This window comes from Crocodylus siamensis, chromosome 1 (assembly GCF_052110815.1).
Source record: "Crocodylus siamensis isolate JL-2025a chromosome 1, ASM5211081v1, whole genome shotgun sequence".
In the NCBI taxonomy this organism is placed as follows: domain Eukaryota; kingdom Metazoa; phylum Chordata; order Crocodylia; family Crocodylidae; genus Crocodylus; species Crocodylus siamensis.
Window position 1 is genome coordinate 314,473,204 of NC_143395.1, and position 144,179 is coordinate 314,617,382.

Here is a 144,179-nt window from a genome sequence, read left to right on the forward strand (position 1 = left end):
AATGCAGTCCTAGAGTGGTGGTCATTGGGTGTAACTCCGGGGCTGAGAAAACTGTATGGTTTATGCAACAACAGCAACCAACAGAGAAGCTGTGGTAATTTGGACAGAGGCTTCACCAATAATGTTTTTCCAGTTAACAGGAGTATTCATGCCTCACTAATCATATAGATGATATAATATCTTTTATCTTCAGGGTCAGCTCTCATTTTCATATCCACACTCCCCGGAGTGTCCACAGTTGTACCAGGTCCTGCCACAGAGCATGCAGCGATTATAACAGGATTATTGCCCCATCACTGGTCATATTATACTCTCCCTTTTTTAGGGAAGTTTGTTTAAGCTTCTGAGCTTCACCTACCTACCACCACTTATAGGCTTTTAGAAGCAGGGAGTGAATCTGGATCTCTGAGTAGAATGATTCCCTGAACAGTTGCTCCTGTTATACCCTCATTGGGAGAATTAACGTGGTACTTCTTTGTGAGAATCATGGAAGAGCTGGTCCTCAATGCCCATGTCTACATGAGACGCTGACTGTGCAGGAGGCCATAATTACTGTGCATGTGTCAAATGGCAGAAAGTGTGATGCAACACTACTATGCAGTAGTCATAAGGTACTGCATAGTCATAAAACCATAGGAACCTAGAATTAGGGTTGGAAAGGATTTCAGGAGGTTATCTACTACAGCCCTCTGCTCAAAGCAGAACCATCCCCAACTAGATCACTACAGCCAGGGCTTTGCCAAGAAAAGCCTTAAAAACTGCCAAGGATGGAAATTCCACCATGCTTCTAGGTAACTTATTCCAGCACTTCACCACCCTCCTAGTGAGAAAGTTTTTCCTAATATCCAACTTAAATTGCCCTTGCTGTAACTTGAAACCATTGCTCCTTGTTCTGCCATCTGTCACCACTGAGAACAGTCTAGCTCCATCCTCTTTGGAACCACCCTATAGATAGTTAAAGGCTGCTATCAAATCCCCTCTGTCTTCTCTTCTCCAAACCAAATAAACCCAGTCCCCTCAGCCTCACTTCAGAAGTCATGTATCCCAGCCCCTGAACCATTTTCATTGCTCTCCGCTGGACTATCTCCAACTTGTCCACATCCTTTTTTTACAGTAGGGGGCTCAAAACTGAAAATTGTACTCCAGATGTGGCCTCATCAGTGCAGGATATAACAGAATAATCACTTCCCTTGATCTGCTGGCAACGCTCCTACTAATGCAGCCCAGTATGCTGTTAGCCTTCTTGGCAACAAGTGCACACTGCTAACTAAGGATCCTGGTTTTCTCTGATGGAAAAAAAAAATTTGGATTTAAAAAAGTAACCCCAAATCCACATTTTTCCACAATTAAAATGAAACACCACTAATATATATAGATATAGATTAGATATAGATATATAGATATAGTGTTGTTTTAAAAAAAGTTGTTGGTCTTAGTTTAGTTCTTAGGATGGAAGTTGTCTTCATGATATAATCATTGACATTGGCCACATCTATACAAGACGCTGAATGCTACTGCACAGTCATTTAGCACTTGCATAAACTGGAGTTACTGCACAGTCTCACCTAGGAATGGCTTTTTTGTAATGCTCCTGCCAGGATGCAGTCAAGGGGAATGGCCCTGGCAGGAGCAGACACATCCTGCAGATTAATGCAGGCTGCATAGGTGGTGTTCCCAGCAGGGATTCAGCTTCTTCAACCATGGAATGTTATTCCAGAAAGGATTGGTAGGAAGAGACGAGTTCCACATTTTTCCACATTATTCAAAAAAAGTAACCAAAATCCACATTTTCCATGATTAAAATGGAACGTCATTAATATATAGATATATGGATTTTGGGTTACTTTTTTAAATCCGAAAATTTAGGGGGAGAGACGGGGGCGTTATCAGAGAAATCCAGGATCCTGCTGCTGATTCATATCCAACTTATTTTCCATTGTAACCCCCAGGTCCTTTTCTGAACAGCTGCTGCTTAGTCAGTCAGTCCCCAGGCTATAGTGGTATTGGGATTCTTCCATTTTAAAGTGCTGCACTTTACACTTGTCCTTGCTGAACTTCATGACATTTCTTTTGGCCCAATCCTCTAATTTGTCTAGGTCACTATGAATACCTTCCAGTGTATCTACTACACTCCCCATCTTGGTATCACCCACAAACTTGCTGAGGTTGCAATCCATCCCATTTTCCAGACGGTTACTGAAGATATTAAACAAAACCAGCCCCAAGACTAACCCCTGAGGTACTCCACTTGATCCTGGCTGCCACCTAGACATTGAGCCATTGATTATTACTCTCTGAGCCCAACCATCCAGACAGATTTCATCCACCTTAGAGTCCATTCATCAGACTCATAATTCCTCAGTTTGCTTGAGAGAATGCTGTGGGAGTCAGCATGAAAAGCCTCGCTATAGCCAAGGTACATTATATCCACAGCTTTCTCCACATCCACAGAGTCAGTTATCTCATCATAGAAAGCAATCAGGTTGGTCATGCATGACTTGCCCTTGGTGAATCCATGCTGATTGTTCCTAATCACCATTTTCTCCTCCAAGTACTTAGAAATGAATTTCTTGAGGATCTGCAACATGCTTTTTCAGGGCCTGAGGTGAAGCTGACTGGTCTGTAGTTCCCTGGCTCCTCCTTTTTCCGTTTCTTAAATACAGGTACTATATTTGCCCTTGCCAAATCATCCAGGACCTCTCCTGATTGCCATGAGTTTTCAAAGATGATGGCCAGCACCTACACTTTTGAATTAAAGCACCTCTGATGTGTTTTAGTTCAAAAGTGCACCGCCGCCATTTTCTCAGCACTGACACGCATTTAACCACTTCTACAACTGCAAGCATCACAGAGCTGGGTGCTTTGGCACTGAGGCACTTGCATGTGTAAAAATGGCTATAGTTACTAAGCTCTGTATTATGGATAAAAAGAAATCCTAAATTTGCCAAAGATGAAAAATAGGGAAGACTGTGGCATCACCAATATCTTATCAGTGCAGTGGCAAGGATTTTGTTAGTGTGCATTCAGATTGATCGCAGGAAGAAGACTATGCCCACACTGTGGAGGAAGGCAAAAAAACCTCTATGGTTATAGCCAATTTGATCCCAACTTTTTTTATCTGTTTTTAGGAGAATTCTGAGTACTGGTAGGAACACCAGTGTACCCCAGCCAAACTTCACTTCTAGCTATAGCCAATTTCCAATGCTTCAGCAGAAGGTAGGAAAAACTTACTGAGTTTCATCAGGAAACAATCCAGGCTACTTGTCTCCACTATATTTGTACAACCATTCAAAAATGCAATTCTTCTGATAGTTCAAATCTCCATCTAATTTCCAATCTAAATTTATTCTTAATCAGTTTGTAACCCTTTGATCAGATATTGTTCTTTAATTTAAAGATTCCTTCTTCCTCTTTATTCACTCCATGACTGCATTTATTAAGAAATACTGTACTTCCTCAAACATAAAGACAAGGGTTTGTCCCCCTATCAGCATGGGGAAAAAACTTTCTTACATTCACATTCAAGGAAACCTCATTAAGTATGTTGTCTATCATTAAACTGCTACCAAAAGCAGCATGTGCTCAGTAATGGAAACCAAGTATGAAGTTGATTCAATGAAACCAACACTAAGCATGACCATAAAACACATGGCCCATACGGGGCAAGCATACTGATTTTTTTTTGTGAAAAAAAAAGTGTGTGTGTGTGTGTGTGTGTGTGTGTGTAACTATATCTATAACAACCTGTCTTGTGACAAATATGGTTCACTTGACACTCCAAAACACACTTTTACAGCTATACCACTCTTTGTCCCATTACAAAGATTGCCCATGCAACCTGCATTCCCACATGCCTGTGCACCCCTCACTGTCACTGTACAACCAATGCAATTACAAAGAAAATTAACTCAGCCTCCTGAGGCAAACATACTGATAAAAACCTACCACAAGGGTAGATTAGAATAATCCACCTGGTAGTGCTCATTTTGCTCACTCAACTCAGTGCTGACTCTTTTACAAGTCATAGTGAGCCATTACACAATATTCTGACTGCCTTCTCACTCCCACAGCTGAGCTGAACTTTTCTTTTCCATTTCCAATGAGTCTTGTTTTTTAACCACCCTTAAATGTCTTACTAAATGGGTCCCCAAATAGCTTACCAGAATCCTTCTGTCGCCCCACTCTTGCAGTCTGTCACATAAGATTAGTGTGGCCCTGTCCTTCATGAGATGGAGCCAGACCAGGCTTCCCTGCACCTCGTGTGCATATACTTGTTTGGAGGATCTGAGTGCTCATGACAAACATACTGAGCACTGCGGAGCTTTGGGGTCACCGTGGCTTGAAATGCTATTGTCTCTGCTCAGTCCCCGCCCAATGAACCATACAGTAAATCATAAGCCTTTTGGGTTTAGAAGAATGTCATGCATAGTTTGGACTATATACTAAATAAGTACAGAGCTGCTGCTTTAAAATGTGTTTATAGAATACCTGTGCTAAAACCTTGATGCAGTTTACCTGTTTTGAAACAGCTACAAGTTTTAGCATAGGCACAGAGATAACTTAGTAGGGTGGTTAGGAGACTAGAGAGCCCCTAGCTGTACCTGTTCCAGTTTAAATTAATCTTTTGGGGGCATGTTTACCACAACTGTACAGAATATCCTAAATTGGGCCTAAATCCCAGTCTCTATTAAGGCTACCCTGCCAATACATTTTAGGATTGCAGTAGCTTTTTCATACACACATGAAATTAGCAGTTTACGGTCATCTTACAATCACCCAATATACCCAGGTCCCTCTCCTCCAGTGTCTGCAGTTTTAGCCGCCAACTTACAAAATTCTTGGCATAAGTATTTAAATACATGACTTTGTATTTCATTAACTATTAAACTTCTGTTTCTATTACTAGATTCCAAAAGGTTATCTAATTCTTCCTGTATAAATCTAATCCTCTTCCATCTTGGCAAAACCTCCAACTTTGTCATCCACAATTTTCTTACATTTGCCTCTAGTTCTTATTCCAGGCTCACTAATCAAAACATTAAACAGGATGGATCCCAAGACTGATCTCAGAGGAATATCACAAGTAACTATTCTGCTATCCAACTCTCTTTTTAGTATAATCCACTGTAGCCAACCCTTTTACTTTATTCACCTTATTAATTCCCATCTTCTCCAGTTTAGCTAATAATGTCCTTTGAGGAAATATCAACTGTTTTGAATAAATCTAGATAGATTAGTTGTACCACATTATTATTTTCTGAGAACTCAGTTATCCTCTCATACAAGGATATCGGACTGGTCTGACAATCTTCCTTAGATAAAACCATGTTGTATTTTGTCCCATTTTATGCTTACATACAGATCCTTGTTTGCTTTACTTAAATATCTCTTTGAAGATCTCACATATTATAAAAAGTAAATTACTAATAAACCTGTACTATTTACTGAGAGTCTGGGGGGAGAAAACAAAGATGGAAGGTCAAGCAACATTAAAAATACTTTGTGTAAAGATAAATTATGTTTTAGTTAGAACAGCAATAGATGGCAATTTAAGTTTGTAAATATATATATTTAATTATAATATAATTAATTAATTATATAGTATGTTATATTATATATATATATAATTTTTGCCTTTAATTTCTGCACTCTTCTAAAAATTTTATTTTGTAGGTACATAGCAGTTGCATCTTTCTTTTTTCAGATTTCATTGGTTGATGGACAGTTATAAGTACAGCCATAACAGCCAGTGATTTGACACACAGTCAACTGTGCAGTTTTATAAGAAAGTAGAATCATATATTTTCAAATGTAAGTGCAAGTGTAAGGTGCACAAATTGTTACAGATTTTGAATCTAACATTTTCTTTTCTTGGTGCACAAAAATGTGCTTTTTTCCTCGCAAACAAGAGCTTACATTTTTAAACTGCAAATCCTTCAGTAGGTTATTTAGAATTAACAGCCATATGTCCCCTGGTTCTGGAATTTGGTTTGTAGTTATGTCATCTGCAGATGGGACTGAGTCATGCAAAGAAAGAATGCCATATGCTTGAAGATTATATAGTCTAGTAATTTTGATCCATTTTTTAAAAGAAATCTTGTCTATTTTAGACAAATGCTAGTGTGTAAAAAGTCAGTACAAGTAAACATTCTTCTTAAATCAAGACATATTAATATGCAACAATATCAACTTCACCTTTGCCATACAGAATCACACACAGGTACATTGGCTGTCCAATTCCAAACATTTCTGTCACTAAAGATGTTGTAAGATCTTTATGTGAGTCAGAAAATGAGGCAGAAGTCATATAAAAATGGAGTTGCAAATTAAGATAATTTGTTTGTTTGTTTTTATTTGTATAGCACTAAATACATTCAAAGCCCTAGGTGGGCATGAGACACCATGAGGTGAAGAGCTAAAAGGAAAGTAAGTGTACAAGGGTACAGCACTCAGTGAAAGAGCTAAACTTCTGCAGTTTAGCTTTATCTCCTGCAGGGTGAGTGCATGCCCATGTCCCTCCCTTAACCTCACGGTAAGTAATTTGTATGTACATGACCTAAATATACAGCTTGATGCCTGTGGGGTTTTCAAAAGGCATGAGTCACCTTACTCCAGCTGAAGTTGATGGAAGTTAGATGCCAAACTGCTTAGGTGCTTCTGGAAAAACTCTTGCAGCACTGATCCACAAACTTTGCAAATCTGACTGAAAGAGACAGACAGTTATCAGTAGGGCTAGGATAAGAATTTGGGATTTCCTTGAGATGAATGTGCAGTTACTCTGTGATAAGTTATACATCAGGTATGATGACACAGTTATTAAGATGTTTACTGTATGACACAACTGGGTTAATCAACAGACTTGTTGGGAAACACATTATGAAACAATAGCTCAAGATAAGACACTCCCTGGCAAACACTGGAGGGCCGTATGATTCAGGTGAAGCTGGTTGACTATCAAAGTGAAAAGGCCTGGGAACTGAAAGAACAAGCACCTGTAACTAGATAAAAACTGACTCTTGCGTATCAAGACAAGTTGATGGAAAAATGATCTGATGGACCGTCATACGATTGGTGACTGGTGAAGAAACAAGGCCTTTTAGAGTCATCACCACAGAATACATAAGGCTTCAGATAAAAAAGATGTGAGTGTAGTTTGTTTATTTTTCTGAAATCTCTCTCATGCTATGTTTCATTTCTACTATTAAGATTAAACAATACTTTGATAACTATGTGATCATTCCATATACCACTCAGGTCAAAGCGGAGATTCATAGGCGACAAAACCAATTGGAGATGTTCAGGACCTGGTCTACAGGAGTCCACTGAGAACAATGCCTGAGACCACCTCAGGCTGAAAATAGCCACAGAGGAACAGAGGTACAGCTACCTTTGCAACTATGACATTCTTGTTTACTAAAAGAAGTGCGTATTCTTCCAGACCTCACTGTCTTCATCTCCTTTCCAGTGTAATTGTAGTGCTATATATAGTCACAATGAACCTACACTGCACACAAGCCACACCTACACGAAATGCTACATCACTGTAGTGACGAGCTACAGTGACGTAGCACTAGCGATCACGAACTGTGATGTCACTGCTACTGTGTAGTAGCAACGAGCTACTGCACAGTAGTATCAGAAATAACCCATGTGGTGCCAGGACTGTACAGTAGGTGCACAGGTAGATGCGCCCAGTGTGTCACATTTGCTTCATTGTTATTACACAATTTCCTCCAAAGCACGTTTCTGACTTCTGTCCTGCAGTTGGCAATTTGTTTCTATTATTTAATACCAACAACGATATGCTTGAATAACGCTGTAGAGTAGCTTAATTAAAGTATTAGATAAACAAAGAAATACCTCCCTCTTGGAATCCAAACAAAACAGTCTTGAAGTAAAAAAAAACCAATTAACAGTCACTAAACTACTGATAAACCATTCGAGCAAAACAAGTTTCTACCAAATCATAATGAAGGCTCATTATAGCAAATCTAAATGCTGTGCAGCAACACACAGGGCTTTCAGTAATTGCCTTTATCTTACTTACTTGTGACTCAACAACAAGAGAACAATAGCAAGGTGAAACCGTACAATAAATTGGGTATAGCGCATGCCATTCTCCCATCATTTATAAGATGCACAGAAAAAATTTCGTCAGCTGAAATGCATAGATATAATTAAATAGGCTTTGTTCAAGGTTGAAGGGGGCTTGGCGCTGTTCCAAAGAGACATGAATCTTGGGTGGTCGTCAAGTCTCTGCATTTCTGTGGTGCAAATCTTAGCTCAAATCCAGCACACATTGTATGCAGAGGCCTCAGGGGTGAGGCTTGCAAGAAGAGAGGCACAGGACAACTTGAGAACAGCAGCAGACACTCAGCAGCAGCTGGACCCGGGAACATCAATATCAAAGTGACCTCTGAGAACTCAGTGGAGAATTGTATGAGCAACTGGCAAGCAGCAGATACTTATAGAGGTGCAAAAATCTTCAAAGTACTTTAAAACTCCTAATGAAACTAAACCATTATCCCCATCACTTTCTTTACCAAGGGTTAACACCTTCTGAAAAAGACATGGAGGGGAAGAGATTATGTTGAGTTTATTTAGGAAGGTATAAGGGAACATTTATATAAAAAAACAGTTTTTGAAATAACTTATTAGTTCATCTGAGTGCACTTTATAGCACTACTGCAATCCCTGTGCATAAGCCCTATCCCTCAAAAGGAGATGATAACCCCTTGTTATCATTTACTAAGGATCCAAGACCTGTAAGACCCCCAAATCAAAGAATTCAGCATCCTTCTAAATTGCCTCAATATCTCCAATCAAAACGAAAATGAAAATTAATAATATTTAAACATAGAGACATTGGTATAATTTACAAGAAAAGGTGGCAGTTGTCCACAACTGTCAGATTCATTCTTAGGGAGTAGAAAGGCTGAGGGATATGTCTGTGGTGGACTTAAATACTGCACAAATTTACATTTGACCAGGCTTTTAAAATATTAACTGGTAAATATTACTGCTAGATGTGCTGCAACAATTGAAAACTGTGTGATGTGGTGGTTAGTCAGTTTGCTAAGCATATGAACAGCTTCCTATTTCAGCTGATAATCCATTTTTCATTTTACCTCTTTAGATGGGAAAAGCAACTGGACTGAGAAAGTGTCTGTGGTCCCATCAAAGCACAGCTTAATAATAATAGGATGAAGTTTTAAACCATGCTGACTCCAAAGGTCTCAAATCACATTATAAACAAAGGTTTCCATATAGCTGGTCATGTGGTAGTCCAGAATACCAACAATTTTGGTGATTCCCAGTTTTTGCAGAATTTAAGCTTCTGTGAGTACATCTAAATGTAAAATTAAAGCAGCACCATAAACTCCAGAGCAGTTTGCACCAGAGTACACTGCTCATGGGTACAGCATCTACCCATGCACTTGGGAGAGCAGCACTTTGAGCCTGGGTGAAGCAGCCGCAGGTTGGGAGCAAGCTTGGGGGAACAGCCCTGGGCTCCAGCTGGTGACATCGGGTTGTGGAAGGGCTGACTAAGGCACGAGTGTACCAAAACTGTGGAGCCGTGTGGCTAGAAGGCAGACAGGACTCTGGCCTCTGCTGCCTGGGCTGACCAGGCACAATTTACTCCTGCGGTCACTGGCTATGCATGCATTTAGTTGCATTTAATTACTCCACTGTAAAATGGTACTGTTCCTGACAATACTGTCCTACAGCAGAGTTAATTCATTTACTGAGCTCTAATGCCAGCACACGTGTAGACTGTGATGCTTTACTATGGAACTAATAATCTACTCTGCAGAAAAACACCCATGTAGATGCACCCAGGTGCCAGTTATAATAACAAGGGCCAGATTAAGTCTGCTATGAATTATTCTCCAGAATAAACAAAACTTTAACTTCATCCTCTCTCAGCCAGTCATGCGCCTCTGTTTGGCTTTGGGAAATTAAAATCTAACTATTCTGTTCGCTTTTCTCAATGGTGCTTCCCCACTTGCAGACAGTCTGAAAAACATAAATGCATTTTTTGCGTACAACAGAACAAAACTCAGTCTATCAGGTACATAGTCAAGTATTAATTAGGTGCTTTATTTAAGTCCAGAACACAGTCTCACAATATTCATCACCCACCAAAAACTCCCCTGACAAGATCCAGTTAAACTCAATAGTTACGGAGGGAATAACGGTGTACAGCTTGCCTCCACACATCTGTTCCAAACCTAGAGAAGTCTGCACCACAAGATGCCCCTCTAACATGCAGCTCTCTCACCCAGCCTTACCACTGAAGGTCTGGTTATTTCTCACTCAACATTCAGCTTTGCTCAACTACTACCTGTCAGAATACTGTTGAATTAGCTGAATGAGCTACCACTGCTGAATTGATCAGGGTTCACTGCACTCAGTTCCGTATTTTCACTACTGCTGCTGTGAGTACCACCACTACCATCAGGTTAAGTCAGGTAAAAAATCCAGAATAAAAACAGGGCCTTTGGAGAGACTCCTTGTGTCCTGGGGATACTGAGAGGAAGGGCCAGGAAGCCCCGCTCACGGGACTCAACGCAGGGAAAAACGGTGAAATAAAGAAAAATATATAAAACCTGCAGGAGGAGCGGCGCTGAAGGATCCAAAGGAAAAGCCCATGCGGTTTACAAGCCATGCGTTTATGCAATTAAGGCTGGTGGGTGACGTCACAAGGACGCACCGGCCGACAGGAATAAAAATGGCTGCCAGCAATAGGGAGGAGAGAGCCAGAGAGGAGGCAGAGGCTCTCTGTGCCAGTAGTAGGCAGGACCAGTGCAAATTTGAAATGCCGGAGCAACGGGCAGCTGGAGAAGCACCAAGAGCCCCTCATATTGGGGGACACTAAGATCAAGCCCCAGGAGAAGTGGAGTGCTGGGAGGGATTTCCCCCTAGTGCTGCCAAAGATGTGCATCAAGGGACGTGCCAAGCAGCAGTGCAATCAGGACAATGAGCTCAAGGGAGAGGTGGAAGCCAAAACTTGGGAAAGCAAAGGTGTCCCCACTTGACCACTCCCGGGGCATCCTCAGACCCAAGAGGAGAACTGACTGGCTCAAAGGGACCGCAGCCCTAGAGCCCGGGCCAGCTAATTATCCTTCCCGAGGATAGAAGAGGATATGATTGGGCACAAGGAACATCTGTACTGGAGAGGCTGCTCTGACAAGATCTGGTGTCCCACCAGAGGTTGGCGTAAGACTGGGGTGTAGGGGAGGTGGAGCTCCATGAACATCCCGCAAGCAGCGTGGTCATCCCTGAGGAGAACTTCGAGGCCAAACCCCACACTGATATAACATTCAAAGATGTGGCAGGTGAGTTCAGTGAAGGCCAGAGGAATAACTGAAGCCCACCTCAGGGAACCCATGACGCTAGACAGCGTACACCCTCTACTGCCCAGACCAAGAGGCATTCAAAGCCAGACGGGTGCAAAGTGGTGCATTGGCTGGGAAGAACAGTGAAGACTGGACCCCTAGAGGACCTCCCGCCATGCAGCTGGCAGCTATGGCCCTTCCTCGATACCCAGCAGAAAATGATGGAATGGCAGCAGGACTGGCGGGTAATCCAGAGGCTTACGTTGAGGCCTTCAAGAGGCATGCCACTATGACAGGCTTAGATAAAGGGTATTGGGCCAGCCAGCTCAGAGCCCTGGTGGTGGGCAAAGCCCAAGCCGCCTATCGAGCCCTTCCCCGCAACGAGGCCTGTGATTATGACTGGGTTAAATCCGCCATACTATACCAATTGGAAATTAATCTGGAATATTACAGGTGGCTCTTTCAGGCCAAAAAGGGACCAGAGAAGAAGCAACCCAGCCTTTTATTACAGTTGCTGTGGGACTTCTTAAATAAGTAGCTGAGCCCCACATCCTGTGACCGAGACACTCTAGCAGATCGGATACTGTTAGAGCAGTTTATTAATGATTTAAAAGAATGCACACAGTGTTGGGCATACCGGCATTCATCCCATAATTGTGACGAGGCACTCAGAGTAGAGAAGGCATTCACAGCCTCTGAGACCAGTTACGGTCGGGAGAAATGGATTTTCCCCCCCTCGTGGTACTTAACCCAAGAGATTCAGAAAGGAAGCAGACCACATTCCAGGGACCAACCAGGGATATGATCTGTTTGCTCCTTGGAGAAGGTGAGTCACTTCTTCAAGGAGTGTCAGAGTGAACCAGTGGAGCGATGGCGTCCCAATAATGCAGCCAGAAGGCCGGGGGGAAGCATGAAAGGAATCAGACCAGATGGAGCCCATGGATTGCAGTTATGTCTCCAGGGGAGAAGGTGCAGTTTGGAGGCATCCAGTAGTCACAGCATGGATCAAAGAGTGCCCTTTCCAAGCCATCCTAGATTCCGGGTGTGCCCAACCATTGGTAAGGGCCAATTTGATCACCCCAAGGCAAGATCAGGAGGTGAGCCTGGAGACTTCACGGGGAAACTAAGCATGTCAGCCACCAATGGATATGCCTCTGGGTCACGGAATACCAAGGAGAGCTGTTGATGGGGATAGTACCAAACCTGGCTTGCAACATGCTGCTAGGATGTGATTGGACCCCTACATAAGATGCGCTTGAGAGGGTCCGAGATGCCGAGGCCATGGGGAGAAGACTACGTGATAGAGAGGGGTGGCTTGGGGAACTTGAAGATGGTGAGGAGTCAACGGATGTTACGGACACCTTCAACCTCCATGATGTGACCAGCAGCCAACAGCTCCAGGGAGCACAAGAAGAGGACACTGGCCTTTGACAGATGAGGACATGGGCTCTGAACCTCTCCACCACCTCGACAATGGGACCAACAATGTCCCTCGGTTTGAGGTAAGACACCAGCTCCTATATTGTGTTCACCCCAGAAGGGGAGGGGAGCCCAAAAAAATACAGCTCGTGGTACCTGCCCACTTTTGCCATACTATCTGGTGTCTCGCTCCTTCCAACCCTACCCAGGGCCATATGCGTTGAGATAAAACAATGGCCTGCCTAGTGCAATGGTTCTTTTGGCCAGGATTGGGGGAAGACATTGCACGTCACTGTGCCTCTTGCCCTGAATGTCAGAAAGCTAGGGAGGATCACCTTGCAAGAGTGCCTCTTCAACCCCTACCTATTATCGATGAACAATTCTCAAGGATAGCCCTAGATGTAATGGGGCCTCTTCCCCGCTCTAGTGCAGGCCACCAATATATATTGGCCTTAATAGATTACGACCCTGGTACCCTGAAGCTATACCGTTATAAATGGTGACGGCACCACAGATCGCAGAAGAGCTTTTCAAGTGGATGGCCAGGATGGGGATTCCCCAAGAAATCCTTACAGATCAAGGATGCAACTTTGTGTCAGGAGTGTTGAGGACGGTTTGCCGTATCCTGAAGATAAAGCATCTCCGTACTTCAGTGTACGACCCCCAAACAAATGGGTTAGTGGAATGCCTAAATGGGACAATCAAGAGAATGCTACATCATTGCATACAGGAGGACCCCCGAAAGTGGGACCTACTCCTCCCTTTAGTTCTGTTCATCCTGAGAGACACCCCACAGGACTCATTGAGATGTTCTCCCTTTGAGCTAGTTCTAGGTCACTGCACTCACAGCTTATTACAAGCACTGAGTGAGGATTGGGAACTCAGCAGTGGAGGAGCAAAAGACCCAATGTCATACTACCAGGAGTTCCAAAAGTGAATTCAATTAGCTTGTGATCTTGCTAGGAGTAACCAGCAGGAAGCACAGCTCCATCAAAAGGAGCAGTATGACACCCACACCAAGGAGAGGGAATTCAGGCCTGGTGTTATTACCTACATCTTCCAGCAAATTGTTAACTTAATGGCAGGGACCTTTTGAAGTGATCTGTCAAGTCAGTCCAGTAGATTATGAAGTACATCGTACCAGCCATCTCCAAGAAAAACAAATGTCACGTTAATCTCCTTTGAGAATGGCGCAGACTTGAGGGGTGGGCAGCCTTTTCGGAAGCCAAGTTAGAAGACCTGGGACCACAAGGCATGACGCGGGGAAAGGCAGTGGAGGAACCAGAAGGACAGATCCAAATAGGAGGAGAACTATCCGAAATGCAGAAATCCAAGGTGAAAGTTTTAGTAGAAGAATTCCATGATGTATTCAAGAAAGAATCAGGATGGGCCTGAGGAGTCTATCACTTCATACAAACACCCCCGAAGGCCATAGTTTGGCAAAGGTGGTGACCAGTGCCTCATCATCTTCCCAGCAAGATACAAGATGAAATCAGCAAAATGATTGATCAGAGCATCATATGCCCATCCCACAGCCCGTGGAGTAGCCCCCTGGTCCCAGTGCCAAAATCCGACAGCTCCTTACGACTGTGCGTTGATTACCAGTGGCTAAACACCATGGCAGTTTCCAATGTGTTCCCCATGCCTCATGTCATGGAGCTGGTGGAACATATTGGGCAGGCATTTGAAGCCAGACGGGCACATCTTGCTACCAGCAACATAGCACCTGATTTCTAGAAGAATACCCAATACTCTTTCCATGTTGAATATGAACATCCTTCCCAAGCCTAAGTCCACTGCACTGTCATGTCTGTCAGCACCCATATATAAGAAGCCAGTGTATTACAAAGTCCAATACTGCCAGCAAAACAAAATTTTTCCTCAAGCATCTGAGACTCTCACCAATTCAGTCCAGTGGGTAGACATAATGAAACCATACAGATTCAGCTAGTAATTGAGGGTGAATAAAGCGACATGTCAAACTTGAACCATAAAAAAATCAGTGGAAAGTTAAGTAATGTTAAAGTTTGATGTGCTATTAGATGTTTAGAACTTTAATCATCACTTTTCCTAGGCATGTTCTGTTCCAAAATTCTAGTCAATTACCAGTTTTTATTTAAAATCAATAGGAAGTTTCAAACACATTATAATGTAACCCAAAGGGACAGTCTGAATTTTGATAAGATATGGAGGGAGACAAACATTTCATAAACGCACAAATCCATACTTTGTTCAATATTGTAAATTGGTAGCTTTATTTAATGCCTCTTTTAAAGATAATTACAGAAACCAGGAGATATTTTACTGTAAAAAGTGTATTGAAAAATAAAATCAAATTACATTTCATGTGAATTTTTGCTTCTTAATTGATTAAAAGAATTATGATAGTTTTCCACTATAGTAATGATTGGAGATCTAATTGACATGTTGCTCTGCCTGCTTTGCAAATAGCAAGGAAGTCACTGAAACAAGTAAACCTGAAGGCTAAATCCTGCCATGCACACCCAAGGAGCCACACTGAAATAAACTGAGTTGTGCAAGCATGTTTAAAAGCAGAACATCATCCACTGACTTTAGAGAAAACTGTTTAATACATCTAAAAGGCAAAATGGGTCCTATTAACTTATCTGTAGTAGACTGAGGGCCATGATTATTTTCTCATTTAGACTGGTAGGGATAGTTTGGAGTCATGATGCTGAGCTAATACTTACTAACACTTTCTGTCTCTCTAGCAATCTATCAGTCAGATGCTCCATATAGAGTGCATAACGTGTATTGCTTAAGAGAGCAAAAATGTTCATTTTAAGTACATAAAGTCCTGTATCTATCTTTATTAACACCAAACCAGTTGAAATCAACCAACTCTCTCTCCAATCTTCTACTTTCTTATTAAAGATAATGTCATTATTTTGGAATGAGAGATCCAATACGTGCCCTCATTTGGGTAAAATTACCAATGCAGATTGAGTTTTCCAGAAGAATTACTGAACTTCTGTACTTGAGATTCTAACTTAATTCATGCACTTAGCATGATAATGCACTTTATTATTTGTTACACCATGCTGATGAATTCTCCCAGGCAATGTGTAATTATTTCAGAGTACCTATTACAAGAACAATGAAAATTGCTATTATAGGCTGACTCCATACAGGTTACACCATTCTCTCTCTATTTTATGTACTGGCTTAGAACTGTCATTGTGATCTGTGAGAGTTAATTCAAGATGGAAAATTATTAAATTTTCAAATTATCTAATTACAGTACTGATTTCATATTACGATATTAAAAGTCAGATATAGGAAATAAAAAATGGAAGGAGTTTGCCTTATTTTATCAGATCAAAATTCCTTAGGGAAGGCAGGAGGTCATTCCAAAATCTAACCCACTAAAAAACTTTCAACCAACAATGACTTGGGAAATCTTGAAAGATATTTTGTTAAAACATTTCCCCAGGAGAAGATATTATTATTTAAATGCAATGATTGAGCTTATGTAATTCTCAGTTCATAACAAATTCAAATAGGACAAAATCTTTACTTAAACTTTCATTTAAAAATATTTGTAAAGGGGAGGGGGTTTTTGGCACCTGCCAGTGAACTTTCTTAATGGAGAATATTAATCTAGGTAATGCCATAGCAATGAAGTTAGGAACCTGGGGCAAAGCCCACAGTGGCAGCCCGCCCTCGCCCCACACACAGATCCAGTGGGCACATGCCCCCCCAAGCTTGCCCAGGAGCACACACAGCAATAGGAGCTGCCTTTCCCCTGTCCCCATGCCCCCCGAAACAAGCCAATCATGGCTCCATCCTGTGCTCCACCCTGGCTGGGCAGCACCTGTTGGCGCCCTTTCGCTTTGGCCCCCGGGGCAGTCACCTCCACCTTGCTACGGCACTGAATGTAGGGCCTGTGTCTTGCAGCCTTGGGGCAAAAAACGCAAAAGACTTCAGCAGATACAACAGCAAAAGTAAGCCTGGACTATAGTCTCTGTGCTCTGAGATACCTCTCCACAAAAGAGATTCCTGCCCAGAAGAACATTCCATCTTTCCACTCTTCTGTGAAAAATGAAACATCATAACCGGAAGGAAATACGATTCTACAACCTGCTTACCACCAGACAACTTTGAGATAAAAAGACTATTCCAATTTTTCTCTCAGCCTAATCTGCACAAAATGAACTGTTCCAAACAGAAGACTTTACCACACCTGCAGCTCTCCTGTGAAATATGAATTTTCCTACCTAGGAAAACTCTTACAATCTTTGCAATCTCCTATGCCTGAGTAAGGGTGCCTGTGCCTGAAAGCTTGCAAATAAAGACATTTTTTGCAAATATCTAGTTGATCTAATAAAAGATATCATCTCTGCCATGAGTTTTGATTCCTTTTGCTTCTAGACCAATACAGCCACAACGTGAATACCTGGTTGCAGGATAAGCCATTCATAGTTTGTAGGTGATGCTGAGGAAGAAGATTGGTCTATGACTTTTTGGTGATGAAGGGTCTTTCCTCCAAGTCATTAATAAAGATTTTAAATGGTGTCAGGCCCAAGGCAGACCCCTTATAAATAATAAATAAAACTTATAACTCTGGGGAAAAGATGGAAAATTATGAGACCTAAAAGGGTCAAAAACCCAAAAAGGAAACAGAAAGAACTCAAGATTTATTGTGGTTTTTCAGGGTAATACTTCATTCTTATTCTTAACACTGTTATTAGTATTATTAATGATAATGTTATTATTCCCACTGCTGTTGTTGTTGTTGTTGTTGTTGTTACTGTTATTTTTAAATATTCAGATATTTCAGTATGTAAAAAGTCTGCCTTGACATACGGTGTACCTCAGAGACATAGAAAACCAACATTTGAGAAACACACCAATAGATATTTTGTGAGTGTATTCCTGGACTACTGTTCCTTGTTCTAGACTGTCATTCAATCAACACAGTGTAAGGAGGAGCAGATGGTGCTAGGAGTGAAGACATGGAAATACCTGGTAAACTGAAAGAAAATAAAATTTTAAAAAAACCCCACAACTTAATTACCTGCATCAACGAGTGTCCAGGTGGCACTGGACAAATGTGGCAGCGCATGCAAATCAGAAGCTGAAGCTGCAGTACTGTGGCATGCCCAGGGATAAGGAAGCATGTCAGTTCTCTAGGACCATAATATACTAGGCTAAGCAAAATTCAGAACACTATTTGTCTTCCTCCCAAATTAGGGCAAAAAGTTAAACATCAATATATTTTAGCAGTTACAGAAGTGTTGAAACAGTATTTTGACATTTTAAAATCAAAACAAAACACTGACAGGCTCCAGACTTGACATACTTATTTCTGCAAATAAGTTCAATGTGAAACTGAATTATTCCCCTAGTAACATAACCTCATGGGATTTGGGTTCTGGGGAACTTTGGGCACGTATATATGTTGCCCTATGGCAGCACTATTACACCGTGCTTTTGTGCACGGTTATTTTTAGCAGCTACTTCACCATAGTGGCATGCTACAGCAGGGGAGTGCACCACTGCAGCAAAGTCCCATATAGACATGCACTTTATGTCCCAGTGAGTGCATCTAAATGTGATGATATGTTGCCGTAGCAATGCACTACAGTGGCATACCATCTGCAGGCATCTACACATGACCAGCAGCTACTTTGCCATAGCAATGCACTCCCCTGATATAGCACACCACTATGGCAAAATAGCTGCAAAAAATAACCACACACATGTACGGTGCAGTACAGGCTGTTACTCCAAAAAGACATACTAAATCATGGCACAGTAACAACATCACCATAGCAAGACATGTAGATTCACCCAGTTTGTCTTCTGCATCTGGCCCCCATCATCTACCTAGAGTCAGCTCACCTAAGTTAACTAAAAATTATGGCATGAGGTGATCTCCTTGGGAGGCCAAACAATAGAAAGAATCTAAACTGCAGCTCCCATAAAAGCAAAAGGCTGATAGGGAAGCTGACAGAAGTACCCAATCACCTGTAAGAAAACACTTTTCACTCCATTTCTGACCTCACAGCACCTGTACTCAAAGGAAAGCTAGAAAGCACTTTCAGAAGTTGGGGGCTAGATGTTACTGGACACTCAACACCATGAGCCAAACATGGAAAATGATTCCAAGGCTTACTATAATTTCATTTATGTCACTATTATCCTCTTTATGCAAGTACTAAATACCTTTTCCTTTTGAATGGTCCTGCTCTTCTCCACAATTAGGTTATTTAATCAATTGCACTTCTCTTGGTCTGAAACTACTTCTGATCATAGTTCTTGGCTTCTAACTTAAAGAAGTCCTCCATTCCTTTAAGTCAGGGATCAACAACCTTTTAGAGCTACTTGTGACCTGGCCACTGCCACAGGCTTTTTATCCCCATTGCTGCTGAGGCTCTCCGTAGCAGCTAAACCACCTGCTGTCACCTCTGCCATACATACCTCCCACTCCCATCCTTAATACCAACAGGGACAGTTTCACTCAGTTCCTTTCCTGGGGTGCAAGCAGTGGAGAGAGTGCAGGGAGGGCTGCAGGAGGGATCACTGGCACAGCACAGGATTGAGAAGGCAGATGCACAAGAGCAAGCTCAGTGCTGTTGATCTCCTGTGCGTACATGGGCTGGATCCAACCCACTTCATGGGCCAAATCTACCCCACAGCCTGTAAGCTACCAAGCCTTGTTCACATTACTTTTGTTATTTCTATATGAAGTTAAACACAAAGTAATATTATATCTGATATTTGACTTAGGATGTACCTGCTTCTCTGACATGTAAAGAAGGGGACCCTGTGCCCAAAAGTTTGTCTAACATCTATTCTAACTAAATTAAACAAGTGGTCCAATATAAGATATCACCCCAAAATCTGAAGCTTCTCGCATATTTCCTGGACCATCACAGCTGCAAAAACACTCTAGCCTTACTACTAATGCAATGGAAAACAGTCCCAAAGCCACCACCATGGCATACTCCATTGCTGTGCTGGCTGCTGTTCAAAACTGTTATTTGTAAGAATTTGGCCCCTTGTCTGGTTGTAAGCAGGGGGTTGCAATATTTATACTATGCTCATTTCTCTAATATCGCTGGGTACAGTTGGGCTTATAGGCTAGGGACAGAAGTTAGAAATAAGCCAGTTTAAGTGATTGGAAACTGGTTTAAACCTATAAACAAAATAGAAGTTCAGTACATATAAACCACTTCCAAAATTGCCAAACCCGGCTTAAGATAAACCAGGTTGGAAGTAGTATCAGACTTAACTGATTTAGGTTAAACTGGTTTATGGAACTTCTGTCCCAAATACCCTCCCAGCTCAAGTTAATTCTTAGTCCACCCAGCATCCCAGAAAGCCCTTGGCTGTGCTATCTACTCCAGCAGAGTTGGGCTGTTCCTGCCCCTAACCATCACAAAGCTGAGGAACTAAAGCCTCTGCTTCCTAACCCACTTCCTGCCTGTGCCTGTCAGCCTGGTGGGACCGGAGGGCAGGGGAATGAGTCCCCAGCCCCACCCCCACCAACCCTCCTCTGTAGAGCACAAGTGGAGGGAAAGTCCTGATGGTGGGGGATTTTTGCCCTTCCCTCCTGCAGCATAGGGAGCCAGTCAGGGATCAGCTGAAGCACCCTGCCTGGCACTGGCTCCCCCTTCTGGCATCTGCCTGGCAGGGGGGAAACCCTCACCAAAGGGCTTTTCTCCCACTACAGTCCTGAGCCAGACTAGGATCGCCCCAGCCCCAACCCCTCCTATGCCATCTGATTGGGGAAGGGCTGGAACTGAAGCTGCCCCAGCCCAGATCTGGGCTGCAGAGGGGGGAAAACCCCCCACCCCCGAGTGGGGCCTTTCTCCCCAACACCTGACAGACCCCAGCTGTAGGGTCTAGTACCAAGCCAGGGAGTATGATCCCCGCCCCGCCCCCAGAGGTGGGGCCTGGGGAAAGATAGCCAGCTGGCTCTCCTCTTCCTGGCTAGGGACAGACATTACACATCAACCAGTTTAAGTGATCATAAACTGGTTTAAACCTGTAACAGAACAGATGTTCAGTGCACATAAACCAGTCTGAGAATGGCTGAAAGCTGTTTGAGATAAACCTGGTTGAATGTAGTATCAGACTTAACTGATTTGGCTCAAACTGCTTTAAATAATGTCTGTCCCAGACCCCTTGCTGTTTTAAGATAAACTGGACACCCCCAGCACCCCAGCATGTTCTCTGGGCTCAGCAGGGCTCTCTCCTCCACAGCAGATCTTCCCCCCCTCCCCGCTCCCTGGTTGCAATTCCCTGCTCTCTCCCTCACCACTCACTGCTAACCATGAATTCCCCCCTCCCCTCTGCCTTCCTGAGGAGGTGTCTATGTATTAGCTAGCAGACCACATGTTGGCTATGGCCTGAGCTTAACCAACAGGTAGAATCAATAAGCAGAATCAACAAATATCTGGTAATGTCCCTCTGTTGCTTTCTTAACTGGGTGATAAACACTGTTATCAGTTCCCTGCTGGACTTCTCAGAGCTCCTGCCAGGGCCTGGCTACACCCACCTCAGCTCCATACTGCGGAAGGAAGGAGGGCTGCTTTAGCACCCCCTGGCTTCTAGTCTGAGCCACTGCAGGCATATGTCTGCATTTCTGGGATGACTGGTTACAAAACTGATTTAGCCTAGCCAAGTTAGACTAACCTGCAAAGATTGAATCAATTCAGGCTCCAACTTTTTTAATGTTGCTATCCCCTGAGACTAACAGCAGATGGGGGCATGTGTCCAGCAACCAATCTGGCCTGGATTGCTGATGCACTGGGTTCAGCAGCCCTGGGTAGTGTGCCCACGAGAGATGGTACACATGAGTGCTCCCAGGCACCTGGCTGAGACCAGTACAGTCTTCTGCCTGTCTTGGCCACCCAAACACTGAATGTCAGTTCAGTTTCTTTTCAGTTCAATCTATGCAGCTTAGAAGATTTTTGTCAGTTTTGCCTCAGGCTTTTTGAACCTCTGTACTTTTCCATATAGAACAGAATAGGAAGTTAACTGTATTTAAAAGGAGAAAGAAGATAGAATGGCAGATGGGCTGAAAGGAGGTGAGGATTTGAATTATGGATGGTGATTGCACTTTACTGTCTTGTTTTTTTCTTTTTCCTGGAGCAAGGCAGACAGGAAGAAGATGGGTGGACCTAGGCCTAAGTTGTTTGTGGAAGTTCCATGGGTAGTAACTTTGAAGTAACATTCCATGCATTTTGTAGATATGGATTATTTTGTGGATTAGCCTCAATAAAATGATGTTGTATCTACTGGTGAAAAAGCAGAGCTAATATTAGTGTAAGCTCCGTTCTTTTCTAAGTTCTTTCAGGTCACCATGACTATTTAAGATTTTTTGGCTGTCACTGGGAAGTGCTTTTTCAGTGATGCTTTTGTAATTGAAGTGCTTCCACTGCTATAGAAAAAAGTTGTTTCTTTTGTGTATGCTTGTTGTACTGATGTGAAGGGATTTCAGCTTAGGTTTCAGGGATGAGTCACATAAGAAGTAGCAGATGGTGCTAGGAATGGAGTGAGGACATAAAGACACCAAGGGAGGTGGAAGAAAACATCATAACAAGCTGCTTTGTAAACCTTACCTAAAGATGATTCCCACAGATCAAAATGAGGTTGTAGTTGCTCCTGTTCTTTTCAGTTACTTTCAGAAAGAAAAGATATAATGATAATCAGTTAAGTATGCATTAAGAATGCTGCACCAAAACTGGGGAAAAACAAAAATATCATGTACATATACACACCACTGCTCTATCAAAGTATTTATTTGGCTGCCATTTCTGTGATTCTGCCATTTCATATTTCTCTACAATATGGAAGCATTATTATATCAGTTTAGAAAAGTGAAACACTTGGATGCTGAGAGAGAGTAATTGATTTACCTAAAGCTACCCAGGGATTCTCTGTTTCAGCTAAAACCAAACACAGGTCCACAGAGTCCCAGAACACCATTAAAATTTTGCTGCATCATTCCTATTTCATGCACACAATGTCATCTCCTACCACCCTCCTTTTAGATTTGCCTATTTATCAATAGAGACAGTAAAGCAGAGACTCACTAAACAACAATGAACTTTATTATGGGGCAATAGGCAACCTCTGCAAACCCTTTTTCCAGCTCTAACTAAATGATCTGTAACTGGGGGGCTAGCTCTCAATTCTAGTCTCCCTTCATCTCCTCTTAGGGACCCTCTCTAAATTAGAACTTCTATCACTACACTTCTGTTTTCTGTACTTAGGTAGGAACAGTTGGTTAGGACCAATCCATGCCCACTTCTTCTTGGAAGCACTTATAGATCCCAATGACTGTGTCTCAGCATATCCCTGTGGTCTGTTCAGACCACATAAGAGCACTAAAGCTTTGATAGTGCCCCCGATCCCATGATTACTGAGATTCATCCTATCACCAGATTTTAGTACCAGAAGTTCCCAGGATCTTGTATCTAAGTTTCCTCTCTTCCTTTTACAGTGTCATTATCCTGAAATTTTAATAAACAGTCACATATTAGTAAGCTAGAACATATGTCAATGTATTAATAGCTGTGCCGGTGACCAGAAATTTGCCAGGGGTGAACTTCAGTAAGCCAATAAGTAATCAAGACTCATGGCAGAGCTGATATCTTTTATTAGACCAACTAGAATTTTTCACACAAAAAAAAAATTTTTTTTTTATTTGCAAGCTTTTGGGAACAGGTACTCTTCATCAGGCATAAGAGATAAGCCAATAATACTTTCAGAAAATCATCTGGTCTGTGTATTGAGCCATAGATTTGTATCAGGGCTGTTCAAAACAGCACCATTTTGTTTTGACTTATGTTTCACCATTTTGAAGGGACAGGGTTTCATTTCATCATTTCATTTCATTTCAAAGCACTGTTCTGTTTCATTTTGTCAAAACTTTCGCTGTTTTGACGGTTCGTTCATGGGCTGTAATGGGGGATCACAAAAATGCCAAAACTATTGTCATTTCCTGCCCGATTCAGATGCAAATTACAGAGATGGTAGCTCATTGTGAGGGCCACAAAGTCCACCAAGTTTCAAAGAGATAGGTGCAGAGGTTTCTGGGAAACTGTACCTCAAACTGTTCAAAGCAAAACTCATGACACTTGCCTGCAGCAGCAGCCTCCTCTCATCCCATGTGCAAATTTGGGGGCCCACACCTCCAGTAGGGCTGCAGAGCTGTGCTAGACTCCTTTCAGGGGTGCAGGCCCTCAGATCTGTGTGCCAGATGATGACAAGAAGCTGCTGCTGCCACTTGGGGCTAGCAGCAGCAGCAGCTGCTATCTTCCCTAGCATTAGGTGCAGCCCATACCCAGTGCCTGTCCCAGGTGGCAGCAGCAGCTTCCTAGCATGCAAATCCAGGGGCCCGCACACCTGGGAGGAGTCCAGCACAGCTCCGCAGCCCTCCCAGGGGTGCAGCCCTCTGGATCTGCATGCCAGATAAGAGGAGGCTGCCTCTGCTGCTGCCACTGCCGCATGAGACCAGTGCTAAAGCCAAGTAAGCCTGGCTTTAAAACTCAAAATGTTTCAAAATGTTTCAAGTGCACTTGTTTCATTTTGAAGCTGTTTAGGAGCCTTTTGTTTCATTTTGATTTTGCTGTTTTGAACTCAAAATGCATCAAAACAGCTTCGAAATGAAACACCCAGTGAAAATTTGCACAGCCCTAGTTTGTATCCAACTGCTGACACCATATAGTGTTCATCAGGCTCAATAAAGAGAGTCAAGCAAGATTGACAATACCTCAGTGGCATACCAACGGGGGAGGTGGAAGGGGCCATGGCCTCTGGGCACTGGCCTGGGTTGGGGGGCTACCAGCTGGGCTGAGAGGCTATAGCACCTCCTGCATTTGGTGTGTGTCCCACCCTTCCACCCGATAGGTTCTATGGTTCTTTACCTGTTAGAGCTGGTAATTCCAGCTGCCACCCCTCCTTCAGCATACTACAATGTCAATGTCCCTGTGGAAGTGCCATGGGACAGGAGAGGGGGCTCTGCACCCTGCTCAGTTCATTCCTGGATGGGGCGACTAGAATGCGGGCATTGGCCCCTGGGCACCGGAGATCCATGGTACACCGCTGCAAGAACTAAACAACTCTTATTGTAACCAAGCCTATGAAGTCCTTTTGCCTCTACTTAAACGCTCCATAATTGAGGGAGCATCTCCCATTAGCCAACTTCCTCAGTCTTCTGAGTTAGGGAGAATCTCTAAATTATGAACTTTAATCACCATATTCATCTCTATTGCTTTAGTTTATAGCATGTTGAAGTGTGTTTTTGGTGTTTCATCTATTGTGCGATGGCATAAAGCAGATAGATTATTTACATAAAACTGATGTCATTAAGATACAGCTGTAATAAAAGCACTCACAAATTATAGCAACTGCTTTGTAATGTGCCAAAATTTAGTAGTATAGTATCTTATAACAATATTTGTGGTAATACAAAAGACTTCCCTGAAATATAAAGTTATTGAAAAGGTCTCTTCTAATCATTTTTACAGATTAAGCTATCAACTACATTTAATTCTCATTACAAACAGGCAACAAATCAAGGATCATGTTTGTACATAAGTAATAGACAGTGATTTACTGGAAAATGTCACCAGTGGAAACTGTTTATTAATTCAAGAGTTTTCTATGTATCCAGCAGTATCAAAACTGATAAATAGAAAGAGATAAAAACTAAAATACGTTATATCCTCATCGGGCTATAAATATGGGTAACACTGAACTCTTAAGCAACAACATGCTACATATTTTCTTTCACTGCTTTAAAATATAACTACATTCAGCCACTGAAGGGGAATGGAGTTAACCAAAGAGCACATTTAGCACAAATTCAGCTTGTGGTCTGCTGTAACCCCGAGGACCTTTTCTGCAGTACTGCAGCCTAGCTGTTCATTCCCCAGTCTGTATTTGTGCATGTAATTATTCTTTCCCAAGTGCAGGACTTTGCACTTGTCCTTGTTGAATCTTATATGATTGATTGTGGATCATTTCTCCAGCCTATCCAGGTCATTTTGGATCCTAGCCCTACTTCCCCAAGTATTTGCCATGCCACACAATTTCATGTCATCTGCAAATTTGTTAAGTGCGCACTTGATCCCATGATCTAAATCATTTATGAAAATATTAAACAATACCTGGGACCCAGAATAACCCCCTGGGAAAACTGACATATTGGGAAAACTGACTTAATTCCTTGTCGCAACTAGACATTGAACCATTGATGGCTACTCATTTAGCATGATGATCAGGGATCCTGGTTCTCTCTGATTTAAAAGAAAAATCCCCAATTTTTAGGTAAAAAAAAGCAACCCCAAATCCACATCTATATATTAATGATGTTTCATTGAAATTATGGAAAAATATGGATTTGGGGTTACTTTTTTTTTTATTTTACCCCAAAATTAGGGATTTTAAATCAGAGAAAACCAGGATCACTGCTTATGTCTTTTGCCAGCTGCACACAAATAATGCCTTAGCCTTCCTAAATTCCCCCCTGTATGCCCTTGTCTTGCACTTACACACTTCTCTAGCACAATGACCAAGTTTCCACTTTTTATAGGATTCCTTTTTGAGTTTCAACTCATGGAAGAGATTGCTTTCTAGCCAGGTTGGTCTCCCGTTGCATTTCCCAGTCTCCAATCACTTCAGGATAGCTTGCTCCTACACCTTTAAAAGGGCCTCCTTAAAGTAGAGACAGAGCTCCTGGTCTCCTTTTCCCCTCAGACTTTCCTCTCAGATGATCCTGCTGGGCAGTTCCCTGACTTTGTTGAAGTCCAGTGTTCTGAGGGAGGAAATTGTCCTACAACAAAAATATCTAGCCAAATTCTGCTTAGACTTTATGAGTATGCACAGTGTGGAAGAAGCCAGGGAGAACTGTTTGCACTGGACTACAGACTTTATTGCAGGGATTCATAGCATAGCAGAAGAGCCAGGAGGGACAGTTTTGCCTATCTCTACTTTGCACCAGCCACTGAAACTGGACTGTTTGGCAGAGAGGGAGGAACCACACCATCTATAGCACTTGGTGGTCCCTAGAGAGTTGGAAACCTTCTGCCTGATCTCACTGAGCCAGGACAAATGCACATTTCTCCCTTACCCAGGGCCTACATGGCACTGTCCTTCCCACTGTAGAAACTATACAGGTATGATGATTTATAAGTATACAATAAAGTATTGGCTTCTTACTTTTGTTGCAGTTGGCTGAATCTAGAAACCATACACTGTATGACAAATAAAAAAAAAACCCAGCCATCATAGTTAATGTGATTAATTACTATCAAATTCAGCTGCTTACTAGTAGCAGTAGTTTAGTAGTTATGGGTCAAAATATTGTCATCAGAATGCCCCTTATGAATATGATTAATGACATAAGAGGATGACATATTGGGCCTTCATTTGCCCCTAACGTTACAACATTAAGCAGTTTTATACATATCCTCAAAATGATAGATACACTTAATCAGGAGTACTAGAAGTCTCATTAAGTTCTCATTAAACTTCTATACCCTATGTATAACCTTGAGAGGTACATTAGACACTAATGAGTATATTCACCTCTCACTGTGACCACTACTCTTATTAAAGCACTCTGATACCAAGGCAATGAACATAATGTAAACATCTAGGGATGCCTATTAATGTGATCACAATATAAGCATCAAGAGAATTTCATATGAAGAATAAAATGAATTCTAGTAGTTGCAAAGACCACTTAGATACAAAAGCAGAAATATCTGTCTGCATTGATAAAACACTGTCACTACAGTGTCATTATTATTTATTTATATTGTTAAAAATGTGCATTACAATAGCATCTATGAGTCCTAGTCATGGAAGAGGATGCCATTTTGCTAGATGTTTTACAGACACAGAACAAAAGCTATAGTCCATGCCTCACACATCTACTTATTTAAGTAATCATCATGGGTGACTGAAGCCTCCTGAGTAAGGAGGGCACTAGCCCCCCCAGCAGCCAGCCAATGACCAGGGGGAGGGTTCCCCACAGCAGATCGCGCCAACCAGGAGGGAGGAGCTTCCAGGCCGGTTCAAATCAGCCACAGGGGGATTGTGGGGATCACTTCTCCTGATGCCCCTACTCCCTGGCCAACACTGTCAAGGAGGGCACCAGTTCTCTCTTGTCCTCCCTCCCTGTTGCCTAAGCAGGGAAGTCAAGGGGTGCACCGGCACTCTCAGGGGGTGCACATGCACTCCTGTGCACCCCATATGCGTCACCACTGGTAATGATGTTACAATAACCCTGGAAAACAGCTTTCTGTTGACTGATTAACTGATTAAACATTACAAGGTTAATAAAATACCACAGGCGTGGGTGCTACATTCACCTTAGAGAGTGCAGTTTATCAAATTAGCATCACTGTAAGTGGATCATAGAAACCAAAAAGAAGGTATGGCTAGAATGGTCATCTGTCCTGTCCCCTACTCCAAAGCAGGATCAACTATACCCAAGCCATTCGTAACAGATGCCTCTATAACATGTTCTAAAAATCATTCACTGATACAGCCTCTTTAAAAAAACTGTTTAACTATCCTAATACAGGCAGTCCTCAGACTTATGACACAATTGGTTCCTGAAAATCACGTCTTAACTCAAAACGTTGTAACTTGGAACTGATTTTCCCATAGGAAAAATGTTATAGATGGGGGATTGGTTCCTGAACCAAGGCCCAATAACCTATTTTCACCAAAAATAAACCAGAATGTTGTATTCATATCAATTTGAGATGAATAATATAGCTACATTAATGTATTTATATTGTAAATAGTAATCATATTGATTTGGAAGGACTTCTTTAAGGTGACTTTGCTGGATGTTTTGAAGGGCTCTTGGTTGAACTTTTAGAAGGGTTCTTGGCTGGAGCCTTCTCAGGAGTCCTGGCTGCAGGGGTTTTTTGGAGTCTTGTCTGCTTTCTTAAAGAAAGTGTGCAAGGAAGTTTGGACAGATGGTCTCCAAGGAGATTGGCGACACAGTGAACTTGTTTGCTGGTGTAGCATGGTGTCAAATCAAGCATTGTAAAATTGATACTGACATCAGAAAGTTGAAAAAGGGTGCCAATTTATAAACATTGTAAGTGCGAAGCATTGTAACTTGAAATATTCTAAGTCGAGGAATAGCTGTAGTTAGAAAGGTTTTGTGAATGTCCAACCTAAATCTTCCTTACTCCAATTTAAGCCCATTACTTTTTGTCCTATCCCCATGATAGGACATAGACATGACTTTACATTCCTTTACACCACCTTTATCAAGATATGAATCTTTTGTACATTAATAGGCTTACATCTTCCTCCAGTCATCTCTTTTTTTTAAAGAAACAAGCCCAATTATCAGTTTCTCCTTAAGTCATATTTTCTAGACCTTGTCATTTTTGTTGCTGTCCTCCAGAGTGCATCTAACTGGCACACATCTTTCCTGAAGGGAGGTACCTAAAATTGGACATATTCATACAACTGAAACATTACGAGTACTAAATAGACTGGAAGGAAAACTTCACATTTCTTACATCCAAGATTCCTATTAGAAATAGTAGCTGTTAAAGTGAATAGCTTTTTCTTTGTCACAGTGATATGTCTCTGGTCTATATGGCATAATCATTTTCTGGACTGAATATTCAACTGAATATCCATTGCCATCTAATGGGAAAAATTCTATTACACAAGGTATAGTATTAACATCTAAAATTGATGTTTAGTCCTCCTGAATCTATTTCATCTAAAGTAAGTATGCTCTAAAATAACTATATAATTATAAATATTTTATAAGTTATTCCTTGTAGAATAAAAGCTGAGGTTGCTGTTAAGTATCATTTAGAAGTACTGAAAAAATGTCACAAGTTTCTAAAGCAGAGGTTAGGCTGCTGGACCATACACTGTATCTGCAAAAAGATGAGTTACATACTCAGCCAGAGCTCATAAGCACATTACTGAACAATGGAGTGTTAGAATGCAAAAGCTGTTCTCCTACTTTGTTTTTACTATGCTGTCAGTTGAGCATAGGCTTGAGTTTATTACATGCACTAACCCACAACCCATCTATATAATAAGCCCCAAACCCTGCCCTCAGGTGACAGTCGGGGTAGACCTAGGAGAAATGCAGTAGTGTCATCACACCCCACTTTGATTCCTGGTCCACCTAAAGTTTAAACCCATCAGTCTGGCAGCAACTGCAGCAATTTTATTCAAGCAGCAGTCACCTGACTTCATGCTTCATTATAATCCACCTGAACGCTTCTAAATTCTTCATTCCACAGGCATTTATGACCCTCTCTCCATTTTAGTGCTGTTGATGTTCCATTAATCAAGCTATCCCTTCTATGATTTTGCTGCCTGTTAGGTGCTCCAATAATGTAGTTCTTGTTTCACAGCCTAGCTAAAAATATTAAATCAGGTATGAAAATAACTCTCAGTAAACCATCACTGTCAAGATACTCAAGAAGGCTAAATTATTTTATGAATCAAAAAAACTGTACTTTTAAGTTATAATTACTACAAGACCGAAGAAAAAACATTTGATTATTACTTGCCTAGTTTGTTACGTTTTATCATAATATATGGTACAGAAAATTAATGCACATTTCATATTTATTTCTGCTAGGTTCTTACCCTGAATAATATAGCCGTACGCCCCTAGCATTAGTAAAACTTCTAGTTTCTCCTCAACTAGAGAAAAATACGCATTGCATTATATGTGATGATACTCCATACCATCTGCACTCCTTCTCTGAGTGTGCTCCTACACATTCATTAATGTGCTGTAGTAACTGCACATTTAGTTTAATACTTGCTTAATGAAGTATTAACTAAATGTGCAGTAACTACAGTTACCACGCAGTAGTGCTGACATGTGGGTTTTTTGTGATGTTGACTGTGCAGTAGCTAAACAACACTGAGAAGTAGCTTATTAGCATAGTTTTTTACTGGAATGCTACCATGCAGTGTTATTAACTACCGCACAGTAAACATCTCGTGTAGATGCACCCCAAAAATCCTAGAACCACCCATGGCAAAACCTCTGCCTGAATGTAGAGGCCCTCCTGAATCAATTCCACAGTTCTTCTTCCAGCCCATCTAGATATTCTTCTGTCTCTCACTCTCCTTCCTGGAAGCTGGGTTGACCCCTTTTCATTGTTTAACCCCTTGTTTTCTTCAAAGTCCACCCAGGTTGACTCTTTGTAGCTACCGTCACACAGGAACTCCAAAATGTTTTCTTAGTTGTCGTGTGTGTGTGTGTGTGCGCGCGCGCGCGCATGCGCGCATGTATATATATATATAAAATGCTTAATATCTAGAAGTATAATACACAAAGGACTGCAATTCCAGCTGTGTCTACATCTATGATGCAATTCCACAAAAGCTAGTAACACTACGGATTCACTAGACATAGTAATAAGTGTGTTAAATGCATAACCAAAGACTAAAGGAAATGGCCCGAGAAATAGAGGTCACACTTCAGATGTAGAATCTGTGTTTTTATTATTCTGCTATTTTTAAATGCATTGCTTTCTAGAAGTTTAAGGCTGCAAAGACTTCAGCAAACTGTATGTGCAATATGGAATACATGCATTGTTCTCCAAAGGCTAAATTAAGCAGCATATCTAAAAGCTTCCCAGTTTTTATATTATTGCATTTGATATTTTCACAATTTCTGTAAGTTCCTGTTATTGGCTCCTTTTTCTTTAGCATTATTACAACAGACATACTTTCTCTGAATAATTAACTACATCAACAGTGTAATATTGTATCTCTGATGTGCATATCTTCTGAACAGGCCTTCCCTGAAAGACTAGCCAATCAGAACGCAGAACTGAGGTTTATACATGAGATAAGAGCTATCTCAGTCTGCAGCTAAAACTTTGACAGCCCATACTATAAATTATAAGAGGTTATGCATGTAAATTATGTGAGGTCTCTTTTGTAATTAAAAAAGTTCTAGTACTCTCTGGCACTGGGGTAAGATATTTATTAATCTGTAGGATTAGGTAGAAGTGTTGAGAAGACAAGCAAGGCATTTTTCCCCCCAAAATATAGAGAATATGCCAATGAGCTATAGTCATGTACAAATTTACCATATAATTGTGAAAGACCTATTACATTCCTATAAATAAGCCACATTCAAGTAACAACCCTCCAAAACCTTCCAAAGATAAGAACATTTTACCACAAACTTTAGCCATACAAGTTCAAGATATATGTAAGCTTTGACATGCATGACACATTATGCATTATGTTATTACAGTAGCTGCAAAGGACCACATGAATTGTAGTGCTAAGGTACTATGGAAGCACAATATAGAAGACATCCCAGTCCTGAAAAAGTTTACAATTTAGATCCATAGCTTGTTGCTGTTGTTCATGATCAACACTCCAATTTTCTACACTAAGGGCATGTCTACATGAGACACATTAATATGCATTAGTCTAATGTAATATACATTAGGGGTGGATGTCCACATACACACCATTGATGCGCATTAAAAATGGCAAAATTAAGCTAATCACACCTCAATTTGATACCTGCAAATGCAATTAGTTAAAGTGCATTATAGTTTCATAGTAGTTTCATAGTAGCTAGGGTCAGGAGGGACCTAAACAGATCATCTAGCATGACCCCCTGCCACAGGCAGGAATGAATGCTGGATTCACAAGACCCCAGACAGGTGATCATTTATCCTCTTTCTGAATTTACCCAAGGTAGGAGTGAGGACCACTTCCCTAGGAAATTGGTTCCAGATTCTGGCCGCCCTAACCATAAAAGTATTGCCACCTGATCTCTAACTTAAACCTATTCTCCATCAGCTTATTACCATTGTTCCTCGTGGTAATAACTGATGGAGAATAGGTTCATTAGTTAAAGCATGATTACTTAAAATGTATTAACTCAAGTGTACATGTGACTAAAATTAGTGCCAGGTTTGCCCAGCCACCAGGGCACAAGGCAGGGCTGCAGGGACTTAGCACTAACTTTAGTCCCAAGCCTCTATGCATGTAGACACCTGCCAAAAAATCACTTAGGACATTTATACACATACCTTTTTGTCCCCCAATGTGCCAGAGATGCTCCGCTTCAGCACACGAGTTGATGAGAACTAGGCTGCACCACATGACGTTGTATAGGTAGCAAAATGCATGTCAGCATGCAGAAAATGGTGGCGGTGCACTTTTCAAAAGTTCAAAAGTGCACCACTGCCATTTTCTCAGCACTGACACACATTTTGCCACTTATACAACTGCAAGCAATGCAGTGCCTGTGGCGCTTGCATATAAATACCCTTATGCACATTAAATTTAGTTGTGCTTAAATGCACATGTAGGCCTGCCCTAAGTGTGTTTTTCTCCTTAAAATTCTCTATCCACCAAAACCTTCAGTACATTTTCATTTCAATAGCCTAGCAAGTTAATTGCTACTCTTCTCTGGTAAACAATTATTGTCCATGACCCAGGGTGAATAACAAACATGAGGAATAGAGTAGATGACAGTATCTCATCCAATCTGTGCAAGCATTTCATTTTAGCAACACATAAAAATATGAAGGAATGATGTGGCGGAGCACCTTTGAGGGTGCTCACCACCCGGGTGCTCCCACAGGCTCCAGAGAGAGCCTACTTTGGAGGAGCAGCAGGGAAACCCCCTAGGTACTATTTAAAGCGGGAAGGTGTGTGGCAAGGCACTGTTGGTGCCTGCCACTTTAAGACCAAAGCTAAGCAGCCAGCAGGTGCTTGATTAAGGCAACCATTTTAGACCTCTGGCTGCCTTTATAAAGAGCTCAGTTCCCTGCTGGCTGGGAAGGCAGTAATATTGCCTGGCTGTGAGGCTTTGTGTATCATCCTGGAGGTAAGGGAGGCTCCTGGTCCTGCACATGACGCAAAACTGCACCCTGCCTGGAGTGGTGGCCTGGTGGGGCTCTCAGTGGTGCAGGAGCCCCCAGGAAATGTCAAGCCAGTTATCACCCTGAGGAAAGGTGGGTAGGGGTGCCTAAACCCTAGCCCTCACCTTTGCATGGGTTGTGTAACACCAGAGGCAGATGGGGGCCAGGCATGGCTGTGGCCACCTGAGCCCTGTGGGGTGCAAGCCCCTGAGGAGGGAGAGTGGGGGGCCAGGCACAGCTATAGCCACCTGAGCCCTGTGTGGGGTGCAAGACCCTGAGAGACCCTGAGGAGGGAGAGTGGGGACCAGACATAGCTGCAGCCACCTGAGCCGTGTGTGGGGTACAAGACCCAGAGGAAAAGGTAGCTGGGGCCAGGCTACCTGAGCCCACTGGGGAGGGAAGCTCCATGGCTCCAAGTGAGAGGGGGAAGAGATGCAGAGCCCCAAGTGAAGGGGGTGGTGTGGAGCCCCAAGTGAAGGGAATTAGGCCTAAGGTATGTCTCCAGACACCTAAGGCAGCAGTTTGGGCCAGAGGCTGAGTAAGGGGGCTCAGCCCAAGAGAGAGGGGCTAGTCCTCCACCATTGGGAGGCGGAGTGTGGGTGAAAAGGAAAAGCTAGAGTTGAGCACAATGACCTGCTGTTCTGGGGGGGTGGGGGGGCATGAGTCCCCATGAGACCCTGGTGCACCAGTCATGGTATGAGGTACCCCAGCTCCCACATCCAGGAAGGTGGACCTGAGAGAGTGAGTGGGGCTAGTGAGAGAGGCTGGAGGTAGATTATACCCTTGACTGGTCAATGCTGGGGCCAGGACCAGGAAGGTCAAAAAGGGCCAGAGGCCCACCATGAGGGACACCCAGAGCAGAGGGCCTGGGGTCCCATCTGGCCTTGAAGGTGAGGCCACAGCCTGTGTTGCCAAAGGTCCCAGGGGGACCCCCCTAAGAGGGAGGATAGTTACAGGGAGTTCGGCAGCCCAAATGATGGAGCAGGCTGCCTGAGCAGAGGGATCAAAGAGGAGTCCTGATAGAAGGATTCTGGAGCCCAGTGTAGGGCTGGTATGACTAACAGCTAGATAGCATCTGTGAGGCACGGGCTTAAAATGGGCAGCCTCCTGGTTAATTAACATCCTAATTAATAAGAACAAAGTGTGGCAGGTGAGTCAAGTGGGAGGTTTGCCCAAAGGCAAGTGGAGAACCTAGCACTGTGACTAGGTGGGGAGCCCCACTTGGCCACAATATTTATTAACTGTGATTTAGAGAGGAAATTTAAGCATATGCTTCAGGTGCTCATTGGATATTCTCCAAAATAACCCCTCAACTCTCCAATTTTCCAGGTCCAAATTGGAGGCATTCTGTGTGGTTTACTGCCTCCCAAATTTGGGAAGAGAGGAGATAATTAAATTTAGGATACAGATGTCATTTAGTTTTTTTTTTTTTGTTATTAGCTATATTATCATCTCTGATAGATATTTTATCATGTGATAATTACTTTGCACATGTGTGTTAGAAATGGAGTATTGTTAGAAATGCACAGCTTGCATCTTGCGCCTGATAAGAAAGAAACACCGCCAAGGACTTTTCTCCTTGCCACAGCTCTTCTTATACTAAATCACAGACTCTCCCCCAGCTTCTCCCTAGCCTCTCTCATGCAGATTACAGAAGCTGGAATTCAACTGACTGTGTCCTTGAAGGGTGGGGGTGTTTAAACTCTTGGTGACCTATAATAGTCTCTGAGCATGCTCAATTAGCTGATGTATATTTACCTCTCTGCCCTGCATACTTAAGTAGTTAATTATAATGTACATGCGATGGATGTAGTGATGTAACCACATGTATGCTTGTATGAAACAGAAATGAGCTGTAAGAGTTCCTGTTTCTGCACATGTGCCCAGGAGGAAAAAGATAAATACAGCCTGCAAAAATTCCTTGGTGGATTCAGAGTAATCTGAGTCTTTGACTCTGCTCTGACCCTATTTGCAAATACACCTTTTGTGCCATCTAATATATGTGTGTCTGTGATTTTAGTGGCCTCCAAGAAACAGACCACAATTTTTTGCAACATGTGGATAGTCTAAATTTATTGCATGATTAACCAGTTAATTGTGTAATATGTAATGTGTAGCAGGGGCCTAAGGTGCCACCATGCTCTACCTTCTGCCTGACTTCAAGTTAATACAAGTAACTACCTCTCTCTACGCATGTATGTTTTAGACATCAATGTTCCCACCTTGAGCAGGAAGTTTAACTAAATAACTTTCTAAGTTCCCTCCCAGTTTTATTTTAAAACGATCATGTGAGGAAGAAATGCATTGCTAAATTTCCTTATATAGTGTTTGTGTCAAAACACTTAGAGTGCAGGATGGACACTCTCTCCTTTCAGCTATTTTTAGACTGAACTAAATAATGAACATATAGGCCATTTTTACACGTGCTCTGGGGGTGGGAGAAGTGTTTAAAGTAAAACGGCTACAAAAGCCACTCTAATTAAAGCACCTAAAGTGTCTCGTGTATCAGTCCCCATGCTTCAAAATGGTGACAGAGGCAATTTAACTGAAGCTTGTCAAAGTATGTTTGAGGCAAATTCTCAAGACTATCTAAAAAACATGCTGTACATATTGCACTAAACATGAAAAAGCAGGCTACTGTTCTTTCTTTGTCTTCTGAAATACATTAACTGGCAGCTATCGGTCACAGCATATGTACTGTGAAGCGCACTTACCAAGAGGGCTGGGACTACCAATCTGAAAAGTCAATGTCATATAGTAATAAATAACTTTAAATGCCACTAGCTACATCTTTGCTTTTCGCACACACTGAAGACTCAGCTAAGGAAAGCCCAGTCAGACTGGTAGTCAAAATGTTCATTCCAGTGTCCCATTTCAAGCACCTGCATTTGCACATTTGTGTTGTGGTATTTAATAGCTTGTACCAACACTAACAGACTGATTTTTTTAAAACCGAAGACATACTGGCTTGATTTCTCTACATTCCTCTATATTAAAGGTTGTATTAACTCCCTCTGTGAGGAGTTAACCAAAGGTAAGTTCACACAGGATGACAACAGTAGCTGCCAGGAACATTCTTGGATTCAGCTACAACCTTATGTTACTTAGTAGCCACCTCCCTCAAAAAAAAATAAAATAAATAAATGCATAAATAAAAGATAGATGAAGCTTCTACTATTTTGGAGGTCATCTGGTGATTTCATGTTATTTTACTCTGTTTATAAACCCTTCCCAGTGAAATACAGTAGTTCTCCCTCAAATGCAGTTTGTAATGTCTGAGCCATTATGTGCACCCACTACACAAACAGAACTGCATCGAATCTAACCCTTTTCTTTGGGTAATTTACCATTAAAAAGCTCATCCACAGATTTTGTTCCTGCAAGCAGCTCTTGCTAATACATTTGTGTTGTCACAACCATCCCATGGGATAACTTGTGATGTAAACTGGTCATCTAAAAAAAAAAAAAAAAAAAAAAAAAAAAAAGGTCTTGTTACAGAAATAAGATAGCACATGCATTTCTTTTATGATGCCAGGAAATGATCAGATTAATATATAACTGGATAATTCTATGCTAAATGCAGCACAGAGAGATTACAGTGGCATACCTGCATTTAGCAAATGAAAAATGTCAAAACAAATAAGGCACTAAATCCATATAAGAGCATGACAAATTGATTTTGAAATCATGTGTTCTGCAATCAGGTACTTCTACCATGATTGATTGTTTCAAAATTTCATATGGATTTGGAGTTTTAGAGTCACATTATTGAGAATAGAAAGGTCATTTAGCAATTCTAGACAGTATATGACAAAGTCGGCATTAGTTTTTATTTTTGTTGTCATTCCACAAAATATGGTATTTTACAAAATTGTCTAAGTGTCAAGAAACTTTGTTAACCAGGCTGACTTTATCAAATAAAAAAAAAAAATGCATTAAATTTCTGCATTCTCTCTCTGTTCCATTATAAATACCTATGAAGATAATGAAAGTTTCCAAACTTTTACTAAACAACATTTTATTTAGTGTTCTTATTTAATATATCATTCTTACATTTAAATGAATATATAAGAGAAATAGTAGGAAAAATAATCTAGTAATCCATTTTTGTTGTCTAGTAAGAAGTTACTTCCTCCCCACCATTTTTAGAATAGTTTCCAAAGAGGAACTGTTGAAAGGGAATGTGAAAGGCGGAGAGGTGCCCTGTTATTAAGGAGCTGGGAAGAGATCATATTTTTAAAAAATTGGTTCTCATCTTATAAATCTGCCAGTGGAAGCACTTGAAGACTTAAGGTCATAGTTTCTTATACAGAAAATACTGAAGAACTGCTCAGAATCCTGCACTAGAAAATACTATAACAAACAATGAGTGTGCAGTTACTTTAAAGATTGTGCAATAATTACAATACAATTAGCATATACATATTCTGAGAACGATCAAATTCCTCAGCAGACCTAGACACACACACACACACACACACACACACACACACACACACACACACACACACAAATGTACTAGCACATTTTCAGTAGCATATTTAATACAGGGGGTTGGAGGAATCAGAAGTAGAAAGGCAGGAAAACAAAAAACAAACAAATAAAAAAAAAAAAACACACACTTATTTTCCCCTCTGCTGTAAAACATGCTTCTTGTTTGCTGGAAATCAAACTGATGCTCATCCTGTAAGATTCCAGGTTCCAAGTTGGTATCTTTGGGGCTGGATATTATTGCTTTCAAAATGTCAGCAGAAACTCAGGAGCAAGGAAGAAAGGTGGAGCTGTAGGCCAAAGCAGAAAGTGTCGGATAATAGCTTCAGCAGTAATGTTTATTAAGATTAGAGTAAGACTGTTTTTTTTTTTGTTTTTTTTACTTCATCTAATAAAAGTCCTTGTCTCTTTCCAGCCTTTTTAAAGGAGAAAGCAGTGCTTTCTGTGATTCTCAAGCATTGTCACATGGTTTTACACTACAATCATTTTCTCTGAATACATGTGAAATCTAGAAAAAGGAGCATTAGTGCTGCAAACACTAATGAAACTAGTAAGATGGCTGCAAACACTAGTGACATGGTTGCAAACAGATCCAGGACCCAGCCCACTTTAGGAGTTGAAAAATGGCTTAACAGCTTTCCTTCGCCAATAGTCTTCTTCCGAGCTGCAACTCCCAAAGAACCTCCAGCAACCCAAAGGGAGGGGTAGGGATGGGAGTCATTGGCAAAGCAGCAATGTCATCTAATATGTGATATATAAACATACCTTCCCTTCCGCACCCACTCCATATTAGAGTCAACACTGAACCAAGAGCCTTACCACCTGTGTACAGTATTAAGAAGATGCTGGAAAGTCCTAAAGGTTATACTCATTGGCCTGCCAATAAATTGCCCTCTCCCAGTAGCAGAGGTTCTGGGATGCAGAATGGGCTACCTCCAAACCCCACAGGTCCTAAAGTTTCTGTAGACAAGACAAAAACAGTACAGCTGTGTGAAACAGCACCATTCCATTTTGTCTTGAGCTTCAAGGTTTCGATGGAACAGCATTTCTTATCAAATTTCATTTTGATTCAAAACCGCTGTTCCTTTTTGCTTCATGAAGGCAGTAAGGCTGTTTTGACTCTGTTCCAACATTTTGCTAGATCAGCTGGGGATGGGGAGTCAGCCCAGCTGGATTGACTTCCCATCCCCAGTGCTATGGTCAAAATGTTTTGACTAGCCTTGTTTTGTTTCGATGCCCTTTGTTTTGTTTTGATTTTGCTGTTTTGACCTGGAAATGAGTCAAAATGAAATGGCAGGTGAATTTTGCACAGCCCTAAAAAACAGGAGGTGACCACATGGAGAACTGCCCTGCTGGACCTGTTACGTGCAGTACAGCTCTGCCATAAATCATATTGCTATTATGAGACTGCCCCCTTCCACTTCTCAAGTCTAGCTGCTGTAGCAGCCACAGAAGCCATTTAATTTAAACTTGTAAAACACTCCCTCCCCCAAGCAAACAAACTGCAACAATAGTTACCAGCAAACAGAATCCTAGAAACAAAGGATATCTGGAATGATGAATTGATTAGGAGTTGTTACCATCTGCTGACAGGGAGGTATTCTGAGAAATCATTATGTTTACCAACCATCCTTCCTGATCTCCATGTAGCTGTATTTTACTGCCATCATCGCCCCATGCAAAGCAAAATAGGGATGTTACAATTGCCTTGTTGCGATTTTCAATCACTTTCTTATTCAACTTCCTATGGTACAATGTAGGTATTCTGGACTCAATCTCCGTTGCAGAAGCTGCTTCTGCTCTCTGGACAAGCTAAGGTAGCAGAATGGACAGACCAGAAGTTAAGGGCTAATTATACTTCATTTAGGTTCAAGAGTCTTGCCCATCTATACCAGCCTAGCTCACAGGGTCAGAGTTTTCATCTGTAAGATGTAATGTGTTGCTGTTCTTAATAATACTACTATTCCCAGAGAAGAGCAAAAAAAAAACAAAAAAAAACAAAAACCTAAATTCTCATGATCACAGAACAAACTACTGATACAGATCATGATGAGCAGAGCCACTATAACCCAGATGTGCCAGCAGATAACCAGAGATGCAGCAGCACGATGGTGAAACATTTTTCTTAATCTGTTCTCCTCCACGTGTAACTCAGCAAAGCCTGTAACACAATCTCTTAATTCTGCTTGGGGTGTACAAAACCCTTTAAAAAGTCTACCTAGCTTTTTATTTCATTTACTACCAATACAAACTCTGCCTCTGCAACAAAATAATTATCTTGAAGTACTACAGTCATTCCTCTCTACCCCCTCCAAGTGTTTCTTGCATCTGTTTCTTAGTAGCTTTGACATAAAAGGTTTCTAAAATCCAAATTAGTGATGCTAGGCAGTCTCAGATCCCTAGGCAGAGAAATCTTGGCTTAGTAGCAATCAAATCCTCGTTATACCTGGACTTATTTTGGACAGGAAGTAATAAAAGTGATTTAATCAATAATTCTTATGCACACTCCCTTCAATACATATATTACTTATCTATCCTTCCAATGTGTCTGCAATAAGAGCCTCAGAGCACTCGGGATTGTCTTTTTGCTGGGCTGTTTTTATGGCAACTACCAACACTTCTCAGTGAGCAAAAAAGGCTCATCCCCTCTCCCCTCCTCCTAACCAACAGATATGCATTCTGTATGGTCTGCCACATTCCAGTGGGTGAATCCTTGCACAGTCAGAGAGAGGGTGCCAACTACACCACTTGCCCTGTGGCAGACGATTCAAATCCCGCCTATTGAAAGTACTTTGATATCTTTAATTTGTTAAAATTGCTATGGATATATTAATGATACCACTACAAGCATGTCAGAGTTTCCTTGATCATTTACAAGGCCTTGCCAAAGAGTGACACAAGGTATGCCTGTGAATTTGCTCTCTTTCTTTTACTGAAGCAACTCTGACTAGCTGCTAAAAGACAAGAAAAAACAGCCTTCATACTACCATGCACTTTTAGGCACCTTTCTATATAAGCACTTGGATGAAGTTTTAATGCTCATAGAGCAAATATTTCTACTGACCTAAATGGGCATTTGCTTGTGTCTTTATATGGCTCTTCTCTAACAGCTCAAAATTTCCCTTTTCCCCTCCCCACCCCTCCCTTCCCAACTTTTCCCCAACCTTAAAGACAAAAGCCAATGTTAAAAATAAACTGCACTTTTAGTTTTGATAGAATGGTATACTGATTCTGCATATGGTAGCTTATTTTAGTGGTACTTAGGCAAGCTGTGTACAGCCTACTTGTAGTAGGCAAGTTCATTGTATCCCTCTACCAACATCTGGCTTCCTTGTTCTGCTGCTAGTGATTTTTCTCTTTACTAATCCTCTGACACCCTTGGTCAAAGTGGTTTCTCTGCTTCTCGGCATACTCAGTTTGGTCAGAATAGTCATTAAGGCTAACAGCTCTTCATTGTCCCTTATTTAGTAGAGATAGCTGCAACCCATGCTAGCATGAATCTTATATCTTAGTGGGGCTCATCCAGATGAGAATGCATATGCTGCACATGCAGACATGTGCTGGTAATTTGCAGTGTGGCAGGTTTTTTTGGACAGTGGGAGATGCTGGTGTCAAAAACACCAACGTCTGAAAAAAGCTGGGTGTCAATAGCGTATCCTGCCCAGAATCGGAGCCTGCCTGGCCACAGTTATACTCCAGCTGCGAGCCAGTCTCTACACACCAGATCACCATCGCTGGAGCCCCAGAAAGCCCCCAGGATCCCAGTTAAAGCTGCTGGGTCCAGCTCAGGTCCTGCCCCAGCCTCCCCTACCCCACCCAAGGCAACTTGCCTTGCACCAGAGTGCACATGCATGAGCATTCCCCAGGGACAAGTAGCAGTGGCAAAACTACATGCCGCTGCTATTTCTCCTTGCAGAAACACATGTACATGCTCATCTGGATGCGCCCATGGAGGCATTCTATGATGGAACAAATTTCATAAATTGTTGATGGACATATTCAAAGTCATCACACATATTGCTGCACTCAAATAGATTATTCCTGCCTCAAGTATTATACCCTCTAAAGATCAAATCCCACAAACTGAATCAAAACTTGTGTCCACTGAGATCTTACCTGAGTAAGATCTGGTAAAAATCTTTCTTCTTGTATCAGCTGCAAGTGTCTAAGATGACTGAAGCATTGATCAATGCTTTAGTTTTAAATTGTTAAGCTATAACATAGTACTATTCCAGCTAACTAGATAACCAATTATAACAGAAGTTAAAATTGCTCATTGTGTTCAAGATAAAGCCCCTAACAAAAACCTACAGAAGCAAAAATCAGGCTTTAAACTATGGCCCTGCCATTTCCTTAAATAGGAAGGGCTTCAAAAATAATACAATGGACTATGTTGTCCCTATTGACAGCCCACTGGATACTGCTTTTGCATGACACAAATCTTGCAAAATTTAAGACTAATGTCTGTGTATAGCTCATAAAACAACCAGAAACCTTGGACAATACAGAACCTGGGATCACCCTAGGAGGAGAGAGAAAAAATATTTTGGGGGGCTAAGCATGCATGTGTATGAGTGTACAGCCCCTCCCCAGCAGGTAAATCTATGGGAGAAGGGGTGGGGGAGGGGAAAGGGCAGTGAGGGGTAGAAAGTGGGGCTGGGGCAGGCCCTGCACAGCTGGGGCAATGTGTGGAACAGAGCCATGAGCAGCTTGTTTGGGGGGGGGGTGTAACGGGGGCCTGCTCAGGGCCAATCTCGCACTGGCCTGCCCACCTGTTCCTGGGCTAACCACCTGTGTTCTCACCCACCACACCTTGTTGGAATTAATTAATAGATGTTAAACAAGCGGGAGGCTGCCCATTTTCTGCCCCAATCCCAGGGGGCGCCATCTGTGGCTCCATTCCTCCCCTACACCGCAGCCCAAGTCTCGCAGATGGCATTCAGACGTTTCCAATATCACTGACTCCACACTGGGCCCCAGAATCCTACTAGTTGAATCTTGCCTGGATTCTTCTCCTCATGAGGCCTATTCTGCCTTCATCCTGGGCAGCACAGCTCCCTGAATTGCTTCCCCCTTATGGGTGTGGTCCCCCACCTTGGGACCTTCGGCTCACTAGCCCTGGCCCACCTCCAAGCATACAGCTCTTGGACCCCCGGCCCTTCAACCCTTCCAGTCCTGGCCCCAGCATGGACCAGTCAGGGGAAGTTCAGACAGGCATGAGTGAATGGCCTCACTCTTTCTCCATGGGGTGCACCTTCTAGACCCTCCAACAAGGGGTAACTCACCCAGTTGTGGGGGCTAGGGGTTAAGGTGCCCCAACCCACCTTTCACCAGGGTGGTAACTGGCATGGCATTTCCTGGGGGCTCCTGTGCCACTGAGAGCCCCACCAGACCACTCTCTCCCAGCAGAGTACAGTTTTAGGTCATACCCAAGACCAGGAGCCTCCTTACAATCCCTACAGCTCCTTCCTTCCTTACCTCCAGATGATATCAGCAGCCCTCCAACCAGGCAATGTTGTTGCCTAGCCTTCAGGCAGCAGAACTGCCCTGTTTATATGGGCAGCCCCAGATCCAAAAATGGCTGCCCTCATCAGGCACCTGGTGGCTGCCAGCTCCAGGCCCTTAAAGTGGCAGGCATACATAGCGCTCTGCCACAGGGTGTCTCCTGCTGCTGGAAGGGCATGGGTAGCATGTGCTAGCAGATCTGCATGAGGCAGGGCAGGCTTCCACTGGAGGCTGGGGCTGGGGCTGCACCAGGCCCTTACCAGTGGGGGCTGGACCAGGGCTGTGCTCAGGGTGGGTGGTGGCACTGGAAGCGAGGGTTAAGAGAGTTACTGAGAATTTTGAGGTGGCTGCAGACCCCCCCTCCCTGTAGCCCCATTCCAAGTGCTGCCGGTGTCCGCCCCAGCCCCCCCCCCCCCACTAGGAACACCTTGGCACAGGCCGGCCCAGCCCACAGTGGCAGCCTGCCCTGCCCCACGCAGATTCAAGGGCACAGGCCTCCCATGCCTCCCAGGGTGCATGCAGTGGTGGGAGCTGCCCCCCCCAGATGAACTGCTAGTGGGTCATTCGTGCACTTCACCCTACCCCATCTCAGCTGTGCAGTTCCTGCCCCTCCCTCCTCCCTCCCCCAGCCCCACTCCCTTCCTCACTGCTGCACGCATCCCTCCCCACCCCACTGCAGCCACCAGAAGCCCACAGCCACGCTGTTTTGAGCTCTACTGCTGCCCTGCATTGGAGGGGTGGGGGGGCTAAGTCCCATTAGCCCTCCCCTTCCTCCACCTATGGCAGATCATACCATAGCTTTAAACTAGAAGACTGAATAGACTTTTTTCTTGATTAAGGGCTATATTATCAGAAGGATATATTGAGACCCCATTATTCCTTTAAAGCACAAAGTGCTGGCAATAGCTTTGAGAGAGCTGTAGAGCTACATGTTAGGACTTCTTTCAAAGACGTAGGATTACACCAGAAATCAAAAATCACACATGCTTCACAGATCTGAAGCAAGCATCCAATTGAGCACTGAACGTCAAAGGTTATGAATGATGCAAGATTTATACTCAGCTTTGCAGTCTATTGAATTCCTTTACCAGAAATACAAATGACTCCCACTGGTGGCATACTCCCAAATAATGATAGCATGAAAAGAAGTGCCTAATTCAACTTACTGCTTAAGAATGAGTACAGCTTTATTATTCAGTTGAAAAACTATATTTCTATTGTTTAAAAAAATATGAACAAACAAAATGAACAAAAATATGAACAAACAGACACTTGAAGCAATTGAAATAACTGAGACAACTGCCATTTTTTAAGAAAAATAACTGGATCCCTTTTGCTAGCCCCTATCTATATTTCTATCAACACCAATTGAAAAAGAAAATCCTTGTGATCTGTTATTTTAACGGGAAAATGAATGCCTTAGCAATAACTCAATATGCTGTTCCTTCCTCACTCAGAGGGGAGGTTTCCCAGGCTTTGAAAATTCCTCCTCACAGATACTCTGTTCTGAACCACATATTTGCCAGTATTTTTGACTCTCAATACCCAACAGTCTGGGATAAACCTCTGGAACCCCCTGCACCTTCTCCCACCTGTTACAACTAAAAAATAAAATAAAAACAATAAAAAAAAAACTTGGTATCTTCCAGTAGGAGACCAGCAGAAAGGGAGAAGATCTCAAAGTCAAATCCTCATTTTTTATTGCCTCCAATAATATACAACTGTAAATTTTCTGGACAAAAATGTCTTGAGACAAAAGTACTCCATGTTCCCTCTACTTATGAAGACAGAAGATTTCTGCCATAGAAGACTACCATGGACCACTTCCGTAGTACACATTTCCTCTACTGACACTTTGGGAATCACATCACTATACATGAACTTGGATTTTGATAGGTATACACAGAAAAAAGACTCTTACCTTCTGGAAAAGATCTTATTTCCAAACAGCCAGAACTCTGCTGATAAGTCCTAAGCCATCATGGGCTTCATGTGAACAACTTCAGACTGAAAAATGGCAAGCGCTGATGCAGAGAACCAGAGCAGACATCACTGAACCCTGACCAGTGAGTACTTTAATAAAACTGAATCACTATGCAGGGTTAGGTGGCTGTTCCTCAAGACCAAGCAGCTCCCTTGGGACTTGAGAGAGATAGCAAAGAGACACTTGGACTGTTAATATTCACTAATCTAAACCAGGAGGAGGAGGTTGGTGGATGAATGAGAGTGAAGTTAAACAAACCAGTTAAAGGGCCCAGACTGGGGTTGGGAAAATAGTTAGATGGACTACAGCCAAAGTTACTGGAGCGTGTTTAATTCTTTATTTACTAAAGAGTGCTTGAGTGACTACAGTACAGATGTTCAGACTACAAAGGGTACTCAGAAAAGGTGCATTTGATTTTCTTAGGTTTGTGGGGGCAGAACTAACCAGTTTAGTTATTTGTCAAGAGCATTAGTGCCCAAACTTTTAGCCCTGCAGGCTAGATGAGTGGTGCCAGATCTGACATCCCCAGGGCTGGGGTCTGATCCAGCATGCATTGGATCAAAACTCAGTCCTGCATGCCAGATTGGGATCTGACCCCAGCCCCAATGCCTTATCTGATAGATTAGACCTGCTGCCGTAGCCTCAGCCCTGGGCCAGACTCCATTCATGCTGGATCAGGCCTCCTGCCCCAGTCCCAAGCCCATCCCCTCCTACATAGGATCAGGCCCTGGCCCTAACCTTGTTTATGCAAGATCAGGCCCACCATCCCTGGTCCCAATCCTGTGCATGCCATATCAGGCCCACTGCTCCAGTCCCAGTCTCCCATGTGCTGGATCAGGTCCACTGACCTAGTCCCAGCCCAGACCCTCTAACACCAGCCCAGTCTCACCACCCCAGCCCCATATGTGCTGGATTGGGTCCACTGCCTTAGTCCTCGCCCAGACCTTGCTTGTGCCAGCCCAATTCAATGCATGGTGCCATGTTATCTGGCCCATTGTGCTTGGAAATTTGGCAGTGGGGGAAGCATTAATTGCTACCACTCCTCTGGCACCAAATTTTCAAACCCCTGAAGAGCCCCACAAGCCATATCATGCAGTTCTATAGGCCAGATCTGGACAACTGAGCACCCCTGGTTAGGTATATTGGACACAATACTTTTTGCTGCCATTACTCAACTGGAAGACTGGGTGTTCTTGACAAATAATTAAACTGGTTAGAGTTCTCCACACAGAGACCTGAGAAAACCAGATGCAACAGAATGAAACTTCACTGAATGGTTACTTATAACTTGGCTGAATGGATGTTTTCAGTTCAGGTGACATGAGAATCACATCAGGCACCATGATGAAAGATGCTACAGAAAAGTCCAGAGAAACAGTAATTGTTTCCACTGTCAAGTACAATACTGTAGCTATTTTACATATGCATGTAGTACTACCAGTATTGTGGTCCTAGAGAAATAGATGGATACAAGTTAACAAACATCACTCATGATTAAAGACATGGATTCTTGTTACTGTGATCATAGAGAAATTATTAGATTTCCTCTATGCTGATCCGGCTATGGGAAGGGATCATATTGTTGTGTTCAGACCCTAGCATTCATTATTTCAATTCAGATCATGCAGCTTAGGTATTTGCCTGACAAATATGGTACCTACATATACAAAACTTATTTTTAATATGTGCTGACTTTGACTCTAGCTTTCAAATTTGTCCCTGGGCAACCATCCAGCAACAAGGTATTTTCTTATTCTATTCCATAGAATAAGTGATACAGGTATTACCCAAATCATGAAACACCATAGACCCCACTAAATGTTCAAATTAAAGCTGGATAGAAACCAGCTATAGAATTGTTACCCATTTTCAAGCACTAACTTTGTAACTGGTTGGCTCTTTTTATAGCTGCATAGCAGGCCTGTGCAAAGCAGCTAGTATTCACTTTGGATTCAGATTCAGGGGAGAGCAATTTGATTTGGTGATTCAAATCACTGTCCCAATTTGATGCGGCTGAATCAGCCAAGCCAGGCCCATCCTCCACCCCTCTCCCAGCCCTGCCTGCCCTATCTCTAGCCCTTGTTAAAAAAAAGTCCCAGTGCCCACCGGTGCTGCTGGGTGGGGGGCAATCCATGCTGCTCCCCACTGCTCCATACTGTGTGGGGGGCTCTGCACAAGCCCCCCTTGCTCCCCCAGCCCCCACATGGGTGCCCCGCCTAGTCCAGCTCCAGCCCTTTAAGGAAAAAAACCCCAGGACTCACCACTTCTGCCAGCAGAGGGAGATCTCTGCTGCCCCCCCATTGCCACATGCCAGGTGGGGGGTTCTGCATGACCCCCCAAAGCCACTGCAGGAGCAGTGAGTCCCAGAATTGTCTCAACTTTTTTTTTCTTAAAGGGCAGAAGCTGGCCTGGGTGGGGCACCCGTGGGGGGGGGGGCTGAGGAAGTGAGGGGGGTCAGGGGGGGTCTTGTTCAGATCTGCATGTGGCAGTGGGGGGCAGTGGGGATCACCCTCCCATCTGGCAGCACCCGGTGAGCACTGAGGCTTTTTTTTTAAGTACCACGAGCTGGGGTGGGCAGGGCATCCATGGGGAGGGGGCTGGGGGAGTGGGTGGGGGTCGGGGAAACTGACAGGGGTCCCCCCATGGTCTCCTCCCCCAGTCCTCCTCCCCCGCCCCTAGTACTTACCAGTTCAGAGTCAGCTGCAGCTCCCTGCTGCAGCCAATGGGGATTGTCCAAATCATCAAAGCCCTCTGAATATTTCCCAAAGATTCAGAGAGCTTTGAATCAATTTGGACCTTTAAATTGGTCCTCTGATTCAATTCAGATTCAGAGATTTGGCCACTGAATCAGGCCGAATCTCCTCCACATCGAATCCACCCAAAGCTTCTCAGAGCCCTACTACATAGTCATATTTATGGTGTGACAATTACTTTCCGTGTGTGGCTGGTCTAAATTTATTGTATGATTAACCAGTTAACTGTGTAATAATTACTTTGCACTTGTGGCCAGTCTTACTTTGCCCATGTGGCTGATCTAAATTTATTGTACAATGAACCAGTTAATTGCATAATATAGTGTGTAGCAGGAGCTACCTACATTGGCCAATCAACATATCAAACCCTATAATGAATGTTTGGATTATAGAATAGACAAGAAGAACTTCACCTCATGATATAGAGGCTTTAGGGCTGTGCAGTCTTTCCAGTCCCAAGATCCCCACAATCTTTTTATTAGTGCAGCATTTCAATTTAGAGTTTTGCAATCTGCTTCCTATTTCCATTGCAGCATAGAATGCACATGTATATGTCACAGACGAGTGGCCTACAGCATATGCCATGAGGGTTCTCCAAGGAATACACACGTGATTAAGAAACTGGCCACCTGGCACAACTGTTGCTCCACGTAAGTGCTACTGAAATAGCAGCTCTTTTGCAATGGTAAACAGTAGAAGGAGGTAGTGACTACATGTGAAACAAATCTGAGTTACTTAGAAGTGTCAGCTTTTTTTCCTAACAATAATATTCTGAGGAGGGCTAGAATGTAGGAACTTTCTGCACTTTGATTTCTAACTTTCTCCTATTAAAGAAAATGTTTCTGACAAATATTTTATAATGTAAACGGAATTCTCTAGGGCTGGTCACTGAACTGTAGCTGCTTTTTCTTTTAACTTGCCCACTAATGGTCTTTTCACAGTCTCTAAGGGCCTACCTTGTACATTATAACTTCTCTGTTTCCTAACTCTTGATTTCCCTTGTAAAAATACCTCCAGGTCAAACTACTTGAAATAGTCATGTTTATAAGAAATACATTTTTCTTCACCAGCAAAATGCACATTTACGAATCAGCATTTTGCTACACAGATTTAATGGCACATAGACTGCTTCCAAAATGTTAACTTTTTAGGTTTTAAAGTCCCATTTAACACAGGGTTGCCCTGTTTCTACCAAACTTTACTCTTCCACTTTCACAAGTTCCATGTTCTTGACTATCACCATGGCTACATTTACGATGGTATCTTGAAACTATGTAGTCCCATTCAAGAAACTCCATATAACTTTACAAAAATTAATACAAACCTAAGAAGCAGCATCTTACATAGCAGTGATGCTGAATTGCCACCTTCTGCAGATTTATTAAAATCTTAGACTACTTGGTGATTTTCTGGAAACATCAGCTGCTGTGACTGAAAATATAAACTCTCATTTTTTAGAGAAAGCATGGAAAACTTTGTAATAGCCTAAAAGCTTGGGGACCAGAAGACAAAGAAAATGAAGCCCAAATTTTTTTAAAAAGAACGAATTTCCAAGCTGTGTTTTTTGAACATTTAGCATTGGCAGCATTGTTCATAAAAGTACTCATATCTCAGAGCAATACCTTCAGACATAAGGGAGTTGCGCAAATTGCCTAGGATCATGCCTGATTCAGTGGCACTGTATAAAATCCCAGAGTTCCAAGATCATCAGTTCCTTCCTCTTCCTAATTCTCTCTTCTGATTCACACATTCAAAACAAACTATTGCTCTGCTACCCTGACAGGATGGGAGAGCAGAGCTAACTTGACCCATTACATTGCAACTCATCTCAGAAGTTGTCTGGAGGGAAAATACTGAAATATCCACAGAACAGCCTAAAGCAGGGGGTATCAAACTCATCTGACCCCTCAGGCTAGGTGAGGATTCCTGGGTTGGTTTGTGGGCCAGACAAGATCTGACCCCCTAGGCAACTTCTGTGACACCAGGCGCAGCCCATGTGCTACCTGCAGTACATGCCAGCCCTGGGTCTAGCTGTGCACATGACACGCTTAGCCAGTATGGGGCATGTAGGCTGGATCTGGTGCTACAGGAAGCACAGGAGGCTGGTACAAGGTACACTCTGAATGTGGTGCCCTTCTGGAACAGATTTCATAGATTTCATAGACATTAAGGCTGGAAGAGACCTCGTAAGATCATCAGGTCTAGCCCCCTGCCCAAGGGTTAGGAAGTCAGCTAGGGTCAAATGATCCCAGCAAGATAAGCATCCAAATATTTCTTAAAAGTGTCCAGAGTAGGTGCTTGCACCACCTCTGGGGGAGTCTGTTCCAGGCCTTGGGGGCTCGGATGGTAAAGTAGTTTTTCCTTATGTCCAGCCTAAAACAGTCTTGCAGAAGTTTGTGAACGTTGAACCTTGTCATCCCTGGGGTGCTCTGGTGAACAGGCGTTCCCCCAGATCCTAATGCACACCCCTTAAGTACTTATAGGCAGCCACCAAGTCACCCCCAAGCCTATGCTTGTCCAGGCTGAAGAGTCCCATAGCTTGCAGCCTCTCTTCATAAGACCCGTTTTCTTGCTCTCTGATCATGCATGTGGCTCTCCTCAGGACTCTTTCAAGCTTCTCCACATCCTTCCTAAATCGTGAAGCCCAGAATTGGATGCAGTACTCCAGCTGCGGCCTCACCAAGGCCAAGTACAGCCGGAGGACAACATTCTGGGTATTGCTTAAGATGTATCAGTAGAAGCAAGCCAGAGTTTTGTTCACTTTGCTGGCTGTAGTATCGCATTGGCGGCTTATGTTCATCTAGTGTTCATCATGACCATCAGGCCTCTTTTGGTCATGATTTGGCTGGCCTGCAGCCCCAGGCCTTGCCCTTGGCACAGAAATCATGCTGTCGCCACCACCAACCTCCACTGCTGCCAAGCCCTGGCTCTGGCCAGGCCGCAGTCCTATGCCCTGCACCACTCTGTAGGTGCAGAAATCTGGGGAGGCACGTGCCCTCCCCACCACCCCTCACCAGGGCCTCATCAGTGTATGCAGCACTCACATGTATGCTTGTCACAGGGCTCTTAGGTGCTCTGCGACTGGAGGGTGGAATTGGCTCAGACGAGATCTCTGGTGGCGGGAAGGGGCAAGCGTAACTGCCCGTCCCCAAGACTGTGCAGGTGCGGGTTGCCTTAGCAACCAGGGAAGCCTAGAGCCAGGAAGGGGTGGGGCTTAGTCCTTCTTAAGCCCAGGCAGAAGACCCGGAGAGCAGTCCCCTTCTGGCAGCCACAGGAGCAGGAGCTCTGCGAGACAGCTGAGCAGACCCAGGTCGAGGGTTGCAGCCTGGGCGCTCTGACCGACTGCAATGATGCGGGGAAGAGACCACTCTATGGGAGGTAGGAACTAAGAGCCAGCGGGGCATGCAGTTATGTTATGAGCCAGGAGGCTCCTTATTGTTTTGTCACGGCCGTTTGTCTCATGATTTAGTTATCAGCCATTTGGTTTGTGATTTGGTTATTGTTATACCAGAGGACCAGGTGAGGCTATAGGGGTGATAGGAGGCCTCACGGGGGTTCCCCAGTAGCTTGGGGGTTCCCGGTGCCCAGCGGGGCCACAGTGAGCAGTGCCACAGGATGCACAGCGTGACGAGTACTGGAGGGGTGCTCGGTGCGGGGAGGTTGTAGCCCCAGCTGTGAAAGGGCACTCAGGCCCTAGAGGGGGCAAGGAGCATGGCAAAGGCCCGAGCGGGGGCAAGAAGCACGAGGAGCATGGCAGAGGCCCTAGAAGGGGGTGGTGGAGAAAACCCTGATGAGGGGGCAGTGAAGAGCCCGACAGTGAGGGTAGTAAGGAACCTACAGTGTGGGGGGGGGCAATAAGGGGCCCCAAGAGTGAGAAGGGCATTGAGGAGCCCAAAAGGCAAGCGAAGGGCCGAGACCCAATACCATGTTCCAGAGGAAGATTACTTCAGCAACAACTGCAAGGCTTGGTGCAGGGGAGGAAAGGAGCCGCAGACAGTGCCCCCTGTCATTGGGGCATATAAAAATGGGCAGCTTCCCGCTAGGTTTCATCATTCCTCAATTATGAACAAGCTCAAGACGTGGCAGGCGAGAATAGGTGGGTGGTGGGCCCATTGCAGGAGGTCGGAGCTGCACGTCCGGAGAGGCTCCAGAAATGATACTCCTGCGACAATGCTCCACCTCCCAAACTTTTTCTAGCACTAGGAATTTCACAGACATTCTTGGCACTAGAAATGAACTCCTGTCCATGGGCACAAGCTAAGTTTCCACCAAATTTCCTAGGCCCCTAAAAAACCTGCCCTGGATGGGTTCAAAACACCAAGCTGAGGCACCTAACTCTCCTCCTGCATTGTATAGGGGCCAAGCTGCCAATCACAGAGCTACAAATCCCGAAGGCAGAAAATGACACTTAAAAGCAAACTTTACTGTTATGATGCCTGAGTGACTACTGTTGGGGAAACAAATTTAAAAATGTTGGCCAGAGCATATTCAATTTCTAACTGAATTAATTTTATTATTACTTTAGCACCCCAAAGCCACAGTCAGAGCCCAGTACTCTATTGTCCCCAGTGCTGTACAAGCACAGAACAAAAGGACTTTTCTGGCCCCTACAGAGCTTCTGTCTCCAACTAAAGGAGTAGCACGCTGGCAGCACTCCTACCCTAACGGCCCCAACTCCTGCCTGCTTGTTTCTCCTACAACCATATATCTGCTTGCCAACATTTTCAAAAGTGGATTATTAAAGTAAAGCTCCTATATCCTTATAAGTGGCACAATTTTCCAAAGCCTCGGCATCTAGCAGCTCCCAAGAGGGATTTGCATACATTTGAGCTTTTGAAAAAATTGGCCTTTAATATCTACAAGCCCACAGCATTACAACTTCATTTCAAGAATTCTCTCTTTGCAGCTGTCTTGAAAATGGTTTCTCAGACACAATAAAATCACTCTGAACAACAAATCCATCACTAAAATGAGTCCCATGGTAAGCTGAAGGCCTGAGAGGTCTGGAGATCATTACACAGTCCTGACCAACATTACCCATTGTAATGAATGGAAGACATGCCAGGCATGTTGAAATTACATTAGTAAGACGGATGTGGAGGAAGGCAAGGACTCGCCAATTGGGTTTTTCAAAAAGCACATGCACATGGTTGATGCTTGATGTGCATGTCCAAACAATCTATGGGCAACACAGGTATTTGTGCAGGCCAGTTTAACGATATGCTAAAAATAGATGTATGCTGCATAGGTGCTGGGTACAGGAGAAGCTCTAAAGCAGCCTCAGGCTAAGTGAGTTTTCTGCTGGGTTTTCACAGAGCATGAGGAAGCATGGCATGTTACTCTAGCACTGGCAGTTAGTCATGACTTCACCTTCCCCTGTCATGAAACCCTGACCCATTTGTGGAACTTAGTTTCGAGGCAGAGAGAGAGTTGTGCCAACCTTCCTCACATAGGATGGCTGCATGGAAGAAAAGTTGGTTTGTGACTAGACTTCAGCTAGGGACAGATATTCAAAAAGCCTAAGCCTGAACTGATTAAATCTTTGCAGGTTAGTCTGACCTGGCTAGGCTAAACCAGTTTGCAAATATACAGACATTCCCTCTGGAATGAGAAAATGGAGACAAATACCTGTAGTGACTCAGGCTAGAAGCCAAGAGGTGCTACAGCAGCCCTCCATTCCCTTCTAGAGTGCTGAGCTGAGCAGGGCGTGGCCAGGCCCTGCCAGGATGCTCTGATTAGAAAGGGGTTTCCCCCTCGCTGCTCCTGACCAGCAAGGGAGCCACAGGGAGTTGATAACACGGCATTTAGCACCCCATCAAGAAAACAAAAGCCTCTATCATTAGTTCAAGCACTTCTTAAACAACTTTTTCCAGCTACCTGTTGATTAGCTCCAAAAGTCCCTAAGCAGACACTGTCCTGTCTGCCTTACACAGACACCTCTCAGCATTAGCTAGCATACTACATGCTGGCTATCGTCTGTGATGTGGGAGGTGGGAAATCCCTGCTTGAGCAGAAAATGGTGAGTGGGGTGGGGGAGGGTGGAAGCCAGGCAGACCCTGCTTTGTCTGCAGTCTCTGCCAGAGCTCCAACTAGGGAGCAGAGGGGCAGGGCAGTCCTGCTCTGGAGCAGAGAGCATAGTCCAGGGCTGCAAAGCATCTGGGATGCTGGGAGACTCTGGTGTAAGTTAAACCAGGAAGGGGTCTGAGATAGACATTGCATAAACTGGTTTGACCCAAATCAGTTAAGTCTGATACTATATTCAAACAAGTTTATCTCAAACCAGTTTCAGTCATTTTCAAACTGGTTTATGTACACTGAACCTCTGTTCTGTTACATGTTTAAACCAGTTTTTGATCACTTAAACTGGGTTATGTGTAATGTCTGTCCCTAGCCTTCTGGTCTAATCATCTGGTCCTGGTGTCTCTATTGTACTTCACTTAAAGCCAATATTCTGCAAAATACATACATGAACTAGAAATAAACCTTTATTATTGTCCTTGACTGTCCTGTGCAAGTGCATTGCTGAAGGTGAAAAACTTCTCCAGTCCCATCAACATCTCTGTGAGCTACTTCCTGGATGAATGCCTAAGAGGAAGAAGGAGGATAGGGAGGGAGAAGCAAAAGCCTGAACATTAAAGAGACATGGAGCTTGTAGCTTGTTGTGTTCTTGCACTCATTTTCCCCTTTCTTCTCTGTGGTTGCTTCTTGTTGGGGAACAGGTTGGTCCAGAATTAATTGTTGTTATTGTGCTAAATGATCTGAATGAAAGAGGCTTCCTCTAATTGAATTGTGAGAGATTAAACACTACTGCTTTCAATCTCCCTTACCCAGCAATAAAATCAAGGTCTTAACAGTGTGTTCAGAGTACACAAAAAGCCCCTACAAAATCCAGCTTGCTTATCTAGAAAAATACATCCAATCAATGAGATATAATTGGTGCTCATGACTCAGAATAATTGCCTATGTTGCACTGGAACTGCAGCGATGGATAGATTTTATTAGAGAGAAGGCCAAAGCTGTTAGCATGTGTGTTTTGTGTTTTCATGTTTTAAGCCATTAGGAAACACCTAAACAAAACTAAATTATCCTCATAGCCATTCAGATACTGCTACATGTATTCCAAACAACAGTCCTACTTTAAAAAGCATAAGATGAAACAAGTAACAAAACTTTGTCTAAGTTTGTAGAACTGCTACTATGATAAGGATACTGTATATATTTTGCTAACGTATCGCTGAATCCTCCATTCTGTGGTGCCAAAGGTTTGGGGAACTCAGCCACCGACCCCAGGCAGGTGAAGTGGGTGGAAGGCAGCTGGGAGCTGGAGCTGAAGCCCTGCACACTGGGGCAGGAGCTTCCCAGCTAAAGATTCTTCCCAGCCTGGAGCAGCGCAACAGGAGCAGGAGCTGCCACTGGAAGCAAAGTGAGCTGAACAGCAGCCACACCAGGAGCAGCCTTACCAAAAGCTGCTTGCACTGGCTGCAGTTGGGCCACCAGGCACAGGCTAGAATGTGGTCTGAGCTGCCGGGCGTGGGGCTCAGCCCATGCAGAGCATCACAGCAGCAGCTGTGGACTGCACCACCTGAGAGAGCTCTGCTGCATGATTCCCCTGCCCCCTTCTCCTCTCCCCTTACCCCTGGCCAGCTCCTGGGACCTAGAGCCCAGGCACCCCCTGCCCCCACACATGCGCACGTGCCCCCCCTCCACACACCTCTGCCACAGGGCAGTGATCCCAGCCTCATCCACCCATCTCACTCCTGAACACTGCTCCCCAACTGCCTGCAACCCCATCCCACACAGGAAGTTTTGATGAGTTGTTGTGGTGGGGAGGGGGAGAGGAAGGGAGAAGGGAGCTGACCTGGCCCATGCCAACTGATCAAAATTCCCTACATGGCCTCTGGGCCTAAATGCCCAAAATAGGGGAAAGGATACAAGAAATGCAATGGGGGATTAGTCTACTCTGAATGAGCCACCAGAGTATACACGGCACAGGCAAAGAGGACAATAACAAAACCAAGAACTCCTATGAATTCTTTATAGGAGTAACAACATCATTTCAGCAGAAACATGAATGTACCATAAACCTGAAAGCAAATGAGAGATTTAGTATTTTAAAATTTAACACCAATGCACAAACCAATGGGTACATCACACTGCAGCCACATCAGCTGCCTGGGCTAGCCTGTTACCAGTAACCGAGGTACAAAGTTCAAAGTTAGCACTGCTCTCTCTTTCAGTCTATGACTACACTGTAGATATATTCAATGTATTGCCAAACGGTGCAACAGTAAAATGAAGAGCCAAAAGGAATGGAAGGCTAACAGGTAGAGCAAAGTTTAAAATCGTGGGCTTACTATGCTAAAGGGACATGTAAGCTAGATATATGAGTAAATAAATTACAAAAAATACAATTTGTAGTAGTACCAGGAAAGACTGCAACAATTTCATGTCACCAGAAGTATGTATTCATTGGAGGAGAAAAAAAATAAACAATTGAGGGAAAATCTGATGCTAGGATCATGCAATATCTGAATACACTGTTGAAAAATGTGAACTTCTCACAAATCATGCCCTGGTTCCTGTACTCGCTCACTCGCTCACTCGCTTGCTTGCTTGTTCACTCGCTCACTCACCCTCTCTCTGCTCTAAAACAATTGTCCATCTCACTGCTTTCTTAGGCACTCCCTTCAAGTAAGGAAAGCTTTCCTAGCTGCATATTAAAAACATATGAGAGAGATTAAAAACAACAAAAAGAAGTTTGTAAGTCTGGGTCTGAATTAATTCAAGTCAGCAGGGCCTGATGAACTTCATCCCAGGATATTGAAGGAACTAGCAGAGGAAATCTGAGAGCAATTAACAATGATCTTCATGAAGTCATGAGAGATAGGCAAGATACCAGAGGACTGGGAAAGGGCCAGTGAAGTACCCTTTTTAAAAAAGGAAAAAAAAAGAACCTAGGTAACTGTAGGCCAGTTAGCCTCACGTCAATACCTGGGAAGTTACTGGAGCATATCCTGAGGAAGGCTATTTGCAACCATCTTGAGAAGGAAAAGTTGATCAGAGGCACCCTGCATGCATTTACTGAGAACAAATTGTGTGAAACAAACTTGATCTCCTTCTTTGACAAAGTAATACTTGGGTAGAAAGGCATGCTGTGGGTATGGTGTGTCTGGACTTCAGCATAGTTTTTGACAAGGTTCCTGTCTCATAACCAAATTGGAGAAACGTAGTCTGGACAAAACTGCTATAAGATGGATAGAAAACTGGCTCAATAGCCACAAGCAAAGGGCAGTTAGACATGTAAATGGTAGTGTATGCATGTCAGAATGGCAGGATGTTTTGAGCAAAGTCCCACAGAGATCCATCCCAGGCCCACTGCTGTTCAGAGTGTTTATTAATGATTTGGTTGCTGGCACAGAAAGCTTCTTGAGCAAATATGCAGATGACTTGAAACTGGGAAGGACTGTGAACACATTGGAGGATGGAAGGGCAATTCAAAAGGATCACAACACTTGGAAAACTGGGCTCATGCTAACAGGATGAAGTTTAATGCTGATAAAGGCCAGGTGCTACACCTCAGGAAGAATAATCGCAAATACAAATATAAAATGGGTAACATCAAACAGTATGGCATCACTCATGGGCCAAGTCTGGGGGGGAACCAGATCATCAATGGTGGGGTCCCCCCGCAGCCAGTTGCCAAACAGGAGGTGGGTCCCCCAGCGGCTGATCACCACGCCAGTGACGAAACCAGCTGGTGCTTCCAAAGGATGCAAGGCTTCTCTCAGGCTGCATGCACCCCCTACGCATTGTCAATGGCAGCACTACAGGGAAGGATCTGGGAGTCTTGGGAGATCACAGATTCACTATGAGTCTGCTCTGTGATGCAGCTCACAAAAGGCAAATGCGGTGTTGAGATGCATTAATAGATGCACGGATTAGACCTCATCCAAAGTATTGTGTGCAGTTTTGGGCACCTCATTTCAAAATAGACATGGAAGAGTTAGAGAGGATTCAGAAACAGGCAACAAATATGATTAAGGGCTTGGAAAACAAGTGATACGAGGAAAGGCTGAAGGATCACCTGAAGGGCTATGTAAGGACCAGGCCCCAGGGCACCTGTGATGTGCCCTGGTATCCAAATGGCACCTGCCTAGCTTTGATTCTAAGGTATCCTACCTTTAATTTTTTTCCTGCCATACCTTGGTGTAATTGATTAGGTTTTTAAAGGGAAGATGCTAAAGGTCCTAGACCTAGTCCCAGCTCTGCCATCTGCCAGTGAATCTCTTCTCTGAATCCTGCTAGCCTCAAATCCTGTCTTCATGCAAGATGCCCTCCCTCTTGGCCAATATGTTCCCCCAGGGCACCTATTGCCTTATGGGCTAATTACATGGGTCTGACAACCCCTTACATCATGTCCATGCCTAGTAGATGTTGCCTGTCCAATCAGTCTCCCTTGTTGGGGCTTTGGCCCACTTGGCCTCTGCCCTGTTTCTCTTACTGGGCCACTTGGCTCAGATCCACTGTGTTGGACCCAGCTTCTGGGCTCCAGCCCTAGTCTCACTCTATCTAGCTCTAGCTTATCCCTTCTCAGGCTTCAGGCCCCTGGCCCTGCCTCCACCCCTCTCAGGCACTGGGCCCCTGGCCCCTGTCTCTACTCCCTCTATGGGCTCACAGCCTTCTTGGGTTCTGGACCCTCTGGCCCCAGGCTCTGCCCCTCTCTGGACTCTAGGAACTCTGACTACACCTTGAGGCTGCCCCTAGTAGGGCTCAAAGTAATCACATGCCCCTAGGGCACTAATGGGACCTCTCATAGGTTCTTCAACAATCCACCAATGAAACACACACAAAGCACATAAGCCCTCTGGTTCTAACAAAACTCCCAGCCAACCCACTGTCTGCCCATCTGCTTGTCTTGGATCCTATCCACACTACACCAAGCATTCAGTGTTTTACTGGTACATTGGCAGGCAATTCAGAAGTCAGCAGAGTCTCCAGCTGCAGCTTTCCAAGGCAGGAACTCCTCACTCTGTGACTAGCAGGGTCAGATTACCTGCTTGCTCTCAGGCACAGGCTTTGAAAGCTCTGCCCTGTCTGTTCATGTGACTCTGTGAGTCACAAGAGTTTCTCCTCTGCCTGATGACCTGCCTACCTTCCCTACTGGAATTGAGGTTATTGGTCTGCAGCCCCTTGTTTCTGTTCAGGGCTGACTCCCTGACTGCCCTTGCTGCATTTTACAGCTCTACCCCAGTTGAGTTACTTTCCCTTAGTCATCTTCTCCCTCTGCCTTGCACCCTGGGATGTCTGCTGGGAGCTATTTCAGTGGCAGCTCATTTGTTTCCTAACTGCCAGATCTCTCTGAGCCAGCTCAGCCTAGCCCTTTTCCTTAAAGTAACAGGAGACTTTGACCTCCTGTTAGAGGCTACCAAAAAGAAAAAAGGCAACAGCTTTTTTCTCTTGCTGCAGAGAGTGAGATGCAAACCAGTGGCTTGAAGTTGCAGCACATTAAGTTTACACTGGGTTTCAGGGATATTATACATCATTAGAACAGTGGAATAAACTGCTTATAGAAGCTGTGGACTCTCCATCACTGGAGGTGTTCAAGAAGAGGGTGGACAACTACTTTATTGCACTCCTGAATGGTGAGTCTACTGTGATATCACCACTGAGTCCATCCCCCAACACTCTGAAGGGGGATCTCTTGTAAACCCCACTATCCTACAAGTCTGGCAGGCCATCAAGGAAACCAAGAACAACAAGGCTGATGGACCAGATGGCATACCTGCTGAAATAGATAAGGCTGATAGTGAGGAACTCGTACTGAGATTCCACAAATTTATTCTTCAAACTTGGAATGATGAAGAATTTGGCAACCTGAGGAATGTCAACATTGTGACTATCTTCAAGAAAGAAAATAAGGTTCTGTATGGGAACTATCATGGTAATCCTCACCCACATCTCCTGAACCATCTTCTACCTCTTGCTAAGGAAGTCCTGTCAAAATCTCAGTGTGGTTTCTGACCATCCCATGGGGCTATTGACATGATCTTTGGTGCCTTCCAGATCCAAGAAAAGTTTTGGGAACAACATCAAGTTCTGTATATGGCCTTCATTGACCTTATTGGGTGCGTACACATGAGCGCACACGTGCCTCTTGCCCCACCTCAAACCCCTTTGACGTGGGGCAACAGGCACATGTGGGAACAAAAAGATGTTCCCCGCACTGCAAACTTGGGGCCTAAAAAAGGCGAAGATATCCATGGGTCTAAAAAAGCGAAATATAAAAAAGCGAGGCAACCAGAGATTGGGTCCTCCAAAGAGATGCTCTGGTTGCCAGAGTGTGTCTATGGTTGCCCTTCGGCCAGGCCATGTGTTTCAGCACCAGGGCTCTGGTGCTGGTAAGTAAGGGGTTGGGGAGGGCTGGAGGAGGGGGGAAGGGACTGGGGGGGACCCCTGATGGCCCTGCCCACTCCCCCAGGTCCCCCTCCCCCCAACAGTCCTCCCCCCAACAGCCCTCCCCCAAAGCCCCCAACCCCTGCCAGGACTTGCCCCTCCCCACACCAGCCCCCCTGAACCCTCCAACCCCTGCCGTGGCCGGCCCCTCCCCCTGCCATCCCCTATCCCCCCATGACCCCTGCCATGGCTGGCCCCTCCCCCCAAGCTCCCCATTCCCTGGCCCCCCACCCCATATTTAAAAAAAAAACAAAAAAGCCAGCACTTACCCACAGCTGCATTCTGGCTGCCTGGGGCCCTACCCACACAGTGCGGGGCAGGCTGACAGCCCCAGTGGCCCTAGCCTCGGCCTTCCTGCCCCCACACTGTCCTGTGCTGCCTGGGGGACTCTGCCAGGAGGCCCCAAACCCCCACCCAGCCCTGCTTGTAAGGTAAACAGAGGCTTTTTTTCCATTTTTTTCTGTTCTTTTTTGGGGGGGAGTTAAGTGATGGTGCCTGGGATTTTGGAGGTAGCCTTGGGGGCCTGGGGGTGCAAGTTGGGGGGTGAGGCTGGGTGGGGAAGCCATTGGGGGGGCTGCAGCAGCTGGTGGGGGAAGGGGCCAGATGGGGCAGCAATCAGGGACCTGGGGTGGGGCATGTGGGCCTTGCAGGGCATTGGTAGCCCCTGCAAGAGCAATTTGGCCCCACTGGGGGGGCCTTACCATTTATGGGGGGATGAACCCCCTGTTGGGGTTTCATACCCTTGTGAGAGTGCTGATCCCCCTGTTGAGGGTCTGAACCCCTTTTGGGGGGCTGAAACCCCTGTTGGGGAGGCTGTAGCCCGTCTGTGGGGGACCAACCCCTTGTGTGGGGGCCATCGCCCTGTGGGAGAGCAGCAAAATATGTATTCATGAATTCATGAAATATGTATTTCGAGTTCACTTTATTATTATGATAAGCCCTGGCACAGCTTTAAGAGCACTCATAGTGCTCTGGTATGGTGCCAGAGGACTGGAAGAAGGCCAACATGATTCCCATCTTCAAAAAAGGGAGGAAGGAGGACCCAGAAAACTATAGGCCAGTTAGTCTAACCTTGATCCTGGGTAAGATTTTGAGAGAATTATCCTATCGCATGTCCGCAAGGGGCCAGCAGGAGAGGTTATGCTTAGGGGCAACCAACACAGGTTCATTAGAGGCAGGTCCTGTCAGACCAACCTGGTGGCCTTCTATGACCAGGCCACAAAATCCTTAAATGCAGGGGTAGCAGTGGACATAGTCTTTCTGGACTTTAGGAAGGCCTTTGACACTGCCTCTCATAGAATCATAGAAGTAGGGTCGGAAGGGGACAGCACCAGTGCTGACCCTGGGCTCTAGCTCCCCCTGGCTGCAGATCCAGAAGGAGCCAGGCAGGGTTATTTTACCTCAAGTGGCACTATTTGCTCCACAACAAAGTGCATGTCCGAGCACATGCGCTGAGGCAAAAAGCCCCGGCTCAAATTTGCACCTCCTCTATTTGAGCTGCTGCAAGCGCACATGCTTGTATGTGTGGATGTGCCCATTAACAGCTTTTGATTCTACCAATCATGAAGCCTTGTGGAAAGTACTGGCTGGATTTGGATGTCCTGAAAAGTACACCAAGGTCCTGAGGATTCTCCATGACCAGATGACTGCAGCTATCCTTTATAGCAGATCAAAGACATATCTGTTTGTCACCGCAGGGGTCAAACAAGGATGCATTATTGCCCCAACTCTGCTCTCCATTTTTTTTACAGTCATCCTGGGTCTCATTAAGGACCACCTTTCTTCCAGAATTGACAATGAATACTGAACAGATAAATGAAGGACTTCTCAATCTGGGACATTTTCACTCCAAGATCAAAGTACTCAAAATAACCATCCTTGACCTTTAATACACTGATGACTGTGCCATCCTTGTACATACTGAAGAAAATGTCCAGGCCACACTGGATCTCTTCACAGAATCCTCCCAAATCCTGGGTCTGTCTCTGAGCACCAAGAAGACTAAAGTACTCTATCAGCTTGCTCCAAATCATAAATGTGACCCTTCTTCCCACCATCGAAGGAAAGACTCTAGAGATAATCAAGCACTTCCCCTACCTTGGTAGCCACCTCTCCCAGAGTGAACATTGATAATAAGATCCAGAACAGGATCTAGTGCACAAGTGCCTCCTTTTGGAAAAGGGTATGTTGCAGTCGTCTTGGTCTAAGGATATAGGCAGACAAGGTTCTTTGGGTGAATCTGATATCTTTTATTAGACCAACTTAAATAGTTGGGGGGAAAAATTTTAAGCAAGCTTTCAGGTTTAAAAACCCTTCATCATGCTGAGGAAGTCTCTTCAGTTGGTGTGTGCTCTTTCTAGATTAAATGAATAGTAAAGAAGACAGAGGCTGGGCTGGTATGTATGCAAGATAGGCAGTCAGTGAAGTGGATGTTATCCGCATTGAGTAAAGCATCAACTTCACTTGGAAATTGTGTGTAGATGCCTGACTCAGCTCCCAAAACAAGTGTTCTACTCCCAACTTAACTACTGACCTGAGATCTTGTGGTGGCTAGAAGAAATGCAATGACACTTTGAAGGCATACCTCAAGAGTAATGGTCTATCTAAGTTATGTCAGTCCTGTTCCAGAAGGTTCCAGGTGTTCTTACTGAGCATGTGAAGCCTGGCACAATGGTGGGTTGCCTCATCTTTTGTGTCTTGAATGCTGAGGGTGGTTCCAATGGCTGGGTCGTTGGTCCAGGTATTGATGTTGATAGTTCAGTCATTCAGAAGGAGCTATTTTTAGACCTATTGCTATTGTCTCTCAAGCACCCTCATTCATCCCCATTCATTCAGGAACCAAGTTACAAAGGGGTGGGTAGTATAAGTCATAGGTTACACAACTGGGCATGGGGATAAGATGGAGGCTTAACATTACAAGATGGAAACTTGACATGACTTATGCTAACTTACATATATAGGCCTAAACAGTAATCACACAATATAAAAGAAGTAAAAAAAAAAAAAAAAAAAAAAATCAATACAAACATAATAATTATCACATATAAAACAGTGGCTATCTATATCAAAATAGCAGGACACTTATTTGCAGAGGGGAGAGAAATAGAACTTACTACCTAAAATAAACTGTTAAAGCTTACCTTACACCTTAGCTTACTTACACTTATCTGTAGGGAATAGAGAGGTAAGAGACAATGTCAGAAATGGTTGAGGAAGGGGAAGGAATGCATTTTAAAAGAAAAAAAAGAAAAGCTGGGGGGTTTGCTACGGGGGGGGAAATCAGCTGCAAAACATTAATTTCAAAACTAAGTCAATAAATCAAATCTTCAGTATACTCGGAAACTTATTTTACTCTCTTAAAGAAAGAGACAAAGCACTATATTTCCCTGTAATACTATTGTTGCCTGCTCAGTGATATTATTGCATTGTGTTTCTATAGTTATAACCAGGAATCCTGGTTTACAGTTCAACACAGAAAAATGCAGGAAAACATATATTTTCCCCCTATATGGAGAAGAATGTGGATTTTCCCCTTTTAAGGGGAAAAAAAGCAGGGAACAGGCAGGTTTCCCCTTGCATGCTGGCAGAGTTCCAGCCTGCAGAGGGCTGGGGGCAGCTCCTGCAGCTCCCTCCAATTAAGCCTGGGGGAGGGGTAGCAGATTTAGGCTTCCACAGTGAGGGAGGGAGGGAGTAGGGCAGGGCTGGGACTGGGGCTGAGGGTGCTGCCCAGCTGAGGCAGTGCATGAAATTCAGGGCCAGGGCAGGAATGCAAGGCCACGGGGCCTGGCCGGGGAGTGGGTGGGGAGCCACAAGCAGCTCATTTGAGGGGCAGCAGGGGGCTGGCCACACACACTTCCAGGGAAGGAGGCATAGGGGGAGTACATGCCCCCCAGATTTGTGCATGGGGCAAGGGTGGATGCAGGCTGCTCAATGTGGGCTTGGAGCTCCCTGCCCTGCTGCCCTCCCCCCAGGGGCTCCTTAGCAGAGTGGGGCAGGGGAGCTCAGTGCCACTGCCAAGAATGCCATACTGGCTGTGCCGCCATAGTAAGGCACCCTTGCCTACCCAGCAGCAGTAGGGGCACAATTCTGTCCCACTGCTGCCGCTGTAACTGTTAGGGGGTGCCTTGACATGGTGGTACCTTGACTTAATGATGCAGCTGGTGTGGGGCTCTCAGCAGCAGCACTAAGCCTTCCTGCCCCACTCTGCCATGGAGGCCCCAGGAGAGAGGGGAGCAGGGCAGGGAGCCCCGAGCCTGCAGCAGGCAGCCCATATCCACCCTCATCCCACAGGCTCCATTCCTGCTGCAGTTGGAGCTGAGCACTGGGTCAGGAGTGAGGGGCAACTACATGGGCAGAAAAAGGCCACTGGCATATCAGGGCTGCTCAGCACCATAAAGAGGGTGGGGGCAACTGCAGCTGGTCCCACATCCTGGTGAACAGAGGGGACAGGAGTGATGGGTAGAAAATGATATTTAGCAATTTCCTTTTAATAACTGACTTGTTGGTAGACTAGATATTGCATTAGTACAATGATCCAGGGGAACAGCAAGGGCAACAGCAGGTTAATTGGTTTCTAAAAGCCTGTTTGTGACAATGTTTCATATTCTCAGCCTTCAGGACAGACACCATATCTGAGGCCAATGGATAAACAGGCTAGGAAATTTGCACAGTGTTCCCTGAAAACCCATAACAAAGATAAGGGACTGTGCAGCATTGGGACCAGGTCACAGTGACCAGCTGCAAAGCCCCTAGGATTTCTGTTTTTGGTGAAACAACCATATTAGGAGTCTGGAAATGCTCAAATTAAGACACCAGTAAATGACCAAATTAAGATGCATGCATGTGTTGGGTTTGTTGCAACAAAGGAATATGCTGACAGAACAGAACAGTATGACAACCACCGGGAAATCAGTCAACAGTACTTTGTAATGAAGAGTCATCAGAGGAAAAAAGAATAGAAAAGGAGAGATTTCAGAGCAGCAAAAAGGTCCCTGAGGAGGGAATCAGGAAGCCACTGATACATGGTGGGTTCAGCAACAACACTTTGGATACTCCTGTGTTGAACTAACAGTTATTTATTACTATAACTCTGGAATCGTATCCAGGGTGGATCTTAACAATTGTATCAGTATATGTATATAGATTTCATAGACATTAGGGCTGGAAGGGACCTCGGGAGATCATCGAGTCCAGCCCCCTGCCCAAAGGGCAGGAAGTCAGCTGGGGTCATAGGATCCCAGCAAGATAAGCATCCAGTTTACTCTTGAAGGTGTTCAATGTAGGTGCTTGAACCACCTCCGCTGGCAGACTGTTCCAGACCTTGGGGGCTCGGACAGTAAAGAAATACTTCCTTATGTCCAGCCTGAAACGGTCTTGCAGGAGTTTGTGACCGTTCGACCTCGTCATCCCTTGGGGCGCTCTGGTGGACAGACGTTCCCCCAGATCCTGGTGGTCACCCCAGATAAACTTCTAGGTGGCCATCAGATCACCCCTGAGCCTGCGCTTTTCCAGGCTAAAGAGTCCCATGGCTCTCAGCCTGTCATCGTAAGATCTGTTTTCCTGACCTCTGATCATGCGCGTGGCTCTCCTCCGGACTCTCTCAAGCTTCTCCACATCCTTTTTGAATTGTGGAGCCCAAAACTGGACACAGTACTCCAGCTGCGGCCTCACCAAGGCCGAGTACAAGGGGAGAATGACGTCCCGGGATTTGCTCGAGAAGCATCTATGGATGCACGCCAGCATTTTGGTCGCTTTACTAGCCGCAGCATCGCATTGCAGGCTCATGTTCATCTTGTGGTCAATGATGACCCCCAAGTCTCTTTCTTCTGTAGTGCTATCCAACGTAGCACTGCCGAGCCTATAAGATTGCTGACGGTTTTTCCTCCCAAGGTGGAGAACCTTGCATTTTTCGGTGTTAAACACCATGAGGTTCTCGTCTGCCCATTTGCTGAGCTTGTCCAGGTCAGCCTGGATCACCCGCCTATCTTCTGGCGTGGATGCTTTGCCCCTAAGTTTGGTGTCATCGGCGAACTTGGCCAGTCCACTCCTAACTCCAATGTCCACATCATTAATGAAGATGTTGAACAGTATGGGTCCCAGGACAGAGCCTTGAGGGACCCCACTGGTTACAGGGCACCATGATGAGTGACTGCCATCAATCACAACCCTCTGGGTCCGACCACGGAGCCAATTTCCCAGCCAGCGGATCGTGGTGGAGCCAAAGCCACAACTGGGCAGTTTGGCCAAGAGGTGATCATGGGATACCAGATCAAAAGCTTTTTTGACGTCAAGATATGACATCAATCTCTTCTCCCTTGTCCAGGTGATAGGTCACCTGGTCATAGAAGGAAATGAGATTGGTCAAACAAGACCTACCCGCAACAAACCCGTGCTGGCTGTCCCTTAGAATGTTAGCCTGGGCCAGTCCCTCAAGGATGGCCTCCTTAATAAACTTTTCTAAGATCTTCTCCAGGATAGAAGTCAGGCTAATGGGCCTGTAGTTAGCCGGATCCACTCTCCTCCCTTTCTTGAAGATCGGCACCACATTGGCCTTCTTCCAGTCTTCGGGCACTACACCAGAGCGCCAGGAGTTTTCAAAGATCCGTGCCAGGGGCTGGCTATGACGCTCGCCAGCTCCTTGAGTACCCTGGGGTGCAGGTAGTCAGGGCCAGCTGACTTGAAGGTATCCAGCTTCTCAAGGTGTTCCTTCACGAGGTCAGCATTGATGGAGGGTAGGGGATTCCCCTCACCCAGATTTCTCTGTCCCATAGCAGGCATGGGCATCCCGTGTGACTGATGAAAGACTGACGCAAAATACCTATTTAATAGGTTGGCTTTTTCCTGGGCGTCAGTTGTCAGTTGCCCCATCTGGTTTAGCAGGGGTCCAACATTACCCTTGCTTTTCCTCTGGCTCCCCACATACCTGAAAAAGGACTTTTTGTTGTCCCTGATGCCTGAAGCTAGTTGGAGTTCAGTTGAAGCCTTGGCTTTCCTGGTTTGGTCCCTGCAGGACCGGACCAGCGCGGAGTAATCCTCCTTGGAGGTGAATCCCGTCCTCCATCCTTTGTAGGCTTTCCTTTTTAGCCACAGTAGGTCCGCTAGGTCTCTGGAGAGCCAGGGGGCTGCTGTGCCTTCTTGCTGCCTTTCCTCCATGTTGGAATAGATTTAGCTTGTGCACTGAGGATCGCTTCCTTGAGAAGCAACCACTCTTCTTGAACTCCCATCTCCCTGGGGTCATGGTCCCTGAGGGCCTGACCGACTAGCCTCTTGAGCTTATCAAAGTCGGCTTTTCTGAAGTCAAGGACTTCTGTGTTGCTGATTGACTTGCCAGCTTTACGGCGGATGGTGAAGGTGATCAGCTCGTGGTCGCTGTCACCCAACTTCCCATTTATACATGTTCTGCCTCTGACTTGACCCAGTCCAGTCCTGTGAAGGGAGAGGAACCAAGAATTTCTCTGGCTCCTCATGGCAGAGAACATGGAGTCCCCAGTACTGCAAAACTGCCACAAAATAAAGTGAATCCTGAGTGCTGAACATGAGGTCTTCGGCCTTAAAGGGACAGTACAAGGAAGGCAAAATAAGACAATACCCACCATGGACAGAAGGCACACCACCAGCCTGTCTCTTGCACCCCATCAGGGGGTGGAGGCCCACTCCCCACTCGACCTCCAAGGCTGCTGACATCTGACATTAAAGAACGAACACAGGGTGAAGCTCACATACTGACCAGATGTACCTTTCCTATGTGAACTCTAGGACTGGTAAATATAGAATCAGGGGGGTTATTTCTTTTGCCTTGCCTGCATTACTCCTATCAGCTATCACTGTGTATCAAAAGAATTGCCTATAGTTGAAAGGAAGAAGTCGTGGTCAAGCTGAGGGTTTGGGTCCTAGTATCTGGGTCATAAATCCAGTGCTGACAGAGGAAGCTCTGATTCTCTATGATAAAAAAAAAAAAATCAAATCCCAAAATATATAGGTATTTTATTATAATAACGGAGGCACTGGTAAGCTTCCATATTGCATTTGAATTGTAAATTCATCAATAAAACATATCAGATTCGCCCAAAGAACCTTGTCTGTCTATAAAACATTGTGTTCAATTGGTACCTGTATATATAGTGTTTCATTTTACTCATGGAAAAACACGGATTTGGGGTTTTTAAATCTCATAATTGGGGATTTTTGTAAAATCAGAGAATTTGCTATTTTTAAACACAGAAAACCAAGACCACTGGTTATAACTAACAACAATGTAATGAAATTGAGCTAAATTGATTTAAAGAGATTATCTGAAGCTTCTTACTACCATCGAGGTCTGCTGGACTGGAGAATAGTCTTTCAGAGTAAGTGGGAATCCTAAAGTAGGACCTTAGGCATCTTGTTGATTTCATCTGCAAGAGAGTTTTACCTAGTCTTCAGATGAGTCCTACTGAATTCCATTCAAAGATCCTCTTCCACCATCCTCCTCTAAGTGACATAATTTACATTTAAAAAAGGAAAGAAAATGTTATTTCCTGTTCCCTTTAACTGCTATCTATAGCTGTATTGTGAATTCTTGTCATCTCATTTCATTAACTCTGTATGTAACAATGGGAAGTAATAAATATTGTCTTTGAAGAGATAAAGAAATGTGATTGTTGGAAACTTTTTCCTTCTACCAGATGCCATAGTCACATAATTTAGAGGTTCTAAGATGGGAGAGGGGATTATTAAAAGGAACACGTTATCAATAAATAGACACAAAAAGAGGAGGAAATTGACATTTAAAAGTTTATGGAAGGGAACCTAAGATTAAAAGTAAAGAGGATTTGGAAAGAAAACCGAGTTTATGCATGCATTAAATAATGTAAAATGATGTTACTGGAAATCCATTAAAATAGCATATATGTAGAACAGGTGCAGGAAAATATAACAAATTGTTGGCATGCATTTGAAGAATGTAAAAATTATTAATGCTTTTTGAAAAACAGACATTGGTAATATTTTTATCCTATAATCCCTACCACATAGTAATTTATGAGCAATTAGTTTCTCATTTCCAAAAATAATGTTGATGACTATTTTATTAGGGAAGGAGCAATATTTCAAGGATTCTATTTCTAGAAAACTCTGAATAATTGAGAAATGTGAAAGTCAGTCATACTTCTGAGTAAATTGTCACCTTGGCTTTTGATCACCTTCCTCTACTTGTTCATTTGTTTATTTCCCTGCTGGTGGTTCTTGATCATGTGAAACTTTGTTAACTACAGCTTCACAAAAACAAGTGAAGCAGTAGTCCTTGTCCCAAAGATTCTGTATTCCAAAGTCAAAGAGACAGAATAAGGAGTCACCAAAGACAAAAATATAGGGAAAGACAAATGGGACAATATTCATGGAAATCACTTGCTGATGACCTCTCTCTGGCCTGAGAAAGAATGTTGAAAAGACTCAGGAGACCTGGGCTTCATTAGCCATGTCTGCTTCCTCAGACTATTTCCAGTAGACTTCCAGACTACTTTGAGGAAGTCATCTCCACTCTGCCTTGGTTTCTCATGTAAAATAGAGATGATGATACTTCCTCACTCCCATTCTTTGAGCATGTTACCTTTGTGGTGAATACTAAATGCCTGAGCAAGGGGAGTATAGAGACAAAGGGACATGTTAGACATGTCCAATTTAGGCATTATAGCACCTCAAAATTAGGATCTTGCATCTTAAATCAGGTCGGCACGTCCAAACCATTCAGAGTCAAGAACCTCAACTCCTCTTCTAAAGGTAGGCAACTGGCATGCGCCCTGGATTAAGTGTTGAGTAAAAAGGAGTTTAGAATTCTGTGCAGAGATCATTCCTTGTTTTTTGTTTCCTGATGTATTCAAGGAAACAGAGATATGTAAATAGGACTACAAAGAAACAAGATCATCAGTTTTTCCTCTGAATGAAAACGACCCACATTTGCTCTGAAAAAAGATTAAAAGACTATAATGACAAGTTCATCTTGCTTTAATACAAAGACCTTTAAAATCGGTTCAACTGTTGAACAAGAGTAAACAAAATACTAAAATTTGGTCCAACAATCCCCAGTAAATGCTTCCTACTAAGTAAAACAATAACTTCTAAAGAACAGGTAAAGACATCGGGCTAATTTGCATAGTGTATTCTTTGTCAAAGTCCAGGGTCAATACTTGCTAAGGAAAATGAAATGTGTGCATTTATTAAAGGATTCCAATCCAATAAAATCATTTAAAAACTCTAAATTTTACAGTTATGGCATGACTCATTTCTTTGACTTAATATGGAATTATTTACCTTTCAGCTGTTTAGCCAATTAAGTTTAAGGTCACCCTTACAGTTCAATGGCCAAAAGGCCAAAAATTATGTTCTTGGCAATCATTTGGTACTTGTCTTGTAACTGGCAATCCTAGCTGGGCAGTACAGAAGCACAGAACTCATCAGCAGCTCTCATAAACGTAGTAAAAAAAAAACCCCGTCTTTGAAATCTAGGGCATTCACACTCTATTGCTCTCAGTTAGATAGCTAACTATGTGCTTTTGAGAAGAGATGTTCTGTTCTTTTCAAACTGGTTCAATTTAGCTACAACAGACAGGTACATTGGAAGATTAGATTTTCTGTCATGAGTTTGATAAGCAAGCATGAAACGTATCAGAGAAAGCAAATATATTGCCGTATTTATTCTTACACGTACGGAATTTAAATCATTTAAAGTACCTGGCTTTTAGACCAACTTTAGCAAAAATATATTCCCCCCAAAATGATTAATAGTCTACAAGCACAGCCATAGCTTAAAGGGACATTTCTCAAGGATGGTGCACCAAAAAGTTGCCCTGGCATGTGATGCAAGCACACACAGTCACATAATGTTTTTCACTAGCTAGATTTGTCTGCAGATAAAATTGTCCAAGACAGCATATGTCCCACAGATTTCTTTTTAGCCTGCCAAGGAGAAAGGAGCAGACGAACAGAATGCAGAATGCAATGCTAAGCATGCACACACCTGACAACCAGTCCATTGTTGGCCTGTTTGTAGACTTTCAATTTTAAGTCAAATTTATTGGGATTTTCATCTGGAAAAAATAAGAGTTTTTCATTCTATAGCTATAATGAAGCTAGAAATTGAAAAGACATTCAAAAAGAGATAGAAAAGGTATTTAACTATGCAGTCCATTTCCCTGAAAATACAAGTAACACTTGACAGCAAGTTGTCCTGTATTTTGTCTGATCTAGTCTCAACAGTTCAGAGTTATGGGGCTTTCACACTGAGAAACATTCTAGTGATAAATACATGTTAATGTTACTAAGTTTTTTTCCTTCAATTTAAATTTTGTGTAATTCTTCCCACTTCCACAATCTCCAAACTACGTAATTCTCATCACTGTCAACCTATCACCTAGGTTTGAAAGTTAAATCGCCAAGATAAAGTTATAGGCTGGGTTAAACCCATTGATACTGAAGCCAAGTACAGACATTACACTTTTACTAGTATATAAATGACCAGGAATTGGTCCATACCCATAACAGAAGTTCGGCAAACAAAACCAGTTTATATCCATAACAGAACATAAGTTCAATGCACAGAGTGGTTTAAAGTGGCAGAACCCAGTCTAAGATTCTCAGACACACACACACACACATTCCTGCCTACCAAAGAGCCAATGTGTGTTCTGTTAACTACTGATCTAAACTACACTTCTTACAGAAAACCACATAACTTAGATTGATTCCACCTCGGGCTTTTTGAATGTCTGCACCTAGCCTAGGAGTTTTATTTGAGTGGTAAAAATATATTAATCTCCTGCCTGAAACTAGGGAGCTGAAACATTGTGAGGCTGGCCATAAATTTGAACTATGGAGATAGAAGGATATCTAAGAGAAAGAAGAAACACCACAGAAAGATAGCAGCAAGAAACACCAGACCCAAATTGGTTGTTTGAAATAGCAGATAGAGAGTTTGGGAGTAGAATACTGACTGGCTTACAGAGGTCTGGGACTATAAGCAAAGAAAACATTTCACGCTTGATTCCTCCTGAATTTAGGAGATCGGGACTTTTTTACTTTTCTGCACATACATACACAAGACTGTATCATAGAAACAACTAAGAATCATCAATTTCTTCCTAGAGGAAGGAATGACCACAGGACTCCAAATTTTTGGCAAGGACCATCAATACATTTATGATGAACAAATATGTTGGAGAACCTATTAACAGTCGATGGTTTGCTATACAATTACAACTTATATTTTGAATGTTATTTTTGAGCTTGTGACTGCATCATTCATCTAACACTATACACATATATTTAGAAAAATGCATGTGGCCAGATCCCCAGGTTGGGTTAATTGGCCAAGACTGATTTTATTGAAGTTACACTGATTTATACCAGTTGATGATCTAGCCCATACCTCCTGAAAATCCAATAGAGCAGTATTCAGAATAAAGAGTTACCTACTATTGATGTATCCCCATGTAATTGTATTAGCATTAATATAATTGGGCATAACTAGGCTGCTTCAGAGATACTTTCAAGTTGGATAATAGCTTTAAGTCACCTAAGTGTTTGTAGAATGAGATCAAAGGGATCTTGCACTACTGACATTTACCTTTGCTTCTACTTGAAAGCAGTAGCTACAGTCAATTACAAATTACATTTCACAAAAGGAATATAATAATACCTGCTATTTTAAGTTGCATAACCTACCATATTCGGTGTGCACCTTGGTAAGAAAATGAAGGCAATCTAATTCATTGGAAAAGGCCCCCAGGCCCTGATATATTTTTTTCCTTGTAATAATAAGGTAAATCTACATAGACCAGGGTGCTCAACCTCTGGCCCACGGGCCAAATGCTGTCCATAGAGCCATCCCATCTGCTCCCATGGGGCAGAAAATTTAGCAGCAGGGAAGCAGTGGCCATTAATACAGTCACTCCCCCCACCCAAATTCTCAAACCCCAAGCCCTGCACAGTCGGTCACAGCCAGGCCACATACCCCTGCTTACCCCCATGCCTGCAGAGTTGGGTTGGGTTCAAGCTACATTCCCTTTTCTCCTGTAGGGCCAAGCCATGCCCCCTTCTACCCTGCAGTGTCAGGTTAGGGCTGGGCCATGCCCTCTTTTCTCCCATGGGGCCAGGTTGGGGATGAGCCATGCCCTCTTTTTCCCCATAGAGCCAAGCCAAGTCCCCTTTTCCCTATAGGGCTGGGTTGCAGCTGGGCTGTCTCCCTTGGTGTAGCCAAACAGAGAAATCTAGCAAAAAAATGCTAACTTTTTCCTTGACAGTCAATAGTAAGGCTCTTAAGATAGGTGATTTTTAATCAAGGCAGTAAAAATCATAAGCAAGCTTTTTAAAAACGTATTAGCTATTGAATAAATTTTGATTCCAGTTCCAAAAATGTGCATCAGGTCCTGAAGGAAATATCGGAGTCTATGCTGGGATATGAAACCATCAGCCGCATAAATGACTGGGCAGAGCTCAATTCAGCTGCCAGAAACGTACCTGACTTTCTATTTGATCCAATACAAAATCACTTATACCCAGGTTTTTAAATGTATTTAGAGGTGTAATTTCCGCTGAAACCAATGAACCTCAATATTTTAAAAAAATCTGGGCCTCCCCCTTTCTACGCCTCAGTTTCCACACTATAAGAGCAGAGAACTACAGGGAAGAAACCGAGTCCAGCAACTCTGCTTTACCTCACATAGCAATATCTGATTTCTTAGCTTGGCCATATGAGAGTAACATCCCAAACTCATTCCAATACAAAAAAAAAAAAAAAAAGCTCACTATCCTATATATACTCTCTCCATTTTAGGCATTAACATGTGTATGTGTGTATATATGCATATAAGTATAGGATGGAAAATAAAGGAGCAAATATAAATTCATCAGGAATAGAATTAAAAACTGGAAGAAACCAGCAACAAACATATCTGCCATTTAAATGGGAGTGCAGTCAGAAACAAAATGGCTACTTCAGATGTCTAGCTGCTTATCTCCTCCAAATTTAAGGAAACTCCTTCAGCAGAACATGCTGAGGAAGATTCATGTAAAGGCACAAAGCCAAGCTAAAGAGTTCACTGTTGATCAGGTCACTAAAGGAAAGATAGTTGTATGTGAAAGTCATCTGTTTTTAGGGATAGGGCACTGAATGAAACATTGTGAGGTTTGCTGAGTGGGAGTCTGACATGTCTGATAGAGCAATATTATGCTGTTTACCCTGGTATAAAATAACCTCTACTGAAAATTAAAATGTTTTGGGACAACATTGGCTTCTCTGTTGCCCTGTGGGGTCAGGCCAACTCTCAGGATCTCAATATTGTGCTGTTAGACAGGAGGGTGTGACACAATTGCACACATACAAACACACAGATCAATTAGGTACATACACACTCACTACCAGCCTAGGCACATGCATACCTATCATCAATTCAAGCACATACACTATATACCCCAAAAGTTAAAGACATGGATCACTAATTCATATATCTTACACACAATTTTATTTATTTATATATATATAAAAATGTGTGTGTGTGTGTGTGTGTGTGTGTATTGATACACACACACACACACACACACACAGAGCTCACCTACACATACATACAGGTAAGTTCCTAACTTGGATGGTACAGTGTGTATGTGTGTGCTTGGGGTACCTGGGATACTTGGGGGAAGGTTCAGGTGACAGAGAGAGAGTTAAAGTGTAGGGAATGAAGGTTGCCAGAACTGGGATTAGAATGGTGGACTACAAAGAAGCTGGCTGAGGATCTGTGGCTTGGGTTTACTTAAGGTAGACTGGGGCTGGAAACAGAAGCAGATAACTGAGATATTGCGGGGGCGGGGGGCAGATAAGTGGTGGCAAGGAGGAGACAGCCAAGAAAGAAACTGGAGGCAGAAACCTGGTTGCTCAGGAGAAAAGGAAAAGGCAGTGAGGATAAGAAACAGGGAGGCAGAGAGGAGCTCAGGACAGGTGTTGGAGATGGCAGTGAGCCAGAAGAAGGAGAGGGAGAAATGAGACAGAAGTTAGAGGGGTGAGGAGCAGAGATTGGAGCAGGGCCAAAACATAGTAAAGCAAAACCCAACTTAGGGGTCCAAATAACAGTTTTATTAAACAGACAACACACTACACAGCCCCATGAAGTTATTGGTTCCCACATATACACATACAAGCACTTACAATGGCAGCAGGAGAAAGACTCAGTGGAAGGGCTGGAGTCCAGGTGGGGAAGAGAAGCAGAGTCCAAGTCCTTGGCTGAAGAGGGTGTTGGGGGTGACAGCTACCTATCCAGGCTGGAAAGGGGTCCTTGTCCAGTAGATGTTGTCTGGCGGGGGGGGGGGGGTCAATGGCAGGGCCTCTGGGTGGATAGGTGGTGTGGCGTGGTGCTGGTCCAGATGGAGAGGGCATCCCACTGGGTCTGTCTTCACTTCCCCTTTTTATAGGGGCAGACCTTGTGTGACCCTAGTAACAGGAGGCATACCCAGGCAAGGGTCAGCCCCGGTGTACTAAGCATATGTTCTCCATGCAGTTTCAGGTGTCTGTAATAGTGGGGTACAATGGTAGAGTTGCTGGTTCTACAGGGTCTTTTGTTTTTCTAATGTTGGGTTCTTGTCTCTGTTCCTGGGTGAGGTTTGTGGTTCCTGGATGAATCAATATGAGGTGATGGCCTGGTTGTTACAGCTGAGCTACACGTTGTTAGAGGCCTGCTACCATTGTATTTCATTCATTCCCAATCACACTCATTCATCCGGGAACCAACTTACATGGGAGGGGTACATGACTCATACAGTTGCAACACAGGGGATGCTCAGGCAGAGGACACAAGATGGAGGCTTGACATACAAAGTGGACATATATAGACCTAAAACAGTAATCACACAATATAAAAGCAGTACAAACATAATAATTATCGCTTACAAAAGAGTGGGTATCACTATCAAAATAGCAGGGAACTTATTTGCAAAGAGGGTAGAGAAAAATAAAATTTATTACCCCCCCAAAAAATGTTAAAGCTTATCCTATACCTTAGCTTACTTATACTTACCTATAGGGAATAGAGACGGAGAGAGAAAAAAAAGTAAGAAATGGTTGTGGAAGGGGAGGGAATGCATTTTAACATAAATAAAAAGAGAAAAACTGGGGGTTTTGCTACATCTTATGGTTCAAGTTCGCCACTGTCCTAATCCACTTTATATATAAAGTCTAAAATGAAAATCTGTTAGAGTCCACAGGAACTAACCTAGCAGTCTTTGTATTAGGCCCATGTTTTGGACTGACCAAAGAAAACTACACATTACTGTAGCCTTTAAAGCTGTTCATAGGTTCAGAGAACAATTCTAGGAAGTCTGAATGCTCTTCCCAGCTTTCCTTCTAGCTTGAGAATATCATCTCACCTCTCTATGACTTCATTTCCTTTTCTGTAAAATGGAATAAAAGTACCTAACTGACAGACTTTCTGGAAGGTTTGGTGCATTAGTATTTGGGAAGTACACCAATACTATGATGCTAAATGTCATACAAATACTCACGAATGAATGAATGAATTAGAATAAGTCCATAGAGAGGCATAGCTAAGAAAGGGAATGAGATTCAAAGCCAAAGAGAAGGTTACAAGGGTTGGGTGAGCTGAGGTGCAGCAAGTAGCTGATGAACAAGGAATCATGTGCGATTCCTTCCCAAAAAACCCAAGTGCAAACAAGAATTTCACTATGCAGTGCAGTGACTCAAATTGGGGATCAGTCTTATAGTTTATTAACAGAGATCCTGGTTTTCTCCGATGCAACCCCCCGCTCCCACCCCCAAATTTTCAGGTTAAAAAAGGAACCCAAAATCCACATTTTTCTGCGATTAAAATGAAATGCCACTAATACATAGATGTATATATAGTGGCGTTTCATTTTAATCACAAAAATTGGGGATTTCTTTTATAAGAGGAAACCAGGATCCCTGGTTATTACCCATAAAAATCTGTCCCACTAACTGGCCCAAAGATGGATAGGCAAGTGGGACCCACAATCTTAGATGTTGCAGCACCTAGAAATAATGTGCCTGGCTTCTGCAGAGTAAGCCACATAATTGGGATTAGGTGCCTACATTCCCATGCAATCAGTGGGGAGAGTTAGCTGCTAAAAGGACTGGGGCACTTCTAATGAGAGTGCCTTGAGATGTCAAGCACTGCCTAAGGGGGGGAATGCCTTACTGCCCAAACGGAGGGGTGCCTCACAGTCACATCCTGACTCTGCCCCCTTCTACACTTCCTACATCCTGCCTCAGCAGCAAACAGCAAAAGCAGCACAGAAGCCTGTGTCAGTGGGTGAAGGACATTTTGGGAAATATGGTTCTATAGAGCAGCAGCAAAGTTCACAGCTGCTGGGATGAGAGGCTGCCCTGTTATTTTTCCATCAAAATTACACATGGATATCTGCGCCCAGAAATGAGGTGACACCTCCCCTCAGCAGCATCAACTTTGAGCAGTGGCTTCTACACACTGCCCATTACCAAGTGGTTCAGGGCCAGAATGTATAGGAGGAGGAAAAACTGCCCCAATTATGCCTGTATCCAGTTACACCTCTGGTCCCACTAGAGTAATTCTTTCTTGGACACTCTCTTGAAACATTCTCCAGGAAGCTCTCATTAGGCCTTTGTAGAATTCTCCCCACCACCACCACCACCACCACCACACCCCAGCTGCCATATGCTGCTGCTGAGTCCTTTAGGCTACCTATAGTAACACTGTTGGGTCACAGGTAGTCTTCTTTGGGGGTCCATGCCAGGACATGGGACATGAGGCTGACAGGGACAAGGCTGGAGTGTGAGCTTGCAGGGGGGCAAAGAATGGTGCAGGGTGCAGCTGAGGACATTAGGATGTATGAGTCAGTAGGAGGTGCCCTAAGGGGATCACCATGGTGCAAAACCATAGCTAGAGTCAAATAACATTGTCAACCCAAGAAAAACATTTTCCCTTAATTTTTACTGACAACCAAACATTTTTACTATGGCTCCTGTTAAACCCCCTAGGGGCGGAGCCTAACAGAAGAGTTGCATGTATTTTTTGTAAAACATATTTCAGTAGAAATATGTCAGAAAAAAGTTTAGTTGTCAGTAAAATGTTTGCAAAAGGCCAGTAACAAAAACATTTCTGGGTCTCTCTCAAGGAGGAGAGACCCAGCCCACAGTGCCCTATATGGTGGTTCTTGGAGTACTCACATGGGAAAACCTGGGTGCAAAAACCTGGTCCAATTTAAGTATAAGAGAAAGTATTTGAGTCTGGGCTGCTTACAGCTTATGTGAGTGCTCTAGGTACTGTACTACAGGCTATTAGCGAACCCATGTTTTTTGCCCCTGAGCATTACCTCCCATGCTGGGCCCCCGCAGATGCATTCCTTGATAATTTTCTCAAAGGTCTTCCCAAAGACTAAGGTGAGACTAACTGGCCTGTAGTTATCTGGGTCCTCCTTTCTTGTAAATGAGGACCACAATGGCCCTTTTCCAGTCTTCTGGGATCTGGCCAGAACACCACAAGTGCTCATAGCAGGGCCCCTGGTATGGCTGTATGACCTCTGCCAATTCCCTCAGTACCCTCAGATGAAAAGCATCCAGACCTGCTGATTTATACACATCCAGACCCTCCAAGAGGTCCCTAACTAGATTGTGCCTTTTCCTAGGCATGGTGTCATGTTCCCCGAGTCTGTCCATAATCCTAGTTGGGGAGCTGTCCTGGTCCCTGCTCAGAAATATGGAGGCAAAGAACACATTGAAGAGATCAGCTTTTTCCTTTGCTGCAATCACCAGATTGCCAAGCCTATCCTGTAGAGACCCCACATTACCTGGTGACTTCTTCTTACTCCCCACATATTTTAAAAGAACTTTTTGTTATCCTTCATTCTGGTCGCCAGCCCTAGTTCCGTCTCAGCCTTGGCCTTCCTAACTGCCTCCCTGCAATCATGAGCAATGGAGGTGCAATCCTCCTTGGTGATTGCCCCTTGCGTCCACTGATTGTATGCCACCTTTTTTGCCCTCAGACCCTCCTGGATGCCTTTACTGAGACAAGAGGGCTTTTTAGCACTCTTGCCCCCTTTGGTTTACATTGGAACTGACTCCCTCTGAGCTCAGAGAATCATCTCCTTAAGGAACAACCACCCATCCTGGACTCCATCTCATTGAAGCTCCAAGTCCCCAGTGTCTCTCTTAGTGATCTCCTTAGCTTGCTGAAGTCGGCCCTTCTGAAGTCAAGGATTTTTGCTTTACTGCTTGCTTTCAGCACCCTGAGCTGAATAGTAAATTCCAGCAGACAATGCTAGGTAGTCTAGCACCCACAGATCCCTCACCAGGTCATCACCTGTGGCAAGGACCAAGTCCAGCAAGGCATTTAACCTGGTAGGATTATGTACCTCCTGGGTTAGCTGGGGGTCCTGTATGCAGGTTAAAAACCTACATGAGCATTCAGACTTGGCTGACTGATCCTTCCAGCAGATGTCATGGGTGACCTAAACTACCCAGACAACCACATCCCTTGTCCTTACAGCCTCCATGAGCTGACCTGAAAAAATTCCAGGTCCAGCTCATCCCCCTGGTGAGGTGGTCTGTAGTAGACACCCACTATCAAGTCCTTTTCCCCATGACCCCCTTGCATTCTAACCCAAAGCGCCTCAGTTTGCCCCTCTTCTGAACCCATCCTGATCATTGAAGACTGCTCTTTAACATAGAGCACGACACCCATCCCCTTTTCTCTCCACTCCATCTCATCTATACAACCTATAGCCCTCAATGTCTACTGCTCAGTCATGGGTAGAATCCCACCAGGTTTCTGTAAGCCCAAGCAGGTCTGCGTTTTTGCTAGCTAGCAGGAGGGTGAGTTCTTCCTGCTTATTCCCCATACTTCTAGCATTTGTGTAGAGGCAATTGAGACCTCCTATGGGTGTTTGTACTGCTCTCTTGTTCCCAAGCTTGCCCGGACCCTTGTCACTTACCTGGGTTGTTCCTGCTCACGTCACCTGGCTTGATGTTGAAGTGTCCTCCAGTACCACCACATCCCCATCCTCCAGTGAACTGAGTTTAAAGCTCATTGTACTAGATCAGCCAACCTGGAAGAGAAAACATGCTTACATTTTGGGGAGAGATGTAGCCCATCCCACCCTAGCATGTCTCCCGTGTGGAAGTGCGGGTTGTGGTTAAAGAATCCAAAACCCACCCAGTAACACCAGTTCTGAAGCTGCCAGTTGACCTCTCCGATGCAGGCCTCGTGGCACCATCTGTGTTTGCTCACCAAAAGAACAGATGAGAAAACCACCTGTGCTCCTATCTCCCTAAGCTTGGCCCCCAGGACCTTGTTGTTTCTCATGACACGATCTGGATTACTCCCAGCTGCATCCTTAGTGCCCACATCGATGAGGACTGTAACATGGGACCTTGTCAGGGCCAATTTTACCTTTGGCCAACCCACCTGTTTCTGGGCCAACCACCCACCTTTCCACCTGCCACGCCTTTTTGTTAATTATCTTAATTAGGCAGGAGGCTGCCCATTTCCTGCCCTGATGCCAGGGGGTGCTATCTGTGGCTCCGTACCTCCCATACACCACAGCCCATGCCTCGCAGATGGCATCTATAGTTCTTACAGTCACCAGCCCCTACACTGGGCCTCAGAATTCTCCAGTCAGGACCCCTCTAAGATCCCTCTATTCAGGCGGCCTATCCCACCTTCATTCTGGCTACCTAGCTCCCTGAAACTATTTCCCCTTTCAGGTGTGGTTCAGCCCAGGACCTTTGTCACACAGGCCCTGACCACTTCCAAGGCCAGTCAGAAACCCCAGGCTCTCCTAGCTCTGAGCGTCCCTCACAATGGGTCCCTGGCCCTTTTGACCGGTCTGGTCCTGGCCCCAGCATTGACCAGTTAAGGGTATTCTACATCAGGTCTCTGAGCCTCTAGACCCACTCTCTGTCTGGGGTCTGCCCTCTGGACCCTACTAGCAGGTGACGCACCCAGTTGTGGCATCTGGAGTTAAGGCACCCCAACCCGCCTTTCACAGGGATGGTAACTGGCCTGGCATTTCTTGGGGGCTCCCACACCACTAAGAGCCCCACCAGGCCACCCACTCCCAGCAGAGTGCAGTTTTAGGTCATGTCCATTACCAGGAGCCTCCTAGCCATCCCCTACAGCACCTCCCTTACCTCCAGAATGATACATGAAGGTTTGCAACCAGGCAATATTGCTGCCTAGCCTGCCAGCAGCTAACTGCCCTGTTTATATAGGCAGCCGGGGATCTAAAATGGCTGCCACAATCAAGCACCTGCTGGCTGCTTGGCTCAGGTCTTAAAGTGACAGGCACAAACAGTGCCCTGCCACAAGGACCAAGGGGTAGTGATCAGAGGGCCGGATGAGGTCCAGGGTCATCACCATGATATTGCGAAACCAAGCTCCAGGAAGGTAGCAAATCTCACATGGCATGGGATCCAGACGACAGATGTGTCCCTCCATTCCTCTCAGGAAGGAGTCACCCATGACAAGGACCCGGCATCTCTTCCTATGGGTGTTCTGACATCACGCAGTTTGCGCCATGCATGGAGTGATATCAGCTCTTCTGGAGTCATCCTCACCTGTCTCCTCCTCCAGTGCTGCCAGGGCCTCATACCTGTTCTCCAGTTGTACCAGGGGGGACCAACACTGTGGCCGCACAAGTAGCCCTGGCCCTGGTGGTAACTGTCTGCCATACCGCTATGTTGGTTTCCTCCTGGGGTGCCTTTCCACCAGGTACTTGACACTGAAGACAACAGACATAGCTGTCAATTTCATCCTTGGCTGCCCTGATTCCCTTCAGCCTGCTGATCTCCACCTGGAGTTCCCTCACCTGCCCCAAAGGTGGACAGATGTAAGACAGGCAAGGGAGTTCCCGCTCCCCACCCAGGCTGCAGAGGCCCCACCAGGCAGCCCCCACAGATGGGAGGAGGGTAGCTCTAACCTCCCTGCAGGCTCCATCTGGGTGGAGGCCTCAGAGGAGCCCTGGGCAGGCAGCATCAGCAGGGCTGTGTCCCTGGCAGCCCACCATGTCCTTACCATTATTGTAGAGTGAAGTGTCTTCCTCTCTCCCCTGCCAAAGCCTCTGACCTAGCTCTTCCTGCTTGCCCACCTTGCGTAAATGCCAGTCCACCCTTACAGAGCGCACCTGTTTGAGCATTCTGTGGCTCCCTGCTCTTCTTTTTAAATGGGGTCTGGGGGCTTTCCCTCCAGATCCACTGCAGCTGCACCTGCCTCTCTACTCTGCTTACATTTCAGCTGCTGTTGCTGCCACCGCTACTGGTCCTGACTGCTGGATAATTCTAGGTACTTCCCATCAGAAGCACCACAGGCCTTTTAGCAGCTAACTCTCCCCATTGACTGTATGGGAATGTAGGCACCTGAAAGCAACTTCGTGGCTTACTGTCCTGAACCAGGCACATTATTTCTAGGTGTTGCAATGTCTAAAAGGAGACCCCTGTGGGACCAATCTGGATCAGGTCCTAAAGCTTGGCGTGTGCTAAGAGGCAAAATTTTAAGCACCTTTACACCAGAAACGTAGGTGCCTAGTAGGGCTTAAAGAGCAGCATTGAAGATCTCATTTGGCAATTAGAGTGGCTACAAGAGCCACTCTAATTAGAGCTCCCAGAGCATCTTGTGTATCAGCATCCCCATGCTGAAAAATGGTGGTGGGGGCACTTTAATAAAAGCTCATCAAACTAGCTTTAAAGTGCCCCCACTGCCATGAGATACTGGAGTTTGCTGGAGTTCAGTAATTACCACACTCCAGCAGACTTGATTAATTGAGTCTGCTCTGATGCACTGTAATTACACCATGTCAAACCAGCCTTGCTGCACATGTATAGGCACCCATTGATTCCTAAATATTCGATTTAGAGATTGAATTTGGCAAGCAGGCACCAAGTCCCTTTTGTGGGACCATTACATTTGTAAGTAGTTCCATTGATTTCAACTGAACTATGAAGGTTAATGTGAAGTACAGTATCAGAGCAATTAAATTGATTTGCAGCAGCATCAGAGGCAAGAGTGTGAGTCTCACTCTGGATATGAGCCACACGTCACCACCATGAACCTTGCTGTAAATGGGTACCTGCTCATTTGCCCTGGGAAGTCAAAGGCAGCTAAACATGATGCCAGTTATATTACTCTCTTGTTTGCCTTGGCTAAAGAAAGCCTTAGCCACAGGTTCTCTACAGGTCTCAAAGTTCAGGTGACTGTTTTTCACGCATATCACTAAAATTAAGCATGGGTATGAGCATTTGCAGGATCAGGGCTTTAGTGTTGATTTTTTTTTTAATTAAACTCTTAGTCCCCAATTCTATGAAGAAAATTAGGTGGGCTGATACAAACTATTTAAGACTCAGGTAGAATGAAGACCTAAGTATTCAGATGACAGAATCCCAGTAGAAATCAGCAATTCAGAATATTTGAACATCTACAATTGATCTCAAACTTCATTTTATACAGCAAAAGATCTTTTTCATCTTTACAGGGTTCCCTGTAAACTTATATATATATATAGAGAGAGAGAGGGAGACAAGTTACAGAGGCAAAACTTGATCACATGTTTTGGTCATGACCTATTATCAATTCATAGTTGCATAGTTGGTAGGGTCAGAAGGGACCTGAGCAGATCATCTAGTCCGGCCCCCTGCCATGGCAGGAAAGAATACTGGGGTCAAACAACCCCAGCAAGGTGTTCATCCAGCCTCCTCTTAAAGACCCCCAGGGTAGGAGCCAGCACCACTTCTCTTGGAAGTTGGTTCCAGATCCTAGCCGCCCTGACAGTGAAGTAGCACCTCCTGATGTCTAGTCTGAATCTACCCTCTGCCAGCTTGTGAGCGTTATTTCTAGTTACTCCTGGTAGCGCTCACGGGAACAGGGACTCCCCCAATGCCTGCTGGGCCCCCCTGACTAGTTTGTAAATGGCCACTAGATCCCCCCTCAGTCTTCTCTTGTGAAGGATGAACAAGTTCAGGTCTCTTAGTCTCTCCTCATGGGGTCTGTCCTGCTGCCCCCGATTATGCGAGCAGCTCTCCTCTGGACCCTCTCCATGTTGTTCACATCCCTCCTGAAGTGCCACACCCAGAACTGGATGCAGTACTCCAACTGCAGCCTGACCAATGTTGCATAGAGGGAGAGGATCACCTCCTTGGACCTGCTTGAGATGTATCTATGGATGCACAACAAGGTACTGTTGACCTTTCTGACCGCATCCCCACACTGTCGGCCCATGTTCATTTTGGCATCAATAATAACTCCAAGATCCTTTTCTGCCTCTGCACAGATGAGAAGGGAGTTCCCCAGCCTGTAAGTATGCTGCTGGTTCTTCCTTCACAGGTGCATCACCTTGCACTTGTCAGTGTTGAATCCCATCCTATTCTTGTCCGCCCACCCCTGTAACCTGTCCAGGTCCAATTGCAACCTATTCCTCTCTTCTAGCATGCCCACTTCTCCTCAAATCTTAGTGTCATCTGCAAATTTGAACAGGGTGCTTTTTACCCCCTCATCCAAGTCGCTGATGAAAATATTGAACAGTGCAGGCCCCAGGACTGAGCCCTGTGGAACCCCACTGCCCACATCCCTCCAGGTCGAATAAGACGCATCCACCACCACTCTCTGGGTGCAGCCCTCCAGCCAGTTAGTGACCCATTTGACTGTGTAGGTGTCAACGCTACAGTCTCCTACTTTTTTAATGAGAATGGGGTGAGAGAGTGTCAAAGGCCTTCCTAAAGTCCAGAAAGACTACATCCACTGCTACACCTGTGTCTAAGGATTGTGTGACCTAGTCATAGAAGGTCACCAGGTTGGTCTGACAGGACCTACCTTTAATGAACACATGTTGATTGCTCCTGAGCAATTTCCCCTGCTGGCCCCTCACAGACATGCACCAGGATAATTCTCTCAAAAAGTTTACCCAGGATCGAGGTAAGACTGACTGGCCTATAGTTTCCTGGGTCCTCCCTTTTTGAAAATGGGAACCACATTGTCCCTTTTCCAGTCCTCTGGCACCATTCCAGAGCACCACAACTGCTCCTAAAGCCATGGCAGGGGTCCTGCAGTAACCTCTGCTAAATCCCTCAGCACTCTGGGGTGGAGATCATCAGGACCCGCTGATTTAAATATGTCCAGACCCTCCAGAAGTTCCCTGACTAGGTCCTCACTGACCCTAGGCCTGGGTGCACCTCCCCTGGGGCCTATGGGGGTGACCCGATCCCTCCTCAGGAAAATGGGGACAAAGAAATTGTTAAATAGGTTATCTTTGCTGTCTGGTGTGATGATCAGATTTCCTAGCTTGTCTTGCAGAGGCGCCACATTACCCAGTACCTTCTTTTTACCCACCATGTATTTAAAAAAGGACTTCTTGTTGTCCTTGATCTGAATCTGAATAGTTCCATATTCTCCTTGACCTTCCTGACCACCCCCCTACAGCCCTGAGCAACCTAGGTATAGTCCTCCCTAGTGATGGCCCCTCCCTTCCATTGGGTGTACACCTCCTTTTTAGCTAGGAGACATTCCTGTATGCTCTTGGTGAGCCATGGGGGCTTTTGCACCCTCTTGCCCCCTTTGATCCATGTTGGTCATACAAGTAACATGCAGAATTATATAAATGATTTGGAAAGGTAGGACATCTGTAAAAAGGTTGAAAGCTGGTATGATGAGATGGTGCAGCTGGCATCTATAGTAGGGTGACCACCCATCCCTAATTGGGTGGGACAGTCTCAAATTGTGAACATCAAGTCCCAGTTCCAGGCTATCTGAATCCAGAAGAGTTTTGTCAAGGATTCTTAGTATTGTGCAAGGATCCAGATTTGCCATTCACTGTGGGAAAATGTGGAAAATGGCAGGCTTCCCCTTGCAGGCTGGCAGAGTTCCAGCCTGCAAGATGCTATTTGAAGCTGGGGAGAGCAGGACACAGGGGGTACCACATGCACGTGGTCAGGAATACAGCCAGTCAGCAGTGGACAGTAGCTCCCTGCAGGTAAGTCTGTGAGAGGGAGGGGTCATGGGAGGGACAGAGATGGGCAGACTGAGGCCCCCATAGTGAGGGAGGGAGGGAGGTAATGGTGTTGCCCAGCTAGATCAGTACATGGGGCCCAGGGCCCGGTGCTCAGGGCCAGGGCAGGAATGTGCAGCCATGGTGCCAGCTAGGGGAGCAGGACTCAGCCACAGATGGCTCATCCAGGGGGTGGTGAGGGACTGGCTCCCTACTCCTGCATGCACTCCTGGGGAGGGGATTTATGGGGCATGTACCCCAACAAGATTTGTCTACGGGGCAGGAACAGATGTGGGCTGCCCTCTGTTGGCTTAGGGCTCCCTGCCTTACTATCCTCTCCGCCCTGGGCCTCCATGGTGGTAGCGCAGAGTTGTGTCCCCCACAGCTGCCTTGCAATGGTGGTACAACTGGCACAGGATTCCTGGGGAGAGAGCAGCAGGGAGCTCCGAGCCTGCAGCAGGCAGCCCACATACTCCCCTGTCCACCCGGGGCTCTGCTCAGCTCTACTCTGGCTGTACCACCTGGGGGGGTGGGGAGAAGGCAAGCATGTGTTCCTCTTTTCCAGTTTGAAAAGGTGGTCACTAATCTATGGAGTGAATCATAACTGCTATGAAGTAAGCAACAATTTGTAAAAGTTCCTAGAATACTCCGATAGTCAAATTATTACTAGTTGTATGCTTCTTTCTTCATCTTCCCTTTTCTTTTTTTATCTCTCTATGCCACCTATTGATTGTAACACACTTGTAAGTTATTTAGGTTGACAGATGAAGGGAGGGATGTGAGTGGCTGGGGGGGGGAGAAAGAAGGAGTGAAAAAGAGGTAGGGGTATATGGGTTAGGGGGAAAAAAAGAATGAAACAGAAAAAGAGAAAGAGGGGGGAAATTAAGAGCACTAGGGCTGTGCGAAACTTTGGGAGCTGATTCAATTCAGAGGAGATTCGGCCTGATTTGGCGACCGAATCTCCAAATCTGAATCAAATGAGGATACCAATAAAAAGGTCCAAATCAATTCAAAGATCTTCAAATTGATTTGGAAAAGATTCAGAAAACTTTGGAAATTTCAGGCAGTCCCCACTCACTGCCACACCCCTCCTGGCCTGGCAGGGAGGCGATAAGTTCGGGGCTTTTTTTTTTCTTTTTAAAGAGCTGGGGACATGCAGGGCAGCCATTCTGAGGTTGGGAGAGCGGGCGGGGAATGAGGCCTGTCTGATTCAGGGATTCACCAATTCAGCACCGGCTGAATCTCTGAATCATATTCAGCTGAATCGATTTGGGATACTGATTCAAATCACTGCATCAAATCACTGTCCCCCAAATTGACCCAATCCAAAGTGAATCCTAGCCACTTCGCACAGGCCTAAAGAGCATCCCTTGAAAGGCAAAAGATAAAAAAAGATAACTCCCCACGGCAGACAAGCAAAAAGGAAAGAAAGGGAAACAGTAAGAGAGAAGCTTTAAAGTAAATAAATGCAACTTGCAGACAGAGAAATCAGGAGTAGTAGGGAGAGGGGACAGAGAACAGAGAAAAAGAAGAAAAAACACTACAAACATGCAAGAAAAAAATCAGAAAGGGAGGTAGACAAAAGCAAGAGACCTTTAGACAGGTGGGAGTCAGAAAAGAAAAGAGATAAGATAACATAAACAGGGTGCGTTTCAATACTGTTAAGTGCAGGGTGCTGCACTTAGGCAGTAGAAACCAGCAGCACACTTATAGAATGGGAAACTCCCTTCTTGAGAGCACGGAGGCAGAAAGGGATCTTGGAGTCATTACTGACTCCAAGATGAACATGGGCCGACAATGCGAGCTCACAGTCGGCAGGACTAACCAGACCTTGTCGTGCATCCACAGGTGCATCTCAAGTAGAGCCAGGGAGGTGATCCTCCCCCTCTATGCAACGCTGGTCAGGCCACAGCTGGAGTACTGTGTCCAGTTCTGTGCGCCCCATTTCAGAAGGAATGTGGACAACATTGAGAGGGTCCAGAGGAGGGCCACCCACATGATCCAGGGACAACAGGGCAGACCCTACAATGAAAGACTGTGGGACCTAAACCTGTTCAGCCTTCACAAGAGAAGTCTGAGGGGGGACCTGGTGACTGTCTATAAACTCACTAGGGGGGACCAGAAGGGTTTGGGGGAGACGCTGTTTCCCCTAGCGCCCCCTGGCATGACAAGGAATAATGGACACAAATTATTGGAGAGTAGGTTTAGATTAGACATCCGCAAGAACTACTTCACTGGCAGGGCGGCTAGGATCTGGAACCAACTTCCAAGGGAAGTGGTGCCACCTCCTTCCCTGAGGATCTTTAAGAAGAGGCTTGATGCCTACCTGGCTGGACTCATTTGAGTCCAGTTTTTCTCCCGCCCAGGCGGGGGGTTGGACTTGAAGATCTACAAGATCCCTTCCAACCCTACTTCTATGATTCTGTGATAAGAAGCCAGGGAGTCTTACACTCAGGATTACCCCACGCAGCTCCAAGCTAACCTGGTCTGAGGCATCCAGGCCTCAGCAGAAGGAAGGAAGGAAGCTTGCTTTACATTACTTCCTATGTGTAGAACCCATGAAAACCAAGGGTGTTTTATGTGTGGTATGTTTATGGTATGTTGTGCATACACAAAAATAAAGTACTTGTATCTGGTTTTGTAAGAGCAATACCCCAAGTTCCTCTGAAGTGCAGTTGTATGCAAACTCTAGTAATCATGCTATTTATCTTGAGCGCCAAACTTGCAGGTTCTTTAGCTAGGAGGACTGATTCTACATCACACCACTGACACCAGAAGGAGTCAGCATGACTTCCTCTTGCACCGACTCCAAGAGCAGTCAGTATGACAGAAAGAGTCAAACTACATGCAAGAAAGATTGAAGTCTTGGCTTTCTCTCTGTCCTATGATTCCCATTCTCTGTGTTAAATGATCCAGAAATTTAGCTCATATCTTTAAATATTAGCATGGCTGTTCTGTCAGTGTGAAACTGCATCTTATCATGTGAATAAATGATTAATTTAAAATTTGCCACTATATGAAGCTAGTACCATACTAACAACTATATGAATCAGCACTGGGCCAAACCCTTAGGTTATTGTTATCAGTTCAAGTATTTATTGCCTTGTATTGCCTCTCACATTACTTAAAAAGAGCCACCAAGAGGAAAGCATTTACAGAGGATTTAAAAGTTTGCCTTGGACCTGCTTATCCCTTTTCTTTATTTCTTTATTTTTTAAAATGCAGCAGCACCAACTTTCAGAGAAATTTTATTATGGGTACTCAAAGAGTTTGACAGCAAACTCAACTGTAGGTATTTCAACCTGTTCCGCAAATGCCACCATTTGCAATGGCACATCTTGTGTACTACCTGAGAATGATTTCAACAAGGTTTTAAGTGTAATTTTAAGTACTGTCATAACAGTCATGTTGGCAATGGTGATGTTCGCCATGGGTTGCAATGTGGAGATAAAAAAATTTTGGGAGCACATAAAAAGACCATGGGGTATTTTCGTGGGCTTCCTCTGTCAGTTTGGAATTATGCCTCTCACAGGCTTTGTGCTGTCTGTCGCCTTCAATGTGAAACCTATTCAAGCTGTTGTAGTGCTCATCATGGGATGCTGTCCAGGTGGAACTTCTTCCAACATCCTAGCATACTGGGTAGATGGTGACATGGATCTAAGGTAAGAGCCTCTGCTCTGTACAGAGACAATTTTTTTTTGTTCAGTATAATAAATTTTGTTTCAGGGACTATACATATCTGTTCAGTTCAAAGCACATTAAGGCCTGGAAGCCTGGTTGAGGCTTTTAGTAATTATTATGAACTTTGTAAGCAAAAGTCAGTGAATATAGCATAAGGCAATAACCAGTTTTTAATCTAATGCCCTATTAAAGAAATCACTAATGGAAAAAATATTTATCCACCTTCATGTTCTACAAAATGGGTAGGCTTGGAAAGTTTACCCTTTTATAGCTAACAAGAACCAAAATTATTCATGATAATTCTGTCTGCTTCTGTCACTATGCAAAATTTTGAAACTGAAGGAATGCTTTATGGGTTACAAACCACAAGCTGGTGCAGTCCTGTCTACCGGGTGCAATGAAAAAAGCTCCTTTGTGGATGTGATGATCTCAGTGGCAGGTCACTTGGCTGCAACTTCAAGACTCTGTGAAGTCAGAAATTGTGATATGTCAGGCAGCTGGCATGTTCACAGACATCAAACACAGGGTAGAATTGAACCCTGCTCTTGATGGAAATCCCAAGACGCATTTTTTAATTCTTTAGCTCTAACAGCCTTTACAAATGAGCAATATTTTTTTAAATAATCCTGATTACTTTGTTCTAAAATAAACAGCATAGTCTCTCCACTTCCCACAGAGTTTCATAAATTACAGCATTCATCCAATTTATCATATGCCAGTCTGAACTAGCAATGGAAAAACTAATAGAAGTAGGAGAGATGTGAAACTGTGGTGAACAAGCTAAGAATTTTAATATTTGCAGCTTTAATAAGACATTTTTTCCATGTTATGAAAACAATGAATTTCTCTGTAACATACAGGTGTTAATGCAAGATGTGGTTTTTTAGTACAGTATATAATCAACTCTGCTAATCACCAGCTTCCTCACTGTGGAAAAAAGACCTATAATATAAATTGCAAAGTACTTTATTTCAATAAAGTACAGCTCTTACAAAACCACAAATGGAAGGCAATTCAGCAATAAAGCTGAAATTCTGTCATGGTCTTGACCCATTTCACCTGGGAAGAACAGTGCCCACAGAACCAAATCTCTCTGTCACACCAGTATAAATTTAGTGTAATTCCACTGAATTCAGTGGTATAAATCTGGACTGACAGTGAAATAAATGAGAGTAGAATCTGGCCCTAAGTTTTTAAGAAGCTTCTTGAAGGAAGACGTATATTAAAACAGCTGTAAAAAAAGGAGTTATTCTAATATCTTGTTGTAGTTACTGTTATTGTTATTGTTGTGATATAAAATCCACAAGCAAAAGTAAGGAGTCAGGTGATGGTCCCCGTATCAAGAAATTCAGATACAGTATTTAAGGTAAACAAAACAGAAGCAGATTTACTCTCCTAAGAAAAGAACCAGCTCAAATGCTATGTGTTCCTCCAGTGAAGAACCAGATGCTTCATCCATGAGTAACCCTACAAATAACAAACTGATCTTTTTCGGAAGGTGGGAGAATATGCAGCCTGCTTGTGCTAACTCCCCATTTTATGAAACTTATGTGCTTTGTCTCTCTTACCAGTTGACTACACCAACACTGTAGGTATCTTAAGCTACCCCACTACTGCAGCTGGGAACTACGAATGCAGCTCATGTGAACACAGCCAGTCTAAGCTATCTTAAATCTAACTAGCTCAAACATCAATAATAGTGCCATGGTAGCATGGGTTCAGCACTGGCTGTACAATCTCAGACCTACCCCACAGCTTTAAGGCAGGTAACACTACACCACTACTGCTTTCATCATGGTTGCTAGATTGATTGTGTGTATCTACACATGCTACAAGCACACCTTGGAGTTCACTGAAAACCCTTCCGGTGTGCCTGCATTATGGTCTGAGTGAGGTCATCAATGCCTATGAAGAAATAAAGCCACCCTGTGTCTTCAGGCTTGCAAATCTCAGTTGAGGTCTCTGCGTTGTGGTACAACTGATAGCAAATGAACAGGGAAGTTTTCTGACAGTAGGAGCTACTGCAACTTCTTGCTGGCATCATCCAATCCCTGCACTCTTTCCTGCCCAAGTGCAGGGGGAGTGGACCAGATGATCTGTAAGGTCCCTTCCACCCCCGCAAAAACTATGAAACTATGAAATTTGAGGCTTAGTGTTATCCCAAGAGTTTGTTCTGGCACTATGCTCAGGGTCTCAGGACTATGCCAAGCTGTTTGCACTGCAAATTTGAGAGTGTGGATACATGTGCAATGGGTGTGAGAGGACTAGGAGCTTATATCTTTGTCAGAATGCCAGACTCGCTCATAACCAGGGATCTGATAAAAAAAAAATCCCCAATTTTTTAATTAAAAAAACCCCCAAAAGTCACATTTCTCCATGATTAAAATGAAACACCAGTAGATAGATAGATAGATAGATAGATAGAGTTTCACTTTAATCACAGAAAAATGTGGCTTTTGAGCTACTTGTTTTCATCTGAAAATTGGGGGGGAGGGGGACATTAATCAGAGAAAAGCAGAATTCCTGTTCATAACATGATAGGGACAAACACTTCAGGTCTCTAGAAGTCCTGAGAGAGGCCACTGGGAACACATGCAAAACAGCTTCAACATTACATTGGGCAAGCAGTAACAGGTAGGCAAGACAAGACCCATGGGAAATTCAGTGTGAACCATTTACAATACACATAACAGAATAAAGATGAAGTTTCTGCTTTCACTTGGACTTTTTCTTTTTTCAGGAAAAGCAGAGCTCTGAGATTTCTTCAACTCAGTTTTGTGTATATATGCAATAAACTGATTGTAGCCAGTAGCATTTCTTGTGCAACATTTCATAAGCTAGTAAACTGCAATAAGAAAATGAGAGGACCCACTGGAAAGAATGAGATGCACTGTAACCCTATAACTCATTTCTTTGCAGTGTCAGCATGACAACATGTTCCACCTTACTGGCAATGGGGATGATGCCACTTTGTCTCTTTGTGTATACCAAAATGTGGACAGACACTGGCTCAATTGTACTCCCCTATGATAGTATAGGTGAGTCAAGCAAATCACTCTTTTCCTTTTACCCATCTTCCATATTCTTCCTTTCTTGATATCAACCATGTTTTGTAACATCACCATACAGTGTCAGACTGATAGAGACCCATACGTTAAAGGTATTTTTAAAGGTAAATTTATGGGATTTAGGTGCTCACATGCCTTTAACAATCTAGCTGAAATGGACCCAGTAACTTCTCATCTTGCAAGATGGAGCCCTAAAGCTATTAGAAACTGGTACAAATACTTACCACAGGTTGTGCAAATCACTATACATGAATGATGTCATAATCTTTTTGGAAATGTGGTGAAAATATAAAATCATTCAGGTTTAGAGGTTTGCCCTGACCTAAACTAAATCTGGATTTGGGGAGGGCACAAATCCCACAAAGTAGTGAGTCCTGGGACTATGACCCAGCAAAGTAAACAAAAAAAAAGGGTCACAGTTCTGCCTGGGACTAGTAATGGTTTCTGTAACCAATGGGATGCAAGGATTTGATATAGATAGCATTATATCTGGCTGCCTTTGACTCCCCAACCTAAATGACCAATTTATAACTGGGGACAATATTCAGCCAAATCTGGAACTCTGAGGCTATAGGGAAGGACATTAAGTAATCTTCCCCCACACCCTCTAAACATGTGCCTGCAATTAAGTGTGCAATTAAACTCACTGAGTATGGTTGCAACTCTGAAATCTAAAGAAAGTGACAGAAAGGCACCATCAGGAATTTGACTTATGGCTTAATTTGATTCCACGCAGGAAACCTCAGCCTGCTACAAAGCAGAAATTGTGGATGGTTGCTTGAATTCACTGAGAATATGCCTTTGCTTAGAATTCAGAACAGACTTAAATGCTTTCCAGTACTGAGCCTTTAACGCTTACTGTTATGGGATCCAAATCTGTTGCCAAAACTTATTCATTCTCCATACAAGCATAGTCACCATTATATACTTTTTAATTTCAGTTCAAAAAATAATCATGAAACCTGTTTATGTTTTATAAAATCAATAGCAAGGAAAAATGCCCTCAACAAAACAAGTTCTAAGCTGGGTACTGTTGTATTCCAACAGAAACACCTGCAGGCAAAATGAACATTTAATACTACAATAAATAAATAGTAGATCACAGGATAGTAATGATTAACACACTGAAAGTGCTGTACGCTATTTGAATCTAGGTGGGTGAGCACATAACTTTGTAACAGAATTACAATTAACTCAATGGGTTGCCAAAGATAATACACTTCATAGTAAAGAATGTGTGCACGCATGTGTATGTGTACAACAGATGCCTGCTATTTAAATTTGTTCTGTCTGTTTATTGTATGTTTCCTTATTATAACTCTTCTTTTATAAATGTGATTTAATCATATTGCAGGAATTTCACTGGTGGCCCTTGTAATTCCTGTTTCGCTTGGAATATATGTTAACCATAGATGGCCCAAAAAAGCAAAAACTATACTTAAGGTAAGATATGATAGCTATATATACTTTTAAACCACTATTTATTATAGGCCAGATTATGGTTTTTGTGGCATTTCTTGAGTAATACATTACTACAAGGGTTGTAACTGCAATGAAATTCACAGCAGAAAACAAATAAATATCTTATTGCTTATAAATGTATACATTTCATACATTATTGTTAACCAGTATTCACCAGTGAGTGATTTAATATATAATGTCTGTGTGTGTGTGTTTGTGTGTGTGTGTGTGTGTGTGTGTTTGTGTGTACAATAGGTTTTTTTTAGTGCAAGGCTAACCTAAATAAACAAAAAAATTAATCCATACAGTTCAATTTCAAAAAAATATATAATTATTATAAATAGGAAAGAAAAATTAATTTGGCAATTTTTGTAATTACATTTTAGCAATTTTTAAATGATTATTTCATTTTCAAACAAAACACCTGAAATGGTATATTTTTAAAATGTTTAAAGAAAAATTTTCACCTTCCAATTTTTTTCCAGCTCAAATTAGTCATAAAAATTAACGCACATTCACAGATAGCTTTAGTACCCCCAAGCAGCACTTTCTGATACATAAAATGACCAAAATAAAACTGCCCAGATCTACGTGTTACATTTAGTGTTAACAGAAATGGAATTATTATAGTCCCTATCTTATTAAGTTCTAAGTGTTTCAGAGAGGTGCTGAGCACACTCAACTTTCATTAATTGTCCTTTAATTAATATGAATAGGCACTTACCTCAATATCTGTCACCCTTTACGTGGTACAAGATCAACACAAAAATTATCTGTATGTCAAACATGTTGTATTTATCTGTAGCTACTAATACATGCAGGCACTATCAAGTCTTTAATCCAAAAATGTACTTATTTCTATTCTATTCATTTTTAGGGAAAGGCACCTTAAAATTGGTGATGTGCCTTTTAAACATATTTTTGCAGCACTAAATGAAAGAAGAAACCACTTTAAATGCTTATTATCCAACACATAAACAAATACAGGGTGCTGTAAGATCAAAAATGATACTCAGGCGTAGCTTGCCTTCTGTAGTGCACTGAAGCATCAAGTAAAGGCCAGATAAAGCAGACAGAGCTGACAGACTTGAGCTCAGATAATGGCAAATGAGGAGATAAGAGTGCAAATAGAATACAAGGAGTAAAATCAAACTAGATTTTCACAGCCAGACCCTATTTCTCTCTTTCAGAAAATTCAGGTTAACAGCTCAGTCCAAAACCCTAAGAGGAATTGTTGCATTATTTCACTATTAAAAACCACAAAACATGTGTGATTAAATTTTTATTGCAAAAGTATCTCTTTAAATACAGGATTTTTAGTTATCATTTGACTGAATACTTTAATGGAATCAAAACTTCTCACCGTCAAAAAGGCTACATAAAGCTGTCCATGTGTAAACACAGGCTTAGGAATATAAATACATATTTTGTCAAAAGTCTTACCTGGTGACTTGTTTATAGTCATAGAATAAGAGGGCCCTTGTATACATGACTAAGGGCCCTTGTACATGTGAGGAAATTGCCCCTTTTAGTGGTTTAATTGCCCTTTTTAAGGATTTAATTGCATAACAGTGCACACATTCAGCAGCATGTTACAATTAAATTTTGTAACAGTACACACATTTGGCGGCATATTTCGATTTAAATGACTTTTTTACATAGCAAACTAAAACACGTCCCATGTATTTTAGTTTGCTACATAACGAATTACAGTGATATTCCTCATGTGTACAAGGGCCCTATCCAGAGAAGGCAGCAGGGACAGTGCATGGGGGGCTGGAAGCCCAGGTGTGCTCAGGGAAGTTTGGGTTTAGCAGGCTTCCAGAGCCCCATGCACCTTCTCCAACACCTTCTCCAGCTGCCAGCACAACCAACCACCCTCCTACCACCTTCCTGGGGCAGACAGCCCATTCCTGGGCAGTCCCAGGCAGCAGGAAAGTGGCAGAGACAGTACACGGGGCACTGGAAGCCACCCAAGCCCAAGCTTCCATGAGCACACCCAGGTGTCCAGCACCCCACACAATGGTGGATCTGGTGAGCTGGGGCTGCACCCATTCAGCTAACACCCTGGCCAGGTGGCCCTGAGAGGCCTTGGAGAGAAGCACTGGGCCCTCCACAGCTCAGGGGCTGCATAACCCAGTAGTTCATGCAAGCAGGCTCCACCAAGGGAAAAAAAAAGTGGTGAGGGGCCTGATCTTATTTATTTTTTTCTCCCAGAGCTTGCCTGTGTCTCCCATGGCCAGGGACTGACCTGCCACTGAGTCGCCCAGCCCCTGACCTGCACAAAACCCCCGTGCTTCCCTCTGCAGTGGCAGCACCTCTGGGTAGCACCCACCTACTGGCAACCCACCAGGGTGGTCCCAGGGGTGCTACTGCCATGGACGGAAGAACCGGGGCCTCCCACAGCTCAGGGCCTGCCAGCAGCTCACCCCCCCAGCTGCAGGAGAGGTAGGCAAGCTCCAAGGGGGGCAGGGAGAAACGATTGGGTCCCTCACCAACCTTTTTTTTTCCCTTTGGCAGAGCCTGCCTGCTCCACAGTGGAGGAGCCCAGTGCTTCATTCTAGCTTGGACTTGCCTGCTTAGCCTGTAAACCAGATCACTCTGACTGATTGTTTCAGTTGCCAGAACAACCAGTCAGAGTGCTCTGGGCAGACAGAATAAGCCTATTATTATAGATTCTTACAGATTCCCCCCCCCCGCTCCACCAAAAAACATTAAAACTAATGGGATGTCTACAGCCCAAGTTTACTTTGCCAGGAAGTAGCAATCCCAGCCACACAGGTATTTTGCATACCTATAGCCAGTACAGGCATGTTTGCTATATTAACATAGCCTCTCCACTGTCTCAGCAGTGCTAATTAGATAGCCTACATGAATGAAGCTGCATAGGTTCAAGATCAGGAGGGCATGTACTTCCATATTTCACAGTGTATAAGTCAAGGTTTGAAGCCCAAATATTGACCATTAAATTTCCACCTCAGCTTTTCACCATATTCAGGGCCTGGCTGGGCCAGTGCACAGTTTCCAGGCAGGGCTGATGCTGCCACTGCTGCAGCTGCCAGGGTACTCAGCTTTCCCGGCATCCAGCAGCTCCTTATTCCCCTGCTCCAGCCCTCAGGGCATCAGGTAGAGAAGTGGCAGGGATGTGGGAGCTGCAGTGCAGAGTGTCAGGCTGAGGCTGGCAGAAGCATAGAGCCTGCACTTAGGGGTGGTGGGAGCACAGAGCTTGGGTGGGCAGGGTGTGGGTGTAGGGGAGGATGTGGGTGTGGGGGAAGCCACATGCACTGGAGCTGGCTGCCTTCCCCCCTCCCTGCCTGCGCGCAGTGGTGAAGAGTGCAGCTTGCCAAGCCTGCGTCTCTCATGCTGCTTGCAGGGGCCAAGGCTGGGGCCAGGCTTGACGGTCATCTGGCACGATGCAGGCAACACTGGCCTCAGCCCCTGCGAGCAGCACTGCCTGGGCTGTGCCAACCAAGCACAAAGCCTAGACCCAGCCCCGGTCCCGGCCCCAGCCCCAGCAAGCAGTACAACCTGGGCCATGTCAGCCGAGCCCAGCCTCAGCCCCTCCCCCTCCAGCAAAGCTGATCTTACATGTGTCCACGTCTCAGGTGTCCTACTTGCAGTGAGGGTGTGCAGGGGCCAGTATAAATCAACCCCGAATTTCTGATGCAAAAAGTTAAGTCAACTTATACACCAGATCTGTGAAAAGCCTAACTTTTTGAATCAGAAAAATGGGGTCGACTTATACACCGCATCAACTTATACACCATGAAATATGGTATGTCATGTTTGAGGGTGCTGCCTGACATGGTGAGTTTGCAATGTAGACACCCACAAATCTGTCAGTCATACACCTCCAAATGGTCTTTTACTAAGGCTGCTGTTACATGTTATTCTTTAGACCATCTTCAATCTGTGGAATGTTAGACAGTGTTAAAGTTCGAGCAGCTTCAGAGGAGTTGCATGTTAAGGCTTAATGCCATCTCTTGACTTGAGGGCCTGGAAGAGCAGAGGCATGGCCAGAAGCCAGGACTCTATCCCCCTCTGGGAGTACAGCCCAGGAGTTAAGCATAGAACCTAGGGAAACATACCACCCTGGGCTCCATGATCTCGCCATGGTCAGTTCTAGGCAGCCCTTTCCCTCATTCCCCTTCCCAGGAACACAAGAAGTTGGGGAGGGAAGCCACCTCCCCCACAAAATTCTCCTGCCTTGGGGAAAGCTGCCCAGATGTGGGCCAAAGGGAAAGGGCCATGTGCTCAGCCCCAGTCCAGGGGCCTGGTTTGGGTCTCCTGGGATCCTTGGAGTCGACAGTGTGGTGCCATGTAGGTTGAGGTCATACCTGCTGGAGGTGGGTAGAGATGTTGGTTTGGGGCCAGTACAACCCCCTTGGCAGTATGGCTTGAGAGGGTGGAAAGTTTGTCGGGGGGAGAGGGGCTAGGAATCCTGCATCTTAGATGACTTCAAGTCAATTGCTTTTTCTCCATAGAGCACATTAACAATACCCTAGCTTAAGCTAGGTAGAACGGCTCAAAGATAACCCTCACCTAGCTTTAATACACTTAGAGAGTACTTAGCACAGTTTAACACACTTTAAGGCATGAATCCTACCATTTTAAGTGTCTTTATAATGGTTTAACGGTAACCTGTTACATCACCCTTAGTACACTACCAAATTTTTGAGTGCCAGTATTAAAATGAACTGTGAGAGCTATGCATACTATCTTTCAAAACGAATATAATAAAGATACCTCTATGCATGTTTAAACTGTGGCCAGTTTATTTGATTGAACCACAGTCTCTTCTACTTATCCCTTTATTTTCTCCCTTCAGGTTGGTTCCATTGCTGGAGCAATTCTCATAATACTCATAGCAGTGGTTGGAGGAATACTGTATCAGGGTTCCTGGATGATTTCCCCCGAACTGTGGATCATTGGGACCATATTTCCAGCTGCTGGTTACTCTTTAGGCTTTTTCCTGGCTCGCATTTCTGGTCAATCTTGGCACAGGTACAGATTTCTCTATAACTCAGAGCTTGTAACCTTATTCCAGTCATAAAAGAAAACTGGCCCTAAAACTGATGATTTTATTCAGTGATTAACCAGTGATAATAAACTCCGAAGACTTAGCTACTCCACCAAATCTCTCTCTCCTCGACACACCACCTATGAACATGCATTAAGACAGGACTTATGTTCTGACTTTTTTTCTTTATAGCTTCTGGTTTCTCTCAAGTCTCACTAAACTGTCCCTCTGTTTCCCTTTATGTGTCCCTAGGCCACACTGACTCCCCAACATGTGTGCACAGAAGGGATATGACCTGCAAGTTGGTGGAGATTGCAGTTAAATGCCCTCAAAGCAGAGGGCTTAAGTATCTCCATCTGCCTGATACTTTCATGCCAAATGTATTTCCCCGCCCCCAAACTGGCAATTTCTTTTCTCCTTTGCAACAAAGACATTTTCACTTTTACTGCATCCCTATTATTACCAGGGGTCCTGGTTTTCTCTGACAAAAAAATCCCCAATTTTCAGATTTAAAAAAGTAATGCAAAATCCACATTTTCCCATGATTAAAATGAAACACCACTATACATAGACACAGTGGTGTAAAAGTCTGCACTGCAGCTCCCCCACCTGATATCTGCCACTTCCCTACCTGATATCTATATCTATATATAGTGGTGTTTCATTCTGATAACAGAAAAATGTGGATTTGGGGTTACTTTTTTTAATCCAAAAATTGGGGATTTTTTTTGTCAGAGAAAACCAGGATCCAGGGTATTACCCATGCTACATGACCTGCATTCACCCCTTCATTTACAATGTGGCTATACTCCCATTCTTTCAATTTTTTCCCTGCCCTGTCTAATAATTCACGATATGGAGTTTGTTAACTTCCCTGTGTACCACTAATTATTTGATCCCAAACCCCTTGACTTTAATGTAGAAACTCCCATTGACTTCAATGAACATTGGATTAGACTCCAATTTCACTGTATAGTCAGTGAGGCACCATCAGGAGGAAGATATTACAATTAAGAAATTAATGTACAAGAAAACCTTGCATTAGTGCAGACAGCTTTGTGAACTTGCAAACAATGCTTTCTAATGCATACCCTTCACTGAGGTGCATGACGTGTGGAATGTTTTGTGGATTATGTGAACTGGAGTGTTCTTCCTGCTCTGTTACCTTTGGCCATATGTTTCTTTCATATCTGTATTTCTGCAGAGTACATTGATGCCAGAGGATATGACATTTTTCTTGTATTGCTCCCCTTAGATGTCGTACAGTAGCTTTGGAAACGGGCATGCAGAACACTCAGCTGTGTACAACAATTGTGCAGCTCTCCTTCACCCCTGAACAGCTTGCACAGATGTTTACTTTTCCACTTATCTACAGTATTTTCCAGATGCTATTTGCACTGATATTTTTAGGAGGTAAGCCACAGACATCTCCCTTCAGAACACTGTGACTATACATTGATAGCTTTATTATTAATAGTACTTTTATTTTATGTGGATAGTCGAGAGAATGTGAGTGGGCAGTTTAAAAATACTAATAACTAAAGAGAAATGGTTAAATGAAATAATAATCCAGATCCTCCTTGTATACAACATAAAGAAAGAGACATAAATCTCAGTTCTGGGTTCCAGCTGATGCCTAAAGATATTTTAAACCACCTGGAACTGGCCACCAGGAATACACCAAATGTTAAGAATCCTCTGGAAAACATACCAGAGGAGTAGCCAAGGCACAGAGGAGGTGTACCAGGGTGCAGAGGATATGTGACCAGGACACAGCATATCTAGCTATTCTGAGCTGCTATTACATCCCACAACCTGCTAAAGGTAGGAAAGATGCTGTAAGGGATGGAGAATTAGACTGGGACCTTAAGGGACCTGCATTCAGTTTCTGGCTCAGCCACAAACTTGTTATGTGATTTTAGTCCACTTAATGCCTCTGTTTCCCAGCTGTGAAAATAGAATGTCGTAAACATAAAATCCATGAAAGGCATGTGTGCACTTTAGTAATAGAGGGCATATAAATCCCTAGAAAGAGAGACACCCTAGCTCACCCTTCCACAGTGATATCCTCAACCCCATGTCTGGGCCCTCATGGCACATAAGTGGGCCAGAGCAACATAAAGCAGTTCCAAAAGTCTCAGTTCCAGGCAAGGAAGAGTCTCCTGACATGGACACATTGAAAGATAGCTGTAAGAGTGCCTCTTCAGTAACTCTTCACATGTCCAATGCTGGGTGGTAAAGTTATGTCTGCAGTTGGGGCACAGCATGTAATACTACAGAGATGCAGGATGTAGCCTGTAAGGCACCTAGAAAAGTGACTATACTCCAGACCAACCAACACAACTGCCAGGATTATACCATCTGTCTCTCCACTCCTCAGAGCAGCCCAGGGCTGGGAAGGCAGACCAGTAAAGCCACTTTAGCCCCACATTTACCCCCACCAACCCACCACTTGCAACTACTGTCCAGTTCTACTAAACTGTTAATGTGTGTCCTCCAGTCCTACTGGCATCCTAAGGTGTACACAGAAAGGATATGACATATAGATTAGTTAGGAATGCAATTAAATGCCCCAGAAACAGGAGGCCCAAATGTCTCCATCTGCCTGATGCTAGCATGATGGATGTGTTTTCTCTCATTTACAATTTTCTTTCTCCTTTGCCACAAAGAATTTTTCGCTGTAATTAACCTCCAGCCAAGAGAAAACTTCCTTCAGAGCTGTGTGTCACCCTCAGAGTAGACTCTCTGGAGCTACCAACACCCTCCTGGCAGTGTGCACACTGCAAATCTCCTAGCTGTTCTCAGCAAAAGGCAAGACCATGAGATTCGGTAGTAAACCTCTGGCTTGCCACACACAGCACTGCCACAGGGTCTGGCATCAAACCTGCAACACAGCCTCAGCCAATAATCCCAGGAACGCAATTGTGGCATCAACCATTCTTGCCCCACTGTTTCCATGCCTGTCCTAAGCACAGCTCAGTTACAACTGAGAACCACTGGCATGGAGCCTTCCCCATTCTAATGCAACCTTCTAAATATGACAACCATCCAGTCACCTAATACACCACTTGATCAAACAGCCAAGATAAAAATCAACCCTAAACAAAACCCAGTAGAAAGTTTTTTATTTCTAAAACAAACTTTTTCCATGATAAGTTATGGTTAAAGGCTTTGTGTAACATAGACTTTGTTTAGAGAACAATAGCTAGAAGTGCCTTAATAGTAGTATTAGGAAGATAAATGCCTTACAGCAACATCTTACTACAGTAGCTTCCCCAGCTTCTCATTATGATTTGTGCATTTAATTCAAAATATGTATTGATTCGTAGCCTACCAAGCACACAAAAGATGTCAAGGCACAAAGAAAACAGACTTCACTGCAGAAGAAGATGAAACAGAAACAAAATCTGAGTCATTATATACCAACATGAATGGCGGATTTACATCAAATGAAAAACAGACAGATAATCATGTTTCTGTGGACACCAGAGAAAATGTATAAAATATATGGTTTACTCAAAACTTTTGCTTATGAATCATTGCTGACAGGGAAATATTTATCCCAGGAAGACTTCCTATTTGGCATTGTATAGAAGACTTGAAATGATTGATTTGTGAAAGGTCTCTATGGTTTGGCCTTTGATTCTGAATGAAGTTTTTGCCTCCAGGATCAAATTCATTTGCTAAAATATTTAATGTTTCATAATGGGCTAGTATGACAAGGCTAAAAAGTAAAGCTGCTATTGCTGAGAAAAGGCATTTTCATTACTGACTTAAGCCCTGATTCTGCAAATAGATCTGCCAGTAATATCCCTGAATCAATGAGAAGTCCTTCCAAGTGGCTTGAATAGGTGCAGGGGTCCATGTGGTAGATGTAACATAGGACCAGGGTCTTATTGTGAACATAAAACAGCACAGAAAAGGAAAACACATAGAACAAAAAACAAAGAACTAAGCAATGTTTCCTTCAGGTCAGTATGTGCAGCCTAAAAACTATTGTGTTATAACAGTTGAGTGCTATTAATAAGGAGTGTTATTTTTTGTTTTCAATATGAGAGTTGTGTTATTTATCAGTAGAATAGGTATAGCCAGGACTAGAGATCTGCAGAGCAAGTCAATCCCATTGGTTTCCCAGTTTTCCTCCACTTATGTGGAGCTTACAGTGGGTTTCCTGCCCATTGTTTTGTACGAGAGTCTAATAGACGTATTTTCAGTATTTGCATAATCTCATATGATTTCAAGCCACCCCTTGGAAAGAGGGGTAAGCAACAAAAGTGTTAATTTATTCAAGAGCTATTACATTAAAAAGTATAAAAATACTCTGGGTCGCCATTTTTGTGCCCACTTGAATTTCAGTAACCATTGTATGCCGTCTGTTCAGGCAATTTAGTTATAAGGGTGCCAGATGTGCTGTTGTAATCAGCCATGTAAAGATATAAATTAGACAAAATATGGCAAGAAATAATTTTGGATAAAAAAGGGAACCCATAATTATTTGCCCCTGCAAACTGAAAACCACGTAATGAAAATCTGCCCATAGCTACATGGGTACACAATTCCAAGTAAAATTGCTTTGCACAATAACTTTATACTGCATGACTGTGAACTCCAAATACACAATACACATGATCCTGTGGTGTTTATACAAGGAAGGTCTATAAAAGCTTGGCTGAATACAGACTTCACAAGTGGGCCAAATATCAACACATGGAAACTATCAATCTCTTTCAGGTTTGTCCAATACAAGTGAACATTTCTAGATGCTGAGTTAATGGGATACCTTTTTTACTTTAGAATGTCTATCCAAATTATGCATTTTACAAACACAGTTTAACTGGGAAATTTCTACCACAGCAAAATCATGCCCAATACCAAACAAAGGGTGAATTACTTGATATACCAGATGTGTATGAAAGAGTCTTAAAGTCTTTTGAAGTCTGAAATAGTACTGGTATCAGAGTTAAGAGCACTCAGAACCCTGTGCAAGTGTTCAGCAGTTAGCAGGATCTGGTCTGTAACACCACCCATGCGTTTCTACCTCTAATACTGAAAGGAGAGGTAAACCACAGACCATAAGTGTAAAAAGGCAAAGTCAGCAAGAAGAGGATAAGCTTTTGATTCCAGTGCCTGCAAGAAAATATCTGTAGGCCTTACCCTGCTCCCATTAGGTCAACAGAGATTTTTCCATTAGCCTCAGGGAGCTGACTATATGTTTGTTCAAAATGTGGAAGAAAGAATTTGGGTTTTGATCATTTAGTATTCCGTTCTGATATGCTAAAGCTAAAACAACACTGAGCTTTCAAAATGAGAGTTTTCTATGTGAGCTTTAAATGGATTTTGGAACTATAGTAAAGTACAAAGCTTGTATCTCCTGAAAGCATGTATGTGTGTATTTAAAATAAACATGTGTAAATAGTTTGAAATAAATAAACTGAAAGCATATTTGTAATTTTGGTCACTGGAATCATCTGAGATGGAAAGAACCCAGCTCAATTTATTTTGGTGTGAAAACAATGAGCAGACAATAACAACAACAACAGATGACGAGGTTATGTTCTATAGAGTCACTTTTCAGAGCAGAATTGGATTTTAAGGGCTTTGGGCCACATTCTCTGTATCCTTCAGTTTGACTGGGCTATTCCAGCAGAGAACAGCAGAGAGACAGTGCTACTGGCTCCCTAGCAATTAACTTACTACAGGAAAATCTCCCGTTCACAATGAATTGCTTGATACTTTCTCCTGTCACCCACTCCAGCACGAGGGTCGTGTTGGGGAAATGGAGTACAGATGGAATACCATTGCTTTCTGACAAGCCACATTGGTTGAACAGACCTTGGTGGGGTTTTAGAGCCTCAACCTTGAAGTTGCTCTCAGCTGCACTGAAAGCTGAGGCTGCTCTGCATTACGGGTCAGAAACATGCAAGGCAATATTTGTTCCTGGCTATGTTTTTGCCTCAAAGGAGTCATAAAGTCATAAAAAGTGCAATATATTTCCCTGGCTAGTTTTAGCAGTTACCAGTTCATTGAAAACTACAGGGCAAAGCCTCAAATTGACATAAAGTTCCTCTGGAGCATGGTGACTTCGTCAAACTGAAAACATGACGAGCTAAAAAAGAGCCTTAAAATTGAATGTTCTTAGTATCCTGTGATCTCTGTGTTAATTATTATTGTCTTACAAAATTATAACTAGACATGAATCTTTAAAAGCATGTGAAGTAAAGCAAGGACTAAGTTGTTATGAGTCCAATTCCCTGGTCCAACATTGGTTTTGTGATGCTGCACTGAAAAGATGGTTGTCAGATGGGCGCTACCCAATATCCCTTCCCACTAAAGGGATAAGTATAGATGTTCAAAAAGCCAAAGCCTGAATTGATTCAATCTTTCCAGGTAAATCTACCCTTCATAGTTTGAACCAATTTGCAAGTGAATAGGCATTCTCTTTTGACTCTGGAAATGCAGCTACATGTCTGCAACAGCTCAGGCTAGAAGCCCGGGGGCACTAGAGCAAGTCCTCCTTTCCCTTCGGCAGCAGCCACAAGGCTGGAGGGAAGTGGACCAGGGGCTGGGGCATGGCCAAGCCCTGGGTTTAAACCCCCACCCTGGCCTACAGGGACCCCACCCAGGATGCGCCTGGAGGGGGAAAGGGTAAGCAGCCCCTGCCAGGTTTGTCCTTGAGGGGATTGCATGGCCAGACACTGGCCTGGGAAGTGCCTCAGGCAAAGCAGGGAAGGGAAGGGAATGACACTCCCCTGTCTCCCCTCTCTCCCACCAGCACAGAAACCCAGCCTGGGTCTGCCCAGCTTTTCTTCCTGCTAGCTGCTCACATGGCAGGAGGCATGGCCAGAGCCAGCCCAGGGAAGCAGCCTCAAGCAAAGCAGGAACAGGGAGGGGAATGAAACCCCACTGACTCCCCAGTAGGGCACAGGGTCCTCAGCCCAGATCTGGCCTGCTTTCCCCCCTGCTCACCGCTTGTGCAGTGTGGGGAGTGGCCAGAGCCCACCATGCAGCAGCCTCGGGTGAAATGGGAGAGGGAAGGGGATTAAATCCCACATCTCCCCTCTCTCCCACTGGCACAGGGACCTCAGCTGGAGTCTGCCCCGCTGGCCATTCATGTGGCCTGAGCCGACCTGGACAACACCTCATTACTGCTCCCTGATCCCCTCTCCTATCTCTCAGGGGGTCATTCAGGAATTACCCATCTGTCGACCTGGTGCTTGCTGGCTCCCCAGGACAGAAGCTGGGAGCTGCTTGTTGGGACACAAGGGCGACTCTGTGCCCTGGGGTTCTGCCCCAAACAGATCCCTCTGCTGCTCAGGCAGCTGCTTGTCTGTGCCATGGTTTGTGCAGCCAGGAGACTTGGAGCTGGGAGGGGCCAGGCCATGGTGGAAGGGCCAGGCAGCACTGGAAGAGGCTGGGGTCCCCCGGGAAGGCCGGGCAGAGGGGAAGGAGGAATAAACCCCTTCTGTGCCCCCTTCACCTCAGGGGGTCATGCCGGGTCAGCATCAGGCCACACTCCCATCCCTGCTCCAGCCAAAGAGCAGAGGGGTGGGGCCAGCCCTGCTTTCAGGAGCAGACCAGCCCAGGGCTGCAGAGCATGCTGGAAGACTCTGATTTAACTTAAACCAGGAAGAGGTCTGGGATACAAGTTTCATAAACTTGTTTGACCTCAATCAGTTAAGTCTGATACTACATTCAACCAGGTTTATCTTACACCAGTTTTAGCCATTTTGAAATGGTTTGTGTGCACTAAACTTTTGGTCTGTTACAGGTTTAAACCAGTTACTAATCACTTAAGCCAGTATACATATAACTTCTGTCCCTAGCCAAGAAGTGTGGGAGGTAAGCACAGCAGTATGACAGGATACTTAAAGTCGCATATATACACTCAATCATTCCTTTAAGTGTTTACTGATTTATATAGCCAAGGATAGATTCATTTCACCCAGTTAGTTTGTATGAAATTACTTCATAGCTAAATGTGGATTAACTTTCCCTCCACCTTAACCTGATTACATCACTGATTTTAGACCCGAAGTTACCTTGCTCTCATGCTTAGATGAGAATGGCAGAGGTTTACATGCAGTAATATAGTGTAGGAGACTTATCGTCGTCTATTCTGAACTTTGATTTGCTTGTTTGCTTTCCTAGCAGCCATGTCGGCTTTGATGTTAGCAATTCGTCACTTACTAATGTACACAATTATCACTTGTAATCAATTCCACCCACAGCATATGGTTATCTTTTCAAAATAAATTTGCAATCAAGTTATGCTGCAAGTTGAGAACTGTCATGTAATTGGATAGAAGGGATACAGATCACTGAGACCTGAGGATAAAAAAATATAGCCAACAAACACAAATATTTTAAAAATGAATAAAGTGTCATAAGAAAATATTAATTAGGACAGAGGAAAATGATATATTGTCATTTCATCAGAGAGGTTATCAACTTACAGAACTGTTTTGAAAGTACACAGGAGGCAAAGTTTAAACCACTTATTATTTACTCAGCACACTAGAACTGGCACTTAATGAGGTACTTTAGTTTACCAAGTGAATGCTGAATAAATATTCACAAATCTTTATTTTCAATTCATTTTTATTCAATAGTCATTACTGGCACAGAATTCACTTGAAATAATTTAAAAAAGCAAACAGAGATTAAATCCTATAGTAAAAAGCCATATGCAATTTTCTTATAAGGAAAGTTATTAGATAGGCATTGAGAAATGCAATGTTAATTCTTGGTGTACAAACCATTTTGTGCATTCATTTCTTTTTCTGAATAATGGATAAAGCATATTCTGGGCAAAATATCTAATAGCTTTCCTTTAAACATGATGACATCTTATATTTGAGAAACCAAAACTGAATCTCAAATTGACTTCATAAGTAGATCAGCTTTTTTTTTAATTGACCAAAACTAGAGGGAACTAGCTATTACAGAGAAGATACTGTCATAGGAAGCATTCTGTCTGTCAGACTACAATGGCAAGAACTGAATGTTATTAATATCTAAACCCTATTTTGTGGGTTATATGAAGTGAGTTTGTGGTTTTAGCCCAATCAGGTTACAACAGCAGAAAAGCCATTGCTCTAATTGATATTTGATGGTATTATTTTGGCGGTCTCTATAGTGCTGCCTATCATTACAAACTGAAATAAAGGGAACCAACTCAAAAAGCATATAAAACCATACAACCAAACATACAGAGGACCCAAGACTAGAATCTGCACCCATTAGCTTCAAAAGCACAGGCCTTAACTACTTGTAACGGTCCTCAATCTTCTCACCAGATCAGCCACATCACTCAAACACTCATACAGCCAAAGTAAATACATTGTAACAAAATGACATCAGAATCCTCCCTGCAACAACTGCCAGTTTAGCTCTGAGGGCCTGTGTTTACACTCAGGCTGCTCAGCCCCATCCTCCAATCCAAGAGCCTCCTTGCAGTCATGTGACCACCTCATTAGGCTGCACCACATCTGCTGGCTACTCTACAGCCTGCTTAAGGCTCTTAAAGTGGCAGGCACCGAGGTGTCCTGCCACAGTTAGATATTTGGAAGAATTTTCTCACTAGTAGGGTACTAAAACATTGGAACAGATTACCCAGAGAGGTGGTGGAATCTCCATCCCTGGAGGTTTTTAAGATGTGGCTAAACAAAGCTTTGACTGGGATGATCTAGTTAGGGATGGTCCTGCTTTGAGCTGGGGGTTGGACTAGATGACTGGTGATGAGACACCAGATTCTGGGGCTGAAAGTGTGACTGTTAGCCACAGTTCAGCAGAACCCACTAACTATGGAATGGGCTGATTGCCTGTCAGACTTACCTGCAGGAATGCTATGAGCTGCAGCAGAGTACTGCACAGTGATGCCACAACACCAATTTGTAAGCTCGTGCTCCTTCTGGCTCCACAGGTGCACAGCGGATGACATCAGGGAACTGCACCATGCCAGGAGCTTAAAGAGAGAAGCAGCCATGCATGGCCAAGGAGGAAAGCCAGGGAACCAAGCCTGGTGCAGGAAAGAGCTGGGACACCAAGCTCAGTATACCAAAAACCTGGGCAGATGAGTGCAGTACAGGGAAGCTAGACTAGGACACAGGACCCAGAGCCAGGAGCCCACACCAGGAAACAGAGCCTGGTATAGGGAAGAAAACTGGAAGGCTGAGCCCTGTACAGGGGAGGGAATAAGTACCTCCTAAAGTACCCTGAGGAAGGAAGCAGCTAATGGGTTTGTTCTGTTGTTCCCCATCAGCTGTGTTACCCTCCTACATGAGTGGAGAATCCCTAGAAGAAGCTGAGTATAGCAGCCTGCAGGGACTCAGCTCTACTAAGGACTGTGCTGGCAGACTGTATTCAAGTTTTTATTTATTTAGTGAGTACCTGGAGGAGTTGCCTTGATTTTGTGTTTGGTAACTTGGTCAAGGGTGCAGAGACCCCAGCATTACTTCATATTCTTTTTGGGACACTGGCTTGGTGATTACAGAGGACAGGGAGGAGTTGTACACCCTTGAACCCTGATTCAGACCCTTCCTGCTAAGAATACTGGAGATCCTACCAGAAGCCTCTTGGGGTAGATCCAGGAAACAAGGGCTCTGACACTTCCTTCCAGAGTCTATATTATTATTTATATATTCTTGATTACTTTGGTCAGACTGTTTTCTGATAGTCCTCTATCACATAAGAGACAAAGAATAGACTTCACAATCAAGAACGTAAATGCTGATTGTTTTGAAGAAACCCAGTGGCTTGGCTTGGGTGATAAGTGTATGCTTGACAACACTACAGTTGGTGTGTGGATGGGGTGTAGGGGAGGTGGAGCTCCAAACCATCAACCCACTGTGCCTTGAGTAGCTCTTGAAAGAGGGGAATCTATATTACAACACTGAGTCCTCCCCTTTCTTCTTTATTAACAGCAAAGGTCCACATCAGGAAAGCTAGAGAGGGCCGCCTCTCTGGGCACTGATTAGTGTACCTGACCACAATGACCTCCTGAGGTCCCTTCCAACCCTAATTTTCTATGATTCTATGACAAGAAGGGATGAGGGATGAGCATCTTTCCACTTAAGTCCTGAGAGAAGTTCTTGAAAAAAGTTATTGCACTTTAACCTTGAACCTGCTCCAAGCTATGGAACTCTTCTTTCTTCATTCCACAAGCATTTTCAATTTAAGCTATAAAAGTGCCTGCAAAAGGCACCCAGAACTATTTGGTCCTGAAAACAGTAAGTAATTGTTTGTTCCAGGAGCACCTTCCCTTTAAGGAAACCTTCACAGTACAGTCTTCAAAGAAGTTATCTAGAGCTTGTGTGGATTCATGGGCCACTATGCAAATAGGCCTTGATTCAGAGTGTGGGGGGGGGGGGAGGGGGGAGGAGTTAGTGATACACCAGTTTAGAGAGAGTACCAGCAATATCTTGCAGCACCCTAACTCAGACTCTTCTGCCTTCTCATCCCCCCAAGCTACCAAAATTGCTAGTTATGCCTCTGATGATGGCTAAAAAAGTTTCCCAATCACAGGCCTAGTTCTTATGGGGGACTAGATCACCTCCTGCAGTCCCTTCCAACCATAACTTTCTACAGTTCTATGATTCTATGATTCTATATTTGCTTTCACAGGAATAAAGCAACTGAGGCTTAGTGGAAAACAGTAAATACTAATAGGCTCATAAAATTTCTGGTGTTTGGCAGCTGGAAAAATGGTTCATTGGCTGTAATGGAGGAGTTGATCTGATCCTGTATACTGTGTCCCCTGCTTGTTACTTATTTTAGTGTATATTACTGTCTTGTTATGGTATCTAACAGACAAATTCTGTTTCTTATTTGCTCATTCAACTCTAAATGAAATGTGAGCAGAATTTGGCCCTGAGGCTTTTTCTAAGAACATGAAAAGCAAGGACAATTTATTCTTTCAAAGACACACCACCTTATATAGACCATTGTTCCTGACCAGAAGAAACGTCATTTATTTTATGTTTAGTGTTACCATCCCACACAAATCTTGCATAGCTTCAGAGTTTATAGCTGCAATTTAATTCAATCAGATATGGTGAATCATGAAGTTACAGAAAACCCAATGTTCATTTTTATATTATAATTCCGGACCACATGTCCTCTTCTCCTGTAATTAGTTTAAGTATCACCCATTTGCAATCTTTATCCCACTTGTTAATGACCCTTTCAGCTTTCATTTTGGGATATGGAACTATATTCCTAGCTTTCTCTAAAACACCTACCACATTTAAAGGATTGCAGTACTGGAGATATTTATTACACCTTACTCACTCAGCTCTAGAAAATATCTATACAGCTCTTTACAATCTGGGGACTTGTTCTGAGTGACACTGCCATGGGGGAGAAAGTGCAGAGGGTGGGGGAAGCTACTTTGTGGCTCAGTGCCCAGATCCAGTTCCTGATGGTGGCTGCTGCTGAAGTCTCCAGGGGCGGGGACTAAGGGAAATATTTTATTACCCAATCATATATTTCTTAAACACTCAAAACTCCCACTGGCTTTAATGTGTACAAAGAATTCAGGACCAGGCCTTTGCATTTTATCTTGCTGTTTCCTTGTAGACTTCAATCATCCCTGACTCATGCTGTTAATCATAAATGAAATTCAATGGTTAAGTTAACACTTCACAGCAATTCAAACATTTTCTATTTGGCTAGAATAGATTCTCAGTTTGTACAGGGAAATAAAACATGATCTTCCCAAGAACTGGTACCTTTGACATATTGTTTGGTTTAAACAGAGGTTTTAACTGGTACAGCTGGTAATGTGAGGGTTTTGTCAGCTTTTATTGCTAAACAAGTTAATGGATATAGCAGGGAATGAAAAGGATCAGTGGGGGGGAAAACTTTTTCTGTATTTTGAGGACTAGTAGCGTTGCATCAGGTTTTTTTAATAACTGCATTGAAATAGCAATAAAGGTCCTAGTTCGTTCCAGAGCTAATATACTGCCTCCAGACATGCTTCTCAATAAAGTGGGAAAGTACTTCAAATGTATATGGGGTTATACAACCATTTCTATTCTATTCAGACCAAAGGAAATGGCTTCTTGACTTTATAGGGAAGGGAGGGGAGTTACTACCCTGTTCTGGAAAGAAATGTTAGGGATCAGAAGTGAGACTGATTACTTGGCTAGATTTAAAAAAAAAGAGGAGTCAAGCTATGTCTGAGTGCAAATTTACTATGCCCAGCAGTGTTGCCTGTAAACACATCATGGCATACTTTACATTGCCTCCTTAACTGTAAATGATGTAGTTATGTCTGCGTGGTGCTGGAGGCAGACTATTTAGTAGGGCTGTGTGAAATTTCACCAGCTGTTTCAATCTGACACTGTTTCAACTCATTTTGAGCTTGAAACAGTGAAACCAAATTGAAATGAAGGGCTTTGAAACAGCCTCAAAACAAAATGAGGCTAGTCGAAATGTTTCGAAAGTTTCAAAACATTTTGAGTTTCAAAGGAGCCAGCAGTGAGGTGGTGAGAGACAGGGGAGAACCAGGGCTGCGCTCGCAGCAGCGGCCAGGAGTGCAGCCCTGGCTCTCCCCACCTCCTGCTGCTGGGCTGTGGGAAGCCAATAACAGCGCAGGGGAAGGGAACTGAGCCCAGACTCAGTTTCCCTCCCCAGCGCTCAATCGGACTGGGGGTGGGGAGTCAGCCCAGGTGCGCTGACTTCCTTTCACCAGCCCAATCTAGCAAAATATAGAAACAGTGTCAAAACAGCCTCACTCTTTCGACGAAGCAAAACGGAACAGCTGATTCAAATCTAAATGACATTCAAAATGGAACACTGTTCCGTCAAAACCTCAAAACTCAAGGTGAAACACAATGGTGACATTTCACACAGCCCTACTATTTAACTCTGCTCAGTGACTGTGCTACATGGCACACTCCCAGGACCAGTGAGGGTGTAGTGTAAGTCTGAGTGTGCAGTAAAAATGCAATTTACATGGGATTTAGGCACCTAATTTCAAAAGTGTGAACCTGGAAACCCAATTCAGCTAATACCTTACTCTAGAGACACCTAAGTGTTTGACCCTAAAGCAGAGATGGGCAAAGTCCAGCCCATGAGCTAAATCAGACCCGTGGTGGATTCTGTTTCCCAGCAGCCCCAGCTCCTGGCTAGTCTCCATGGAGACTCTGGGAGCACATGGTCATGAGAGCATAGGTCCATGATAGCACAGGGCCACAGAACATGAGCTGGGGCTGCTGGGAAATGAAGTCCAGTCTCTGGCCGGATCTACCATTTTGCCCACCCTTGCCCTAAAGTTACCCAGACAGGTAGATATCTATTTCTGGACATACCAAAAAATGCCTCAGCCTTCTCATGACTGAACAGCTCAGGGACTACTACATGCCTAAGCCCAACTGGGATTCAAAAACTAATAGATAGATTCATAAATTTAATCTAAGAGATTTTGCCAAAGCACTTCTATCCTGCCTCCAGCATCTAGCTCTGCAGAAACTGTAGTGGAAGCTTCCTTTTTCTTTTAAAAGCCAGCAGGTGATGACATAAGTGCTATTCTCTAGCTCTACAGATAATCTAGTGTAGGGGTGCTCAACCCCCCTGCCCACAGCTCCATGTTATCTGGTCCACAGGGCTCCCCGTGAGTCTGAAAATTTGGGGACGGGGGAGCAGTGGCACCACTCCACCATCACCAAATTTCTGGATTCATGGGAACCCTTTATGCTACCCACTGGATTGGGTGCCCAATCCCAGCATGAAGGGCCAGGCAGAGGTGGTGCCAGGCCCCAGGGCCCAACCCTTGTGTGGGGGATGTGAAGAGGGAGGCACCAGAGATCTCCCACTGGGGTGGGAGGGAGTTGTTCCAGACCCCAGGGTATGAATCTAGGTGAGAAGGAGTGGTACTGGGCCCTAGAGACCCAACTGTAGCATGTTGGGACAAGAAGGGCAGCACGAAGCCCCTGGAGACCAATCCCAGTGCGCAGGGGTAGGAGTGAGTGGTACTAGGCCCCAGAATCTCCTTCTGGTGCTCAGGACAGGGATGGGGCAGAGCAGGGTCTGGTCCTGGCTAGCAGGGCTTGATCCAGCCCATACACTGGCCCTGCCTCACTCCTCTGGACCACAGGGTCAAAAGATTAAGCACCACTGAACTGGTGGCTAGAACATTTGCCCAAGATGTAGAAAGTCATGGTTCAATTTCTTCCTCTGCTTATGCGGATTTAAATCCATGTGTCCAGCTCCTTAAAGTGAACCTTAGCCCACTAGGTGATTGACTATGTTGGGTCACAGGTAGCACTCTCTAAACCTCTTTTGGAAGCTGTGCTATTGTTGAGGACAGGGCAAGAGGGAGGGAGAGTGCACATAACCAACCCAAGGGTTATAACCCTAGGGAGCAGGAACCCTTGAGCTCCAGTTTCTGTTACAGGGACTGTTTATTCAGTTTATTTAGTGACTGTTTAAAGTAAAAATATAAAAACGTTTTTTGTAGGAGAAAGTGAAGGCTAGGTCTCTGTGCTGCCAGCCAAATTATTAACTACCAGGCTACAGTCATGTCTCTTTTTCTCTCTCTGGTCCAATGAACCTTGAATTTTCTGAGTGAAGACAGTCTCAGCAGAATATAGTATATGCACAACCACTACAGCCACAGCCTGGTGGTATAGCCTGGTGTTTAGGGCATGCTCCAGGCAGGTGGGAGAAGGTTTGAATCTCCTCAGCCATAGAAAAGTACTGAACCTGGGTATTTCATAACTTGTGTGAGAGCTCTTGCCATCAGATTCTTTAATAAAATGGGGTTCAGTCCTTCCCAGCAGAACACCTTCCTCACTGAACTGCAGAACCAGGCTACTTTTTGTTTTCTCTTCTCTCTTAATGAATTTTTCACTCTTGGCTGTGCAGTAGGCCAGCATCAGCAGAAAGGGTGTAACCGTAATCCAGCTCATTAGTTGGTGGTTCGCTGTATTTTCCTAGGCAGTAGACGTGTAAGTAAACCTCTGGTTGAGGTAGCCCTAGGTACCAGAATTCACTTCCAGGTAAGCCTATAGGACATTACTCTGTAACTTCCAGTGGTTTCAGGCAAGGTTAAGATGTTAACTAACCATGTCACTCAAAACAGCAAGATGAAGAACAAGCGCAATAGCTGTGTTTTCAAACATGTATGTTTGTTGTCTCCTACATGCTAGAAAATATAGCTCTGTCCTGAAACGCGAAGAATTTCACATACCAATAAACATTTAGGCAAGCCTTTTCTGAGTCATGCATTAGAAAAGGGACAAAAAATTCTAAGTTAAAATGTGACTAGCTCACATAAATCCCTTTTGGATTTCAGGACGAGGTGCCTAAACATTAAACACCAGAGCAGCTAACTTTAAGTTCTTTGTTAGATGTAGCCCTTAATCTTTCTAGACTTCACTTTCCCTTCTGTAAAATAGACATATGAACAGAGCCTTCACATGGTTGGTGGATAGATAAATACATGAAAGATTGGGAGGCACTCAAACACCATAGGAATGAAGGCCATAAAGAGTACTCAGGTCAACCAAGTGATCATATGCAGCCTGGCATCAGAGCCTGCACAGCTTCCCAACCAATGCCGTATGACCAAGAGGTGCCACTAGAGTAAGAAAGGACAAAAGAAGAAGAAAGAAGGAAAGACAGACAGACAGAAAGGATAAGTGATGAAAAAAACAAAAATAATTAAGGGCAGAAAGAAGAAAATGGACAGCTATTACAGTAATAGTACCGGGGCCTGTCATAAGGAGATATACAGACCAGGCATGCCCATCTTTTAATCTATCATGAGAAGTATCTGAAATAAGATGGAGAACCGGATTAGCACAAAAGATAGGAAGTCCACATTTAAAGAGGCTGAACTTATGATTGCTTCATTCTGTAGCCCTTCTGTGGGAAAAACTCCCAAAGACCTGCAGGATCAGAATCTTCATAAAAATAAAAACCTGTCATTTTCCTGTCAAGTAATATTTCTACTAGAAAATTTCCTCTGGACATTGAAAGTCCAAAAAGAGATTTGGCACATAACTATTTTGGGATTTCCCGTCAAGCATTGAAATGTAATGTTACAGATCCTGTTCAAAATCAAATAGGGTGTGCCATATACTACTACTCAAGAACCTTCTCTGTACAAGTCAAAAGCTAAAAATAGGTTTTTTTCTTATCAGATAAGCTGTGCAGATAAGAGAAATAAGTTCAGATAAAAGATATGCACTTTGAATGGTCAAATAGGCAGTAGATATTGAGTAAACTGTAACAAATCATAAGGAAACTACTCCAAGCCATACCCTGCTGAATGTGGAAACTTTTTACTAATTTTCCTTAATTGAACATTTATTTCAGGCAAATTTTCTTGGTAGTTTTAAAGCAAAAAACTTGATTTTCTGACCTGCAGTTCAAGATACAATTTGAATCTTCTTTGACTGGACTCAGCACAGAGTTCAGGGAAGGAATCTTTTTTCCATCTACCTCAAACAGTTTTATGTAGTATGCTATGAACTGAACTAATGTTATGTTCCTAGATGCAATAGTGATGTATTTACTCAAGTTATTGAATACCACTGGTTTTTACTTACTATGTCATGAAATATTAGTTATAGTTTATATGATGTAATTACAAATATACTGGATTAAGTTTACCATGCCTCCAAAATAAACTATATAGTTTGTCCTAAATATATTTTAACAGCATGTCCCAGACCAAAATTAGTAGGAATATGTGGAATATTTACAGTGAAAAGTAATAACCCCAACACTTGTAATAAAGCATCATTGGCATGCTGAGACTAATCACAATCATTTTTATTTTTTTTACTCACAGTTCCTAGGCCAGAGACTTTCACTGGACTCTGACAAACAATACTTTGAAACAAAGAGACCACAGACTACAGAGAGGCCAATATCTGCAAATGATTCCTTCTCAGCTTGTTCTTTAGTAACTAGGAATTATACATCGAAAGATGAATATTACAAAGGCAGTATTGAAAATTAGATTTTCATTTATTTAACACTTAGCTCTAAACACAGATACAGGCCACTCTTATTCTGCCTGTAATGCTGTTGTTAGACTGCATCTGATTCTGTGAAAGACTCCTTTCTCAGTAGGTGCCATGTCATCTCACTGAGAATCCTAGAACCAAAGTGAGTACATCATTCAAACTACTACTGACCTAGCGGACAACTCTTCTCTCTGCCTTGGCCTTCTTAGTTGCTATAGACAAATATACCACAGAGCACTGATTTACAGCACTCAGTAAAACAAGAGTTATTTTGCTTGGCCTCATCACAGCCTCCTCCCACCCTCAGGCAGCAGAAAAAGAAGTGGTTTTTTTTAAACCCTTACACTTGCGGAGGGGGCTAGACTTTTATCCATAAGGAAAGTACCAGTGGATAATATTTCAACTGGCTTCATTAAAAGCAGGATCAGGGTAACATCCAGACCTTGTCAATGACTGGTAAGCCTTGTGAAAAACACCTGCATGTACTTCAGATTTAAAATCACGGAATTAAAATATTTCTGTTTTAAGCCCACAATTTTTTATGCCCATTTGTTCAAGCAGCCAAATGGCAGAACACTACATACTTGCGGGATTTGCTATATCCATCTCTGTGCCAAAAAATATTATAAAGGCAGATCCTATAAAGGCACAGAGATTATTTCTCAAATCCCTTCAATTTGCTTCATTCTCCACCACTAGCAAACAGGCACTAGCCAGTCTTGCCACACTTGTAAAATACAGAATTGAAACATTCTAAACTTTCTTATAAGTCCTACTACTTTGAAAGTAGAGCAAGTATTCTGTTTTAAAGAGGGAATTTCACACTTGGACAAACTTGGGGAAAAACGAATATCTGTAATTTATTTTGCCCAAACTCTGTGTTTACTTATTCCTTAGGCAATTTCAGCTATTTGAATTGTGTAAAACTTTCTCCACAGGTCAATTTTCCTTCACCAGTTGTTTTATAGCAAAATCCTGCTTGACACAACCCTGTATTTTGAATGCCAGTGTTTTAGCACAGAAATTGCCATAATGTCACAGATTTAGTAGCTTCTATGGATGATCTAATGAAGAGAGATAATGAGTTACAGGGGCAACGTGTAGGGGGTGCATGCAGGTGCACATGTACCCCCTGAGTGTGGCAGTGCACCCCCTGCAAAAAGGCACTGCCAATTGTGGGCTGTCCACGATCACCGACTGCCACCAACACTGCCAACGGCACCTAAGGGTGGTGGTTGGTACTCCCCAACCCCCACCCTCCCCCCCACTGCTGACAGTGCCACTTACCACTGCTAGGCTCCTGCCACCACTGCCAGGCTCCGGCCACTGCCAGCACAGCTGTGCCCCCCACAGCCACTAGGGGCACACCCCATTCATGATGAGTTAGGAAAGAACAAGCATTTCTGTAAGCACAATTATCTCTGGTAATTAACAAAGGGAGTAACAATATTTAGGAAAAAGGGACAAAATAGCATCCGATTCTACTGAAGGATCTTTCTTTATTAGTTGCATTAAGAGCACCCCTCCAATGAGAGCCAAACTGAGCAAACTGTTCAAACTAATATTGGCCTATTAGATATGCATTTCTAAATTACTTCTGATGTGTTTGAATATTATCCCTAGGAACAATATTTCTGGGGAAGGATAAGAAGCACATTTAAATAGAGTTAGAAAATCTGCCGAGACCACCCACCGCGGTGCAGTATTTGCCACCTTTTTTGGCAATTTATTTCTTTTCATATAATGATCTTAATAGTAATGATTTCTTCCACCATTGTCTGGATGCCAAAGTAGCAAATACGTAAAAAAAAAAAAATTGCCAGATCAATTATAAAAAAAAAAAGCTTATATTAACAAGTAATGAATAAGTAATCAGTCTTGAAATCATTTCTTAATGAAAACAGGGCAAACTCATGCAAACAGTGTTTGTAAAGCCGGTGAAACGGTTCATATAAGTAAGAGCTACTTGCACAAGGTAAAGGTTTCAGGACTGGGCCCTACATAATGTATTTTCTGGGTGCATCTATGCGGGCTACCTAATTAGCTTTGCAGCAAAATCTCAGTATCTATACATGCAGCCCTATTAGGCTGCAGGAAACTAATTAACTCCATCATAGGTTAGTGCTTATAACCACAAGTACCGTCATATGGCTGCTAGGCCTGTGCAAGGTGGCAAGTATTTGATTCTGATTTGGATTTGGCCAATTCCAAGGGACAGTGATTCAATTTAGTGATTCAAATCACTATCCTAATTCATTTCAGCAGATTCAGATCCAAAGTTTCAGCGCTGATTTGGAGATTCAGCCATAGACTTAAAAGGCAACAGTCCTCAACTATGCTGAACACAGCTGCCTCTAGCTAGTAAGTCAGTTGTGGTAGGTGGAGGGAAGGGGCATGTGGGGGGAAAGATCAATGCTCTCACAGTGAGGGAGGGATTGGGTCTGGGACAAGCTTCCCAGTCAAGGTGGGGAGGGGCACGGGACTCAGGGAGTGGGGCTTCCACCACTGTTCACTGCTGCACACCTCCAGTCTCAGAGGGCATGGGAGCGGGCGTGTGCCCCTGGATCTACATGGGGTGGGATAGGCTGGGCTGCACCCTGGGCAGGCAGTGGAAGGTGCTGGGAGCTGGGGCTTTGCCCTGCCACCACTTGTCCAGCCGGGGTGGGGAAGCACAGGATGTGGGCACAGCAGCGCTGGGAGTGGGGGCTATGCCCTGACACCACTTGTTCAGCTGAGGCGGGGGGGTGCAGCATGCAGGTGTGGCAGTGCTGGGATTGGGGCTATGCCCTGCTGCTGCCTCCCTAGCTAGGGCGGCGGGGGGAGCATGATGCAGGTGCGGCTTGCTCCAGGCAGAAGGCACTGGGAATGGGAGTTATGCCCTCCTGCCGCTTGCCCAGCTGGGGTGGGGAGCTGTGGGATGGTGCCACTGCTCTGCCTCAGACAAGGAGCATGCAGCAGTGGAAGCTGGTACAGCCTCCCCGCACCTCCCAGACAAGCTGTAGCTTTGCCCTGCCGTGGCCCAGCTGGGCAAGCAGCAGCAAGGCATGGCAGCAGGCACGTGCACCAGGACTGGGGAGAGGTCAGTGACAGGGGTGATGGGGAATTTTAGGGTGGCTGCAGCCCCCACATTGCCCCTGCTCCACTATGCTCTGTAGGGCAGGCAGAGCCAGGGCTGCACTCCAGGCTGCAGCTAGCCTGAGGCTGGGGCTAACTACCCACAGTGCAGCCCTGGCTCCACCCTCCCTGCAGAGCACAGCCCGGAAGTGGGAGGCTAGGGCTAGCTTCCTGGAGCACAGCTTGGCCCAGCCCACCCCATGAAGATCTGAGGGTACATGCCCATCCCATGCCCTCCCAGACTGGCAGTGCCCAGTGGCGGGATTCCGCCTCCCCAAGTCCTGCGCCCCCCTGCCCCAGCTGGGCAGCTTATCCCAACCCCATCCCCAATCCCTCCCTCACTGTGGGGGGTGTTAATCTGCCCTCCCACACCCCTTCCCTCCACCCACCACATCAGACTTACCCGCTGGAGACAGCTGTGTCCAGCATGGTTGAGTACTGCTGCTTGTTTAGTCTATGGCCAAATCTCTCCAAATCAATTTGGAGGCTTCCAATTCGATTCAGACCTTTTAATGCATCTCCAGATTTAATTCAGATTCAGAGATTCAGCCACTGAATCAGGCCAGATGTCTTCTACATTGAATCAGTTATCAAAGCTTCACACAGACCTAATGGCTGCATTCTTTAGTGTGCAGCAACACATGTGTAGACACTGACAGGGCTGGCTGGGGCATGAGGGTGCTTCAGTGCAGAGGCTGCCTGCTGGCTGGCCCCACACTGGAGCACCCCAACCAGCCCCTCTGCAGTGCATGGAGCCAGGTCAGAATAGCCCTGGGCTGGCAAGATAAACCCCAGACCCACCTGCCAACCAGGTCTTCTCTGACCCGGCTCAATGTGCTGTGGTCCTAGGCACACATTAACACGGTGCCTGAGAGCAATAAACTCCTACGCGATATGTGTCATAGTTTACTGTAGATGTGCCCTCTGCAAAGTAGTTTGTATTGTAATATTTTAAAGGAATCAAGTTATCACTTATTTTACTTTCAATTGCTTTTGACTGACTCCATAATAACGGACAGTCTATATCAGAGGTCAGCTACCTCCCGCCAATCTGGCCCATGGAAATGAGGTGCTTTGGTGGTGTTATGACACTGGGGGGCTGTAGTAGTGTTTCAGTGGCAGGATGCTTCATCCACGCTGTGGCCAAGCCAGCAGACAAGAATAGCAGCAGAGAGAAGAAGCAGCAGCAGCAGCAGCAGCAGCTTGGTCCTGGCACTGGTCTGCCCTGGTCCAATGTTGGATCATTCCAGCCTGCCTCTAGAAAAAGTTGTCACCCACTAATCTATGTTGTTATTTCTGCTCAGGACTACATCCTTTAGCTTCATGGTATAATAGCAGAAGGTAATGGAGCAACTATGATACTTACTGTTGTGCTCAACCACTTGCTACTGTCAGCAAAAGGGGAGGGCATATGTTTAAAAGGTGGAGCCTTTTCCTCTCCATAAAAATCAAAACAAATTGTACTGTGCTTGGAGGGAAAGGGACTAGATAAGTGTGATCTAAGAAGTAAAATCCTCCCAAGAATTTCAAAAAGATTTTTTTAAGCAGCAGAGCAGTAGAAGTTCTTGAAGCCTTGGATTCATATTTAGTAGTGAAACACAAAAAAAACACGGATAACTTTAAGAGTCTGAAAGAAAAACTGAGTATGGTGAGATGCTTTATTTTGCACCATTTTTTCCCTTGTTAGTTGCCTTTCATGCTCTATACTTCTTATCTTACCAACCATGTGCAAATTACCCTGATCCACTTTACCACCTTTAGACTTATTTATACAACCTTAGACCCCACTTCCTGGACAACAACTGACATCAGTTCTGAATACAGTCCCAGTTGAGATATTATTGAATAAGCTGGTATTCCTTGTGAGGTCACTAGATGACATGTGGCTGCATCACAGGCAAATCTCTTTCAGCTGTTTCTATCTAATCTTTCTATCTGTCTATGCACTTAGGTGAACTAATCATTATGGCTTCTGAGCACTTAACTAGCATATGCAGGCCACAAAGTTGCATAATAATAGCTTACCAGTTAACCTTGAATTCATTTTCTAGCTTATGTGAACAGACTGTATTTGAATGTGCATGATCAAGGAAGAGAACTTGGGTCCTAAAGCCTCTTACCATAGATTTTTAGTGTCATCCTAAAACAAAGTTGGACTCTAAAACTTTCTGGAGTCTTCTTGCTTCCACAGTTATATCCCATATTGATGCTTAGGGAGTCATGCTTTGGTTCAGTAACTATGTCCTCAAATTGGGAGGAAGCCTTCCCTTATAACAATATGTATGCATCCCAAGCGAGACAACAGGCAGTTCCCATCATGCTAGCTGTAGGAGAGATCTTTGTAAGCTTTGACCTAACTGGCAGTAGAAAATTCAATATAAAACTTGAATGCTGAAGTAAGCCAAAAAGAATGTGAAAAGGTCCATTTCAGTCCCATTACCTTTAATGTTAGCACACTTTGTTCTTTGGAAATTTTGTTTTTGTCTTTTATTCTAATTGACCCAAATAATGTAAATCAGATCTGATCAAAATTAATGTACACTAGAAGAGGGAAAGCTGAGCGGGGCAGGTCAGCCACATGAAGGTGTGATATCTGCAGTGAGAGCCAAGCCACAAAAGGGTTAGCCCTCTATGTGGCCAAGTTAAATAAGACACAATTAGTGCTAACTGAGCTTCCCAGAGCTCCCCAGTGTGGGCTTATGAATGCCTTAAGGGGAAAGTTAGCCCCAATTGTGTTTTATCTAACTTAGACATTTAAATGGCTAACTCTCTTGTAACTTGGCTCTTGCTGTATTTATCACACTTCTTTATGTCTTAACATAATTTATAACTTGGCTTTTTTTCTACACGTTAAATATTCTTGATTAGGATTGCCATATGTGCATATACATAAATTATTCACACACACACACACACACACACACCCTACATGTAGCATACACAAACACACAAATCAATAAAATGGCACTTAGACTTTAAAAACCAGGCTCGCAAGGCCATTTTCTTAAGATCATCAGGTGAAATCCTGTATCTTCCCCATTATAGCTGCATGTGCCAGCTGTGTGCAATGCCAGTTGATCCTCAGGTCTTCTCTATATCAGCTGAAGAGGGGATCTGCACCATCATGAGCAGATGGTACAGAATTATTTCAGACCAAGAAAAGGGCAACCTACACAATGAATACTTTGCATCTCCCACCCATCCTCACACAAACAAAACAACCATGCCTCATAGCTCACTGGTAAGGCCGCAAACATTGCTGTAGACTTGGAACAGCTGGCAGGAGAGAGCACAGGCCAGATTGTAACTATGATGCAATGAATCATCTTTGTATTTTTTATTCTGATCAGAATGGGCACAATCATTCCCATCCCTATGAGCCGCACTATCTCTCTGGCTGTCATGTGCATGTCAGCGCTGTCACAAGAGAAGCAAGGATTTCTTTGGGTGATATCTTCTATTGCACTAACTGCATAGTTAGAATAGAGCTAAACAACGTTTTGCACAGAAGGCATTCTTCAGGTCTGATTCTTAAATTCTTCTTGCATATTTAAGGTGATAGCGACCACCCCCTCCTTCTTTTAATAGGCCCTGATCTCCCAGCAATCAATTTTCCCATAGGCCAGTTGGCGAACTACTCTCCCTGGTGATCTGCCTACAGTGTCCCAGCTGCCTGCAAAATCCATCAGTGAGACCTGGTAAGGCTTCAGAAATGCAGAAATCTGGAGAATGTATGCAAATAACATAGTGCCTTAATACTGTATTCAATGACACAGCTTTGCTTGCAAAAAATCTCTCTTATCTCTCCAAAGATGTTCCTCAGACTCTCCTCAACTTTGAGCAGGGGGTTGGACTAGATGACCTTCTGAGGTCCCTTCCAACTCTAACTTTCTATGATAAGAAGACAAACAGCATAAACTAATAGAAGAATATGTTAGGCATTACTTAGAGAAGCTAGATGTATTCATGTCAGCAGGGCTGGATGGAATAGACCCTAGGCTACTGAAGGAATTGGATGAGGTAATTTTAAAGCCATTGGCTATCCTCTTCAAAAACTTGTGGAGGTTGGGTGAGGTCCTGAGTGACTGGAAAAAGGCAAATATAGTGCCCATCTTTGAGAAGGGGCAGAGGGAGGATCTGGGAAATTACAGACCAGTCAGACATTACAGACTTTGATACCTGGAAAGATCATGGAGAAGGTCCTCAAGGAGTCCACTGTGAAGAACATGGAAGAGAACAAGGTTATCAGGAACAGCCAGCATGGATTCACTAAGAGCAAGTCATGCCTGTACAATCTGATTTTCTTCTATGATAAAGTAGCAGGCTCTGTGGACGAAGGGAGAACATTGGATATGGTATACCATGACTTTAGCTAAGTTTTGACGCTGCTTCCAACAGGGATCTACCCTTGATTAATCGTTCCGTAATGTCTTTGTTAATTATTTGGACAAGTTGCACTGGCCTGAATGAACACTTAGCAAATTTGTAGATGACACTATATTGGGCAGAGCTGCAAACACTTTGGACCATAGCTCTAGGATGCAGAATGACCCAGATAGACAGGAAGAATGGTCTGCAATCCACCAGATGAAATTCAACAAGGACAGGTACAAAATCCTGTACTTGAGACAGAATAATTACATGTGTGGCAGGCTGACCAGTGGCAGCCCAGCTTGCTGGCTTGAGCAGGATGGCTCAGGCTGATTGGTGGGGACATTGCCCTTCTCCACCAGTCAGGATGAGGCAGGAAGAAGGCTTGTCCCATCCTGACCCTTGAAGAAGAGGACCTGAGAGGGAACTAACCTCTCAGGCTTTCCCATTGATCTGTTTCCAATCTGGGGGCAGAGCCTCCAGAAGGACAAAAAAGGCCCAGGTCCCCAGCACACAGGTGGCTTTGACAAGGGACAATGAACAGGGTTGTAGAGTTGCTGGGGGAGCTGACCAGCAGGGTGGAGCAGTTGCCCTGAAAGTGCCTAGAAGATGCCTCTGCTGAGTGGGAGGCAGTAAGCAGCTAAATCCCAACCCTGCCACAGAGGGACCCATGGCATCAGTGCACAGATTGGTACATGGACTGACGGGGAGCAGGCAGTACTTCGGCAGTTGCACAAGGCAGTGGAGCTCCCCAATCCTGCATGAGGCAAGAGCCCTTTGTGCATGGATCAGTGCACAGGGCTGTAGAGCTGAAGGGAGCTCCCTGGCTGCACAAGACAGCAGTGGCAATGCATAGGGAGTTCATAGGGGTACTCATGGACCCTCTGAGATCACTTGTGCACCCCCTGACAGCCAGTGCTCCCACTTAGGCGATGGGCGGGCGGGGTAGGCAGGAGCACCGGTGTCTCCCCTGCAAGTGCCAGCCCTGGGGAGTGGGGACGCCAGAAGAAGTGCCCCACTTGTGCCTCCAGGTCAGCGAGATCAGCCACGGGGACCCCCAGTTGCTGACTGGCCACTGGGGGGCCGCACCCCCCGACTCAGGAGGTACCAATTGCCCATGCAAGATGGCATGGGTCCCCAACCCTGCATGGGGCAGGAGCCCTCAGTGCATGGATTGGTGCACAGGGCTGAGAGAAGGCCGACGGGCCCAGTAGCCACACGAAGCAGCTCAGGCCTTCCTGTAGCAAGTGGCAATGGACGTGTCGACCACCCTAGTGAGCGAAGACACCCTGTATCCATCTCACAGACAGAGACAAGCTTAACCCATCAAAAGCTGCTGGGAATTGAGAGTTACCCAGGAAGTGAATTTCCACAGGAGAAGGGGGCCCTTCCCCATTCAGGTGATCCAAGGGAAGCCCCTGAGGAGAAGGGAAAATAACTCCCCTTTGGGAGTAGAGAGGAACCTAGGGCCCCTATTTGTTAAAGGTGGCTTTCATGGTTATGGGGCCCCTCATAGTCATGGCCTAGAGGAGGGTAATGGTGTTCCCTTAGGGTATTGGGTTCCTTCCCCTGGTACCATTTCTTCTTGGGGACACAGCTTCTGTGCCACATTTGCATTCTGGTTCTTTATGTTGTTGGGATTTTCATTTTAAACTTGCATCTTCAGTGTTGTATTAGAAGAGGATTGTAAGCTGCTCTATTTAGCCTGCTAGCGACTCTATACCTGAATTCATCATATTTGTTATTGTTATGTATTGGTATCCCATTTGATGTAACATCACTGTGCATGGTGTATTGTCCTATCACTGCCAGATTTTCCTTTGTTGATTTGCTTTTTAACGTGTGTTTTTATCATTGAGTGTTCCCATGCCTGCTGCCTAGAGGGCCCTGTTGGGGGCAGGGCTGCATACTAACCAGAAGGCCACAGAGAATCAAGGCCTGTGCCCAAGTTCAGGGTTGACAAGAGTTATTCTCTTTGTAAACTGATCTTTGTAAATAGCATATGTGTATATATATATATGCATATAAGTATATGTTTATAAGTTTTATATAATATTGTAAAATTAAACCTGTAAATAGTTAAGTATCACTGGGTGTCCCTGGTCTATGCTCTGCTCTGTAGGGAAAGGAGGTGAGCTGTCTGGCAACTAGGCAGTCACATTCCCACATCATACATGCACCCACTGACATCCCTTCAATGGAAGAAGGGGTACCAGCCACGTACCACTTGGGTTACACACACACAAATACAGATAGGAGTGTCACTTGCAAATCAGGGGAAGAGATTCTTCTGCTCTATTTAGCACTGGTGAGGCCTCACCTGAAGCACTGTCTGGTTTTCAGCCTCAGACTTCAAGAAGGATGTGAACAGTTTAGAAAGAGTCTAGCTCAGAGCAACAAAAATGATTAGGGTACTGGGAAGCAAGACTTATAAGGAAAGGCTGAATGAGCTAGGGTTATTTAGTCTGGAGAAGAGAAGACTGGTGGGGGGTTGTTAGATAACCATCTTATAAGACTTGAAGGGTGATTACAGAGAGGGTGAGGATGAGCTTTTCTCTCTGGCCATAGGGGACAATATTAGGAGCAATGGCCTCAAGCGTCAACCTTAGGTTGGCGGTTAGGAGGAACATTCTGACTATGATGGCGTTCAAGCATTGGAACAGGTTACATAGAGAAATTGTGAAATCTCCATCCCTGTACATTTTCAAGAGCAGGACAGACATTTGGCTGGGATGGTCTAGTCAGGGATGGTCCTTGAGCAGAGGGTCCGGACATCGTGAAATCCCTTTCAGCCTTACTTTCCTATGATCCTATAATCCAATACATTATCAAGTCAAGATACCACAACAGAAATATTTTTTAATCTTTAAAGGAAATAGATGTAAGGTTCATTTGAATACATTTTTTTAAAAGGTCTTATAACAGTCCAAATTCTTCACTTTTTAGACCTGCCCAAACCAGTAACTTACTTGTGACCAAGTATTGTTTTCTTCTTTTTGTTCATTATGCAACAAAATTACGGCCAACAAATATCTGTGAATTAAGGTTTGAATGTATTGTGTGGTTGATCCCATGGAATTGTTACCAACTGGACATTTGAAGCATTTTTAAAATGTGAACAAATAGTAAATAACTAATGTATGTATAAAGAGATGGGAAATGGATATTTTTGCCGTATTGCCAGAAGTACAAATGTTTACTTAGAATATTTACACAAACACAAACCAATTAACCAATCTTTGCAAATAAATTAAATGGATGACAAATATTGCCAGATCAATTAACAAGTCAGATATAATATATTCTTTCAATAATATATATTTTCAACTATAACAAAGTGCTTCTGAATGACAACACAAAAAGCTATAACAGACACATTAACATCTTCATGTAGACTAGACACTCAAGGCTGACAGAAAGTCATACCATATAAATATGAGTTATATACCCTGTCATACAGCTATCAGCCACCTCTCATTATGCCCATACAAATTAGTAAGATTGTGATGGCATAGGTGAGGACAGAATTTCTCTCCCCCACTATTATAGCATCTTTTCTCAGATACACAAGCTTAGTCCTTAGCATTGGCAGTGCTATCTAATGGGTCCCAAATAATCATTTGTATTTCAGTAACCAAGCTGCTCTTTTCTTAGGTCAGAGTTGTTTGACCTGAACAGAGCTGTATTCACTATTCCAAGTTCCTAAGATGCCACTGTCACTTGCCCTTCACTTTTGAACCAATACTCTTGCTCACAGAAGTGCAAGTTAATGGAAATAAACAATCTAATTTGAAAAGAGCATTTTTCTCTCCACAAACCTCCCTTTTTCAGCAAAACCTCAGGACAAAGAAAATGTTCCAGGCAGGACCAATTTAAGTGAGGAAAACAGAAAAATTGATTCAAGAATCAAGGGCTGATTAGAAGGGCATTTTCTCTAAGAAACAAAGAATTGTGTCTGCATCTCAACTCAGGCATGAGTTCCTCCATAATTTGACTATATTCTTTTACTGAATGTAAGTCTGGGAAAGTAAATTTCATTTTCCCGTGTTCTCCCAGTACTGCCAACTGCTGCTACAAGACTCCCTTGCTGCTCAGCAAGAAAAGTAACCAAGAAATTCAAGAGCTAGTAATCACTGCTGCTTCTTTTATTAAAAAATAACTGACCATCTCATTTTGAAATAGACATTAAAAGGGACAGAGAAAAAACTGGTTTTCTCCATTTTTCAAAGCAGCCAGCAAAATGACAGCTGAAAATTAGGAAGAATCAGGGAAAGATTTTGGGTTCATTGGGGCAGGGACTTTGCCTACCTCTTTGCTTATTAAGTGTAATTTGTAAATGTTGGGGGTCATTGCAGTCTAATTCAGTGTAATTGCAGAATAATAAAATAAATATTCTATGCTTCTAGCCCTGCTGTTCTTATTTAAAAAGAAAGCAACTATACAAATCAAGTTAGACAAATTGCGGGATTTCATTGCCTTTAAATTTGCTTTATCTCTTCCCCCATATCTCCATGTTATAATTCCTATTATCAGTGGAACTACTAAAATGATCACCAATTACAAGATTAGCAAGATACCAAGTATTTGTTTAGGTGGGAGTGTAGGGCCATATATTGTCCTCACCCCGAGTGTAACCCTTTACACCAATGTACTTTTAAGATCAGCTCACGTAGAAACAATGGGCACATAAGGTCAACCACTACAGAATAGTTATTCTATACAAATATGCTTGTGTAAAAATGGTCATCATCAAGAATAATTAGCATAATAGCAATGAGGCATTAAGGAAGAGGAAGGATGAGCAGGTGGTTAGAGTGCTAGTCAAAGGTTTGATTTCCTGCTAAGGCAAAGACTTTCTGTGTGACCTTGGGCAAGTCATTTGGGGCCAGAACCACTAAAGGATGTAGGTGGATGACTCCTGGAATGCACCAAGGTGCCTGCCTAAATCCCTTATAGAATAGCACAGGATAATTTAGGTACTTAAGAATGGGATTCACAACACTCATCACGTAGGCTGGGGAATGGCTAAACCAGACAATAGAAAATACTAAAAAGAGTGTTGTACCTGAAGTTCTTCTCTCTCCCTGAATTTAGACATCCACACACAGGCCTGAGTTAGGCACCTATGTGAGGTTGAGATTCACAATTCAAAACTCACTCCTTAGATTTAGGCTGCATGTAGACAAAACTTTTGGGGACCATTGATAATCAGCTTGTTCTTTCTGTTGGAAGTCCAAGGAGGAGCAGGTGAAGGTACTGTTGCATTGCGCATCTTTTATATAATATCCTAGTTGGCACCCTGTGACATGAATGACACAAATGGAATGGGCAGACTCTGGTTGTGGCACACAGAAAATCAGGGAGGGAGCAGGGAACACAGTGACAGACTAGGCAGAGAACAGAAAGAATTACATATTGGACAAGGTAGCATAAAGCAGGGAGAACAGGGAGCAGACAGTGGAGCAGCAAATCAGGCAGGGATCAGTATGGCACTCAGGGAGAGGGCAGAACTTATCTTGTGGCGTGCCTGCCAAAAAAGTTGCCCCCCACTAGTGGTTAGATCATTCAACCAAGAAGTGGGAGACCTGTAATCTGTATGCTTCCTTCAGACTGAAGGCACCTTGCTGAGAAGTCACCCCCTGACAGGCCAGAGGAGTGGTTATGAACCTCATTAGATTCAAGGTACCCTTTGGAAAGCTTACAGAAATATAATAGAGAAAGTCTCCTATTACAAAGAACTCAGAAAGACCACAAGTCAGAATATTTCAGACACTATGGATTCCTATTTTAAATCTCTAGGTTTAGCTTGTGAACTATGTGGGTATTTGCACACCTAACAGTGCCAATATTGCACAGGGTTTCACAGCACCTTGGCAGTCCCTAGCTGCAGGGTATAAAAGCCTGCAGCCATTTTGTGCCTTGGGGCACACACATCAGGGAGGCAACAGGAGCTACTTGTGGCTGCAGCACCCCAGTGGGCCCCATGTGCCCCCCCCGGACAGCCCACAGGCTGTTTGCCTGGTCTGTCCCACTCCAGAGCTGCTGCCTGGCCACAGGTGAGTGCTGCAATGGGCTGCAGTTTGCTGCACCCCTCACCCAGCCTTGTGATCTCACCAGGGCCTGCTCACCACTGCTGCTCATCCCCCACCTCTCTCTCTTTGTAGGATCATGGTGAAGCACCTTGGTCGCACAGCTGTGACTTCCTGGCTGTGTCCCTGTCAGGGGTGCTGGTCCCAATCAGCTGACAGGGCATGATGTCCTCTTCCTCCTCCATGTCCAGCCCCAGCCCTGTCTGCATGCCCGTCTGGAGTCCTAGAGGTGCAAACTGGACCCAGGAGGAGGTGCACGTCCTTGTGGTGCTGTAGGACAAGGACGATTTCCTGAGACAGTTTGCCCAGGGTGGGCACTCAAATATCCACATTTATAAACATTAGGGCTGGAAGGGATCTTGTGAGATCATCAGGTCCAGCACCCTGCCCCAAGGGGCAGGAAGCCAGCCAGAGTCAGATCATGCCAGCAAGATAAGTATCCAAGCATTTCTTAAAGGTATCCAGAGTAGGTGCTTGCACCACTTCTGGGGGGAGTCTATTTCAGACTCTGGAGACTTGGACAGTAAAGAAGTTCTTCCTTATGTCCAATCTAAAATGGTCTTCCAGCAGTATGTGACTGTAAGACCTTGTCTTCCCTTGGGGTGCCCTGATGAGCAGATGTTCTTCCAGTTCCTGATGCACACTCCTTATGTACTTATACACTTTATGAGGCCTTGACAGCAGGGATGCATGCTCAGGGTCACTCCCAGTCAGTGTGGCAGTGCTGCATGAAGGCCAAAGACCTGCAGACCCAGTGGGTGACCATGACTGGCCACAATTGTCAATCCAGTGGGCCCCCAGGACCATGCCCTTCATGTGGAAGCTGAGCTGCATTTTGGCACCCCAGCAGCCCATGCCCGCACCCCACCCTGACACCTCCAGTGACATGTCACCGGCAGAGGGGACCTCAGACCTTCAGCGCCCTGCCCTGCACTCCTCCCTGACTGCTGCACCCACTAGCACCCCAGGGAGCCCTGGCCGATGGGCGGGGCAGCATGGTGGGGCCAGCAGCAGCATGGGCCACTAGTTGCCAGAGGTGGCGCAGGGAGGCAGAGTGGGTAGGAAGGGAGCTGCTGCATGCTGGCTCTGTGACACCTGGACAGGGGTTGGGCTGGGCAGAGATGAGCCCTTAAGATGGCGACCACATGCTGGCAGATGCCTCTGGCGTCAGCATGGCTGCCAAGTGCTGGCAGCCATGTGGCCAGTGACTGGAGCTCCGCCACTGGCCACAGGGGCACATGGCATGCTGCTCTGATTTGGGCCTAAATCTAGTCCTAGGTTGTCTGCACATGTAGATGTTGGCCTATTCCCACTTACTGTGCAGTAATTTACTGCACAGTAAATTTAATGTGACATAAATGCATGTGTAGATATACCCTCTGTGCCTCAATTCTCCATGGAGATAACAGTTCTTCCCTGCCTCACAGACAGTGCTTGGTGTCAAGCTACCCTGCCTCATCTTCTCACAGATAACTGATGAGGATATAACTATTAAAGATTTCAAGGTACTTAGATATTGTATTAATAGGAGCTGTGTAAATGCATTAAACAGAAGATTACTACAACATTATCCATATACCTCACTTGTGTTTCTAAGCATCAACATGCAAGTCAAGAAAATTGTACATTCTTCCCAAAACCATAAGTTAAGTTTTTATATCTGTGTGGATACCTTTAAGAGTGTTATGTATAAGTCGTTACATTGGCTGAGGGATTGTGGGAGGGAACCAGCGGGAACAGCAGATTGGTAGGCTAAGAAGGCTCTCTGAATAAACAAGCTTTATCATTCTATGGGCATTTTTATGTGTTTCTGACACAGCACCAGGTGCTTTTAATTAGAGAGCCGCACTAATTAAAAGCACCCAGTGCTGCATTAGGACCAGATATATCAGCAGCACGGCACACCTCTGCACTGAGAAAATGGCAGTGGTGCGCTTTGAACTAAAGCACATAAGATGTGTTTTAGTTCAAAGCGAGCCACCACCATTTTCTCAGCGCTGACACATGCTGCACCACTGATGCACATGATGTGAGGCTGCCAGCACATGTCAATTTACGTGCTTGAGCAGACTCAATTAATCAAGTCTGTTCCAATGGGCTGGACTTCCAGCATGTCGTAGCAGACTCCCCGCATGTGTGTAAGTGCCCTATAAGTTTAACTCCTTGGCCTTTTGAGAATAACACAGTATCTAGTCAACAACTCCTAACCAAAACATTTATCAGGATTCATCTGACATCATTCTTGACCAGGGCATAAGCTCAAGTAATTTCCTTTACTAAAACACTCAGTCTGCTACAGATACCACAGAGGTCCAGGAAATTCTACAGCAAGACAATGAAAATAACAACAAACACGACAGCAAACACATAGAGGTTTTTCCCTCTAAATCTCAAAGCTGCAAAACTTGAGCATAATGACAAGGTCTTCATTCCAGGGTATTCCATTCCTATTTACAAGCTGTTCTTTCACATACATCAGTGACTTGTATTTGAGTTTCCCTAGGTATCCAAGTTAGCACAGTCATTCCAGACTGGGCCCAGCTGCAACTGTCATTAAAGCAAGACTTGGGTTGGCTTCCATGAGGCAGGTTTGCAGTGCATACTTCCTACAAAATTAAGTGTATATAACACATTGCTTAAGAGTAACTTAATATTAAAGTAATTTTATTCTGTAGTTTCATGATACAACCAACTGTTTGCATTTCATTAAATATTAACTTGAACCTTCATATCAGTACACTTTTTTGTTGGGAACTATTTGGTGCAGTAGGTGCTAAAGATTTCACTACTATTTCAGGACCATGAAAAGACTCCAATCAGAAACCATCTCTCTTTTTCTCTTCACCCTCCCTTCCTGACCTCCCAGCAGGTCTAGTGAGCACATGCAGAGGGCTCACACTCTAATTTAAAATAATAAATTAATTGAGTGTAACAAACAAAAGAAGGGACATGCAGAGGTAGCCAGACCAAAAGTAGTGTGTCTGGTTGCTAAAACTAATGGCTCCAGCATTCATTAATGTTCTAATTTAATTTCAATTCCAATTTAAATAAACTTTAGTTTAGGACTAAATATAAAAATATTAAGATGCAAATAGAAATATTAGACAGAGAGCTAGCCTCTCGGAGCCATAATCATGCTTTTGTATGTGTTTCTGCATTTCCTAGCTCAATAGATCATGAGCCTCTATGGAGCCTCCTGAGTAACACTGCATTACATTTGATAGATTTCATAGATATTAGGGGCTGGAAGGGACCTCAAAAGATCATCTGGTCCATCCCGCAGCACCAAGTGACCCCAGGAAGAAATATATCCACTTGTTTTTTGAAGGAGTCCAGAGTAGGTGCCTGCACCACCCCTGGGGGGAGCCCGCTCCAGACCCTGGACACATGTACCATAAAGAACATTTTTCTTATATCCAGTCTAAGCCAGCCTTTCTGGAGCTTATGGCCATCAGACCTTGCCATCTCAGGTTGTGATGTACCCCTCTTATGCAATCGCAGGCTGCCACTAAGTCCTCCCCGAGCCCTCCCCTCTCCAGACTGAAGAATCCCAAGTCCCTCAGCCTCTCCTCATATGGTTTTCCATCTAGGCCTTGGATCATATGAGTGGCTCTCCTCTGGACCCTCCCAAGCCTCTCCACATCCTTCCCAAAATGAGGGGCCCAATACTGGATGCAGCACTCCAGCTGCGGTCCCACCAGGGCCGAGCAAAGCGGGAGGATGACCTCCCTGGCCTTGCTTGAGATTCACTGGTGGATGCATGCCAGAGTTTGGCTAGCTGTGCCAGCCACAGCATCACACTGGTGGCTCACAATCATCCTGTGGTCATTCAAAACCTTGATAGGGAAAAAGGAGGTCTGTAGGCTTTCATGAGTGCACAAACCAACAATTATTAATACATGTTGGGCATGTCTACATGAGATGTCTCAGTGCACAGTAGCCTACTTTACTGTGCAGTAAGCATGCACATCTACACATGTGTACACTTACTGTGCAGTAACAACCCTTAATCACGATTAAATTCACTACCTGCAAATGCAGGTAGCAAATTGAAGAACAATTAGTTACTGCACAGTTATGCATGTGTAGACGCAATCCAGAAACAAGTTTGCTTCCAGGTCAGCAGTACCACTAGGGAGCTGGCCTGAAGATAATCCCAGGGCTCTGGGCTGGGAGCCCCTCCTACCCCAGGCCTGGGGCACTTCTATGGCAGCCCTTGTCTCAGGCTTTAAAAGCCTTGAGACATTTGAGCCCTGGAGCACACATACAGGGAGCCTGAGGGTACCGCAGGCCCCTGTGTCCTCCTAGAGAGGTCACAGCCTAGCTGTGCCAGCCTGCCTACATCCCAACACCACTGCCTGGCACTGCACTTCTGTGCAGCTGCCAAGACTGCACCATCCAGGCCCACAAGGTGCTGCAGGCTGCTGCAGCCTCTGGCCAGGCCTATCAGCCCCCAGATGCAGCTACAGACAACTTCTGGACAGCAGGGCCAGCTCCATCTTCCCATAGCCCACCCCGAGCAGCCTGCCCAGAGCCTGCAGGTGCTGTGGGGCATTGCCTCTGCTGTGAGGCTGCTAGTCCAATGCTGTGCCCTTATAGGCAGCTGTCCAGGGCTGGCAGCACACAGACAGTCCTGCAGGGGCCCAGAGAGCCAGTGTGGGATCCCTGATGGCATCCTCCTCACCCAGGCCTATTCACACAGCCATGCCACATCTGTGCCCACCACCCAGGGCCCCAACTGGTCCAAAGAAGAGACTGGTGACCTCATGGTACTGTGAGGCAAGGAAGAGGAGCAGTGCCAGCTCAAGCAGGGTAACCATTCCACTTGCCTACATCTATGACACGCTGTCAGGCCAGATGCAGGAACACAGGCACAACCACTGCATAAAACTGAAGGCCTTGTGGGCACAGTGGGTCACAGTGACCAACCACAATCATCAATCCAACAGTGTCCACAAGTCCATGCCCTTTATGAGGCAACTAACAAACACCCTTGTCCCCCGTGACCCTGGCAGCAGCTGTGCTGTCTACAGCAGCACAGGTGGCCTGCCCAAGCCCCCACCCCAGCCTGGCAGCCCCAGTGACACGTCACTGGAGGAGGACCCCTCAGGTGTCCAGGGGCCCATCCCACCAAGCTCCCCAGCTACAGTCTCCACCAGCAGCCCAGGGAGCCAAGGCCAGTGCCTGCCTTGCCAGTGCTGGAGCCCCATGGCCAACCAAGAGGTGCAGCCATCCATGATACCACCAGCTGCCAGCAGCACCAGGTCCTCCCCAGGGCAGGCTCCCTGCATGCCACCCCCTGCCATCTGAGGACACCAGCTGAAGCCACATGCCATCACCAACAGCCAGGCCTGAGCAGAGCCACTGCAGCTCCGGTCATGCCTGCCACAGCCACATGAACGAGTGGTGCCTTCCAAAACTGGGGGGCACAAGTGTGGGTGGCAGTGTCAGCAGCACAGCGGCAAGCAGCAACCAAACGCAGAAGCCAGCGGCGGTGATGGTGGGAGTGGGGGGGGCGGGGTTTGCGAGTGGCAATCAGCAATTGGCAACCATCCACAGAAGCTGGCAGCAGTGGTGACAAATGGTGACTGCACACAGAAGCTGGTGGTGGCGGTGGGGAGGGGGTTGCAATTGGCAGCAGTGAGCAATGGAGGGTTGCAGAAGCTAGCAGCAGTGAGTGGTGACCACCCACAGAAGCTGGCAGCAGCAGTAGGGGGATGGGGAGTGGCGACAGCCCACAGAAGCCAGCGGCAGCAGCAGTCAGTCTCAGGGGGGATACATGCCCCCCCCCATACCTCCCCTACGAGGTACCTATGTCTGGCCTTGTGGTAAGGACTGCACTTCCTGCCCCTGCCCCTGCCCCTACCCCCACTCCATGCTCCCTGGCCCCAGATCCCCCCCACCCCCAGCACTCAGGGAGACAGTGCAAAATTTCACTGAGAAGTGGGGCCGTGCAAAGCTTCATGCAGTGATTTGGTTCAAAGGAGATTTGCATCCAAATTGGGCGTCCAATTTGGCATCCGAATCTCTAAATCCAAATCGAATCAGGGGAGCAATTAAAAGCTCTCTGAATCTTTTCTGAAGATTGGAGAGCTTCAGATCAATTCAGGTAGTCCCCAGTGGCTGCAGCAGGGTGCTTTTATTTTCTTTACCTGGTGCATAAATGTACTACTTTCAGTTACAGAATTGTTTAGAAACATCGTCTTTCAAGTCATCCCAGACTAGTTTCAAGATGTGACCCACCTGTGCATTTCACTGGGAAAACAGTAGCTGAATTCAAACACTGAAGATATTGTACATCAAATGGTAACAATTATGTAGCATGTAGAGATCTATATGGTTTCTGTATCTTGAATGAGGTACTGGAATAGAAGTTTTGTTTTGTTTTATTTTGTTTTGTTTTGCGGGGGTTAATTATCTGGATATAAGCATGATTTGCATGAAGTCTCAGTGAGTGGACTGAAGCAAATGCAAAACTGGAATATCAAGCCTTGCATGGTCATCAATTGATGCCAACTGTCACTGAGCCCTGACCTGTCAAAATAAGACTGGCAGCAAAGCAGTAGAGACAGATAAGCCTTAAATCTTTGGGTGCTACAGCTATATATTGTACCAAGAAATGACATGTGAGCCCTCTAGGTGATATATACATTATCCAGACAGCCAGTTTTTTAATATTCTCAGCTGCATTTGTGGGAAATGTGTGACTTGGAGCACAACCATTTGTTTTAGTAATAAGCTATTTCTAATGAGACTATGTAATGTTGATTGGTGACAGAGTGTTGATGCCAGGCTTAGGAGGAGTGCTAGAAATAACACCCTTCCTTCTCCAGAGTCTGAGATAACTGCATGAGTAAACTGCAACAACTAAGCTATTATAAATACAAGACATAGCATTGGCAGATAAGGATTTTATGGTTGGGAGGGAAATGGTACAGTCTCTTTAAAATGCTTGGAAGCTGATATCTTTACAGTGGAGTATGGCAGAAGATCAAAGGTAAGTATCTCTAGAAATTCCTGTGCATTGATAGTGAAGCTGTATTGTTTCAGCCTTCTAAAAAAATAAAATAAAATGAACATAACCTAATTAGTTTATTTCCATCTCCTGGTGAGGTCCTGAGGAGAGGAATTTATAAAGTGTAGTGAGTGATGGTTGTTATATACTATTTTCTGAACAAAAGATCTTTAATTAACAATTGTGGGTTTTATTGTGAAATCATTAGCAACAAAAGCACAGCACTGCCCAGTATTTGCAGAGGAGGTTAAAGGAGTGGTGGACTAGATTTTTAAAAGTATTTAGATATCTAACTTTGCTGTGAAAATTAGACACAATAAACTTAAAACCTGGCCTTGCGTGCCTGCTGACCTTAAGCAGCTTTTACGCAACACTGCAACTTCACTCTCTCTAACTTTTGGGGGTGAGGTGGGATATTACTTATTTATGCACTTCAGTACAATTTGTAGTCACTGTTCGCAAAGTTTGCTAATGGAAAAAGGTTGTACTACCTATGTGTATATGGCTATAATAGGTGTGCAGCAAATGAGGCCATGCCTCAATCGCCTTATGTGAAACTATGCATTTGGCAAAAATTTAATCTTTACTATGTCAAAATAAATTACACTGCATAAAGCAGGAACTTCTAAGGATTACAAGAACAGAATATTTTCCTTTAAATTAGTATTGGACATATTCCTTTTTTTTAAATTCCATAATAGAGTATGACAATCTTATCAGATAATCTATAGGATTTTAAACTACAAGAAGGTTAAGGAAATCAGAATGCATGTTAAACATTAAGCACCCAAAGGCATTCGAAAACCATGTACCATATTATGAGTTGTAAAAAGTTACATATTTTTTTTTAAATACATCTGGAGGCTAAGATATCCAAAAGTTCCCATAAGTGCAAAAATTCAAGTCAATGAAAAGTTTAATTTACAAAGAAAAACATACATAACAACAAAGAACTACATTTACAACCATTTTTCCACAGTCAGAATGGCAGTTTTCAATGCTCAATTTTTATAAATGTAAATGCCACCATGGATACAAGGCAGGGACAAACCAGTTTTGTCACCTACCCAATCACTAAATTACTGTGGATGAAATTCTGGGTCCATTGTCCTAAGTTTTGCCACTGACTCTTATGGAGTCAGTATTTCATTCCTAGTGATTAAAAAAGAAGACCAAATTACAGAAATGGGTCTATTAGGGTACAAAGTGTTTATATAAAAGTGTGAAACACACCCACACACATAGGTACATATATACATACATACATATATACATACAGTAGATTTAAGAACTCAGATGCCCAACAAACCCTAAGGCACCTTCCAAAATGCCGTGCATGTCAGAGATTTTGAATACAAGTACTAAACTTGCAGCAGTAATACAAACCAAGGTTTTGCTATTAATTAGCATGTAAAATAACTAAGTCAGTGTTCTCACTAGCTGTCTGAGTAGGCTAGACTCTTCTTTGCAGAAACCACACCACAACTGAAATTAAATTACATCCTCAGATTTGTTCTAAATTAGGCCAGGTACAAAAGCCCCTAATGGGCAGTTCTTCTGTCCCTGCCTCCTCTGCTGGGGGTGTGAGGCAAGGCCAATATAGCATACAGCTGGGTATGCTGGCTTTCTTCATATAAAGCCCATGGACAGACATTACCTTTGTAGCGCTACAAACACCCTTATAGCGTGAAAAAAGTAAGACTACAAATGTGCTTCTCTAAGTCTAGGGGTTTGATTTGTTTCCAACGAGACACTTTTTAAAAGGTTTTCCACATCTTAATAGTTCCAGCAAATTCATGCCATGTGAACACATCTCCAAGACCAGTCATTAAATTACTCAGGTGGACTCTGCCTCATAAGCTGCCAGCTAAATGGTGATGGGACTTAACTTACTGCACTGTCAAGGACTTTTCACATAAAACTAGGCTGGAGGCAGAGCGTGGGAGGTGGCAGCATGTTCCAGCCCTGGCTGAATCTGATTGGTAGAAAACAGCAAGGGAAAGAACTGGCTCTGAGCCAGTGGAAGACAGAGAATACGAAGCTAAAGAACAGGTGGGGCCCTGCCATAGAAACCAAGCATTAGTCATTAAACATTTCCTAGGATTTCATTTTGCTATTAGCTATATAGATAAATACTATTGTTCTTTATATATTGTTCTCTGTCTGTCTGTCCATCTGTCTGCCTACATATTTTTGGGGGGGGTTAATCTATTTTTTATTGTTGTTTTATTCCAGCTCCTTCCTTCTTATGGTAGGCACCACTGGGCACATCTACACGAGATGTTTACTACAGAGCTGACCAATTAGCTCCACAGTAAAATATCAGCATCTACATGTGCGACACTATTAGGCCGGAATAAACTAATTTACTTCAGCACAGGATAGTACTGCTGGACACAAGTACTATCCTGTGATGGAGTAAATAATGCCACTGCAATGCACATATAAACGGGAACCGGGCTGGCTAGGGCACAAGGTTGCTATAGTGTGCAGGCTGCCTGTTAGCTAGCCCCACATTGTAGCACCCTCATGGCCCAGCAAGCTCCTCTGCAGCACGTTGAGATAGAGGAGCAGCCCTGGACTGGCACGCTGACTCCCTATGCCTCTTGCCAGCCAGGGCTACTCTGACCCAGCTCAACATGCTGTGCTCCCAAGCGCATGTGTAAACCTTTATTGCTTCACCATAATATCACATGTACATGCACCTACAAAATGGCAGTTACAAAGAGTCTTCCAAATTCGTTGTCTCAGTTGGCAAACAATGACACTCTGTGGTCTAGTTAATTTTGTATTATGCATGGTTCTGTGCAGAGATTTCATAGATTTCATAGATATCAGGGCTGGAAGGGACCTCGGAAGATCATCGAGTCCAGCCCCCTGCCCAAAGGGCAAGAAGTCAGCTGGGATCATAGGATCCCAGCAAGATAAGCATCCAATTTACTCTTGAAGGTGTTCGATGTAGGTGCTTGAACCACCTCCGCTGGCAGACTGTTCCAGACCTTGGGGGCTCGGACAGTAAAGAAATTCTTCCTTATGTCCAGCCTGAAACGGTCTTGCAGGAGTTTGTGACCATTTAACCTCATCATCCCTTGGGGCGCTCTGGTGAACAAACGTTCCCCCAGATCCTGGTGGTCATCCCTGATAAACTTACAGGTGGCCATCAGATCACCCCTGAGCCTATGCTTTTCCAGGCTAAAGAGTCCCATGGCTCTCAGCCTATCATTTTGTAAGATCTGTTTTCCTGACCTCTGATCATTTCTAGGAAGGGGGCAGAAGTTCTCAATCATGCCTATCTATCAGAAATTCCAGTTACACTCCTGTGAAAATGCTCAGGCTGTATAAAACCTGTTGGCATTTGGGTTTTTTACATAAGTAGCTGCCCTATAATAGTATAAAGACGATGCAGTGGGCCTTAATGTTTAAAAATGGCTATCTCTTTTGAATGTTTCATCACTTCAACATCCAGCATTGGACATCGTAAAAGGTGAGCACTTCTGAAAAATCAGGCCCCTATCAGGCATCTCAAGTTGGATACCCAGAACTCAGACACCTCAAATTAGCTGAACACTCTAAAAAATTGTGGGCCTTTGAATCTAATTTTTTTCTGTACGTGCAAAAGGAGAACCGTGATTAATAATTTTTTGTGCAACCCATGATTGACATAAAAGATCCATGATCAAAGGCCTGGCAATATAAATAAGAGAGCTTTGAGTTTGTTAGGGTTTGCATGCACAAGAAGACAAGTTCCTGTTGATTTTAATCTCCTCTGGAGTATGTGATAGATAAGCAATTAAAGGTACACATTTACTCTCAACTATATCCCTGCAACCTTACTGAACCTAAGAAGGTTGCATGACAGCAACTGACAGAAACAGTCAAAATTGCACTGTTTAAGCAAATTGTAGAGCAATGGTGCTGCTTCTTAGCGTATTTAACACTGCTAAGGATATCTTATATGATAAAATGAGTGAAAAAGAATTTGCTGAATGACTGTCGCTCCTCATAATCTTATCTGCCCTAAAAGGGAGTTGGCATTCCTTTGCAAGCCCCTAAACAAAAAGCCCGTGAAAGACATAATGCTAATGATAGGTTCTTCTGTTTGTTAATCTGCTTTATAAATCTATCATTAATCCAAAACTTTCAAACTTGGCCATCTGAAACTAAGGATCTAAATCCATATTTATGCACCTAAAGCACATGACCCGTTTTTTATTGGCACTGTACTCTACCATTCCCATTGGCTTCTGTGAGCAGCAGGGAAGCATTTAGCAATGTTTTTAGAGATGCAGGCACTCAAAACCAGGCCACTTATATTTAGAAACTTAAATATGGATTTAGGTGCCTAACTTTAGACACTCAGGTTTGACAATGTTAGCCCTGGATAATGGAAGTGTAATTCACAGTTGAACAACAGCATTTTCATTTCATGGTTCTAGCATTCTCCTTACATCCTCACCTCTCAATTATGTTATCTGTCTTCTAAGCAAAGGATTTCAAATAATCCAGAACTGTGCTTCTTTCCTCTGAGCAACTCGTACTACAATTCTTGTATACAAGAGCCACTAGGAAGAAACTACATTTTTATTTTCTGGCCTCAATTCCTTGATTCATCTTATTAGGAGAAAAATATCCACCACATAGAAGAGATCAGCTCCAGGAACTATTCTTAATTTTTCTTTCTTTAAAATAAAACACAAAATAAACTTATCATAGAACAAAATCAGCATCTGCAAATTAACAAAGCCATTGTATCAACAAATAAAATACAAAATTAGATAGCTGAGCTCCAGGGAAAGATGAATGTTCTCAGTAGGCAGGAGGATTATTTTGCCTCTGGTATTGTGGACATCTATCTATACCTGCTATCTCTGAACGCCAATAACTTCCTCGTCATATGGCCACTTCTTGTCCTCTAAACAATCTTATCTATTCAGTTCTTGAGATGAATTCTCCATTTAAAAGCTGTTCCCAGCATTTTTCATTGCCAAAAATAGGGTAGAAATTGTGTTACTTCTGTCAGTAGCTTTCTGGGTGTCCTCAAGAATATAGCTGGTGTCATCCTTGGTTTTTATTCAGATGGCCCTCCTTGTCTGCTGGAACGACCTTGAGGATGGCTGTGATAGGACAGTACTTTCCTTGGCAAGAGTCAGCCAGTTTCATTTTGAAATCTAACATTTTCTCTTGCCTCAGAAAGGGATGAGCATTCTTGTCAGAGTATTTTCCTGTTCTAATTTTCTGGCCTGTTCTTTTGTAACTTTTGCTGAGCTAATTGTCTTCAGCTCAAGCAGCTTTTAAGATAGCAGCAGTGAAGTTTTATCTTTCTGTCCTAGAGGTAGCCATCCTAATAAATCATTGTGAGGTGTGATTCAATATTTAACAAAGAGAAATACAGGTCCTTTGAAACTGACAGGTCTGTTTTTAAAAAAATACTTCCTTCCTACTGTACTGAGGTTCCTGCTAACTGATTTAGTTGCTCATAATATCACCTTGGGGAGGAGGGCTTGAAATAATTACCCAAAAGAGTAACTTAAAAATAGAGGGCC

General features: G+C 44.0%; 1 protein-coding gene across 1 annotated transcript; it reads left to right on the top strand.

Moving 5' to 3' along the window:
• The first annotated feature begins 12,812 nt into the window (after positions 1-12,812).
• SLC10A2 (solute carrier family 10 member 2) lies at positions 12,813-103,571 on the top strand. Its single transcript, XM_090047816.1, has 11 exons — positions 12,813-12,841; positions 13,241-13,502; positions 17,679-17,747; positions 59,913-60,027; positions 60,111-60,326; positions 90,132-90,501; positions 93,440-93,558; positions 94,943-95,031; positions 99,878-100,053; positions 101,325-101,482; positions 103,399-103,571. Exons 1-11 carry the CDS (start codon positions 12,813-12,815, stop codon positions 103,569-103,571), a joined length of 1,776 nt encoding a protein of 591 aa, XP_089903942.1.
• The last annotated feature ends 40,608 nt before the right edge of the window (positions 103,572-144,179 follow it).

Excerpts from the sequence above, each read along its gene's own strand:
- SLC10A2 (XM_090047816.1), top strand. The coding sequence starts at position 12,813 with ATGGGACCAACAATGTCCCTCGGTTTGAG. Across the intron at positions 17,748-59,912 it reads TGAAGACATGGAAATACCTG|GGATATTATACATCATTAGA; the intron begins GTAAACTGAAAG and ends ACTGGGTTTCAG. Across the intron at positions 93,559-94,942 it reads ACTCCCCTATGATAGTATAG|GAATTTCACTGGTGGCCCTT; the intron begins GTGAGTCAAGCA and ends ATCATATTGCAG.